Source organism: Loxodonta africana, chromosome 26 (genome assembly GCF_030014295.1).
Source record: "Loxodonta africana isolate mLoxAfr1 chromosome 26, mLoxAfr1.hap2, whole genome shotgun sequence".
Lineage (NCBI taxonomy): Eukaryota > Metazoa > Chordata > Mammalia > Proboscidea > Elephantidae > Loxodonta > Loxodonta africana.
In genome coordinates this window covers 44,798,041-44,942,219 of record NC_087367.1, presented here as the reverse complement: position 1 = coordinate 44,942,219, position 144,179 = coordinate 44,798,041, and the positions used below count along the sequence as shown (strand labels likewise).

Sequence of the window (144,179 nt, the reverse complement as noted above, 5' to 3'; positions counted from 1 at the left end):
TGTATGTGACTTTTTGTTTTTCTTGAGCTGCTCTCAGGATTTTTCTTTGACTTTGATTTTAGCTAGCGTGCTTATGATATGCCTTGGTGTTTTTCTTTTGGGGTCTATCCTATACGGGGTTCATTGAGCTTCTTGGATGGTCAGTTTTTCATCATTGATGATATTAGGGAAGTTTTCTGTCAGCAATTCTTCAGTAATCCTCTCTGTGTTTTCTGTTTTCTGTTTTCTCTCCCTGTTCTGGAGCTCCGATTACTCCAAATTTTTGCTTTTGATCGTACCCCACATAATTCTCAGGGTTTCTTCATTTTTCTTTGTTCTTTTTTCTGATTTTTCCTCAGAGTCATATCCAAATATTTGTCTTCAGTTTCACTGATCCTGTCTTCCATCATTTCAAACCTGCTCCTCAGCCCTTCTATGACACTCTCCATTTGTGAAATCTTGTTGTTTATCTTTTAGATTTCCAGTGGATGTTTTTGTATGATTTCTAGATGTGAGTTTATTTTGGCATTTTGTTCCTGTATTATTTTCCTGAATTGTTCCATTTTTTGTCTTATTTTCCATGAATTTGTCTGCCTTTTCTTTAAAATTGTCTATTTTTCTCTCATTTTTGTCTGCTTTTTTGCTTCAACTCTTGGATACCTCTGAATATTAGAGATTTGAATTCCCTGTCAGGTAGTTTTAGTGCCTTTTCTTCTACTGGAAAGTCATCTGGTGTTTTATTTTGGATGCCTACTGGAACCATCCTGTCCCTTTTTTTTTTTTTTTTTTAATATGTTTTGATATTGTCTGCTTCAGGACATTCAGTACTTATTTTCTTGGTTTTCTGATTGTAGATTTGTTTGTTTCGTCCTGTTGTTTTTTTTGGGGGGGGGGTTGTTTTATTTTGTTATGTCTGAGCAGGCGGGCTGTGTGTTCTTTGTTGTTTGCTCATCTGTAGTCATGACACTTTTCACCTCCTTGTCCAATGGGCAAGCCCAGTCACTCAGCTATGGTGCAGCAAGGTAGGTCCATCTGAAGGGGAGGAGCTGGGATGGGTTGTTTCTGGCACATATTAGTGCTGATGGGGTGGGCCAGGAATCCGTGCTCGGCAGGTTCCGGTAGGCCATGCCTATGCTGCTTGGAGGTGTGATGTTCAGTGCGTGGTGCAGATAGGCAGGAAAGGGGGGAGGTTGTGAGGTATGGAGCTAATATGTATATGGGGAAGAGGAGAGAGAAACAGGATCCCAAAACAAACAAACAAAAGGAAAAAAAAAGAGTGGAAAGGGAGCTTACCATTGGTGTGGAGAGATGAGAAACTGAGACCTGGAGAAAAACAAAAGGAAAAAAAAAAAACTAGATAAAAATATGGGGGGGAAAAAAAAGAAAGAAAAGCCCCCAGGGGTCCCACCAGTGCAGCTGCAAAAACCAGAAAAGTCTCCCAGGCTGTGCTGTATAGCCTGGCTAGAGGGGTCACACAGCACCAGGTATTCAGGAGATAGGAAAGCAAGTAAGTATAGACAGATGAGAACTGAGAAATGAAGAAAGAGAGAAATGAAAAAAGAAGAAAAGAAATGCCCCCAGGGATCCCACAACAGGGCTGTGCAGATTAGGGGAGTGGCTCCTAAGCTATGCAGTGCAGCTGGCTAGAAGGGGATCCCAAGACAAGAAAAGAAAAAGAAAAACAAACAAAACAAAACAAGCAAAAAAAAAAAAAAAAAAGCCTCAGGGATCCCACCAGTGTGGTGTTACGGGCTGGGGGAGTGGTTTGCCAGTCAAGTGGGGCTTCACAGCCTTTCAAGAAGAAGCAAAGATGGCTCACGGAGCCAGGTGTTCGAGAGAAAGGAGGTGGAGGTGGTGGGAGACATGGAAGAAACCAAGAGATGGAAAGAAGCAACACCAGCTCAGGGACCTGGCCAGTGGGGCAAATCCAAGCAGCCTGGGGTGGAAGCAGTTGCTTGCCTCCCAGCCAAGAGACTGTGGCTGGCGGGAAGCAGAGGTGGCTGAAAGGGGAGAGGAAGAAGGGTTGGAATTAGGAAAGCGTATATATCGTTTGTTACTGTGTGTTCTGTCTCCTGCTGGGGACTTCGTGAAGCTGCTTTCCAGTACTCCCTGTGCGCCAATCTGTGATGTAAGTGGGTGAATCCAAGCATCACAGATACTGCACTTCCCAGCAGGTTGAGCCACTGCAGCTAGCTGGAAAGTTCAGAGGTAGAGCAGTGGGGAGAGGATGGGGGGTGGGAAAGCATGTATTGCTGATTACCGGGTGCTCTATCTCCTGCTGGGAGCTTTTCCATGCCGCCTGTCAGGTGAGCTCCGAAAGGAGTCCAAGATGGTCAATCCGTGCTGCGTTAGCTGATACGGAATCTTGGCACGTATCTCTCATCTCTCTCTCTGTCCTTAGTCAGTTTCTTATTCCATTCAGTGTTTGGCTGTGTTCTTTATCTCTTTATTTGATACTTTAGTTTCCAGGAATGACGTTTGTCTCTGTTTTACTTAGTTTTTCAGGTCTTTGCAGTGGAGGGATGGCATGGTGTTTCTGTCTAGGGCACCATGTTGGCAGGAAGTCTCCTATACCTCTTGTCAGGATCCCTGGTGGTACCGTGGTTAAGTGCTCAGCTGCTAACTGAAAGGTCAGCAGTTTGAACCCACCAGTCACTCTGTGGGAGAAAGATATGGCATACTGTTTCCGTAAAGATTACAGCCTTAGATACCCTATGGGACAGTTCTACTCTGTCCTATAGGGTACTGTGAGTTGGGATTGACTTGATAGCAACAGGTTTGGTTTGGCCTTTTGTCTGTAGAATGGGGATGATAAGAACAGGAATGTTGTAAGGATTCCATGTAACATACTTGGAACAATTCTTGATCCAGAGTGGGCACTCAATTTTTGTTAACTGTGGTTATTATTATGGCTAGAAGCCCTCACAGGGCACAGACATACAGTGGGACACATGCAAGCACAAGTACACCAGACACACACACAATCAGACTCACAGGCACACACATACGCAAATCTGACCACAGGTACAATGTGGTTGCTCACCAAAGAGAAGCCATGTCAAGCTCCTTGCTAGTGATCAGTGTGGCAGGGCTCAAATGGTTTAATCTTGGTCCAATTAGGCCAGTTCTGCTGTAGCCAGGCTGCAGCAAAGAAAATGAAGTTAGTCTGTGAATTCAAGTGAACAGAGTTTTGAAATGGAATATGGAGGGAGCTGAGGAGAGAAGGGAGGATCTGAGGGAGTGACAAGGTATTTGGCCTTAGAGGAGGCAGTACAACAGCAATGAGAGTTCAAAGTAGTCATCTAACCTCTCTTTAAGCTGTCTATTGGCTGGGCCTGCAGCATAGCCACACCTCATTCTCAAAATCCTCAGTAAAATGTTTATTACCAGCCAGTGACTGATGCAACAAGTGTTTGAAGACAATCAAAGAATGGGGTTGTGTTCCACATCTGAGTTCATGCACAGCTGGTCATACTTAGAGCCAATGAATGCAGAATTCAGTGGGAGCGGGAAATTTGAGCCAGCTGACCAGGAGAAAAGGAAGCAATCTGAGGTCGCTCCGAGACAGCATCATGAGATGGGGATGGGAGCCAGCTGCAGGACCATCCCGGTGGCTGACTTCTGGGTTATAAAAGGATCAGAAATATGAGGATGGATGGATGTCCAACTTCTAAAGCAATATCACCACCTGCGAAGGGAGGTAGAAGGGAGGAGGTGCAGGAATTATGCACGCTTTGTCAGAGAAGGCTTTGTGGAGAGTGGGTGTGGGACAGAAGAAAAGCTGTGTGGTCAGCCTGAAAGAGGTGAGGGTTATATCTGGTGGGGGTCCTCTGGGAACTTTCTCTGCAATTCAGCAAGATTTTCTTGTACTCAAGTCTTCGAGTAGCACTTGGACAATTAGTCTCTATCATCTTTCTTGCTAGGAAAAGCTGACCCGCAGCTGCGTTAAGAACGAACGCTGACTCTGGACGTCAGGGAAGGTTAAAGGCAAGGGACCCAGAGCTTTTGAAGAAAAGGTGGCCATCTGGGTGATGCAGGTGCAGGTGGCTGTGGCTGGAAGGTGGCAGATGGTTTGGTTTTATGAAAACAAATTAGGGAACACGAAAGCTGACAGGTGTGCGGGTGCTGGGTCATTGTGAAAGGGGTTAGCCTAGGTGAAACGAATTTTTTTTTTTTTTTTTCTATTTAAACTTGGGCTGAGCACAAGGATTTCATCGCTACTTATTAACTGTCTTTCTAACTTTGCCCGCAAATATGGTTGGAATCTCTTTACGGCCGATTTGTTTGGGAAATAACTCGGGCAATAAAAAGAAGAGGAGAGAGTCAAGGCAAAGCAGACCTCCCATTCATTATCTACAATTCCAAAATGTAAAATAGCACTGAAAATGGTAAGTTAAAAAAAACTTATTTGTCAACAAAACCTGCCCTAAAACCTGTGGCTTTGTTGTCTGTCTTTAGTCCATGCAGTGTGAATATTTGATGCAAAAACTTTGATGGGCTTGACTGTGGAGTACTGCCGAAGACCCCACCGGGGTTTTACATAATATAGGTAATATGCGCTGCGTTACCTTTCTGAATTCCAAAAAGTTCTGAATTCTGAAACACGTCTGGCTCCCAGGGTTTGTAGATGAGTCCCCCCACCTCCAGGCACAGGCAGGGTTTGTTGGTGGTGGGCCTTATCACAGGACATTTAGGTACAAGACAGTAGATGCCCCCATAGAGACGATGCAGCTCTTCCCGTGTGTGCACCCAGGGAGCACCAAAAAGAAAACAAAGCCATAAAAACCTGTTGCCATTGAGTAGATTCTGAGTTATGGTGACCCCATGTTTGTCAGAGTAGGACTGTGCTCCATAGAGTTTGCAATGGCTGTGATCTTTCAGAAGTAGATTACCAGGCCTTTCTTCCAAGGCACCTCTGGGTGGACTCAAACTGTCAACTTTTTGGTTAGTAGCTGAGTGCTTAACTGTTTGTACCACCCGGGGAGGGGGGGGATAAAAATGTCCTGGCCCGTTCCACTCATTTCAGGGATGTGCAGTTAACAAAGAGGGAGAGGAAAAGCCATACTCCTGGAGTGACATGATAATTCACTCAGAAATAGTGCTAATAGTTAAAATATTTTGGAGGCAATTTTAAAAAATAGATTCATTCCATTAGGCCCACTTGAAGCCACTCCCATTCCTTTCAAAACCCATTTTAGAAACCCAGGGTGTGATGTTGCTCTCCCTGACCTACCTTTCTTGTCTGCGTTGGGTGGGTCCTTAGTGCTATCGCCTGCTGTGTCCCCTCTGAAGAAGGGCCAGTGAGAAGGAGGGTTGAGGTGGGAGGGAGAGGGGCCAGGAGGATCGCCATAATTAAGGTTCCGCCTTCCCACTCTTCTGAGCTTTCCAAAACAGCTGCAGCAGCACAGCCACAGCCACGGAAGTGTGAGTGTCACTCAGCACACAGCATCAGGCAAGAGAAGCGGGATGGCTGCGAAGAAGGGAGGGTCGTTGGCTCTGAACTTCAGAGCAGTCTGATGAAGAAGGCAAAACAAATAAATGAATAAACATACGAATAGCTAAAAACCACAGAGTGCTTATAATAAAGGAAGAAACATACCAATTTGTTCAGTGAGTTCTGAAAATCAGAGCTTAACCCTAAAGGAAATGCCTCATGTGGGTTTATGCACAGAACCCTGAGCAGCTTGCATCTTTGTCAGTGGTTTTGCCATAGATGCAGAAGTAATTTTTGCACGATTTTTTTGTTGGTGTCATCAGCAACAGAAGACCTCAAATGAAGCTCTGGACCAGTGATGCTGAGAGGGCCCTGGGAGCATCCATCTGCAAGCAGTTCCCTTATAAACGCTGTGGCAGTAGGACAGGCTAGGGGTTTATTAGCTAGGAGAACGTAAGGCTCTGGCTGGGGAGCCTCATGTAGGACTTTCATACCTGTGAAAGGGAGAAGGAATCGGGCTTGTCTGTATGGCTTTTTTTTTTTTTTAAATAACTTTTATTAAGCTTCAAGTGAACGTTTACAAATCCAATCAGTCTGTCACATATAAGTTTACATACATCTCACTCCCTACTCCCACTTGCTCTCCCCCTCTTGAGTCAGCCCTTTCCGTCTCTCCTTTCTTGACAATTTTGCCGGCTTCCCTCTCTCTCTATCCTCCCATCCCCCCTCCAGACAAGAGTCGCCAACACAATCTCAAGTGTCCACCTGATATAATTAGCTCACTCTTCATCAGTGTCCCTCTCCCACCCGCTGACCAGTCCCTTTCATTTCTGATGAGTTGTCTTCGGGGATGGTTCCTGTCCTGTGTCAACTAAAGGTCTGGGAAGCATGGCCGCCGGGATTCCTCCAGTCTCAGTCAGACCACCAAGTTTGGTCTTTTTATGAGAATTTGGGGTCTGCATCCCACTGATCTCCTGCTCCCTCAGGGGTCCTCTGCTGTGCTGTCAGGGCAGTCATCGATTGCGGCCGGGCACCAACTAGTTCTTCTGGTCTCAGGATGATGTAGGTCTCTGGTTCATGTGGCCCTTTCTGTCTCTTGGGTTCTTAGTTGTCGTGTGGCCTTGGTGTTCTTCATTTTCCTTTGCTCCAAGTGGGTTGAGACCAATTGCTGCATCTTAGATGGCTGCTTGTTAGCATTTAAGACCCCAGACGCCACATTTCAAAGTGGGATGCAGAATGATTTCATAATAGAATTATTTTGCCAATTGACTTAGAAGTCCCCGCAAACCATGTTCCCCAGACCCCCACACTTGCTCCGCTGACCTTTGAAGCATTCATTTTATCCCGGAAACTTCTTTGCTTTTGGTCCAGTCCAATTGAGCTGACCTTCCATGTATTGAGTGTTGTCTTTCCCTTCACCTAAAGCAGTTCTTATCTACTGATTAATCAATAAAAAACCCTCTCCCACCCTCCCTCCCTCCCCTCCTCGTAACCACAAAAGTATGTGTTCTTCTCAGGTTTACTATTTCTCAAGATCTTATAATAGTGGTCTTATACAATATTTGTCCTTTTGCCTCTGACTCATTTCGCTCAGCATAATGCCTTCCAGGTTCCTCCATGTTATGAAATGTTTCAGAGATTCCTCACTGTTCTTTATCGATGCGTAGTATTCCATTGTGTGAATATACCACAATTTATTTACCCATTCATCCGTTGATGGACACCTTGGTTGCTTCCAACTTTTTGCTACTGTAAACAGAGCTGCAATAAACATGGGTGTGCATATATCTGTTTGTATGAAGGCTCTTGTATCTCTAGGGTATATTCCGAGGAGTGGGATTTCTGGGTTGTATGGTAGTTCTATTTCTAACTGTTTAAGATAACACCAGATAGATTTCCAAAGTGGTTGTACCATTTTACATTCCCACCAGCAGTGTATGAGAGTTCCAATCTCTCCGCAGCCTCTCCAACATTTATTATTTTGTGTTTTTTGGATTAATGCCAGCCTTGCTGGTGTGAGATGGAATCTCATCTTAGTTTTAATTTGCATTTCTCTAATGGCTAATGATCGAGAGCATTTTCTCATGTATCTGTTGGCTGCCTGAATATCTTGTTTAGTGAAATGTGTGTTCATATCCTTTGCCCACTTCTTGATTGGGTTGTTTGTCTTTTTGTGGTTGAGTTTTAACAGAATCATGTAGATTTTAGAGGTCAGGCGCTGGTCAGAGATGTCATAGCTGAAAATTCTTTCCCAGTCTGTAGGTGGTCTTTTTACTCTTTTGGTGAAGTCTTTAGATGAGCATAGGTGTTTGATTTTTAGGAGCTCCCAGTTATCGGGTTTCTCTTCATCATTTTTGGTAATGTTTTGTATTCTGTTTATACCTTGTATTAGGGCTCCTAGGGTTGTCCCAATTTTTTCTTCCATGATCTTTATCGTTTTAGTCTTTATGTTTAGGTCTTTGATCCACTTGGAGTTAGTTTTTGTGCATGGTGTGAGGTATGGGTCCTGTTTCATTTTTTTGCAAAGGGATATCCAGTTATGCCAGCACCATTTGTTAAAAAGGCTATCTTTTCCCCAGTTAATTGACACTGGTCCTTTGTCAAATATCAGCTGCTCATACGTGGATGGATCTATGTCTGGGTTCTCAATTCTGTTCCATTAGTCTATGTGTCTGTTGTTGTACCAATACCAGGCTGTTTTGACTACTGTGGCTGTATAATAGATTCTGAAGTCAGGTAAGGTGAGGCCTCCCACTTTCTTCTTCTTTTTCAGTAGTGCTTTGCTTATCCAGGGGTTCTTTCCCTTCCATATGAAATTGGTAATTTGTTTCTCTATCCCCTTAAAATATGACATTGGAATTTGGATAGGAAGTGCGTTAAATGTATAGATGGCTTTTGGTAGAATAGACATTTTTACTATGTTAAGTCTTCCTATCCATGAGCAGGGTATGTTTTTCCACTTAAGTATGTCCTTTTGAATTTCTTGTAGTAGAGCTTTGTAGTTTTCTTTGTATAGGTCTTTTACATCCTTGGTAAGATTTATTCCTAAGTATCTTATCTTCTTGGGGGCTACTGTGAATGGTATTGATTTGGTGATTTCCTCTTCGGTGTTCTTTTTGTTGATGTAGAGGAATCCAAGTGATTTTTGTATGTTTATTTTATAACCTGAGACTCTGCCAAAGTCTTCTATCAGTTTCAGTAGTTTTCTGGAGGATTCCTTAGGGTTTTCTGTGTATATAATCATGTCATCTGCAAATAGTGATAACTTTACTTCTTCCTTGCCAATCCGGATACCATTTATTTCTTTGTCTAGCCTAATTGCCCTGGCTAAGACTTCCAACACGATGTTGAATAAGAGCGGTGATAAAGGGCATCCTTGTCTGGTTCCCGTTCTCAAGGGAAATGCTTTCAGGTTCTCTCCATTTAGAGTGATATTGGCTGTTGGCTTTGCATAGATGCCCTTTATTATGTTGAGGAATTTTCCTTCAATTCCTATTTTGGTAAGAGTTTTTATCATAAATGGGTGTTGGACTTTGTCAAATGCCTTTTCTGCATCAATTGATAAGATCATGTGGTTTTTGTCTTTTGTTTTATTTATGTGATGGATTACATTAATGGTTTTTCTGATATTAAACCAGCCTTGCATACCTGGTATAAATCCCACTTGATCAGGGTGAATTATTTTTTTGATGTGTTGTTGGATTCTATTGGCTAGAATTTTGTTGAGGATTCTTGCATCAATGTTCATGAGGGATATAGGTCTATAATTTTCTTTTTTTGTAATGTCTTTACCTGGTTTTGGTATCAGGGAGATGGTGGCTTCATAGAATGAGTTGGGTAGTATTCCGTCATTTTCTATGCTTTGGAATACCTTTAGTAGTAGTGGTGTTAACTCTTCTCTGAAAGTTTGGTAGAACTCTGCAGTGAAGCCGTCCGGGCCAGGGCTTTTTTTTGTTGGGAGTTTTTTGATTACCGTTTCAATCTCTTTTTTTGTTATGGGTCTATTTAGTTGTTCTACTTCTGAATGTGTTAGTTTAGGTAGGTAGTGTTTTTCCAGGAATTCATCCATTTCTTCTAGGTTTTCAAATTTGTTAGAGTACAATTTTTCATAATAATCTGAAATGATTCTTTTAATTTCATTTGGTTCTGTTGTGATGTGGTCCTTCTCATTTCTTATTCGGGTTATTTGTTTCCTTTCCTGTATTTCTTCAGTCAGTCTAGCCAATGGTTTATCAATTTTGTTAATTTTTTCAAAGAACCAGCTTTTGGCTTTGTTAATTCTTTCAATTGTTTTTCTGTTCTCTAATTCATTTAGTTCAGCTCTAATTTTTATTATTTGTTTTCTTCTGGTGCCTGATGGATTCTTTTGTTGCTCACTTTCTATTTGTTCAAGTTGTAGGGACAGTTCTCTGCTTTTGGCTCTTTCTTCTTTTTGTATGTGTGCATTTATTGATATAAATTGGCCTCTGAGCACTGCTTTTGCTGTGTCCCAGAGGTTTTGATAGGAAGTATTTTCATTCTCGTTGCTTTCTATGAATTTCCTTATTCCCTCCTTAATGTCTTCTATAACCCAGTCTTTTTTCAGAAGGGTGTTGTTCATTTTCCAAGTATTTGATTTCTTTTCCCTAGTTTTTCTGTTATTGATCTCTAGTTTTATTGCCTTGTGGTCTGAGAAGATACTTTGTAATATTTCGATGTTTTGGACTCTGCAAAGGTTTGTTTTATGACCTAATATGTGGTCTATTCTAGAGAATGTTCCATGTGCGCTGGAAAAAAAAGTATATTTTGCAGCAGTTGGGTGGAGAGTTCTGTATAAGTCAATGAGGTCAAGTTGGTTGATTGTTGTAATTAGATCTTCCGTGTCTCTGTTGAGCTTCTTACTGGATGTCCTGTCCTTCTCCGAAAGTGGTGTGTTGAAGTCTCCTACTATAATTGTGGAGGTATCTATCTCGCTTTTCAGTTCTGTTAAAATTTGATTTATGTATCTTGCAGCCCTGTCATTGGGTGCATAAATATTTAATATGGTTATGTCTTCCTGATCAATTGTCCCTTTTATCATTATATAGTGTCCTTCTTTATCCTTTGTGGTGGATTTAAAAGTCTATTTTGTCAGAAATTAATATTGCTACTCCTCTTCTTTTTTGCTTATTGTTTGCTTGATATACTTTTTTCCATCCTTTGAGTTTTAGTTTGTTTGTGTCTCTAAGTCTAAGGTGTGTCTCTTGTAGGCAGCATATAGATGGATCGTGTTTCTTTATCCAGTCTGTGACTCTCTGTCTCTTTATTGGTGCATTTAGTCCATTTACATTCAGGGTGATTATAGATAAATAAGTTTTTAGTGCTGTCATTTTGATGCCTTTTTATGTGTGTTGTTGACAATTTCATTTTTCCACATACTTTTTTGTGCTGAGGCGTTTTTCTTAGTAAATTGTGAGATCCTCATTTTCATAGTGCTTGACTTTATGTTAGTTGAGTCGTTACGTTTTTCTTGGTTTTTATCTTGAGTTATAGAGTTGTTATACCTTTTTGTGGTTACCTTTTTATTTACCCCTATTTTTCTAAGTAAAAACCTAACTTGTATTGTTCTATATCGCCTTGTATCACTCTCCATATGGCAGTTCAATGCCTCCTGTATTTAGTCCCTCTTTTTGATTATTGTGATCTTTTACCTATTGACTTCCATGATTCCCTGTTATGTGTATTTTTTTTTTAATTAATCTTAATTTGTTTTTGTGATTTCCCTATTTGAGTTGATATCAGGACGTTCTATTTTGTGACCTTGTGTTGTGCTGATATCTGATATTATTGGTTCTCTGACCAAACAATATCCTTTAGTATTTCTTGTAGCTTTGGTTTGGTTTTTGCAAATTCTCTAAACTTGTGTTTGTCTGTAAATATCTTAATTTCGCCTTCATATTTCAGAGAGAGTTTTGCTGGATATATGATCCTTGGCTGGCAGTTTTTCTCCTTCAGTGTTCTGTATATGTGGTCCCATTCCCTTCTTGCCTGCATGGTTTCTGCTGAGTAGTCAGAACATATTCTTTCTGATTCTCCCTTGAAGGAAACCTTTCTTTTCTCCCTGGCTGCTTTTAAAATTTTCTGTTTATCTTTGGTTTTGGTGAGTTTGATGATAATATGTCTTGGTGTTTTTCTTTTTGGATCAATCTTAAATGGGGTTCGATGAGCATCTTGGATAGATATCCTTTCGTCTTTCATAATGTCAGGGAAGTTTTCTGTCAGGAGTTCTTCAACTATTTTCTCTGTGTTTTCTGTCCCCCCTCCCTGTTCTGGGACTCCAATCACCCACAGGTTATCCTTCTTGATAGAGTCCCACATAATTCTTAGGGTTTCTTCGTTTTTTTTAATTCTTTTATCTGATTTTTTTTCAGCTATGTTGGTGTCGATTCCCTGGTCCTCCAGATGTCCCAGTCTGCATTCTAATTGCTCAAGTCTGCTCCTCTTAGTTCCTAGTGCGTTGTCTAATTCTGTTATTTTATTGTTAATCTTTTGGATTTCTACATGTTGTCTCTCTATGGATTCTTGCAACTTATTAATTTTTCCAGTATGTTCTTGAATAATCTTTTTGAGTTCTTCAACAGTTTTATCAGTGTGTTCCTTGGCTTTTTCTGCAGTTATCCTAATTTCATTTGTGATATCATTAAGCATTCTGTAAATTAGTTTTTTATATTCTGTATCTGATAATTCCAAGATTGTATCTTCATTTGGGAAAGATTTTGATTCTTTTGTTTGGGGGGTTGGAGAAGCTGTCATGGTCTGCTTCTTTAAGTGGTTTTATATGGATTGTTGTCTCCGGGCCATCACTGGGAAACTAGTTTTTCCAGAAAATCCGCTAAAAAAAAGATGCAGTCAGATCCCTATCAGAGTTCTCCCTCTGGCTCAGGCTATTCAGATGTTAATGAAGCCGCCTGGGGAGGGTGGGGGAGGGAACAGAGAGATAGGAGAGCAGCACCTCAGAATACAGCCAGAGTTGCTTGTCTTGCTTGGAATGACTATTATATCTGAGACTCCCGCGGGGCGCGTTGCCTATGTGTGCTGGCTGTGTGGAGATTGCCCCCGGGGGGTCTGGCCCGCTGGAGTCACGGTCAGATCCTCCGCTTCCAGCCCCATGCCCAGCGTCAAGGCTCCCCTACTGGGACGGTGCACTCTCGACTCCAAAATCAGTCGCTGCCTCCCGGGGACTTCTCGTCCCTCCAGCCGCGTGGCCGTTCTGCCTCCGAGAACCAGTTGGGCCTCCTCCCGGGGTTAGTTCAGATGGGTGGAGCAGGTCCCTGTGCTTGTGCCGTGACCGAGTGTTCCGGCTGGGACGCTGTTCTCCCCGCTCCAATACCAGTCGCTGCCTCCCAGGGACTTCTCCTACCAGCTGTGTCCCACGCCGCCCGCCGCGACCCGGCTGGTCCCCTTCCCAGGGTTAGTTCAGGGGGGTGGAGCAACTCTCCGTGTTTATGCCATACCTGTGTCCAGTCCAAATCCCTGCGGGAAGGTTCCCCGGCTCGGATGCTGCTCTTTCTGCTCCAAGACCAGTCACTGCCTCCCGGGGACTTCTCCTACCGGCTGCGTCCCACGCCGCCTGTGGAACCGGCTGGTCCCCCTCCCGGGGTTAGTTCAGGGGGGTGGGGCAGCTCTCTGTGCTTGTGCCGTACCTGACTGGTACACTGGCTCCAGGCTCTGGAAACAATCGCTGCTTCCCCGTATTAGTTCGTTCTCTGTCTCTAAATCTGTGTTTGTTGTTCAGGGTTCGTAAATTGTTATGTATGTGATCGATTCACTTGTTTTTCCGTGTCTTTGTTGTAAGAGGGATCCGAGGTAGCGTCTGCCTAGTCCGCCATCTTGGCTCCGCCTCTCTGTATGGCTTTTAAGGGTTGAAACCAGGACCACTGAGACTCCTTCAGTCTGATTCCATCAAAAGAAGAATGCTACCCAGTGATGGCTATGGTGGAAAGTAATGAGCGCCTCCTCACTGAAGGTGTTTAAGCAGAGGCTGGCAGCTTTTTTTCAAGCATGTGCAGTGGGTACTCACGCATCAGAAGGGGGATTAAAACAAATTATTCTCATTAGAAAAGGCAGGAGAGAGAGGGTTTTCAGGTCTTTGGGGGTGGCGAGGTCAGCAAATTACTGTAGTCGTTGGAGCTACTTCCTTGCCCCACCTGAAAATCTCAGACACAATGCGTCGTTGCCGCCAGTGGGCAAGCATGGTGTCTCACGTGTTGCTGAGGAGGAGAGGCTGAGAATGTCTGGGCTGATACTCTTAGGGAGGTGCTTGGAACAAGAACAAACACTTGAGGAATAGCAATTGACTGGAGAGGGACTGAGCAAGAGCTTCTTGGGAGTATTTTAGCCCAGACAGGCATGGTGAGCTCACCTTTAAAAGGTAGACTTTCCAAGGGTTCCCTGTTCTCCTCCATGCAAGCAGGACCCCAAGCCCCACCTGTCCACATCGCCTGACTGGGGGATGCTTCTGGTTTGTAGGTGATGGAATGCAAAACACTGGTGTCTGCAAGTATTTAAAACCCGGAGAATGTGGAACTAGCGTATTTATGTGTATCTCCCACTGCCTGTTTCCACACCCAGCACTGTCCTATAGGACCTTCTGCAATGATAGAAATGTTTTGTGCTGTCCAATATGGGGGCCACTAGCTACATGTGTCTACTGAGTACTTGAAATGTGGCTAGTGTGAATGAGGAGCCGACCTTTTAACTTCATTGAAATTTAAATGTCCACATGTAGCCAACAGTTGCTATGCTGCACAGCGCAGCACTAGACTACTCATTCCTTGATAGCAGGAAATGAGTTTTTTAATAGCTTTCTTTCTTTTTTTTTTCCCTATCTCCAGCTCCTTGAACAATGCCCGTGGTAGATACTGTGTAAGGAAACAGCGAATGGAGATGAGGACGTTGTGGGAGGTGTCTTGAGAGGGCGTGGTTGAATCCTGAAGGCTGAAGGGCTATTGTTAGCAGAGATTAATGGAGAAAGCAAAACACGACAGATTATTGGCTGCTTTGTCTGCAGTTTTGTTCTCCTCGGTGGCCTGAGGGGACTCTTGCCATTTTAACTGTGGTTTGATGTCTTTTGACAAATGTATGCAAATATGTAACCACCACCAAAATCAAGATATAGAACATTTTCGTTACCACAGAAGATTTCCTTGTACTCAGGCCCAGCTTCGTAGGTGGTGATGGGTGTCATTGCACAGGGCCCTGTGCTCGGAAGGGCCCCGCGCTTGGTTTAATCCTCTGCTGTCACTGTTTTGAAATTCTTAATGGTTTTGGAACAAGAGACCCCATAAATTATGTAGGTGGTCCTGATTGGACCCCTGTGTGCTTCATCCCCTCCTGCCACCCGTGGCTTCAGGCAACCACTAATCTGCTTTTGTCGCTATGGATTCAGTTTGCCTTTTTGAGAGTTTCATGTAAATAGTATCATAAAGTACGAACTATTTCATCTCTGGGTTCTTTTACTCAGCACAATGCTTTTGGGATTCACCCTTTTCTGTGTGTGTTTATCTTTTTATCTTTAGCTTTACTGTGTCTTTATAATTAAAGTGGGCCCCTTATAGACAGCATTTAGCTGAGTCTGTATTTTTACCCGGTTGATAATCTGTTTTGTCCTCACTTAGTTTTTTTTGGCTATACTTCTCTGGTTTTCTGTTTCTTTAGTGGTTATAGGATTTACAATGTGCATCTTTAACTTATCACGGTCTACCTTTAAATAATGTTTAAAAAATTTTTTTTTTTTTTTACCACTTTGGTTATTATATAGGACCTCACAACAATGCATTTTAGTCCTGTCATCATTTGTACTGTTATACATTTTAATTTTATATGTTATAAACCCACAATATATTGTTATTATTTTTTGTTTGAACAATCAATTACCTTTTAAAATGAGAAAAACTTATTTTACCCACTTACTTACTATTTAAGGCACTTTTCATTCCCTTGTGTAGATCCAGGATTCCACTGCAATAATTTTTCTTCAGCCTGAAAAACTCTCAGTATTTTTTGTAGTATAAGTCTATTGACAATGAATTCTCTCAGCTTTTGCTTGTCTGAAAATATCTTCACTTTGATTTTTGAAGGGTATTTTCACTTTTTATAGAATTACAGGTTTACTTGTTTTGCCTTTCAACATTTAAAAACTGTCATTCTATCACCTTAGGTTTGCATTGTTTCTGATGATAAATTAGTAGTTATTCTCATTTTATTTCCTATATGTCATGTGTCAGAAACCCTGGTGGCATAGTGTTTAAGTGCTACTGCTGCTAACCAAAGGGTCAGCAATTTGAATCTACCAGGCGCTCCTTGGAAACTCTATGGGGCAGTTCTACTCTGTTCTCTAGGGTCACTATGAGTGGAAATTGACTCGACGGTACTGGGTTTGGTTTTTGGTTATGTCACGTGTCGTTTTTCTTTGTCTACTCTTAAGATTTTCTCCTTATCCTTGTTCTTTTTTTAAGCAATGTGGTTAAAAGGTTCTGTGCCTTGACATTGTTTTATTTGTGTTTACCCTTCTTGGTTTAGTCTAGCTTCTGTGGGTTTAGGATTTTTATCAAACTTGGAAGTTTCAGAAGTTATTTTGTTCAGTATTTTCTGCCCTCACTCTATTACACTTGTTCAACCACTTGATATTTTTTCATAGCTCACAGGCTCCATTAACTTTTTTCAATTTTTTTTTTTTTTACCTCTCTCTGTATCAGTTTATAGATCTTTCTATTGTTTTGTCTTCAAAATCACGTGTCTTTTCTTCTGCAATGTTTAATCTGCTGGTAATGCCATCAATAACTTTTTAATTTAAGGTATTTATTTATTTATTTTTTACTGTTTATCCCTAGAGTTTCTATTTGTTCTCTTTCTGTCTTCCATGTCTTTTCTCATTATGTCTATTTATATTAGCATATTTATAATCACTATTTTAATGTCCTTGTTTGCTAATTCCATCATCTCTGTCATTTCTGGGTAGATTTATATTGATTGATTTTATTTTTCTAATTATGAGTCTAATGGGAATTCCCGAACTCTTAGTTGTGTTCATGCAGAACCTATACATAGACCAAGAGACATTTGTTTGAACAGAACAAGGGGATACAACCCTGATGCAGGAAAGGTGTGTGTCAGGGTTGTATCCTTTCACCATATTTATTCGGTTTTTATGCTGAGCGAACAATCTGAGAAGCTGGATTATATGAAGAAGAATGTGGCATCAGAGTTGGAGGAACGCTCATTAACAACCTGAGATATGCAGATGACACAAGCTTGCTTGTTGAAAGCAAAGAGGACTTGAAGCACTTACTGATGAAGACCCAAAACTACAGCCTTCATTATGGATTACACCTCAATGTAAATAAAGGAAACAAAAATCCTCACAACTGGACCAATAAGCAATTTCATGATAAATGGAGAAAATGTGGAAGTTGTAAAGGATTTCAATTTACTTGGATCCACAATCAACACCCATGGAAGCAGCAATCAAGAAACTGAACAATGTAATGCATTGGGCAAATCTGCTGCAAAAGATGTCTTTAAAGTATTAAAAAGCAAAGATGTCACTTTGAGGACTAAAGTGTACCTGACCCAAGCCATGATATTTTCAATTGTCTTATATGCATGTGAAAACTGAACAACGAATAAGGAAGACCAAAGAAGAATTGATGGCTTTGAAGTATGGTGTTGGTGAAGAATATTGAATATACCATGGACTGCCAGAAGAATGAACGAATCTGTCCTGGAAGAAGTACAGCCAGAATGTTCCTTAGAAGTGAGGATGGTGAGACTTTGTCTCACATGCTTTGGATATGTTATCAGGAGGGATCAGTTCTTGGAGAAGGACTTGATGCTTTGTAAAGTAGAGGATCAGCAAAGAAGAGGAAGTCTCTTAATGAAATGGATTGACTTGGTGGCTGCGACAATGGACTCAAACATAACAATGATTGTGAGGATGGCACAGGGCTGGGCAGTGTTTCGTTCTGTTGTCACTGTGAGTTGGAACCAACTTGACAGCACCTAACAACAATTATGAGTCACATGTTCCTGTTTCTTTGTATGTTCAGTGATTTTTTATTGGGTGTTAGGCATTGTGACTGTTAAATTTTTGAGTGGAGGACTTTTGTTTTTTGTCCTTTAGGGAGTATTGGAGTTTGTTTTGGCATGCAGCTAAGGAGCTTAGGATCAGCTCAAGTTTTCCAAGGTTTACTTCTAAGTTTTGTTAGAGCAGGTAGAGGATAACCTTTCCTTTAGGGTAATTTTAGCCCTACTACTTAGGGATGAGGAAACGCTGGTGGTGTAGTGATTAAGTGCTACAGCTGCTAACCAAGAGGTCAGCAATTCGAATCCACCAGGCGCTCCTTGGAAACTCTATGGGGCGGTTCTACTCTGTCCTACAGGGTCACTATGAGTCGGAATCGATTCAGTGGCAGTGGGCTTGGCTTGGGACTTAGGGATAGCCCTTTCAGGGTCCCTACTAAATGCCCTGGGTGTTCAATGAGTTTTCTCCGTTCTGACTGGATTTCTACTCTCTCTCAGCCCTGTGTAAACTCTCGCAATTGTTCGACATACAGATCCCCATACTTCTTTGCCTAGCCTCATGGAGTTTTACCCTAACCATTAGCAGTTTAGTTTTCAGCAATAGATTCAAGGAGGCTTCTGCGAAGATCCCTGGAGCTCTTTCCCTGCATGGCTCTCTCCTTTCCAGCACTCTGCCCCATAAACTGCAGCTGCCTTAGCCTCCTTGAGCCCAACCTCTGTCTGTTCAACTTGGCAAAGCTGCAGTGCTATGCTTGGGTTTCCTCTTCTGTACCACTATCTTGGAAAGTGGGTTCTGGCAGAAAGCCAGGGAAATCACAGGGCTCACTTTGTTTGTTTTCTTTTTTTTCACTTTGTTTCTGACTCTCTTTGTTTATAGTCCTGCACTTCTTGTTGCCCAGTATTTGGAAACAACTGTTCTATATATTTTGTCCAATTTTCTCCTTGTTTTTGGGGTGGACAGTCTGATACCAATTACGCCATCATGGCTGGAAGAGAAAGACGAGTTTTTGAACAGATACCGTTTATAGCTGTGGTGAAATTTTTTCATAGAGCCACATACCAAGGGATTTTAAGAACTGGACCAAGGCTTTGAAGAATCTGAATTCTGGATATTTGGCAGTGGTAACAGAGGCCCAAGGAGCAGGGAAGAGATCTCAAAAGAAAATTTGACAGTTCAGGCTAAAACAATTGGGATATCCAGTGTGTGGACTGGGAATAGAATGAGAAAAGGATTTCAGTATTTTCTATTTAAACATGATTTGCTTCTAATTGAGGCAGAGAACCCAATATGAGATGAATGAGGGCCTTTTCTTCTAAGAAGCTGAGTTGAAATATTGGCTACAAATTGGAATCAAGGAAGCTTTTACAAATCCTGATACTCAGACTGCACCACTGACTAAATAAATCAGTCTCTGGGGTGGACCCAACTATCTGTATTTTTTAAAGCTTCTTGGCTAATTTCAGTGTGTAGCCAAGGTTGAGAACCTCTGCCTTAAGGTGCTCCTCAGCCAGAACGAAGGCTGCACTTAGTTCTCTCTGGGGAGCTGTATCAGGTGCTCTGTGTATCTCAAGTCCTTGCCTCCCCCTTCCTTCCCTGCCCTGGGCATCTTCTCATTCTGTCTCTGTCCTGCTCAGAAAGTGGTCCAGGTGATAGGACAGTGGGCAAGGCTAGGCGGGGTGTGTGGTATGGGTGGTAGAGGAGGATAATACGGACCCAGGAGAGGGGAGGATGGTGGGGGCAGTAAGCAAAGGCTGCAGAGGGCAGGGGAGTCCCCATTGTTCCTTCCCCTCCTCCTGCTCTCACATTCCCTTCTTCTGACCCAAGCTTAAACAAGTCTGGGACTAGTCAACTTGGTTGGTGTCTGTCCAAGGTCTTCTGCCCACACTTCCTGGCCACAATTCTCCTTTGGGTTGATGAAAAGGCCCTGGAAGTCCCTTCCTTCTTATTTACCAAGGAAGTGTAGGCTTGTCTCCTGGGAACAGAATCCACAGGGTATCTGTGTTGTAAAGTGCTGTGGGTCAGACCTCCTGCCCTGCTGCTGACTCCAGAGTGACCTTGGGTCAGTTGCTTCTCTGTGCACCTCATCATTTCTATCTGTAAAATTAGGTGATCTTATTCGTGATTTCTATATGGTCCTCCATCTCCGGCAGTCTGAGAATATGTAGGCTGCCTTGTTTTTCATTGAGGAGGCTCTAGAAGCTGGCTTGGAGGACTCTCTTCTCCTCAGAGGTATGTGGCATCTAGTGGGTTATCGGAGCTTACCTCTCCCCCTGATTGTGCCCAACTCTGAGGGACAGGCTGGAAATGGAGAAGACTTTGGAAGCTGAGAAGATGGCATGTGGATTGTTGGATGTGTAATGGAGCATGCAGTGGAGCACGATCTTAGCATGGCCTTCTTTTTTTTTTTTTTTTCCTTTAAAGCTGAGAAAAATAACTATTTTGAAAGAGTTATATTGGGGGCAGACTAAACCTTGTTTTGAAAGGGACCACTCAGCACTTCCACTGATGGTTCTGGAGGGGAAATGCCTGCTCTCTCAGTTGAGGAAGTGCTGTGGAGATTGCTGGAGATTAAGTGAGAATGGAGGGTGTGGTGAGAGAACCCTGTCCTTTGAGGATGTCTGGGAGCTGGGCAGAAGCCAGTGCAGCAAAGGACTCTCTAGACAGGGGTGAGCCTGGTGATGTTCTAAGGAGCTTAGAGCAGCAGGGGCAAAGGGAAGGGGCATTCCTGTGGATGGAAGAAGGAGTCAAGGAGAGAGCCAGGTCCCCAGACCGTGCACCACGGCATGCCCTGGCTGGGCTCAGCCACAGCCACCAGCAGGAAGATGCCCTAACAAGGTCACTGGATGGAAAGAGCAGCCGTGCTGGGGCCAAGGATGAGCAAGAAGGCTATCTGGAAGCATCCAAGTTCTGGCTGCAGAGCCCACATGAAATGGCATCTGGAAACCTCCTGGGAGCATCTGGGATGCAGAACTTAGAACCCAGAGACTCTGCACTGAGAGGATGAGGGTTTGGGTAGAAACAAGAAGTGGTCTTTCCTTTGCAACTAAGGGCTACTGAGACTTGGGGCATGAGGGCCTGCTCCTCGCAGCTCTTACCCCACAGCATGCAGAGCTACCACGCAGAAGAGGGCAAAGAGCTGATAACAAGAACAAAATGTGTAGGACTTTCCTTCTGGGTGTGTTTATGGAACTGCTGTTGTGATTATCATCATTGCTAATGATCCACTACAGGAGTGTTTTCATGAAGTGTGGCCTAAGTTACCTTGATCTTTTGTTGACTTCTATATGGTATCCAGGGTACCACCATCCAGGCCTGCTCCTAACATTTGTGGGTAGCAGGACAAGAGTGCAACAGCGGCCCACATACTTAAACATTATAAATCCAGCTAACAATCAAAGTTAAGAGCAGCGTGAATTATTTAAAACTTTAAAATGTTCCTTAGCCACCATATACAACTTCTGTGAATGCAGACTAATCAATGAGAGCTTCCTGAAGCTCAAATTGGAACACAAAGAGAAACAAGAAAATTATATTCTGTTATGCGAGAACCTACTGGATTTTTACTGTCTGAGAGGAAAGGTGGGACAAGTTAATTTGCCTTTATTTTTATTATTCCTTTGAATTTGTCTCTTTTTGATCTACGCACTTCCATGTCCATCTAAGCACACTGTCCATCTCCAATGACACAACCTTCATAGCATTCATTCAGAGTCACCTTTGTTTCGAGGATGTAGAGCAAAAGATCTGGAGAAGGATTTTCCTGGGCCCTAAATAGTATTAATCAAGTGAGTGGATGTTCATTGATATTAGCTGCTGTTGAGTTGGCCCTGACTCATGGCAACACCATCCACAATGGGATCAAACCGTTTCAATCCCTAGGGTTTTCAATGGCTGATGTTTTAGTCTCGAAGCTCCGCTGAAACCTGTTCAGCATCATAGCAACATGCAAGCTCCACGGACAGTCGAGTAGTGGCTGCCCATGAGGTGCATCAGCCAGGAATTGAACTCAGGTCACCTGCATGGAAGGTGCGAATTATACCACTGAGCCACCACTGCCCTCAAAAGCCCAGGCTTCCCTTGAGTAGGTGTTTAAGTTTTGTATTTGTGAGATATAGGGTGCTCAAAAGCATGGGGCCCCTCTTGCTGGGTTTAAGGGTGATACTGCCATTGTCAGCATTCTTTTATTTCATTCCATCTTTGGACATTAGATACAAAGAAATTAGTTAAACATACTTCTTAACTTTGTTTCACGTACTTTGAACATGTTATCAGGAGGGACCAGTCCCTGGAGAAGGACATCATGCCTGATAAAGTAGAAGGTCGGTGAAAAAGAGGAAGACCTTTAACGAGACGGACTGACACAAATGCTGCAAGGATGGGCTCAAACAAAGCAATGATAGTGAGGATGACACAGGATAGGGCAGTATTTCGTTCTGACATAGTGTGGCTATGAGTTGGAACCAACTCGATGCCATCTAACAACAACACGCCTCAGTTTATGACACAATGTAACCTTTGGTCTGCTCAAGCTCCCTTTACCATTGGTTATAAAATTCAGGCTAAGTTTTTGAGAGAGATGTAAGGGGCTATTAAATTAGACCAAATGTTCTACTAAGATAATGGTTCTCATCTGTTTTAAGAAATATGACTTAAACATTCTAGATGGATTCAGCTTAATCTCTTTTGGATTCTTGGTCAGAAACAATTATTGGGCTTTTTCTTTAATAACCTGTTGAGTTAATAACCTATCGAGGATCAGAAGAATCTACACAATTGGGTGTAGATAAGCATTTATAGAGGCGAGTGTCTAGAATTCACATGAGGAGAATATGGGGAACCAAGGAAGAAGAGCTAAACTTGGCTAGGCTGCACCTACGTGAGGAGCATGTGGTACAGCTGGTCCTGCATAACCATCAGTGGCTTGTCCACTGTGTCTGTCTCTGGCAGTCAGTCAGAACCCTTCTGTCTGGCCAGCACTCTCGGAGGGAAACCCACTGACCCTTCAATCCCTATGTTTCCTGCCCCTAGCTGTCCATTCAGCCACTGTAGCTGGCACCCCTAGAACCTGGACAACATTTCTGGTGTCTTCTCTCCTTCCCCATTCTCACTGTCTTCCCTGGAAGCCAAAGTCTTTGCTTATGGAAACTGTCACTCTGGCTGTGATCCATAGCAAGGGAGAATGGAACTGCAAGTGAGAACACTGACATAAGCTTACCTTGTGTGGCAACCATGGAAGTGTGCCCCTCAGGTCTCCTTTCAAAAGGGAACCTGATGAGAGGAGTGTAGTTAGCTGAAAGCCTCCAGCTGCTGTGCCTTTGGGATCTGTGGCTGTGTTTGAGCCAAGAGCACACTCTCCCCAGGCAGGTCCAGCCAATGAGGGTGCATGACAGGGGCACTAGGACCTGACAATTTCTGTCTAATGCAGGACTCCTCTATGGGTAAGCTTTGCTCTAGAACTCCCCATTGGACTGCCCAAGACTTACTTGGGGCTGTACTATTACCGTAGGCTCTTCCTACCTGATCTTCCTTTCTCCCCACTTTCCTTTCACAGGTGCCAGACCTGCATTGCGGTCCAAAGTCTTTCCCTGACTACTCCTTGCTCCTCCTCCCCTTCATCCTTTACAGACATTTCCTCCAATAAATCTCTTGTGCTTCTAACTCCATCTTGGTGTCTGCTTCCTGTATAACCCGAACTGACACAACTTGTGCGGAAGTCTGTGTTAGAAAAACTATGTGTGGTTTTTGAGCTGTTGACAGAGAAGTAGAAAAGTAGTTTGAGGGTAGGATGGGCCAAAAGTTACCTGCTCAGGGCGACTTGGCAACCAGAGCATGGCTTGAGCAGAGAGTGAACTGGATAAAATGTATGGGCCCCTTGGTTTCTGTGCTTTTGTAGATCTAGCCCCTTTTCTGCAAAGACTATGAGGAGCCTGGGATCCAGGTCTGGGGCATAACTCCTTCCTTCGACTACAATTCTACCCCTGCCCCCACTACTTGCAGGACCTCATTGCAGGTGGAGTGCAACAAGGAGGAAACTGGCAGTGAGGGCCTCTTTTCCTTTGGCCAGCTTTCCTACACTAAACTTGTAGCTGTTGCTAATCACTTGTTCAAACTTCTCTTCAATGTCTGTCTTTACCTCTAGAATACAAGCCCTATGAACACAGGGATCATCTCTGTCCTGTTCAGAGTCGATTCCCTAGAACCAAAAGCAGTTTCTGCAAAACATAACGGGTACTCTACAATATTTAATGATGAATAAATAAATGATTGAAGGCAGAGTGGATCATATCTTTATACTTCCAGCAGCTATACAGGCAAGCCAAGAAACAAAAAAGCATCCCAACAATTTAGAATTCTAGCCAAAAATATACCTCCCTTGGCTGCCTTTCTAATGGGTATAGCCCTGTGATGTGTATGTTCACCTTCTCACTCACGAGTGCACCATCCTTTCTCTCTGAGTATCTGTCCCTGCCATGGAGATGCCATTCCTGTATTCAAGAAGATTTTCTTTCTTTTTTTTTTTTTTTTGTTTCTCTGTAGAAAGCCTGTTTCCCCACCCTCTGTGCCCAAACTTCCCCAAGAGGCCAGCTCTGTCTGTGTTGGCTAACATGTTTAGGGTGCCCCAAGATCTTCTGACTCCAGGAAAGCCTGTGAGATGACATTCCAAAGAATACTCCTCCCCTTATTTCATTTAAATAATTACAGGTTGTTCCTCTTGAGGTTCTGAAAGAAGTTCCCCATGGGGCAAAATCCTTTGGGAAGGTGGTTCAAGCTCTGCTTTGGTGATGTGTGCTCATACTTAAAAAGCCATCGCCTGTCAATTATCTCCAGTACTGGGCAAGCCAGCAAGTAGTTATTTGTCAATACCAAGAGGAAAACAATAGCTACACTCAAGTAAGAAGAGTTGAGTTCAACTCAAGACTCATTGAGTTTTCACAGAGTGGAGGAAGTAGGACTCTCTGTCTACTCTTATCTCCACTGGGGACAAAGGGGAGAGAATGGGTTGAAAAAGCAGTAAGCCACACTTGGGCTTTTTTAAAATGTAAGTTCGGGTTGCTCTTGCGGAGTGTGTTGGATGTGCTCACAGAGGGGGATGTACTCTGGATAAAGTCCTTCGTTCCCTTCTTCCTTGGCCATCTCAGAACACTAAAAAAATTAAAGGGCAAGTTACCATACCAGGGATGAGTCCTTTCAACAAAAGAGTCTGTCTGTCTCTGATTTACTCACTTGCTCACTCTCTCTATTTTCCAGAAAACACTGCATAGGAGGAAATGTCTCCAAGATTAAGGTGGGAAAAGAGTATATTCATTCAATCACTCATTCATTTAACAAACGCTCACTACATGTGCATTGTGTGCCAGGAGTTGTTCTAAGAGCTGAGGATATGGCAATGAATAGAACAGACAAGTTCTCTGCTTTCACAGCTTGTGCTTTAATGGAGAAGAGAGGCAATAAGCAAGCAACAAATAGGTGAACAAGACAATTTTTGATAAAGATTAGCTCCAGGAAGACAAATCAGGATATGTAATGAAGATGATGGATTCTCTTTCGGGGAGTAGGGGGAAGGTTGCTAAATTGCATAGGTGATCATGAAAGATCTCACTAAGGAGGTGACATTTAAGCTAATATCTGAACAACCTCAAGGAGCCAACCATACAAAAACCAAGGGTCAATATCCTAAGATGGGAAAGAGCTAGGTATGTTTGCAGAATCAAAAGAAAATCCAAAGTCTTGTGGGAGAGGCTAACATTACATAATCATATAAATACAATTGTTTTAAATGCTCCCCCCCAAAAAAAAAAAAATCCAAGTGACTGAAGTACAATGAGCTAGAGAAATAGAACAAAGTTAGAGAAGTAGACGGAACCAGATTATGGGGTGAAAATAGCCAACCTGTTGTATCAATGAAAACTATTGACTTCATGCTCTTCTCAGTCTCTAGGTACCTAACACCTGGAAACCATGTGCACAGGGATCACTGACTGGTGATGGGCTGTGGGACCTGAGCTGACTTTGGTAACTTCCACAGTCACACATACATACAGTGTTGTTGTTGTTAGGTGCCTTCGCATCAGTTCTGACTTATAGTGACCCTACGTACTACAGAACGAAACACTGGCCCATCCTGCACCACCATCAGGATCATAGCTACGTTTGAGCCCACTGTTACAGCCACAGTGTCAATTCATCATGTCGAAGGTATTCCTCTTTTTTGCTGAGCAAGCATGATGTCCTTCTTCAGGGACTGGTCCCTCTTGAAAACATGTTCAAAATATGTGAGACCAAGTCTTGCCATCCTCACTTCCAAGGAGCACTCTGGCTGCTTTTCTTCCAAGACAGACTTGTTTGTTCTTCTGGCCGTCCAGGTATATTCAATATTTTTTGCCAGCACCCAAAATCTTCATTCCTGCCAAGTTTCTGACTGGTCTCTTCCATATTTTTTTCCCATGTTGGTCACACCAACAGAAGTGGCTTTACAAAGTCACCATTGCAAACCAACTACAGAAATTTCCATTTAAATAATTCATATTATATAGAGGGAAATGCTCAGTTCTCTACACTTTCCAGTGATGCTTCTGACTTCCGCATCAACTCTCCTGTTCAGCAGCATCAGGCTACAGACTGAATCAGACTCAAGGAACTCTCAGTGAAACTTCTCTTTGGTCAAGCCACATTTTGCAGTGTTTTACAGCACTTCCACTTGTTTTCCCTAATGATTGTTTCTTCTCCTGCTTTCTACTAACTATTAGAATAAGATAGCAATGATTGTGAGGATGATGCAGAACCGAGCCGTGTTTTGTTCTGTTGTACATAGGGTGGCTACTCGACAGCACCTAACAACATTAGAGTAAGGAGAGTCATTTGAGATGGGTTCTCTATTCACACTTCTCACCCACTTTAGGAATCTTAGTGCCAACATCGGGCGATCGTTCAACTTTAGCTGGGATATTTCCTCTATGAGGAGTTGACCTCCACATGAAGGACGTAGGTTCCTTTGTTGGACAACTTTAATTATTAGAAAACTTCATCTACCTATTCAATGGACATTTATCTTCCAGGAACATTCACTGACATGATATTTGAAGAGAGTTTTCTTGTAGCCTTAGCATCTTCTCCTTTCCAGGCTAACATAACCATTTCCTCAGCTGTTCTTCCTGGTGATGTTTCCAGTTTCTTCTAAGCCTTCAGATGTGCTTGTACCCATTAGGACTCTTGGTTACAAGTAACTGAAAACCCACACCAAATTGGCTTAAGCCAAAAAGGGTATTTATGGGCTCATGTAACTTAAAAGTTAGGGAATGCTTTAGGACTATCTTCGTCCAGGGGTTAGTTTCTCTCTGTCCTTGGCAGAGCCATTCTTTGTGTTGAGTTTATTCTAATGCCCCACATGGTGGCCCTTGAAACTCCAGGCTTTCATCAATGTTTAAATATTATGCTCTCATTGGCTGGTCCTGAGTTACATTCAAGCTGGTAATGCAGGGGAAGGAATCAAGTGCATCTGGGACAGATGTACCAAACATGAAGGAGAGGTGGTTCCCGAGGGGAAAAATAGGTACAGCTAAAAGAAGAAAAAGTGAATAGATGCTTGCGGACAAAAACAACAGTACTCCAAAGGAACCCAGACTTTCTAGAGCCGTTGAAGGTGGATAAACCCCTGAAACTACCACCCTAAGATAACCAAAAATATCCCTGAAGTCTTAAAACCAAACAGTGGTTTAGCTTAAATAGTAATGAATGTTTGCCTTGAGCCTTGTGCTCTTTTAAGATCTATCAATATGGGATCAAATTGACAGCAGCAACTCAAAGATTAGATAGGTACCTTAGGGAGCACTGAATTTATGCTGATGGGGGAGGAAAAACTCAGAAAAGGTGGGTGGGAATGGTTGCACAATTGGAAGAATGCATTCAATGTGACTGAATTGTACAAGTAGAAACTGTCGAATTGGTGTATGTTTGTTGTGTATTTTCTGAATAACAGCCACAAAAAATAAAATACTAAAAAAAAAAAATTTAGAGGTAACCACTATGTCCCACTTCTTCAGGTCCTATCTCCTGGTACTGTTCCAATTAAAGACCTCAAGTCTCCATCTCAACTCCTCTTTTTTTTCTTTCTGGGATCTATCCTGCCACAATAATACCAAGAATTGTCCAAGGTGTTTCATCCTTCCTTATCGTGAAAGTAGAACCCCTGAGGCCAGAAACTGGGTGTACAGCTGTTGCCTCTGAGGTCAACGGAGACTTCTGTACTGCCAGTGCCGCTGCTGCCCTCACTGCAGAGAGTGTCATATCACGGGTCACAGTGAAAACCTGTCACCAGCTGAGACTGAGCCTCCTACTCAGATGCTGCTTCTGGCAGGTTGGGTTGAAGTCTGATTTCCTCCCTCCTCTGCCTTTCTCCCGCTCCCTGAACCTGGGTGTCACACACATAGCCGAGGGCTTCTCAAGATAGTCTGCCCTGGGCTCCAAGCATTATGTTGGTGGCTTCTTTCATGTCTGGGGGTTTTGAGGATGGAGAGAGAGAATTACTATTGGTGTAGACTGTTTAATGATTCAATTTATTAATCTTCCAAATTATTGAATGATTAAGATCTTATTAACTTTAAATGCTCCATATTTCTCTACACAGTCTCACAATACGTATACAGCTATAAATAAAACTTAACAAATTAAATTTTCTCTGACATTTCCCAATCGATTGAAAATTATTTAATCCCCTAAACATTTGCCATATTCTAAAATTACAAATCCATTATATCAGATTTTCTTAAATGCTTTGATAACGCCCCAAATATCACAGAGATTATAAAACAGATTATTTGACTTATATTAAAACATTTACAAAAATGCTAGTACCTGAATTTATTTGCTATAATTGTTCTTATCCTCATTCTTACTTTGATTCTACTGTCTCATTGAAATTCTCTTCCTAAGGTTTCAGCACACAACAAACACTCAGAGTGGCCAAGATTGTGGGATGTGAGCTGTGAATTCTTGAGCAGAATCAAGGAACGGGCGCCTCAAATCTCACCCCCCGATAATTGAGTTTGTAATTGTGATAATTGAGTTTCACTTAAATTTCCTGGAATTGGAATTGATTTTCATTTTCTGAAGGGAGGTGTCTTTTTCCAGAAATGATAGACTTCTTAAATTTAGCCTACTGGCTTACCGGGTCCACTGCCTTGCCATATGGTACTTTGACTTGGTTAGCGTCCCTTATAGGTGTATCTGCAAGATTAGATCTAAAGGTCCCTCCTTTAAGGACACAGGGGCCCAGTCTCGGCAGTTAGCCTAATCTTGGGGACACTTGGCCCCCGTAAGGACTTGGAACCCACTGCTGAGCTGCTTTGTAACTGATTGCTGTGAGTGGCCACCAAAGCTGGCCGATTTCAGGCCCTCCTTCACGGGCTCACTGTCTGTGTCCTCTCTGACCCTGGTCAGCTTGTCCTTGGTATAGCATCGATGTTTTTCAGTTTTACTTGGCTTAGCCACAGTTTCTGTGTTTATTCTTTTTTTATTTATACTTGAAGTACTTATCCTTACTTTCCAACATTTAATACACACACACGGTTATTTATTTATTTTTTTTTATTAAAACTATCAACTGTGTGTTCATATATCCACTGAACTGTGTGTGCGCATTTATCTATACACACACACACAGTTGATCTTCATTATTCACAGGTTCTGATTTGCAAATTTGCCTGCTCACTAAATTTTATTTGTAACCTCAGAATCAATACTCCTAGCATTCCCGTAGTCATTTTGGGGCGTGTTCAAAGCAGTGAGAAATTCGAGTCACCTGACAGGGACACATTCTCAGCTGTGGTTGAATAAGGTGACACCCTGCTTGCTTGTTTCAGCTCCTATACTGTAGAAAAAGTGTTTTCACAGTCTATTTGGTTTTACAGTTTTTGCATTTTTGTGCTTTTTATTGGTGATTTTACATTCTAAAATGGCCTCCAAGCATAGTGCTGAAGTGCTGTCTTGCGTCCCTAAAGGGAAGTAGGCTGTGATTTGCCTTACGGAGAAAAAAATGTGTGTCTCATCAGCTTCGTCCAGTATGTGTTAGTACTATTGGCCATGAGTTCAATGTTAATGAGTCAAATACAGATTAAATAAAGTTGCTTTAAAAAGAAAAAAAAAAAAAAAAACACTCATAAAACAAACTTATGCATTGGTCGGTTGATGAAAATGTTGTGACCAGAAGCTTATAGGAACCTAACCCTAGCCCTGTAGTACCTCTGGGAGCGATGGTTCAATACCCACGAATTCAGTGTTTGTGGCAACTTTCTAGAACGTACATACCAAGAACAACGAGGCTCAACTTTTGATGCGCAAACTGTCACAGCTCAGCTGCTCCACGTTCTCTCAGCACAGCCTCCCTCGGACAGCCTAGAAAGCACCCTTGCCTGCTGCCAACAGTGAGAGGATGTGCTAGACCCATCCACATTTTTCCTTTTCGTTTTAGTGGAGAATATTATTAGGGACCAAAACCTGGGCACTAGAAGTGCACGAAAGGCTTGGGGGAGGGCAAAAGTGTGGCTGTTGTGTCATTTGGGGGGAAAGATTTTTTTTTAAGGAATGGGTTTGCACTAGTTTTTCCAGTGTCTCATGTCATGCTACTAAATCCTTCTTTTTATAGTTTGTGTTCTCATCAACCAACGCCTTTTTCTACCTTGACAAGTTATAGCTCCTTTGATCCATTCCCCAACCAATGCCACAGGGTGCAAGCCTGTGCCTGGAAAAGCCGGGCCAGGACAGGCTCCAGTATCCCTTATATCACAGACCTTCAGCTCTTTCCTCCTTTGACCTTTTAACTCACTGTAGGATCCCGGCCGTAGGCCCCAGCTCTACCTACTTGTACTTACAGTAGTTTTGCTTCAGGAGGTTCACTATAACTTTCAATTCTGCTTTATTAGAAACCTGCTTTATGGAAATGTCATTTGTTCTTTTAATTATTTGTTAGACTAATATGTGTATCAAAGGTAATTTGGGAAAGTTAGAAGATTACAAAAAGGAAATAAAAACTCCCCAGGGCTCTCGTTCTCTTTGCAGACCACCTGAAACAAAGCATGTTATTGTTGTTAGCTGCTGTCTAGTTGGCCTGACTCATGGTGACCTGATGCACAATGGAACAAAACGCTGCTTAGTCCAGCCCCATGATCAATTGCAGATAGACCCTTGCGATCCATAAGGTTTTAACTGGCTGATTTTCAGAAGTTGATCACCAGGCCTTCCTTCGAGGTGCCTCTGGATGGATTCAAACCAGTAGCTGAGCGCTTAAACAGTTACACCATCCAGTGAGTTTATACACAATCATGGTAAGCACTGTTAGCACTTTTTCTACTTCCTTCTAGCCTCTTTTTTCCTCAGAAATATACATTTCTTTCTTTCTTTTTCAGGGAGAGACGTCATTTATTTATTTATTTACATGGAAAATGGTACGTCTGTATTTCAATTTACATTTCTCTTACGAGAGTGTTTGAGCCTTCTTGAGGCATACATTTGATTTTGCGAAATTAGAACCATAATCCGCATTTCACTTTTTCCCTCTTAACTTTTTACTTTAACTTCACATTAAGTCATGAGCATTTTCTCATATTATCAAATATTCTTGGGACAGAGGAGTTTCTGACAGCTGCATGATATTCTGTCATGGGGATGCACCATAATTTATTGAGTCATTATCCTATTGTTGGCCAAGTAGTTTGAAATCTGGGAAACTGTAGATCATCTCATCTAAGTTTCTCATTTTCCAGATGAGAAAAATACAATCCAAAGAAGTTAGTAATGTGTCCAAACACGGCCAGCCGGTGGGAGGCTCGGCTGGGAGCTGGACCTGGCAGTCCTGAGGCTGGGCTTCTGCTCTTGCTGCCGTCACACACTGCCCCCTGGGCCTCTGTGGGGCACTTTTGGAACCTAACTGTAGGGCACTGCCTACATTCTTGCTAAATTACACTGTGTAATTTGGGGCCCATTATTCCTGGCTGTCAGGATCATTTTTTATCTTCTGTCATACAGCCATTAGGTAATGAGGGACAATGTAGTCAACATAAGAAATTGTGGCTTTTTTCTCTATCAAGATTCATCTCCAAAGTCATCTCTGTGCCAAGGAAGGGGAAACGTTGTCATAACTTTTATCAGATAATTCCAATAGTCACTGGCAATTACAGGGGAGGATGCCAATTAACAGATCCAAGTCCATGTTTCTCAGGAGTCCCCTGGGTTCTGGTACTCTGTGATCAGCATTCCAGCAGGATGCCTGGGCTCTGCCCAAGGGCTAATGCTCAGAGGATGGAAAAGGACTAATTATTGGGTGGGGAAAAGGAGGAAAGGAGGGACTAACATTTGTGGCTGACTCTGTGCTGGGCTAAGGGTACCAGGACATGGGTGAAAGGAGTATTACAAGAAGAGATTTCCTGGAGGGTGGGATCGGTGTGGGCTGGGGGTGAGGGGTGGGGTGGGGGGAAACAGGTAGACCAGATATCCCTTTTACTCAAATTAAGGAATATAGTCTCATTCTGGGGCTGTGTTGTCAAAGTCCAATTAGACATGGAGGAATTCATGATGATATATGAGGTTACTCTTGGAGAACTGTGGCTTATTCTAATTTTTCCTTATCCGAACTTTAAAAATGAGACTTCAACATTAGTGCCTGTCATCACTGGAACTGCTCTTTGAGTCATCTAATATAATTTTTCCAGATGGTGTCATTTTTCACTCCCACCTAAGTTATTTGAAATACAGCCCCTTTACAATGTGTCTTAGGAAATATCATAACTGGGCTTAGTCTGCATCAACATTGTTCATGTATTGCCTTTTAGAAAATGCTTAATATATCTGAATATGATTGGCAGGCACGACCGAATGTGATGATTTCTGTTTATGGATAATGTTAATCCACTGACCATATGGTTGTTTAAGTTTCTAGCACAAATTCCTTTTCCATGATGTTGCAATTCATTCCTGGATTGCTATAGTTGTATAATTTGTCAATGTGGAAAATGGGCTTTGAAATGTAATAGTCCAGAGCTAATATGGAGAGCGGCAAGAGAATTAATTGTGTTTGGAGAAGAGCTGTTTCCATGGAAACTGCATCTTTTGAGAAAGGCCCCTGGGTCCCTGGGCTGCAGTGTGAGTTGTACAGCCAGGTGATACAGCCTGGATTCCAGGCTCAGCTCTCACGTGAATTGCCAGGTGCCATAGACAAGTCCCTTAATCTCTTTGGGACTTGGTGTCCTCATCTGTGAATTGAAAAAGTCAGACTAGTTCAGCGATTATTAGACTTTGGGGTACCAAACCCAGTAATATTTGTTTTTAAGCTTTTATTTTAGAATAAATCTATATTCACAGAAAAGTTGCAAAGATAGTACGGAATATTCCCATATACCCTTCATCCAGCTTCCCCTAATGTTAACATCTTACAGAATCACAGTACAATTGTTATAACTAGGAAATTATCATACTTGCCATATTATTAACCAAACTACATGGTTTGTTTGGATTTCACCAGTTTTTTCATAGTATCCTTTTTCTGTTCCGAAATCTAATCCAAGATACCACATTGCACTTAGTCATCATATCTCCATATTCTCTTCTAACCTGTGGCAGTTTCTCAATCTTTATCATGACCTTGCCAGTTTTAAAGCTCACTGGTCAGATATTTTGTAGACTATCCCAACCAGTGATATATTTTTTTAAAAAGCAAAACAAAATTGAGGGACTAATGTAGGGTTGGAAAACTTCTATTTTGACAAACAAGGTATACCAATGAGGTCTTTGTGTTGCATGTGACATAAAAACTGACCTGACCTTGTCAAACAGAGAATTTATTGGCTCATGTAGCTAAAAAGTCCAGGGGCTTATATGGGTTCAGGACGACATTTGGATCCAGTTCCAACCTGTCTCTTATATCTCTGTCCTCTGAACAGTTGGGTCATTCTCAGATATACATTCACTACATAGTTCCAGCAGCCCACTTGGCTATATCCATCCAGATGTGTGTGTTGGGGGAACAGGGGTAGGATGCTCATCTCTGTTCCAGTTTTCCAACTTACTGGCTGTGATGCAACCATCTGCCACCCCTGAGCCAATCACTATGGCCAGTAGAATGTGAGATTCTAATTTGCTGGGCCCAAGTCTTTACCAACTCTACTGGCTCCACTAGGAGAACATGGACTGAGCGTGAGAATCAAGGTGGACTCCCAGTGGAAAATCAGAGTATAATTTTATCAGAACAAAGATGTAAAAAAGACATATCTCTACTTTATGAGGTTAATAAATTTTTAAAATCTACAATCACCATAATTTTCTAAAAGGAAGAATATTTTAATATCAAACAAAAAGATGAGGACAGTTATCTCCAAGGAGGAACAGTTATCAACCCTACACAGCTACATATTTTTAAAAGATATCTTAATTTTTTTTAGTGGAGAAAATTAAACTAAATAGTTTTAATTTAGGACTGCAAAAGATATTGTACAGGTAATGCTGAATTGCCCGTTTAAAAATTCTCACCTCCTCTGAGCTTACAATGTTAACAGAACCCCAGTTCTTCTCAGGTGTCACTCTCCTCCATTTACTTACATGCTCCAGGAAAGTGACCCTGGCCCCACTCCAGAGGAGAAGGAGATCTTCATTAGTCAAAGGCAATCCTGCTAATTCCTTTTCCATTGCCAAGGTTTGGCTTAGAAACGTATATTTGACTCAATTTTAGTTAATGAAATGCGAGGGGAAGTCTGCCAGGGCTGAAGTGGACCTCTAGGAAAAGTTTCTTGGTTCTCAAAGAGACAGAGAAAAAAGATAATCTTATTTTAGCTTCTAATTTGAAGATAAGTTGCCCACCATCTTGTGACTATGAGAGGAGCCAGCAAACAGCTGAGAATGACACAGAGCCTTAACGATGGACAAGAACTTGAGTTCTTAGTGATGTCCTTTATCTTTTGAACTAACCAACCCTGGAGCTGATGTGTGTTCCAGTTTCCATGACACAGATCTCTTTGTTGAGCTTCTATATTTGACAGCCAAGTTCAAAGTAGAACATGACATAGTCTGGTTCATAGCTTCCATCAGAATTAATGTTGAAAAATAATAGGCATTTTGGCAAAAACAGAAGTGGTACTCTTCAATACACCCCCAATACAATATGGGACATGAGAGCAGTAGCTCCAATGTTTCTGTTTGCTCTTCCCTGTGATGGTTGGAAGAAAACTGTGGGGACAGGCCAGTGAGGGTCAGAAAGGGGTCTGCCGGGTACTCCTCACAAGCAACACATCCAGTACTCACTCAGGTTCCTGCTCACTCAATGAGCACAATCTGGAAGTGGTCCAAAAGGGGCACCTCTGCCTGGAGAACGTTTTCTCATGAGCAATCATTTGGGTACCCTGTGCTGAGATGATCTCATCTAAGACCCCTTTCAACTCAATCAGGCTAGTACTGCATGATGTAATGGAATGGAGGCCACCACACCAAGAAAAGTGGGCCATTTCTCTCAGGGTAATTATCAGTCCATGGTTTCCCATCAAGAAATAATCTTTTCAAGGACCAAAAGAATGACAATGTGGAAGTGCAATGGCTTCCACCTTTAGCTCTCTATACGCCCACTTCTTAATGATGCATGTGAATAGTTTTTGCTTGCAGCTCTAGTTTTTTAAAAGGGAATCCGTTTCTACTCCTTTCTTCCCTCCCATACGTATTTTCTCACGAGCAGATACATACTTATATGAATACTCTTAGAACTCTTGTGGATCCACATATTTTGGGCATGTATGTTATGTAAAGCCATTTATAGGGATTTAATCCATGAATCACAAACGGAAGATTCTCATTAAGAATGGGCAGTGGCTTCTTTAACTTGCATAGTAGTTACGGTATTTGAAGTTGTTGCTGTTGTGTGCCGTTGAGTTGATTCCAACTCATAGGACAAAGTAGAACTATAGGACAAAGTAGAACTGTCACACAGAGCGGCTGGTGGGTTCGAACCACTGACCTTTCGATTAGCAGCTGAGAGCTTGACCACTGTGCCACCAGGGCTTCATATTTGAAGGTAGAAAACCATTTTGTAAGTGAAACTCATAGTTTCACAGCAGATTCCCTATTTTAATATTAAAAATTTGGATATGGTATTAATCTGATAGGATATCAGCACTTTGCTCAGCAAGTTGTCAGAAACATTTGTTGAGAAAATGAATGGCATGCCCCCCCCCCACATTTTTAATAACTGAGTAAGCGAAATTGGGGTTTACAGCATAAGGACTTACAAAGCAGAGCTTTAAGGAAAGGTCAATGATTCCAGGATGAATAGCAAACATTCCTGGTTTGCTAAACGCTGAAACAATTTCAAAATTTCTCGATAGTCATTAAGCCTAAACAGGGCTGGGCACAATCTCGTGTAGATTTGGTATTTTTCAGTGAATGAAATTTTGCCTTTTGCGAACCCATTTTTAGGGGCTTGCTGTTTGTTTTTGGCAACCCACACAAAGTCCTCGGGGCCTGGCCACTGCCTTTGGTGCTGAGAGTCTTACACTTTTCCTCTTGGTCTCAGATTAGTTTTACTGAAACCCTATGTTTATGTGGGTCAAGGCTTCCTTTTTCCTTAAAAACTTTTTTTTTTCCACTTTAAAAACAAACAAACAAACATACAAAAACCACTCTCTCATTTCCAGAAATTCCCCACATTTTTATTTCCTGTTGGCTTATATAGGGCATTTTTTGCTAAAGCAGTTTCAAAATGATTTCTTGAAGCGGCTATAAAGTTATGTAACTTTGCTGATTTAAAACTATCTTCTTTGTTAAATTCTTAACTGTTGAGTTTCTTTCTCTTTTTAGAACAGAGCTTCCTTCATAACTACTGATGGTCATAACGGTGAAACAGGCTAGATTTTACACCGTAATGATCTCACTATAAAAGAATGCCAACCCAGAACACAACAGAGAACCCCTGAGGGAGCAGGAGAGCAGTGGGATGCAGACCCCAAATTCTCGTACAAAGACCAGGCTTAATGGTCTGACTGAGACTAGAAGGACCCGGTGGTCATGGCCCCTAGACCTTCTCTTAGCCCACGACAGGAACCATTCCCAAAGCCAACTCTTCAGACAGGGATTGGACCGGACCATGGGATAGAAAATGAGGTTCTTGGATCAAGTAGACACTTGAGGCTATGTTGGCATCTCCTGTCTGGAGGGGAGATGAGAGGGCAGAGGGGGTTAGAAACTGGTGGAATGGACATGAAAAGAGAGAGTGGAGGGAAGGAGTGGGCTGTCTCATTAGGGGGAGAGCAATTAGGAGCATACAGCAAGGTGTATATAAATTTTTGTATAAGAAACTAACTTGATTTGTAAACTTTCACTAAAGTACAATAAAAATTAAATTAAAAAAAAGAAAAGAATGCCAATCCATTTTTTTTTTCTTTTCTGATGGTGAAGTTTATGACATTCTGTTCTATAGTAGTTGTCATTTTTTGTGTGTGGTAAATGTATATATGTAATAAAACATTTGCCATTTGAACATTAATTACATTCAGCATGTTGTTCAGCCATCACCGTTATGTTTTCACACATTTCCATCACTCTTAACAGAAGCTCAGTGCCCCCTAAGCAATGAATCCTACTTTCCCCCTCCTTTCTACCTGCCGCAGGTAACCATAATCAACTTTGGTCTCCATACTTGCTTATTCTAGATATTTTGTATAGGTGGGGTCAAACAATATTTGTCCTTTTGTGACTGACTTATTTCACTCAGCATAATGTTACCTTCTATTGGTGCAGTAATTAAGAGCTCAGCTGCTAACCAAAAGGTTGGCAGTCCAAATCCACCAGCCACTCCTTGGAAACCCTGTGGGGCAGTTCTACTCTGTCCTATGGTGTCATTATGAGTTGGAACTTGGTTTGGATTCACGCTATTTCACACTAGACCCACTTTTGGGACTCTGAGGCATAGGAGAGACTCATGAGCTCATTCCTGGGCTCCTGGGATATATTGTAAAGAAAAACACCTAGTACCAGGAGCCAGGACACAGCCCCAATTCTGCCCAAATGCAAATTCCTATCAACCCTGTGCCTTGTTTTTCGCCATCTACAAAGCCAAGGGCGGGTAGTGATGTCTTTGTGGTTCTTTCTGTCCTAGGTTCTGATTTCTTTCAGGCATCTAGACAGATGCAGAAATACCACAAACAGGTGGCTTTAACGAAGAGTAATTTATTTTCTCACAGGCTAGTAGGCTACAAGTCCAAATTTATGGCGTCGGCTCCAGGGGAAGTCTTTTTTTCTCTGTTGGCTCTGGAGGAAGATGCTTGTCATCAATCTTTCCTTGGACTTGAAGCTTCTCTGTGCAGGAACCCCGCGTCCAAAGGACACACTCTGCTCCTGGTTCTGCTTTCTTAGTGGTATGAGGTCCTCTACTCTGCTCTCTTCCCTTTCCTTTTATCTCTTGTGAGATAAAAAGTGGTGCAGAACATACCCCTGGGAAACTCCAATGTAAAATTGGATCAGGGATGTGACCTGAGCAAGGGTGTTACTTCCCACCCTAATCCTCTTCAGCAGAATCCAATCCTGCCTCATTAACCACAGGCAGAGATTAGGACTTACAACATATAGGAAAATTATATCAATCACGAAATGGAGGACAACCACACAATACTGGGAATCATGGCCCAACCAAGTTGACACATATTTTTGGGGGACACAGTTCAACCCATGACACAGACTATTCTATTTCTAAACGCCCCAGAGAAGATAATTCTGGAGTCCATAATTTCTTTATTTTTTCTACCTAGTAACTCCATAAAAATTTCTTCCTTCTACCACATAAATCCTTTCCAATTCAATCAAGGTTGTGTCCTTGAAGTGGGGAACATATGTCCATTTCTGCAGTCACATCAAAATTGTCATTTATATGTTAATAATTATGGCGACCAAGGTTTACTGAGAAGAGACGTAAAGCATTCTACATCAGTCGATGCACAAATGTCAACTATTGATGTAGAATGTTTTACTTTTCCTTTTGATAAATGCTGGCCACCGTAATTATTAATTTTTTCTAGAATAAAGATTACAGGTACAATGGCATGGTGCAAAGAGGATGGGCTTGGGGCTGGGGCAGAGGGCCCTTCAGTTTCTGAGGCTCTTGGCTTTCTGAACTTCACTTTCCCACCTGTAAGACAGGAACCTTGGTGCCTGCGTTGCAGGACTGTTGTGAGGGTGAACTGAAATAATGCACTAAAGTCCTCAGTGAACAGTGGCTGTCCTCACAATACATAATCGCACTGCAGCCTATGCCTGCTGTCCCAAGAGCTGGGGTCTGCCTCTACACCGAGTCCCTCAGGGGCACTGGGTCACCTCAAGAGTCCCTGCCATGCCTCGCTATGCCAGGGTGCTGATGCAATCCTTGGAGGAATACAATGGGTGATATAAATCAATGAAAAAATTAAGTGAACACAGAGACTCAGAATGTGGCTTCCTGTGACTCCACTGGGGTTCTGGGCAGGGAGCATGTATTCGGAACCCGGTGGCCCCCTCTCTCTGCCTCCCTCTGTTTCCTGGGTTAATACAAAAAAAAAAAAAAAGAATTTTCCCCGAACTTTCCCATTCCTCCGTGGCCTGGCTGCAAATGCTGAAATTCCATCCCTTGTTTGTTGTCACTTGCGGGCCGTTTCCATGGTAACCCAGATTCCAGACGCTGGCCCAGGGCCCACCACAACCCATCCATCAAAGTCTCCTTGGCAGAGGGAAAACATTCCTCCTCACTGGAGAACGTCAGAGAAGGCGCTCTCCTTCTCCCAGCAGCCCCCACCCACCCCTATTTGTGTGTGTGATTTGGGTGTTCTAGGTGGTTCTGTTCAACATCATTTTGGGGGGTGGGTGAACACAGTATAATAGCTTCCTCCATTTCTCCTCTCCTCATTTGAGCTGAGGAATTACTTTCTTGTATCAAACATTACACCCTTGGCAAACACTCCAGATGGTTCTCATTAAAATTCCAATTCAGTTTTCTTTTTTTCCATTTCCCTTAAACTGCTATCTCAAAAATAAACACCAGGTTGAGGACCCAGAGAGGGGTTGTGAGTATGCCAGCCTCAGTGAATGGAATCTTCTCAGAGCTGCCTGGTGTGACTGTGAAGCAGTCCCCAGCCCCTCTTCTTGCCAATGGCCACCTTTCCCTTCATGGGGCTGCTGTGGGTAGCAGACTTGCTACCCACACTCACCAGGGAGAGTTTGAACACACCTGGGTGGCATGTTTGATGGCAGAGGTGCTCTTGGTCATGGGCTATGCTGCAGAGGGAACTGGTGAGGGGGCTGCCGTTTACCCAAGTTGGTGCTTACCTCTGCAGGTGATTAAAGCTACTGGCCACGTTAGTGAGGAGACACCTGCTCCACCAAGCAGGTGGGAAGGATTGCCAACGCATCTTGGCCATAACTGCAGGTGAGCGAGCCACAGGCTTTGTGCCCACATATGGGAAAATCCACTCACACAGTAAAAGTGCATGTGTCCAAGGATGTGCATTTAACGTATTTTTATTTCCAGCTTCATATTAAGAAAAATTTTAAAAACACAGAAAAGTTGGAAGAATACAAAATCTGTTGCTGTAAAATCAATTCCAACTCATAGCGACCCTATAGGACAGAGTAGGACTATCCCATAGGGTTGGAAGAGTAGTACAGTGAATATATCTCTCCACCTAGATTCAACAAGTGTTACATTTTGTCATATTATTTCTCTCTCTCTAAAATTATGTATAAGTATATTTGTAATTATATAGACATCGACAGGGAACTGCCAGAAATTCAAGCTGGATTCAGAAAAGGATGTGGAACCAGGGATATCATTGCTGATGTCAGGTGGATCCTGGCTGAAAGCGGAGAACACCAGAAAGATGTTTACCTGTGTTTTACTGACTATGCAAAGACAATCAACTGTGTGGATCATAACAAATTATGGATAACATTGCAAAGAGTGGAAATTCCAGAACACTTAGTTGTGTTCATGAGGAACCTGTACATAGATCAAGAGGCAGTCATTTGAACAGAACAAGGGGATACTGAGTGGTTTAAAGTTAGGAAAGTTGTGCGTCAGGGTTGTATCCTTTCGCCATACCTATTCAATCTGTATGCTGAGCAAATAATCCAAGAAGCTGGACTATATGAAGAAGAACGGGGCATCAAGATTTGAAAAAGACTCATTAACAACCTTAGATATGCAGATGATACAACCTTGCTTGCTGAAAGTGAAGAGGACTTGAAGCACTTAGTGAAGAAGAGCAAAGACTACAGCCTTCAGTATGGATTACACCTCAACATAACAAAAACAAAAATCCTCACACCTGGACCAATGAGCAACATCATGACGAAAAAAAACCAAGCCAAACCTGTTGCCATCGAGTCAATTCTGACTCATAGCGACCCTATAGGACAGAGTAGAACTGCCCCATAGGGTTTCCAAGGAGCGCCTGGTAGACTCAAATTGTCAACCTTTTGCTTAACAGCCATAGCTCTTAACCACTATGCCACCAGGGTTTCCAACGTCATGATAAATGGAGAAAAGATTGAAGTTGTCAAGAATTTTATTTAGCTTGGGTCCACAATCAATGCCCATGCAAGCAGCAATCAAGAAATCAAATGATGCATTGCCTTGGGCAAATCTGCTGCAAAAGATCTTTTTAAAGTGTTAAAAATTAAAGACGTCACCTTGAAGACTAAGGTGCGCCTGACCCAAGCCATGGTGTTTTCCATCACCTCATATGCATGCGAAAACTGGGCAATGAATGAGGAAGACTGAAGAAGAATTGACACCTAAATTATCGTGTTTGTGAAGAATATTGAATACGCCATGGACTACCAAAAGATTGAACTAGTCTGTCTTGGAAGAAGTATAGCCAGAATACTCCTTAGAAGCAAGGATGGTGAGACTTCATCTCACATACTTTGGACATGTTATCAGGAGGGATCAGTCCTTGGAGAAGGACATCATCGTTGCTAAAGTAGAGTGTCAATGAAAAAGAGGAAGACCCTCAACAAGATAGATTGACACAGTAGCTACAACAACGGGCTCAAGCAGACCAACGATTATGAGGACGGCATAGGATAGGGCAGTGTTTCGTACTGTTGTGCACAGGGCCATTATGAGTCAGAACCTACTGGGTGGCACCTAACAACAACAACAACATTTCTTTTGCTTAGACATTTGAAAGTTGGAAACTTGCCTCTAACCATAATAACCATTTAATTTTTGTAGCAATTTAAATTATACAATACATAAATAAATTGTTATTGTAAAATATTCAAACACTACAGAAGTTTAGAGAGAATAAACAAAAGCCCTGTACAGGCCCCTCTTCATCCTTTTCCCCTCCCAAGGGTAGCTTGGTTTGTGTCCTTCCTGATCTTTGTCTGTATTTATACAGACATGTGCATGTTTAGGTAGAAATATATACTTTTGTTATACGTGTTTTTAAACAAAAATAAGATCATGCTCTACATGCTGGATTTTTTTTTATCTCAAATGTCTATTTATTCATCATTCTTCATATATATGTATATATATAAAATATACATATAGATATAATATATATTATATATAGAGAGAGTCATGGATTGAATTGTGTCCCCCCAAAATATGTGTCAACTTGGTTAGGCCATGATTCCCAGTATTTGTGTGATTGTCCTTCATTTTGTGATTGTAATTTTATGTTAAAGAGGATTATGGTGGGATTGTAACACCCTTATCCAGGTCACATCCCTGATCCAAAGCAAAGGGAGTTTCCCTGAGGTGTGACCTACACCACCTTTTATCTTTCAAGAGATAAAAGGAAAGGGAAATGAGCAGAGAAAGGGGACCTGGTACCACCAAGAAAGCAGTGCTGGGAGCAAAACATGTCCTTTGGGCCTCGTGTTGGGCCATGGAAAAGCTCCTAGTCCAGGAGAACATTGATGAGAACGCCTACAGAGAGAGAAAGCCTTCACCTGGAGCTGATACCCTGAATTTGGACTTTTAGCTGACTTTACTGTGAAGAAATAAATTTCTCTTTGTTAAAGCCATCCACTTGTGGTATTCTGCTACAGCAGCACATACGTACATATATATATATATATAATTTCTTTTATTTTGTTGTTGTTGAGAATATATACCACAAAATTTACACCAATTCAACAGTTTCTACATGTACAAATCAGTGACGGTGATGACGTTCTTTGAGTTGTGCAGCCATTCTCACCTTCCTTTTCCGAGTTGCTCCTCTCCTATTGACTTAAACTCAACTGTCCCCTAAGGTTCCTATCTAATCTTTCAAGTTGCTGTTGTCAATTTGATCCCAAATAGATAGATCTTAAAAGACCGTAATGCTCAAGGCAGACATTTTTTACTAGTTAAGCTAAACTATTATTTGGTTTTAAGAAGACTTTAGGGATATTTTTGGTTTAAGGTTTAAGGATGATCTCAGGGCAATAGTTTTGGGGTTTCATCCACATCTGGATTTTCTTTTAAGAATTCCTTGTTCTTAAAAGATAGTTTTGCTAAATACACCACACATCAACAGATATTTTCTTCTATACTACAAAGATACTATTCCACTGGCCTCAGGCTTTCACTTTTGCTGTCTAGAAATCTATTACTAGACTGCTCTCTAAGTGATCCATCTTTTCTTTCTGGACACTTCTGGGATTTTTTTTTTTTTGGCCTTTGATGTTCCATGGTATCTATTGCTGCATAAAGAGTCTGAGGGTGGTGCAAACAGTTAATTTGTTCAGCCACTAACCAAAAAGTTGGGGGTTCAAGTCCACCCAGAGGCATCTCGGAAGAAAGGCCTGGTGATCTACTTCCAAAAAATCAGCCACTGAAAGCCGTCTGGAGCCCATTTCTACTCTGACACGCGCGGGACTGCCATGACTGGTTTTTACTGGCTATTGATGAATAGGAGTTCGCACCAAAGCTTAGCGGCTTAAAACAATAAACATTTATCTCACAGTTTCTGTGGGTAAAAATGAGGTTTTGCTATTTGTTTTTCACTTGGAAATATATCTGGGATCTTTCTATATTAGTACTTGGAGTTCTTTGACTGCTGTGGCATATTCAAAAGAATGTTGTAGAATGATTTTCTTAATGAACATCTTAATTTTCTTGATGGACGTTTCAGGTATTTATCATTATTTATTTTGCCATTATTCTCAGCGATGCAGTTAATATCCTTGACACGTGTTTCTTTGAGGACATGTACAAGTATTTCTCTTTGACAGATACTCTGAGGTGGAATTCCTGGGTAGAATGCAATGAACATTTTCCGTTGAGATAGATACTGCCAAACTGCTCTTCAAAATGGTTGTTCCAATATATACAACCACCAAGGTGTATCTAAGAGCCCATTTCCCCACATTCTCGCCAACACCGAATTTTGTGAATTGGTTTAAGTTTTGACATTCTGATGGGTGAAAAGTGATATCTTTGTTGGTTTAATTTGCATCACTTTGCTTATTGGTAAGGTTGATCATTGTGTCAGAGTTCAGCTATAGATAACAGAAGCCACTCTAGGTAGCTCAAGCAGAAAGAGATTTAATATATTGAATTGGGTGCTTAAAATTTTGTCAGGTGGGGTGGGAGAGCAGGTTCTAAGGCTGAGCTTCTAGGACTGACTCTCAGAACACCAGCTCAGAGCTGGCCCACGAAGGGAGCTTCTTTTCTGATGTGACCAGGACCTGGGGACTCAGGAAGCTGTGCCCCACTGCTGACTCCAAGGCCACACTACCTCTTCAGCAATGTGGAAACCAGGAGGCCTCAGCCACACCTCGTCTCTAGGATCACACTGCCTCAGCTGCAAGATGGATGTCTTGCACCCTGTCTACAACATCCTTGAAAGCTGGAGACTGGATCTAGACGTTGAGATCTCTGCTACTGTTGATGCAGGGAAAAACTAAACCAAAACACAGCAATAAGGACTCTCTTAACCCTTTGTGCCAGCTGTCAGTAGATCTTTCGAAAGTACATCTGCTCAGGGGAAGCCAGGCAGGCCACATGCAGAAATCCCAGCTCTAAGAGAGTCTAGAAAATGTAGGCTTCAGCCTTCCAGACTCCAGCCTGCAGTGAAGGTGGCTACAAGGTGGTAGGCATGGAGCTCAACGAATCAATCTGAAATATCTGCCATAGTCATATTTCATGGTTTTTAGCCTTTTGTATCTTTTTTTTTTCCCATGAATTGCTTGATTATACCAATTTCTTGTTTTTCTATTGGTGTTTCTTTTCCCTATTCATTTATAGAAGCTTTATGTATTATTGGAAAATAATCTTTTGCCTGTTATATACATTGTAATTACCATTTATTGCTTGTCTTTTAACTTTATACTTTTATCTTGGAGAAATTTTAAGTTTATCTACTTTTTACTTGCTGGCTCCTGGGTTTTATAGCTTTCTTAAAAAGGCCTTCCATCCCTCAAGGCTGCTAACGTATTCATCCACATTTTTTCTTAACCCTTTCATGATATATATATAGAGAGAGAGAGAGAGAGAGAGAGAGAATGCTTTAGGTGAAAGTTTGCAGAGCAAATTAGTTTCTCATTCAAAAATTGACACACAAATTGTCCCATGGCATTGGTTGCAATCCCTGCAATGTGTCAGCACTGTCTCCTTTCCACCCTGGATTCCTTGTTTCCGTTAGTCCATTTTTCCTGTCCCTTCCTGCCTTCTGATCTTTGCTTTTGGGCAGGTGTTGCCCATTTGGTCTTGTTTAATTTACTGAGCTAAGAAGCATGGTCCTCAGGAGTTTTATTGTTTGTTTTATAGGCCTGTCTAATCTTTGGCTGAAAGGTGACTTTTGGGAGTGGTTTCAGCTGAGTTAGAAGGGTATTTGGGGCCATAATCTTGAGTGTTCCTCCAGTCTCTCTCAGAGCAGCAAGTCTGGTCTTTTTTTGTGAATTTGAATTTTGTTCTATGTTTTTCTTCCTACTCTGTCCAAGATCCTCTATTGTGATTCCTGTCAGAGTGGTTGGTAGTGGTAGCCAGGCACCAGCTAGTCCTTCTGGGCTCAGGTTGGTAGAGGCTGTGGTAGTTGTGGTCCATGAGTCTTTTGGACTAATACTTTCCTTATGTCTTTGGTTTTCTTCATTCTCCTTTGCTCAGGATGGGATGGGACCAATAGGTGTATTTTAGATAGCCATTCACAAGCTTTTAAGATCCCAGATGCTAGTCACCCAAGCAGGATGGATGTAGAACGTTTTCTTTATGAACTATGTTATGCCAGTTGACCTAGATGTCCCCCGAGACTGTGGTCTCCAGCACTCAGCCCCAGTAACTCGGACCCTTAATGTGTTTGGATGTGTCTTGGAAGCTTTTATGAAAAAACTGGAATTGAATCAGAAATGATAGAATATGTCATCACCCTAATACACCTTCCCAAATCCCCTCTCAATTCCTGGATGTCCAAAGTCAAAAGGCCACCTATTCCACAAAGCTTTCCTAAATTCTTTCACCTGGTGGAGGTCTATTCTTCTTCTGACTACCCTCTTCCCTGTCATTATATCTCTTCATCCACCGACCCCATTCATTCATTTGTTCTTTTTCCCAGTCAATATTTATCAAGCATTTATTGTGCCACAGTCACACTGACCACTTTCTTATACTATAGCTCTTTGTAGGATTGTCTTACGTGGTCTACCACACTGCAAGCACAGGCAGAATCCCATCTCTGCTCCAGCTTTACATCTCCCAGAATGCTTTGCACAGAACTGGTGCTCACTGCTCAATGTTAGAGGGGTGAAAGTTACTGAATGCAGACACAAGTTTTAACACACATTCCAAATCTTTGTTCAAAACTAGTAAGGGTATTTTTTTAAACCTAAGAAACCTAAGATTTTCTGATTTTCACAATATCTACATTATTATTTTAAAAAATGTTTTTCAGAAGGATATAAAATAAAATGTGACAATTTCCTCCTTGGCCAGTCTAATCTTCCCCCCAGAGGCAATCACTGCCCGTAGTTTGCTGTCTTTCCTTCAAGTCTCTTAAAAACATGTTTATGTATGCTGTCAAGTTGATTCTAACTAATAGTGACCCCTATAGGACAGAGTAGAACTGCCTCATAGGGTTTCCAAGGCTGTAATCTTGACCCAAGTAGACTGCCATATACTTCTCCCACAGAGTGACTGGGGGGTTCACACCATGGACCTTTCAGTTAGCAGCCAAGCGCTTTAACCACCGTGCCACCAGAGCTCCTTCAGATATACCTCCATGCACGTTAATTATTTTTGAAGTAGGACATATATTGAGTTATATGAAGCAAATGTAAGGATAAAATTATGAATTTATAAAGTAAATTATGATGTTTAATTTAAACGTGTGTAAACAACAATAACAAAAAAGCCTGTTGCTGTGGAGTTGATTCCAACACAGCAACCCTATAAAAAACAGTGTAAAACTGCCCCATAGGGTCTCCAAGGAGCGGGTGGTGAATTTGAACTGCCGACCTTTTGGTTAGTAGCCATAGCTATTAACCACGGTGCCACCAGGGCTCCTTAAATATGTATAGTTCTTTATAATTACAAAACAGTTTTGAACACATTTTACTCATTTCCCTCCCCCAGCCCCGTGGTGTAGGCTCAGAGAAGTTGACAGACAGGCCCCTGGTCCCACAGCAGGTAAGTGGTGGAGCTAGCCAAGTCTTTGGCTCCTAATTCATTGCTATTTCTATTATGCAAGAAAATCCCTGAGGGGATGTAGACCTCCAATTCTAGTAGAAAGACCAGACTTAATGGTCTGACTGAAACTGGAGGGACCCCAGACATCATGGCCCCCAGACTCTCTGTTGGCCCAAAACTAAAACCATTCTCGAAGCCAACTCTTCAGACAAAGATTAGACTGGACTATAAGACATAAAATGATGCTGCTGAGGAATGTGCTTCTTAGCTCAAGTAGACACATGGGGCTATGTGGGCAGCTCCTGTCTAGAGGCAAGATGAGAAGGCAGAGGGGGACAGGGAAATACAGGGTGGAGAAAAGGAGTGTGTTGTCACATTGCAGGGAGAGCAACTAGGGTGTATAAGTGTGTATGTAAGTTTTTATATGAGAAATTGACTTGAACTGTAAACTTTCACTTAAAACACAATTCAAAAAAAAAAAAAGAAAAGAAAATCCCTGAGAATTATTTGGGAATGATTATTTACATAATGAAATTACTCTTTTTTTGATTTCAGAGTGTCAATATAGAATTCCTTTAAAATGCTTATTTTAAATAAATATTTTATTATATTGGAAATAAACAATAGTATATTTATTGGGTGCTTACCATGTGTCTGGAACTGTTCTAAGCACTTTGCTTGCACTGTCTCATTTAACCCTCCCATAAGCCTATCACATAAGCAGTATTATTAGCCCCATTTTTAATGAGGAAACTGAGGTTCAGAAAGGCAAAGAACTTGCTTGGAGACGGGCAGCTGGTGCATTGTTTGGCTGGGTTTCAAACCCATGTCTTTCTGTCTCCAAAGTCTGTATTCTTAGCCACCCTACTTTGCAGCCTATCTACACTTTATTATACATAATTTTAAATAAGTAACTATTACGTAAAACAAAACAAGTTGTGAATCTGAGATGAGTTTACTTTAAAAGTGTTTGCAATATGAAAGAAGAAAGGCAAGTCTAATGCATATAAAGTATTAGACAGCTACTTGAATAAAAGGGAGAAAAAACAGCAAGAAAAGGAGAAATAGGAATATACAGAGAGAGACTGGCTGATTGAGAGAGAGAAGCTGGACAAAGGAGTCGATAGTCGGGGAGGGGAAACAGCTCCAGCCCTCTCCGCTTCTGCCTTGAATCTGTCTGGGATTCTTCAACCCACATAGAACTCCTGGTCCCCATGCCCCTGGAGCCCTTGCTGCCTATACTCATTGGGCCAAGAATTTAAACTCACTAGCACTTAGCCTCCTCACCCAGAGGGCAGCTGTGAGTGGAGAGGAAGGAGTACCTATCAACATCTGCACTGCCCTGAGGGTGGGGCCTGTGACCCAAGAGCCAGGCAGATGTAAGGGCAAGTTCCAATGACAGATTTAAGGGCATCCCCACTAGAAAAGAGGCAGGGATGCTGACCCCTCACTCTTCCTTAAGGAGTTCTGCACAGTTAGACTGTGTGCCAACCTGTTGGCGTGGTGGTGGTGGCCGGGAGACTTCTTGAGACTAATATGACAGGGAGGAAGCATGACAGAGACGGCAAGAGTGGAGGCAAGATCATGGCATGGGCTGAAGAAACCCCTTTTGCCCTTGGGTGCTGGCACCGTGGTACAGGGGATCTGAGTCACCAGGGAAGGCAAGGAATAGCTGGCAAGGGTTTACGCAGCAATCGCCCTCATTTCCTTTCCACTCATTTGGTAGTTTTGAAATTCTCCACCCTTTGCCTGCACCCCACCCCACCACCACCAACTCCAGCTTGTATGTGTGTGTTGATTTGTGTGTATGCATGCACAGTTGGCTGTTGGTAACAACAATATTAGCTAAGAACAAGGAAATTGCAACTTGCTTGCTGTTTTTGACCTACCCAAAAGGATAAACCCAAATAAAAACCCAGGTAGAAACCCTTCATGAACTAATGAGTTAACCATTTTTCCAAGCTCTAGGATTATGCTTTTCACACCTTAATTCAGCCAGAGGCTCTTTTCTGAGGGAATTGCATTGCTATGACCACAGTGATAGAGGTCAAAGGCATATAGTTGTCAGCTAAGTATATTATATATAAATAAAGAGCTGGATGAAATTTAGTCAAGGACATGCCCTGGGATTAGGTGATAATCTTGCTTCAAGTTCTCTTAGTCATCCACAAAACCCATCTTGCTGTACTCCCAGTGTTTCTGTACCTACCCTTTACCCCATGGGTCAGTTAGGCTAGCTTTCTGAAGGCAAGAATGACAGAGGGCTCAGCTGAGCTCAGAAACGATTTCAGCAACTGTGCTGTGAGATCTTGTGAGGAACTGGAAAGCTGTTCCGGACATCACAGCAAGCCTGGTGGTCTGCCCTTAGCAAGTTTCAGCTTTTCTCTTGCCCACTTCTCCTGGGCCTACCTGCTTTTCTGCCAGTTCAAAGGCTGATGTTCACAGTGTCTTGAACTCTCACTCCCAAGGTGAGGGCATTCGAGTGGGTTGGCTTAGTCACTGTCCAACATAGAACCTCTACAGGTGGCTCCTGTAGATTACAGGAATGGTTACGTAATTTACAGGGCCCAGTGAAAAAATGGAAACTAGGGCTTTCGTTTCAAAATCAAGAATTCCAAAGTGGCAACAGCAGAGGGTAACACCAAACACAGGCCCTTCTGAGTGTGTGGCCCTGGGTGGCTGCACAGGTGGAACACCCAGGAAGCTGGCCCTGGCAGGCTCAGGTGCAGAGGCCACGGCCATCACCAGGGCCATGAGGGCCACCCAGATGCCTTTCTAGGCCAGTACCCACCCATCCTGCTACTTTCCACAGGAGCTCACTGATGGGGTGCAATGGGACAAGTAACCAGGGAGCCAATTTAACTGTGGTTAAAGCAGGGCCCAATCAAGAAAATAAGCATTGAAAAAGTCTTTCTAGGGCCTAATGGAGCCCTGGTGGTGCAGTGGTTAAAAGCTTGGCTGCTAACCAGAAGGCTGGCAGTTCGAATCGACCAGCTACTCCTTGGAAACCCTATGGGGCAGTTCTACTCTGCCCTATGGGATCTGTATGAGTCAGAAGCGACTTGATAGCAACAGTTTTTTTTTTTTTTTCCTTTTTTCTTTATTGTACTTTAGATGAAAGTTTGCAGAGCAAATAAGTTTCTTGTTAAACAATTAATACACATATTATTTTGTGACATTGGTTGCCAACCCCACGACATGTCGACACTCTCCCCTTCTCGACCTTGGGTTCCCCATTACCCTCCTACCTTATCACCCTTGCCCCTGAGTTGGTGAGCTCATTTAGTCTCGTTTTGTTCTATGGGCCTGTCCAATCTTTGGCTGAGGGGTGAACCTCAGGAATGACTTCAGTACTGAGTTAAAAGGGGTTTCTCCAGTCTCTGTAAGACCAGTAAGTCTGGCCTTTTTTTGCGAGTTAGAATTTTGTTCTACATTATTCTCCCTGCTCTGTCTGGGAGCCTCTGTTGTGATCTTTGTCAGAGCAGTTGGTGGTGGTAGCCGGGTACCATCTAGTTGTGCTGGACTCAGTCTGGTAAAGGCTGTGGTAGTTGTGGTCCCTTAGTCCTTTGGACTAATCTTTCTCTTGTGTCTTTGGCTTTTTCATTCTCCCTTGATCCAGACAGGGTGAGACCAGCGGAGTATCTTAGATTGCCGCTCACGAGCTTTTAAGACCCCAGATGCTACTCATCAAAGTAGCATGTAGAATATTTTCTTTATAAACTAACAACAGGTTTTTTTTTGTTTTTTTGTTAATGGGAGTCACTGGGTGGTACAAATGGTTAGCATGCTCAGTGGCTAACCAAAAGTTTGGAGGTTCAAGACCACCCAGAGGCGCATTAGAAGAAAGACCTGGCAATCTGTTTCTGAAAAACCAGCCACTGAAAACCCTATGGAGCATAGTTCTACTCTGACACACATGGGGTTGCCCTTAGTAGGAAACTGGTAAAGGGCCTACTGGGTTATTCCAGGATGCTGTTTAAATTATCCAAATTATTTACCAGAAAGAACGGGGAAATAGCTTAAATGAAAGAGCCCTACACCTGACTGAATCTGAGTGCAGGGGGAGAGTTGTCACAGGCTGGCAAATTGCCTGACGCTGGTCATATTTTTCAGTACCTGGAGTTCTAAACTGCCTTTGCCTTGACGTCAATTCCGACTCAGGGCGAACCCACATGTACCCCTCCCCAAAGCACGGGTGATGAACCAGTTTAGGTGAGCTGCCCAGTCCAGGTGCAGCCAGTGAGAATCCGAAGGCCTGACCTTCCTCACACAAAATTCCTCCTGGCACTTTGGGCAACCCAACTCAAAAACTAAACCCGTTGCACTGAGTTGATTTTGACTCACAGCGACCCTATAGGATGGAGTAGAACTGCCCCATAGGGTTTCCAAGACTGTAAATACAGAAGCAAACTGCCTATCTTTCTCCCTTGGAGTGGGTTCGAACCGCCGACCTTTCTGTTAGCGGCTGAGCACTTTAACCCCTGTGCCACCAGGGCAACCCAGATATACAGAATCACTTCCAAGCCAGGCCACATTTATTCTGCATCTTCGGTTTCTGAGTTTATCTAAAATCAGCAGGCGAATCAAACTTTCTGGAAGGAATTGAGCGCCTCCTGCTGGGTACTAAATTGCACTGATACTAAGCTATTACTCAGTAACACCAATATCTGAAAACATACTTTAGGGATTCAACCCTGTGTAACAATCAGTGAAAACAATGACTCATGGTGGCAAAATTGAGTTACATGCATTTGGTAATAGTTTTTTTTTTTTTTTTTTGATTTCTAATACTATGAGCTTTAAAAAAATTCTTATTCCTGTGCATTAAGTAAAAGTTTGCAGAGCAAATTAGTTTCCCATTTGATAGTTTGTACGTAAAGCGTCCCACGGCATTGGTTGTATTCCCTACAGTGTGTCAGCACTCTCCCCATTTCTGTTTTAGTTTCCCTGTTTCCTTTCGTCCTGATTTTCTATCCCTTCCCGCCTTCTCATCTTTGCTTTTGGGCAAATGTTGCCCTTTTGATCTCATATAATTGATTGTTCTAAGGAGCATGTTTATGTAGGATACTATTTTATGGGTATGTCCATGGTTTGGCTGAAAGGTGGTCTCTGGGAATGGCTTCAGTTCCAGTTGAGAAGAATATCATAGGGCCACCATCTTGGGGGAAAAATGGGTTTAACCTTGTGTAAGTACCAATGAAAACAATATGACTCATGGTGGCAAAATTGACTCCTGTTGTTAGGTGCCATCAATTTTGACTCACAGCAAACGGTGTGGCAGACTAGAACTGCCCGCATAGGATTTCGTGGTTGTAATCTTCACGGGAGCAGATCACCAGATCTTTTCTCCTGCAGAGCTGCTGGATGGGTTCAAACTGCCAACGTTTCCATTAGCAGCCGAGTGCTTAACTGTTGCGCATGACTCCTGGGTTCTTATTAAAAATTCTTCTTTCAGTTGTCTCAATTACAGAAACAAAAGAAACATTTCAGAACAGAGTGGTCACAGGAGGTTTTAATGAGGTGGCAACATGGTCCTGGGGTAGGACAGCAATTTTGGGATCAGACTGCCTAGGTTGGAATCCATTTACTATCTGAGTGACTTGGAATAAGTCCTTTCTTAACTTTAACTTGGGACAAGTCATTTAATTTTTTATGATTTTTTTGTGTGGCTATATATATATATATAACATACACTTTGCTATTTTAACCACTTTTAAGTGTACAATTCAGTAGCATCAATTACATTCTCTGTTGTACAACCACCACTACTGTTTCCAAAACTTTCTCACCACTTTGAACAGAAACTTCCCATTAAGCAATAAATCCCCAGCCCCTGGTAACGACTGGTAAACTTTGGTATCTATGCATTTGACTTATTCTGGGTATTTCATAATAGTGGAATCATACAGTATTTTTTTGTGTCTGGCTTATTTTACTTAGCATGTTTTCAAGGTTCATCCATGCTATACCATGTATCAGAACTTCACTCCTTTTTATGGCTAAATAATATTCTATTGTGTATCTATCTCACATTTTGCTTGTCTGTTCATGTGTTGATGGACACTTGGGTTGTCTCCACCTTTTGGCTATTGCCAGTGGTGCTGCTGTAAACACTGGTCTAAAAGTATCTAAGAGTTCTGTTTTCAAGTCTTTTGGGCCTATACCTAGCAATTGCTGAGTCATAAGGTAATTCTGTGTTTAACTTTTTGAGGAACCACCGAACCGTTCACCACAGCAGCTGCACCATTTTATATACATCTCTCGCATGAGAAACCCTCACACTGCGCTTCTAGAAACCCAGCCCAAGCCACATCTTTTATTTTTTCTCTGTAGTATATACTGCAAATGAAGTCATAAATTTGCATGACCAGTGGTTTAATGTTTACCTCTCCTCTACTAAAGGAAGGCTCCACGGAGTCAGAGGCCATCCTTAAATCTTGTTCACCGTGATCTTGTATTCCCAGCACCAGATGTGGTACCCCCCCCAAGAGGAGATGAATACACGTGTTGAACTGGAAAGCTGGCAGGAACCAAGGGGCCACACAGCCTCTCAGCCTGTCTCTGCAGAACTCTCCTAACTTGCGTTGGTACGTGTGGTTGAACAAGTCACCCATAGTAACAGTGTGCGTTCTTTTGTGCCCATCACACTCAAGTCAGGCCTAGATGGAACCATCCCCAAGCCCCAGTTGACAGAATCTGACTGGCCCAGGTTAGCTCACTAATTCCTTATACAATGAGCTGATTCTGGCATTGTATCACAAGTCACCAACTTGGCCAACAGCTTACAGGTATCATACTCTGCTTCAACTGAACAAAGACAACTTTCATATTTTACTAAAAACCAAAACCCATTGCCATCAATCCCAATTCATAACGACTCCATTGGACAGCGCAGAACTGCCTCACAGGGTTTCCAAGCTGTAATCTTTACAGAAGCTGAATGCTACATTTTTCTCCCACGGAGTAGCCGGTAGTTTTGAACCAGACCTTTCAGTTAGCAGCCGAGCACTTAACCACTGTGTCACCAGGACTCTTTTCATATTTTACTAGTTTAGCAATATTCCAGGGAAAAACCCAGCCCACAAACAAGCCTGGACTGATGTGAACATCCACTAACTTCTTTAGATGTTAGTGCCTCGGATATTACATACAACAAATAAGCTGCAGGAAAATCTGTTTCGCTAAAATGTGGAAAAACTGTGGCATTCTAGGAACTTTAATTTTTTTGAAAAGCTATTTTTGTTTTGAAAACCCTGGTGGCGTAGTGGTTAAGTGCTACAGCTGCTAACCAAAGGGTCGGCAGTTCAAATCTGCCAGGCACTCCTTGGAAACTCTATGGGGCAATTCTACTCTGTCCTATAGGGTCGCTATGAGTCGGAATCAATTTGACGGCACTGGGTTTGGTTTAGTTTATTTGTTTTCTCTTGGTATGAAAATTTTTTTTTCAAACATCTTAATTCTCCTTTTTACTTGGTTGTCTTTCTTCAGCTATTGAAGGGACTGGTGCCTTGGGGGTCTTTGTTCTGAAGATGAGTGACTTCTAGGCAGGACACTGACACAGAGGGAGGAGACAAGACCAGAAGTGTCTGGATTACAGGGCAGCTGCTACAACCACGTTTCTGATCGAAACCCTCAGGTCAGCTCCTTTTTTTGTGATGTACCTCTTCCTCCCCAAAGCTAGGGAAACAACAGGGCCAGTAAAAAAAAGGATGGGGAGGAAGAGAGATTTCAATTATTCAGTGTTTTCAGTTTTTCAGTGAGGAATATAGAAGTATAAACTAGGGCCTCTTCCCACAGTTTACAACCTGGAAGGGAACTAGAAAGATATCATTTAACAGAGACAAACGACTCCAGGAGATAACGTACATGCATCTGTTTTTCAAAGTACAAGTTCTTATACAAATACGTAACTAAGTACTGATTCCATGGTGTTCTAGTTATATCTGAACAGGCTTTGAGAAAATAACAAATGCTGTTACTGGATAAAACTAGTGGTCCAACTAGCCAAAGATCTCTTCCAGTGGCACAAAGGAAATTGTAGGGAGATAAGAAGATAACTTTTTAATCTGTACATTTATCCAGCGTTTGAAAATACACAGGGAGCCATAGAAATCACAGTGATCAGTGAATGGGATACCTACATACCCATAACATCCACGAGCTAAGTACATATCCACCCCATCCATGCAGAAGGCTTCTCAAAGTGGGGTTACATGAGAAGTTAATAATTTGCATGTCTGGCTTCCTTTCTCTTTGCCTTTCCCGCTTGTATCTTTAATCACCTAGCATCACAGGTACATGTAAGTAATAAGGAAGCGTTAAGCTCTGACAGGAAGACAAAATCAGAATTAAGGCAACTGTTTAACAATCATGTTCAAATGCAAGCTGGTGAATGAAGAGCTTTATTCTCAAAAAGCCAAATATTCTTGAGAAATCTCAATCACTTTCTCATTCTGGTGAATATTTTCACATTTACTTTGCTTCCACAAACTAAGTGGATATGCATTTTTGAGTGCTGATTTATCGCTAAAAGATATGAGTTAGAAAACTTAAAAAAAAATTTGTACCTATGTATTAAAAAAAAAAACAAAAAACAAAACAAAACAAAAAAACGCATCCATGAAGAAGGAGCCAGGTGTCAGTTTCCGACGGGTGGAACGTTCTCATGGAGGTACTGTAAGGCTAAGTCTGTCCACTTCATTTCTTGTTCTTTAACAGATTCTGTGGTGCCACCATTGTCTTGTTCAGGTTCGGGAAGCTCATTCTGAAATAAAGGACATTCGGGACAATAATATGTTTTGTGTTAACAAACCTCTTAAAACTCAAGAGCACTTAGAATTAACACCTGTGAGTTCTTATGAACAGTAAGCATAATTGATAGAAGTATATTCTTAAAAAAGAGCTAAAATAAAAAGATGTGAAGAAAACATCAGAAGTATTGCTGCAATGTGGCCTGGCCCTTCTACAGTGGGGAACGATGGCTATTATGACATTTATACAGGAGGCAGGAGGATCCAAGCTGGCTCCAGCATTTGCTGGTAACTCTGGCCAAGGTAACCAACCCCTCAGAGCGAACCAAAAAAAAAAAAAAAAAAAAAAAACCACAAAACCCAGTGCCACTGAGTCGATTCTGACTCATAGCAACCCTATAGGACAGAGCAGAACTGCCCCAGTTTCCAAGGAGCACCTGGCAGATTCGAACTGCTGACCCTTTGGTCAGCAGCCATAGCACTTTACTACTACGCCACCAGGGTCCAGAGCCAACATGCCCATATAATATAGGAAGTAGGGACACTAAAATTGTATAGAAACAGCTGAGACTCCCCCTAGTAGTGGAGCTGGGCAACACAAAACAAAGCAAATTACCAATTCATATCCCACCAACAATTTGCTTAAAATGGCAAGCCATGGGCCACACAATCAACTGGAAGTAGAATCTAGGATAGTTTGCTTATATTTTAAATTTATTGCTACCAGAACTCTGCTTTGTACCAGTGTCTCACTGATAGCAATATGCTTCTTTTCAGTTACCTGGATTTAGACATTTTTTAGGGTCAGCATACTATTACTAAATACCCAGACTTAATGCTTTCCCACTGGATTCCAATTTGCAGTACATGAATATTTTTATACTTTAAAATAATGTTTAATACATATGTTTACTTATAACTGTACAAATATATTTGAATCACATCTTGCTCTACAAATTTAAGACTGAGATTCAAACACATTTGTACAAATTAAAAAAAACTATCGTTTATCTTAAAGCAATAATAAACACAAACTTAAAAAAAAGAATAGTTTAGTTTCAATAATTATTTATAGCTTATAAAGCAGAAACAGGTCCTTGGTTAACGAATTATTTAGACGCAGACAACATTGCTTAATTTCATCCTATCTGTGGTTTAAGTTTCCTAAAATAATGTGTCTTTCAATTGGCACTATTTCTTTTGCAATGAATGTCAACATATAAAATTGCATATATTCCTGAAAAACAAAAACAAACATATTATAAACACAATCATCCAATGTTTAAAGCGGTCAGAATTGTTTGCAGCTCCTTCTATCAAAAGTGGAGTCTATTCCACAGTCTTGAGTTTGGACTGGCTGTGTGGCTTGCTCTGGCCAACAGGCTGCAGCTACAGTGCCAGTGTGCCAGTTCCGAGCCTGTCTTTCAAGGCCTGGCAGTTTTTTCCCATGCTGCCCTGGGAACCCTGAGACAGACAGCCATGTGAAGTCTGGGCTGGCGGCTGGATAAGGAGACACTGGACCTAGTTGCCCAATCATCCTAGCCAACGACCTGCGAACTGCCAGACACGCGAGGCCATCCTAGATCACCCAGCCTCCAGCCAACCTTCCAGGGAGGTTTTCCAGAGACCAGGGAAGAGAAGAGTGTTTCAAGAGCCTGTTGGTCGAAATGTAGAAGAGAAGCCAGGTTATCTGCTGAGCATCTTTCAGGGAAGCTAGGGCAGATGCGCATTCCAAGGATGTGAGTCCCTAATGATGGCAACAGACCGACAAACCACAGGTGCGGAAGTGAGAAACACAGCTCATATGCCTCAGACGTGCTGCCGCTGCTGCGTGTTCTTCCCCATCTCACCTGCTAAACTCTGATTATCTGGCTTACCGCTGGCTTTGGTGTGCTGGACTGAGCATGGGTCAGAAGATCTGGGTTCTAGTCCTAACCTGGTACCTAACTGAGCAAGTCACTTCACCTCTCTAAGCCACATTTCTCTCCAAAGAAAAAAGTCGGACTAGATGCTCTCCAGAGGCTTCTAAAGCTAGAGAATTTCACAGGTTTGATTTCTCTGCCCTACTAGCTTATCTGTCCATAAATATCCCGCCTCAACTACGGTCCCCCAGATCATACCCTTAACCGCTCATGCTCAGCACAAAGCATAACCTACCAGAGGTATCGCCACATCCTCATAGGGCAGCTTGTCTTCTCGCCACGCATCGTCAATCAAATCCAAGATCCTTCCATCTCTCTGTACCTCGCTGTCCATTCTCCAGCAGCTTTGATCTTGTCAAATCTGTAAGCCAAATAGATTATTTCCAGTACTAAGACTGCCCAGGCTTTCCGTTTTCTGGTATAACATCACCCTGGGAGAGGCGCACCTTCTAATCTGGGACAGGTGACAGCCAACTTACTTAAAAGACCCAGCACATCCTCAGCTGATGAATGCTTTAAAAGTGTACCCTGGACAGATATAGCATACACGTGGGAGGGGGAGGCAGCGAGGCCAATTTCACAGTGTGTGAAAGGAGGACAACGTATGTGACGGCCTTGTTCGTGAAACCCTGTTGCCATTGAGTCGATTCCAACTCCTGAGGCCACTGCACACCTAAAACGCAGCTTTTCCCTCCTAGCTGCGCATTTACTTTTCCCCAGGGCTTCGAACCAGTTCTTCCCAGTTCAGTCATGGCCAAGGAATTAACGCTGGAAGAGAAACAAATTTTTAAAATTTAGGTGATCCAGAACCATAAGTGGAACAGAAAAAATTATGGGTCAAAGCCCTGGAATGGGAGACTCAGAAGTGGCATAGTGCACCCTTTAAGGAGCCTGATTTGTGAGAATGGGTTATTGCCAGGAATGAGGAGAGTGACACATTCAAAGCAGCATGGTCAGCCACCATCTTTGAGCCAGGCACCACTGCTTCTTACTGCGCAAAATCCGAAGGGCAAGATATTTGGTTGCCATGCAACCCATATGCTGCCTTTGGTTTTCAAGGAGATTAAGTTTCTAACAGGGCTTCGACACCTGTAATTTTTCCTGTCTCCTGGGCCATGACCGAACCAATTCAAAGCCTTGCTTTTCCCTGATTATGAGGCCTTTGATGAGTTCCTGACTCATAACTGCCTGCTAAGTCCCGTGTCCATCCCCTCACAGATTTCCTGCACTACATTTACAAAAGTCTCTGCCTTTGTTGGCGTTTTTAAGATACAAGAGTTAAACGAAAAACTGAACTGAGTTACACATAGTGGCCAAGAGCAGATCTGACACAAATCCTCAAGGCAAGAAGATTTCAGCAGTCGAGCTACCTCCTTTCTTAAAACAGAACCCTGAGCGAGCTCTGAAAAGGGCCTCTCCAGGTGAACGGTGGCAGGACCCCATGCTGCCCCAGTTTCTGCTTCCACGTGGGGTTTCTTCCCTGGATTCTTATCGCCGCTCCCCGTTTAATAATCTGGTTCAAGTGGTCAAGATACTTACTTAGCTCCTTGACCCTGATTCCTCACATTTCCTCCTGAAACTGGTGCAATCTAACTGAAAAGGCTGGGCAGCTTGGTGGGTACCTCTGGGTTCCCAATCTCCAAGTTTAGGCTCTGTCACTTCATCACGGGAACCACTTTACTGTGCTCCTTGCTACAAAGGTGCCATCCTGAAGGCCTGGAGGACACCGGCACCAAAGGCACTCTAGTCACTCTCAGTTTCAGAAACAGCAGAGACTCATAAAAGAATGGTCTTTGGGGGTGGAATCCAGTTCCTTCATACAGGCCTGTACGTAGTCCAAATAGTGTAACTGCACAATAGCCCAAACACTGGGGCAATAATTACACAGGTTGGGGTAGGGCAAGTTTTTTACTCTTGTAAGGATCCAGGCAAAACTGTGAAGCAAAAGGTGCCCAGCTATCTTTGCCACCAGTAAACTAGTTTAGGAAGATCGTAATATTTCACTTAAGAATTACTCCACTATACCGACAATGTCAATCAAGTTGAAAGATCCTGTGTTTAGGAAATTTACACACAAGGCTTTTTCACTTTCGGTTCCAGTTATACCTGTGGAGTTGCTGTCCTCCAAGGGCGCTCCTTTGTCCTGCTACCACTCCCTTTGTCCTTTCTGCTCTGTTCCCTTCCCCCATGCCCCCCTCACTTTTCTCCACTGATTCAAACCTGCAGATTTTTCCAGGCCCACACAGATTTCACCATTCCTAAAATTTTCTGAAATCACTAGAGTTTTAGTTAATTTCTGTTCTTGCTTTTTGTCATTACGATCCACTAACCAAGTCAGGGCAGCATTGTGGCCCACTGATTAAAAAAATATTATCTCCAATTGTTATATATAAATTTGGTTATTAATGACTCTTCGGCATACCTTTCCCCAATTTTGTTTCTATCGCTTTTCACCTGTTCCTCTCTCAAACACCTCCAATCCTGTCACACCTCCCAGCCCTTGCACTTATAGCCGCCCTTTCCCTATCACTAACTCCTACTTTTTTCCCCAATCTGGCACTGGATTCAACACCCCATTCCTGGGGTTAGGTGGCTTCACGATTAATGGACTGGAGAAGTGGGAAGCATCAATATAAGCATGTCTAAGACAAGCGGAAGGTGCCCTGGTGCCACAGTGGTTAAAGTGCTCGGCTGCTAACCCAAAAGTCATTGAAACCAATGACGAACCCACAAGCCACTTAGGGAGAAAAATGTGGCAGTCTGCTCCCTAAAGAAACCCTGGATGCCGAGTAGTGGTTAAGTGCTACGGCTGCTAACCAAAGGGTCGGCACTTCGAATCTGCCAGGCGCTCTTTGGAAACTCTATGGGGCAGCTCTACTCGGTCTTATAGGGTCCTATGAGTCGGAATCGACTCGACGGCAGTGGGTTTGGTTTTGGTCTGCTCCCTAAAGATTACAGCCTTAGAAACTCTATGGGGCAGTTCTACTCTATCCTACAGAATCGCTGTAACTCGGAGCGAACTGGAGGCAGTGGGTTTTTGGTATTAGGACACGGCCACTGTCCCAAGCACTCACCACACTCGACCGAATACACTTGCAATTTACTAAACAAACTTTTCTCTCCCACGCCTTTGTGCCTACACATGTGTTAGCCCTAACGCCTGGGGTGCTCTTTTCTCTCATCTCGGCTAAACCTCCATCTAAAAGATCAGCTCCAGGTAAGCCTCCTGCCGACGGTATTCTCCCAGCCTGAGGAGAGCGCGACGCCCAGCCCTCCGCGGGTCCTAGCGTCTCCCGGCGCATGGAGCGGCCACACTACGGGCTCGTTACGTGTCTTCCCAGAAGGGCGGCGCGCGTTCCCTGAAACACGGACACGTTTTACCCATCTCTGCTTCACGGCCCTGAGAACGTATTTACAGAATCAAGCAGAACGATCTTTCCTTCGCCAGAACCGTCCTCACGGGTCACCACCGTCTACACCCCTGTGCGTGTGGCCGCCCCACAGCCGCGGCTTCCGGCCTGAGGCTGCACAGACCGAATACGGAGGCCGGGAGGGGGTCCTCCGCCGCCCGGACGCGCCTTTTCGCCCCACGAGGCGTGCGGTGCGGGCGGTAACTCCCAGTGAGAGAGGTAAGGTCACCGACTTCGGCCAACGGCAGACGGGGAGGAGACCCAACACAAAGAGCGAAGGCCTCCTCGCCCTCCCCAGACCTGGGCCGGGAGCGCGGGAAGCTCTCCCCAGCACCCAGCCCACCGCGGCCTCGCTTCCGCCGAGCACGCCCCTCTCGCGCGTTCCCGGATGTGGGTGAGCCCATTTGCGCGCGCAGAGGGGAGGTCCTGAAAGGACACTTTCAAGGAAGAGTGAGGGGGGAGTGGGCGGAACGAACGTGCTAACGACAGAGCCGGGACGTAGGGCTGGTGGGGACGCGCGTGCGCGTCCCCGGCCCGAGGTAACGGCGGGAAGGGTCGGGGGCGCGCTCGCGGTACCCCGGTAACCGCCTGTGCGCTTGGCGCAGCGGGTGAGGGGCGGGCTCGTTCGGAGGGCGACCTGGCTGCAGTGGTGCCGCCGGCCGCGGGGCCGCATGGCCTGGTCCCCGCCGCCGCCGCCCGCAAGCCGCCAAGCCCGTCTCGGCGCCCCTCCGCGCCCCGCCCCTCGGCTATGCTGCGCGCTTCCTGCCGACCTGTGAAGGCGGACGTAGCGGCGCCTGGCGCGCGTTCCGGGCCTGCCAGGTGGTCAGCCTTGCTGGAGCCCGGCGGCGGGGAGGGGTGCTTCGGAGAGCAGTCGGGTGGGCGGGCCGCTGGCAGTCCGCTGTTCGTGGCAAAGGCTCCCGCGCGCTCTCCTCCTTACGGTGCTGGTCCCTCAGCACAACCCCTTATCTAGGCTGCTGGATAGGGGCGCATTGACCGGTAAGCAAGGTGCACACGGGTTCACTTGTGTTTACTTCTCTGGAGTGCACAATTTCACCTGGCCCGTAGGTGAATAAGCACAAATTAATAATAAGCACAAGTAAGCCCGTGCGTGCCTTGTTTATTGGACAATCTGTCCCTGCTGCTGGATCTGATTAGAATTTTCTAGGATTGTTGCTGATTTATTGCAGGTAGTACCGGCTCATGAATGGTTGGGTGGTTAACAATTTTAAAAAAGCGAATTCGTTTTAAAAATGCTAATATTTAGTACAGGAAGTACGAGGATGTGGCAAAATGCGGGAAGGACTGAAGTTGGGGAACCCTGAACTGATTGCTCCATGCGTGCAAGTCAGGACTGGGAACCACGTAAGAGTGGGTTAAAAACGGCGATTCCTTAGAAACACTTTAATCCTGAAAATAGAGACAGTAAATCTAGCTCGTGATGGGGTTTTTCTTGTGTCCCTGTAACATCAGGAGAGAAATATAAGGCTATCAGAGACTAGTCTTTTTTTGTAATTAACAGTGCAGTACACTTCCATAAAGTAGTTTCCCCTGAGCACTTAGTTTTTGCGTCTGATTCCCTAAACCGATTTTTAAAGAAAGCTACTTTATTTCTTTAATAAAGCGATATTGTAGATTCCCATATTTGTACAGGTCCTTATAAATGCTCATGTTAGCATTTAGTTTTTATTTCATAGAGATGAAGAAAAAAACAATCCATTTTGGTGGAGTCAATCCCAACTCAGCGACCATATAGGATAGTAGAACTGCCTCACAGTTTCCAAGGAGCTTCAAACTTAAAACCTTTTGGTTAGCAGCTGAGCTCTTAACCACTGTGCCACCAAGGCTGTAGATGAAGAGGAAATCATAATAATGATCATCAACTACACTTTACCTTCAAATATTTACGTTTATACTTAAACCAAAACAAAACAAAAAAATGATCCAGTTCATCCCGACCCATGGCGACCTCATGTGTGTCAGAGTAGAACTGTTCTCTGCAGGATTTTCAATGGTTTATTTTTCAGAAGCAGGTTGCCAGGCCTTTTTTCTGAGGTGCATCTGGATGGACTTGAGCCTCCAAACTTTTGGTTAGCAACCCAGCACATTAACCTTTGCACCACCCAGAGATTCCATACACTTAATAGCTAGAGCTTAATGATACAATAAAAAGTATATCTTTTCTTATTTGGAATACAATACTGTCTTTAATTTTTATCCTGAATTCAGAAGGTTTGAAAAAATTATTCATTCTTATAAATTTCCATTTGTTTCTCAAACTTGCTTGCTGCTTGCCTTTTGACTATGTCATTATCAGAGATAGGTATAATTTTAGAAAAGGCTTTAAACTAAAATGGATTAGAGATTTATAAACATTTGGATTGACACTGCCATTTAAAATGATGTAAATTCAGATGTAAAAAATTTGTGATAAGTATATATATTAATTGTACTGATGCCATTTTCCTCCACTTAAGAGGTAGAAGCCCTTAGCCTTATGGTGCTCACTTATGGTGTAGTGGTGGATATGATGACCATCAGTAGTCCACTCTCTCATTAGATCATTCCTTTTTTTTCCAATGTTGACTTGTTCTGCCAAAGCCAATTATGACATAAGGTTTCAGGAATTGAATTTCTGATTTTTATGTTACTTACGGGTTTTTCCCTCCAAGAACAGAGGTTTCTTTTTTCAGTTTTACAAAACCATGATACTGTCATCACACCTACAAAATTAATAATTCTATAATGTCAATATCCAGGCAGGGTTCAGATTTCACCAACCATCCCATAAATGTCTTTACAGTTCGCTTGTTTGGATGAAAGTCTTGTAAAGATCTACCCACATGTTACATTTGGTTGATATACTTTTTAAGTCTGTTACAATCTTAGTAATTCGCTTTTCTCTTTCCCCTTTTTTCATTGCCATCTAGATTTAGCTGGTTGTAGCTACGTGGTATCCTTTAACTTGTACCTCTGTTATTTCTGCTAAACCATTAGATATAGAACTGCACTGTCCAATATGGTAACCACCAGCCAACTGTGGCTATTTAGATTAATTAAAATTAAAAATTTATTTCATTAGCTGCATTAGCCACATTTTAAGCCCAGTCACCCATAATTTCCGTAATTGCATAAAGCTCTGTTGAAGAGCACTTACCTATAAGCTTGATCATATTCACCCTTGATTTTTTTCTTTTTTTGATGAGTGGGGGCAAGAATATTTTATAGGTGCTGCAGTGTACTTGCTATTGTATCTTTGTCAGGGGGGCAGGTAGTGTCTGAGTGGTCTCTTTTTGTGAACAGTGGGTTCAGGTGTTGTTAGCCCAATCCATTCATCATAAAAGCTCCTATGAGCGGTTCACCTGTTGGTAAAATACTTTTGTGGGTTAGATTTACTGTATCCATTATTGCGGTATTTTCTGTCAAGTTGATTCTGACTCATAGTAATCCTATAGGACAGAGTAGAACTGCCCCATAGGGCTTCCAAGGCTGTAATCTTTACAGAAGCAGACTGCCACATCTTTCTTCCATGGAGTAGTTGGTGGGTTCAAACTGCAGGCCTTTCAGTAAGTAGCCGAGCATTTAACCAACGCACCGCTAGGGCTCCTAATCATTGCATTGTTGTTGTTAGGTGCCATCCAGTCCTTCTAACTCATAGCGACCCTATGTACAACAGAACAAAACACTGTCTGATCCTATTATTATTGCATTAAAAAAAAAACCAAACCTGTTGCCATCGAGTCGATTTCGACTGATGGTGACCCTATAGGACAGGGTACAACTGCCCCATCAGAGTTTCCAGGGAATGCCTGGCGGATTCAAACTGCCGACCTTTTGGTTAGCAGCCATAGCACTTAACCGCTACGCCACCAAATTATTGCATTAGGGTTTGCAAAATGGTGATTTTGCAATTTTTTCATTATTTCTGTATTTATTAGGTGGAAATCTTTTATGAAGGATGACTTTCCCTCATCAGCTATTTGATTATCCTGACATACAGTTTGTATAGGAAAGGTGAGAAAAATGCTTACCTCTTTCCCTCTTTTCAGACTACAGTAATGAGTCGGTGCCCTAGCAACTTCCAAAGGTAACCATGCAGGTTTTTGCTTTTTTTAATTTTTTATCATCATATACTCATAGATTTGAATATATTTTAACTGTTTTGACCTATTGGAATCATTGTTCTTTTCTTTGATAGTCAAATTGTACTATCTTTAACTAGCTGAAGTCCTTTTAAGTTGGCTCTTGTTCTTTTTGACATGACTCCAGTAGTCTCTGATAATTTTCTTGCTTCCTAGTAAAACATATTCCTGGTCATCTATACATTTCTGGCCTCCAAGGAGCCCTGGTTCCTTTTAGGTGGTCATTGGTTCTACAATTTACAGTAGCCAGAGCTAAAAGAGAAGTGTACAGAGTTCACAATGACATTTCCAGTTTAATATGATAGATTTTTTTTTTAAATCATGTGTTTGATTTTATATTTGTATCTTTTTCTCTTGCTGAAAATCTTGGTACCTAATGTCATTAAATATTTCTTTTTTGCCTTATCCTATAATTATGTAATGGTTTCAAATTAACAATACCAATTATTGTTATTATTCATATTCATATAATTCATATAATTATATTATTATTCATATAATTCGCAAGTGGTGTTTAGGATTTCTTTGCAGTTCTTTTTTATCCTTAGTTTGATATGTGCAATAAAATTATTTTATTAAAGGCATATGAAATAATTTAAATGGCAGGCTGCCAACTTGATATTTAGTTGATTCACTTATTTCATTTTGTTTCCAGCCTTTCAGTATTGCTTTTTAAAAATTTTGATTGGTTTTGTTATATGTAAAGCATTAATGTAGCTCCTATAAAACAAACCAAAAAAAAAAAAAAAAACTCTTGCCACCTCGTGGGTTCCAGCTAATGGCAGCCCCCTGTGTTACAGAATAGAACTGTTCCATAGGGTTTTTGTTGCCTGTAATCTGCACGAAAGCAGATTGCAGGGCTTTTCTTCTGTGGTGCTGTTAGGTGGGTTGGACCACCAACCTTTAGGCTAGCAGTCGAGTACATACTGTTTGTGCCATTTGGGGACCTTCCTATAAAACAAGTCCCTGTAAAATAAGGTACATCCAGAGAAGTATAGCTTTCATCCTTGTTGCCTCCACCCCACTTGTTTTCCCTCCTGTGAGTAATCATTTTTAGCAGTTTTAGGCTTATCTTTCCATAAAAAACAAATATACTTAGAAGCAAATATATATAAAAGATAGTACTTACATGTACTCTTGCATCTTGCTTTTTTCACCTGTATGTCTTGCCATTATGTTTTTTAACTGCCACCGAGTCAGTACCTGACTCATGTCCACCCCATGTACAACAGAACGAAACGCTTCTGGGTCCTGTGCCATCCTGTCTTAGTTATCTAGTGCTGCTGTAACAGAAATACCACAGGTGGATGGCTTTAACAAACATACCTTTATTCTCTCACAGTTTAGGAGGCTAAAAGTCCAAAATACGGTTTCGCCTCCAGGGGAAGGCTTTCTTCTCTGTTGGCTCTGGGGGAAGGTCCTTGTCATCAGTCTTCTCCTGGTCTAGGAGCATCTCAGTGCAGGGACCCTGCGTCCAAAGGACGTGCTCCGCTCCTGGCTCTTCTTGCTTAGTGGTAATGGGGTCCCCCTCTTCTCTGCTCACTTCTCTCTTTTATATCTCAAAAGAGGTTGACTCAAGATACAGCCTAATCCTGTAGATTGTGTCCTGCCTCATTAACATCATAGAGGTAGGATTTACAGCACATAGTGTTACCCAGTTAGGGCCCGTGCCCTGGAGCAGTTGAGCCAATGAAATGTACTCCAAGTCAGAAAGAGAGAGAAAGTTTATTAGGAGGTGACACCAATAGGCACTCCAGCAGCAGCACAGCTGTCTTTATGGAGTCTGCACGGTTGGTTGTGATCCATCAGGCTTTCGTTACGTGTAGAGGTCGTTATCCCTCTTTACAGCTTCATAGTACTCCATTGGTAGCGAAATATTCAACCAGTCCTCTGTTAATAGACACTTGTGTTGTCTCCTGCTGCTACAAATAGTGCTGCCGTGAATATCCTTGTGCATATGTCATTTTGTATTTTTGTCACGGTACTTTTGGGATAGATTCCCAGAAGCAGCATTGTTGGATCAAAGGGTAAATGTGTATATTAGTTGCTAGGCATTGCCAAAAGAGCCCTGGTGGTGCAGTGGTGAAGTGCTCTGCTGCTAACCTAAAGGTCAGCAATTCGAACCCACCAGCTGCTCCAGGGGAAGAAGATGTAGCAGCCTGCTTCCGTAAAGATCACAGCCTTGGAAACCCTGTGGGGCAGCTCTACTCCGTCCTACAGGGTCACTATGAGTTGGAATCTACAGCAACGTGTTTTTAGGCATTCCCAAAACCTCCTCTATAGTACTTGTACCATTTTACATTCCTACCCACAAGTTACATCAGAGCCTGTTTTCCCATAACCTGGTCATCAGAGTATATTACTATACTTTTAATTTTTCTTAATCTGATACAGAAGAAAGAGTATCTCAATGTAGCTCCAATTTATCTCTCTCTTACCGTGAACAACATTGAGCATCTTTTCATGTGTTTAAGGTTGTTTCTTTTTTTGTGATCTGCTTGTTCATATTTCTTGACCATTTTTTTCCCTCAATTTTTTATAAGCTCTTTATATATTTGGGTAATTAACCCGTTATGTGTGTTAAAGATTTCAAATACTGTTTTTTATTTGTCTTTTACCTTTGTTTATGGCATTTTTTCCTTGCAAAAGTTAATTTTTATGTACTTAGATGTATCAGTCTTTTCCCTTATTCTTTCTGGATTTTGAAAATTAAAAAAAAATTTTAGTTTTATTGTGAAAAAATCTCTGATAACTTTTCTACTGTTTTTTTCCCTCTTAAGTTTAAATAGGAGCCTTTCTGGGAAATGGTAAATAATATTTATTGTTCATTGGAACAGCCATAGTTTATCAGCTGAAATATATCTGACACATAAGAAAAACCCACTGCTGTCGAGTTGCCTCTGACACATAGCGACATAGTATATACATCTTTGCAATTACTGTGGCGCCAAGGCAAGTAAAGGGACGAAGCACTGTTGTCCTCCTGTAAACTAGACTAAGTAGTTAGCCATCTTCCTTCTTATAGTATGCATTTTCTCATAATTCTGTTCTGAGTTTTTTATTTTATTTTCGTGCTCCATTTTGTGGATAATTTGGTTTGGGGCATATTCTCTGGCTGTTTTTCATGAAGAGGTTGAATTAGAGCTCTGAAGTCTTTTTCTAGTTCTTAAATTACAGTATGTTAATACACTTCAAAATTTCTCCTATTATCAGAATCCTATTTGTATTATTTTTTTCCCTGAAACTTAAAGTGTATTATTCCTGTTCCCCAGACTTCATGAGAAAGTCTGTTTTTCCTTCAACCATGCTATTCCAGAGTCCACTGACTTAAAGCAGCCTTCATTCCAAGGAAAAGTTATAATTAACGGATACTGGTTGGTGACTTGTTCTAACTGCAGAAATGATGAAGGTCGCCTGTACCAGTTGTAGCCATTTAACCACGTTAGCATTTTATGTTCATGGCAGTGAGTAGCAGATTGTAAAATATATTTATTTACTTAAATTTGTATTTAATATTATTGACAAGGAAATCTAACCTTACATAATTATTTGTCACATGGCACAGGCAAAGAAGAAAACAAGGTAACAGTGCATAGAGTTAAGGTCAGGTTGGTTAGGACGGGAATCAGTGGTACAGCCGTGAGGCGCTCAGAGGTCTGCAGAATAACCTGAGTCCTTTGACTCCTTGCTGTTTACTTGATCCTAAGGAATAACACTGATGGGGTTTGGTGGCTACTTAAGGAAATGGTATTTATGAACTCTAGCTGTTGTCCTGGACTGTTACATGTCTATAAAACATTTTTTCCTTTGCTACCTGTATTCTTTTCTTTTTAATTTTTGTCATGGTGAAATATATGTAACAGAACATTTCAACCATTTTTATATGTACAAATAAGTGACATAAACTACATTTACCACTGTCTGTTTCCAAATTTTTCATGAACCTTAACTCTGCACTTCTTCAGCAGTGTCTTCCTTCCCCACTTCTGCCTGTCCCAGGTAACCACTAATGAAACTTGATCTCTATGCGTTGGCCTATTCTGTTTCATCTAAGTGAATGGTATAATATTTGTCCTTTTGTATCTGATTTATCTCACTCAGCATAATGTTTTCTATGTTTAATCCTATAGTAGTATTTATCAGGACTTCGTTTCTCTTTATGACTGAGTAATATTCCATTGTATGGATATAAAATGTTTTACTTATCCATTCATCTGTTGATGGACACTTGGGTTGTTTCTACCCGTTGGCTATTGTGAATAGTGGTACGTGAACATTGGTGTACAGCTACGTATTTACATCCTTGCTTTTAATTCTTTTGGGTATATACCTAGGAGTGGAATTGCTGGGTCAGAGGTATTTCTGTGTTTTAAGATTTTAAGGTACCATCAAACTGTTTTACATAGCAGCTGTGCCATTCTACAGTTCATTCAGCCGTGGATGAGGGTTCCGATTTCTCCACATCCTTGTCAGCACTTGCTACTTTCCTTTTTTTCCCATATAATAACCGTCCTGGTGAGGGTGAAGTGGTGTCTCATTCTGGGTTATTTATATATTTATTTACATTGTAATGTTTAATTTCTTAGCTTAGGTAGTGGGTCAAGTATATTATATTCTTTTTTTTTTAAATAATGTTTTATTTTTGGTAAAATTTTATGCGGCAGATTAGGTTCCCATTTAATAATTTCTCTGCAGTTTGTTTAGTGTCATTGATTACATTTTTCATAACATGTCAACTTTCTAATTATTTCCCTTCAAGTAATCTAGTTTCCCTGCCCCTTTGCCTTCTCATCCTTGTTTTAGAATAAGTGTTGACCATTTGGTCTCACGTAAATGAATTTTTAGATGAAGTTTTGAAAGAGTAGAATACTCTTGGGTGGTATTGTTTATTTTACGAGCCAATCTGTTATACCAATTCATAGAATATTTTCAGTTCAAGGCTAAGGAGTATCTCAGGGAGTCCTCCAGCCTCAACCAGTCCAGAAATTTTGGACTTTTTTAACAATTTGAGTTCTGTTCTACATTTTGCTCCCATTCTATCAGGATCCATCTATTGTGATCAGAACAGTCCGTAGTGGTAGCTGGGCACCACCTAGTTATTTTGGTCTCAGGGTAGATGAGGCCGTGGTGCGTGTAGACTGTTAGTCCTGTAGACTAGTTTCTTCTCTGAGTCTTTGGTTTCCTTCTTTCTCTTTTGCTCTGAATGCATAGGGACCAAAAGTTGTGTCTTAGATGGCTGCTTCCAAGCTTTTTAGACCTCAGATGCTACTCACCAAACTAGGATGTAGAACATAAACTCTATGTCCTATATTGTGCCAATTGAGTGAGTTGTCCCATGAGACTGTGACGTAAGCCTTCGTATTCTGTAAACCAATCCCATGGGGTATTTGGTTAAGATGTGAAGTAGCCGTATTTGTGCCCACTTTGTGCTTTATTGTACATATTTATATATATGGATGCATATAGTTATATACATATATACCTGCATATAGGTATATCTTCATATGCCCACATATATATATATATACACGTACCTATATGCTTGTATGCACATATACATACACATATAACCACATATATTTTTTAGTTGTTGCATATTAAACCCTTTTAGGTATATGATTGCCAAATATTTTCCTGCAATATTAGGTTGTTTCTTCACTTTACTGGTAAAGCCTTTTAATGCACGAAAGTTTTTAATTTTGATGACATCCCATTTGTCTGTTTTATCTTTTGTTACTTGTGTTTTTGATGTTACTTGAAGCATTACTCCCATGTTTTGTTCTAAGAATTATATGGTTCTCATTCTTACACTTAGATCTTTGATCCATTTTGAGTTAATTTTCATATATGGTGTGGATTTGCATGTGGAAATCCAGTTCTTCCAGCACCATTTATTGAAGAGACTCTTCTTTCCCCATTAAATGGACCTAGCACCCTTATTAAAAATCAGTTGAACATAGATATACAGGTTTATTTTTGGATTCTCAATTCTATTTCATTGGTTTATTGTGTATTATTATACTAGTAGTAGACTGTTTTGATTACTGAAGCTTTATAGTATGTCTCGAGATTGGGAAGTGTGAGTTCTACGGTGTTGTTCTTTTTCAAGACGACCTCGGCTATTCAGGCACCCTTGCAATTCCATATAAATTTGAGGATTGGCTTTTCCATTTCTACAAAGAAGGCTGTTGGAATTTTGATAGGGATTGTATTGAATCTATAGATTGCTTTGGGTAGTATTGACATCTTAATGATAATAAGCGTTCTAATCCATGAACACCGAATATTTTTCCATTTATTTAACTCCCATCATTCTTAATGTGCCTCCTTAGAATTGAGGGTGGGTGGTATGAGGTAGGAAACCCTGGTGGCGTAGTGGTTAAGTGCTACGGCTGCTAACCAAAGAGTCGGCAGTTCGAATCCACCAGGTGCTCCTTGGAAACTCTATGGGGCAGTTCTACTCCGTCCTGTAGGGTCGCTATGAGTCGGAATCGACTTGAGGGCACTGAGTTGGGTTAAAAAAAAAAACACATTTCCCCTTTGACTTGTGGGACTCCCAATTTCTTCCTTTCATATTGTAAAAGGGGTCTGTGTCAGCGTCCCTGTCCCTCAGCTAGAAAGCTCCTACCTCCGCCCTGGCCCACCCTTGCATTAGAAACTAGGGTTATCATTCACACGGGGGAGGCTTTATTTAACTTGTTCTACTTTTAGTCTAAATTATATTTTGTTCTAACATTTCTTGAAGTGATAGTCTTTGACTGCTTCTACAGTCATTTTAAGAAGTGCTGCTTTTCCTCACTGTTATTTGTATACTTTCACATTCTTGTCAGTTGGATGTTAGAATTTAAAAATGAATTTTTTCCTGACTGTGATTCTTTTGCTTTCCCAGTTGCCAAAACAAAGGGGATTTGGTGATGGAGGCTTTGTTGGAAGGAATGCAAAATCGGGGACATGGCGGGTAAGTTTGCTTTTAACCCTAAGCTTTTCACTGCAGTTTTAAAAATATATTCTAGTTATGCTTCTGATTATAATGTCCTTTGGGTACAGAAGTGTCTTTAGTACAAGTGTTAAATGCCAAGCTGATCCATGTTCCATGCGTAGACAGCATCTCTCTTTGGGGTGTTTGCCTCATTTTAGCAATGTGAACATGCACACTTGCCTTCAGCCCAGCTTGAGTTCTCTAGTCTGAAAAGGGAAAAGTACAGAGGTTTTCCTGGCATGAAGTCCAAATGCTGAGGGCTTTTATTTTTTTTATTGTGCTTTAAGTGAAAGTTTACAGCTAAAGTTACTTTCTCATACAAAAATTTATACACACATTGTTATGTGACCCTAGCTGCCATCACTATAACGTGACAGCACACTCCTCCTTTCCACCCCAAATTTCCTTGTCCTTATTCAACCAGCTCCTATCCCTTTCTGCCTTCTCATCTTGCCTCTGGACAGGAGCTGCCCATTTAGTCTTGTGTATCTACTTGAAATAAGAATCATACTCTTCACAAGTATTATTTTATATATTATAGTCCAGTCTAACCTTTGAAAAGTTGGCTTCGGAAATGGTTTTAGTTCTGGGTTAACAGGGAGTCCAGAGGTCATGTCTTCTGGGGTTCCTCCAGTCTTAGTCAGACTGTTAAGTCCGATCTTTTTGCTAGAATTTGAGTTCTAGACCCCACTTTTCTCCTTTTTCTCCAATCAGGGACTCTCTGTTGTGTTCCCTGTCAGGGTGGTCATTGGTGGTAGCCGGGTACCATCTAGTTCTTCTGGTCTCAGGATGCTTTTTATTTTAAAAAACATTTAAACCATAGAAGTTTACAGCTCTCTATGGCCATTGCAGGGAACCTCTTTGAATCCAGTACATCTGTGATGCACACCTCTGTTTCCAGGTCCCTCTATACCATGTACTTGCTGCATTATCTGCTATCTCCTGTAACTTGGAAGGACATCAGTAAATTTCCAATATTAAGATAGACTGTAGTAAAATTGTAATAATAAGGTGGGAAGGAATACTTGAAATAAATCTGCCCCAAGAATGGGTTTCTTGAAATAGCTCTTAAAATTATATTATCACTTTTCTGGCAGGTAGCCTGAAAGCTTCTAAGGCTTTTTATTTTGGCTAGATGAGAATAGGACATACAGGCTTGTCTGAACTCTTCCTGAAAGCTTCTCAAACATCTTACGAAAGAGTTAGTTGTTGGTTGTGGAAGCTTCACATCACAAGCCAGACCCAAAATATCAGTCTTGTGTTTGACCAAATGACTTAGTCTTTAGGTTGAGCTTTAAAGAAAACCCACTGCCATCGAGTTAATTCCAACTTATAGTGGCCCTGTAGGACAGGGTAGAATTGTCCTGTAGGGGGTTTCCAATCTTTGTGAATGAAGACTGCCACATCTTTTTCCCGTGGAGTGGCTAGTGGGTTTGAACTGCTGACCTTTAGGTTAGCAGCCGAGCGCTTTAACCACGGCGCCACTAGGGCTACTTTAGGTTGACCATTAGGGAAGATAACATATTCTTTAGAATAAACAATCATCGTAATATGAGTATAAAAAGCAAAAGTCAGAAATCATGTTGTTTGCTTCTGGTAATTTACTTATCGGCATTGTTCCTCTTTAGGTAGGTTTACGTCTTGGTATGTTTTTACAAGTGAAGGATGAAAAGCCACTTGGACGTATGTTCTGTGTTCTTACTGGTCTGTGTTATTTATAGGGGATTTTTGACATCTTGCGAAGCAGAACTACAGGAGCTCATGAAACAGATTGACATAATGGTGGCTCATAAAAAGTCTGAATGGGAAGGTCAGACACGCTCTCTGGAAACTCGCCTGGACGTCCGTGAGCAGGAACTCAAGACTCTTGGGAGTCAGCTGGAGGTGAAACGCAAAGAGGTAAAGCAGCCGCTTCACTCATCTTTTTGATATTTCAACCTTCCTTTTATATTAAGCATGTTTCTTAAAAATTTGTTCAAGAAAACATTCGTATACCAAGTTAGCTTCTGTATTGTCTTTTATTATAGTTCTGATGGTTTCTTTTAGAAGGAAAATTTATTGTGGAAATAGATAAGAATGCTAATATTTATTTCAAGGATCGTATTACCTTGGTTATATATAATACATAGATGATTTCTTTAAGAAAATGGAAAAGGGTGTCCCCCGATCATTGTGTAACTTCATCCTATTACACATCTCTGTTTATTCGCTGAGTTTAGTGAAAGTTGTTTTTGGTTAGTGTAAAAAAAAAAAATAAGCCCAAAGTTCAACAATTTGCCTCTTTTGTTTAGAAAACCCTTTTGAAAGTATTTGTATTTGACCATTGTTAAAAATGAGAGGGAAAGAAAGAAAAGAGAAAAATAAAAATCACTTGCAATCCTACCGCCCATAGATATTGGTGATTTGGGAGAAGAGTTTAATAATACTTGCTGATTGATTTCTCATAATTTATCTGGTACAGTAGGAAGGAGTATACCAAATAATGAAAGAGAAGTAGAAAGCACTTGTAATACTAGAGTTGCCTTTAAATTTCTGCTCTGAATATCCGTCTAAGAAGGATTGGAAAAGTTGTAGGGAAACACTGTCCCAAGCGCCATTGTGATGGGCGTTCTTACCAGCAGGATCACTACTCATTAATGCCCTTATCAGGTTATTCATGTGCACTTCAGTCAGTGGTACACGCTGAGATTATGGTTTTGTCAATAACACTTATCGGAAGTATTTTAGAAATGTTTCAGGTAACAAAGAATAGGGTAGGCTCAATAAAAGTGTTTTTATGCTTTTCAAAAGAATCTCTCAACAGCTGGTCATTTGCACTTTGGATCAAACAGTATATAGTAATATTGGTTGTTCGAATTCAGTTTTCTGGGAATGCCATTTGCCAAACTGGAATTTATTTTAAAATTTGTTTAAAGCTTTTAGAATCTATTACAAAATTCCACCTCATGCAAAGATATAGAAGGTGGTAGAAAAAGTACGTGGAATGATAATCATGTTTGTTTTTTTTAAATTGTGATTTAGCTAGGGTGAGTGCCCCTTTTCTGGTAAAATACTTTAGCTACTACTTCTTTATTTCTCCTAGGACAGAACAAAAGTAGCTCTGGATTGTAAGTTAAAGTGAGAGTAGTTTCTTAGTTAAGAAAATCACTATGTATATAGGTATCTAAGTTGTTCATTTTGTTAGAAACCCACTAAAGAAATTCCTGTGTGTGTGATTATGAGAATATTTAACCACTCCAAGGCCAGGTCTGAACTAATTCCTGTCGCTTAGTTTTGGTGTCAGGGGCATTATTGCCATCACTTTATACCTTAAGGAGAAATTAAGGGATACAAAGGATAGTTTCCACAGTAAGGATTTGAAGATTACAAGTTTGCTCTGGGGACACATAAGAAATTTAGAATTGCAGCTGTCTGATCAATTTGCTGCTTCATTGGTTGGGCTGCTGAAAAGTTGATTATGTTTCTAGAAATAATGTACTTTTACCAAACGCTGGTAATGGAAACCTATTCCACAGTGTTTGTGAAATTGTGTTGCATTAAAACATTTCATTCCAGTGAGGTTTATAACATGTTCATAATCTACTTTGAGCAATACGTGATATAAGAACTAGAAAATAAGGTTTTAAGCTTTTGTCATTTGAAGGGGGAAGGCCTAGAAGCAGTCAGCCCTCTAGTGTAAACAACCAACCAAAAACGTCAAACCAAACCCCCTGAGTAGAACTGTCCTATAGCGTTTCCAAGGCTGTGATCTTTACAGAAGCAGACTGCTGCATCTTTCTCCTGTGGAGCCGCTGGTGGATTCTAACCGCTGACCTTTTTTTTGGTTAGCAGCTGAGCACTTTAACCACTTAGCCACCAGGGCTCCAAACAGTGCTATTCACATGACTGATCTGCGATGAGACAAAGAGCTTGCATTGGAATGTAAATCAGCACTGTGTCTTATCATGGAAAAGTTGTGCAAGAAGCAACTTTGAAAACTATAAATTGTGTGTAAATGTACCAGTTATTTAGCTTTCTTCTGTTATCCATACTGACAGTTTCAAACCTTGACTCTGATTTCTCTACCTAATACCACTCCTTCACTCTAAGCATTTAACCTCTTTTTCCTCCTCCTTTTTTGAAAAAGATTTGAGTGCCTACTATGAGCCAGACCCTGTATATAAATGAAATTAAACATTTTCTTCATGTTCAGTGTTTATGCTTACAACATAGAGTAAAGAAAAGTAGTTCTCCAAGGCTTATAAGGAAAAACAGTAGTCATCTGCCCCACCCCTCTGAACCTAGGGTTCTTGCTTCTCTGAAGCAATAATTTCAGTTGTTAACTGATTGTTTTGATATTCACTCCAAATTTCTAAATAACATGTTGTATTTCTTGATTTTTAATTTTAGGTATTACCCAAAGCCTTGCTACTGTGAAACATGAGGGCTTTTCCCTCTTACATACAATTTTCATTCCCTCATTCTGCCAGGATTGTATATCATAAGATGTTAAATATTTCTCACAGTTGAGTCAGATAATGTAACTATGATCAAACTTATTTCTTGTACAACTTTTTGTTGTCTCAAAATTAATTACTATCTGATTTTTATTTGCCTTTTTTATGTACCTAGCGTTGATTCTTCCTAAATTCTCTGACGCAAGTGTAAGTCTTCTTCATGTTCAGACATATCCAGCTCATCTATCCATTTTCTTTTTTTTCTATAAAGCCACTTTTCCTGTAGCTTGCCGTTTGCAAATATGGGTAGGTTACTCTTTAGGAAGGAGCCCTAGTGATGTAGTGGTTAAAAGCGCTGGGCTGCTAATGGAAAGGTCAGTGTGAGTCATAATTGACTTGATGGCAGTGGGTTAGAATTTTTTTTATATGGTGTTTATAAAGATACAGCAAGGTTGAAAATAAAAGAATATAGCATGCAAACACTTTAAATACAAAGACTGTCGTTCTATTCATAGCAGAAAAAAATACCTGAAGCAAAGAGCATTATGTGTCATAGTGATGAAATACAAAGTTTCAGAATATGTAACTGTAGCAGACATTCTTTGTGTCCTGTATCACATTGCCTTGGCCCTCTAATTTCATTTTAGATACAATAAAATCTGCGAAAGCCAAAACCTATGTAAGGTGGAAAGCTGTCAGAGAAGGAAAACGCAAATATTTTCCACTAAAACGAGTGATAGAAAAGCAATAAGACTGCATCCTGTCAAGGGCAGAAAACTTGCCAGACACAGAAGAATAAGGCAGTCCTGTTTAGCCCCGGCTCTCACAGGTTTCACTACGTTGTTGACAGCTCACTGCACACTGCTAGCATCCCACTGTACTTTGGCTTCTCTTTCTGGAGTTTTGGAAAATGGTTTAGGTGAAACCTGGAAGTCTGGGGAAGTTGACACTCTCCCAGGGCAGCCTTCAAGCAGCGAAGGGGCTGGACTCCCCAAATTCCTATTCCTTTGAGGAACAATCCCAAAACACATCTATTAACATCCATAATGTTTTCACTTTCTTGTTATTTTGACTCTACAACTCCTGTAGTAGGAAAAACTAGGTGTTCGTGAACTAGATGTCGTCTTCGTTAATAGTTAAATTCTCTCTTCTGTTTACTGATCAGTGACTTAATCAATGTAGCATAGAAATAAGTAATATAGTTCATTGAAACCTGAAGCTCTCATTTCTCCTCTTTAGTGTTAATGAGGTTTATTTTCTGGTAGGGTGAATTTTCTACATCATCGCTCTTAGTGTTTTTTCAGAATAGCTTTTCCAGAATATTTTTTACTCTTTGGGGACGGACTTTATTGCCAAGAAAATCTCATGGAGCACTTCTACACTGTAATACGTGGAGTTGCCATGAATCAGAATCAACTTGACAGCAGTGGTTTTGTTTGGGTTTGTGTGTGTGTTTGTGTAGCTATATTGATATCAGACTTACTTTACCTAGCGTGTTTTCAAGGCTTATCCATTTGTTTTTTGCATGTTTTATCAGAACTTCCTTTCTCTTTATGATTGAGTACTTTTCTATCATATGCATATTCTGCATCTTGATCATCTGTTCATTTTTTGATGGATACTTGGGGTTTTTCCACCAACTGTTATGAATTATGCTGCTATGAACATTGGTGTGCTCTCCTTTCATTTCTTTTGGGGATATACCTAGGAGTGGGAATTGCTAGGTCATATGATAATTCTATGTTTAACTTTCTGAGGGACCTCCAAACTTTTTCACAGTGGCTACACTATTTTTCATTCTCACCAGCAGTGCATGAGGGTTCTGATTTCTCCATAGCCTCATTAACACTTATTATCAGCTTTTTGATAATATGCACCCTAAAAACCAAAAAAGCCAAACCCGTTGCCATCGAGTCAATTCCTACTCACAGCCACCTTATAGGACAGAGTAGAACTGCCCCATAGGGATTCCAAAGAGCCCCTGGTGGGTTTGACCTGCCGACCTTTTGGTTAGTAGCTGTAGCTCTTAACCTCTATGCCCACCATCAGGGTTTCCATATATCTCGTTGTAGTTTTGATTTGCATTTCCCTATTTAGTTTTTTTTTTTTTTAATTAACCTTGAATATCTTTTCCTGTGCTTACTGGCCATTTGTATATCTTCTTTGGTGGATGTCTTCAAATCTTTTGCCCGTTTTTTTGTTTTGTCTTTTCGTTGTTGAGTTGTAGAAGTTTTTTATGTATTCTGGATACAAAACCATTATCTTATACATGATTTGCAAATATTTTCTCCCATTCTGTGGGTTTTCTTTTCGTTTAGTAATGTCCTTTGATGGGCAAAAATTTTTAATTTTGATTCAGTCCAGTTTATCAGTTTTTTCTTTCGTTGCTCGTGCTTTTGGTGTTATGTCTAAGAATCCATTGACAAATCCAAGGTCATGAAGATTTACCCTTATCTTCTAAAACTTTTATGGTTTTAGTTCTTATATTTAGGTCATTGACTCATAGGGTTGCTGCATGTCAGAATCGAGTCAACGGCAATGGGTTTTTGATCTGTTTTGAGTTAATTTTTATGTATGGAGTGATGTGGGATCTGACTTTATTCTTTTGCATGTGAATATCCAGTTTTCCCAGTACCATTTATTGAAGAGACTGTTCTTTCCCCGTTGAATGAACTTGGCACTCTTGTTAAAAATCAGTTGGCCATAGATGAATGGTTCTATTTCTGGATTCTGAATTGTATCCATTGGTTTATATTTCTGTGCTTATACCTTTGCCACATTGACTACTGTAGTTGTATAGTAAGTTTTAAAGTTGGGAAGTGTGAGTCCTCCAACTTTGTTACTCTTTTTCCAGATTGTTTTGGCTATTTGGGGGCCTCTTGCAATTCCATGTGAATTTTGGGGATTGGTTTTTTTATTTCTGCAAAGAAGGCTATAGGAATTTTGTTAGAGGTTGGATTGAATCTGTGTATCCCTCTAAACCAAAACCAAACCAAACTTGTTACTCTCAAGTGAGTTCCGACTCATACACCTTATAGGACAGAGGAGAACCGCCCCGTAGCATTTCTAAAGAGGAGCTGGTAGATTCCAACTGCTGACATTTTGGTTAGCAGCTGAGCTCTTAGCCGCTGTGCCACCAGGGCTCCGTATATCCCTGTAGGTAGTATTTAACAGTATTAAGTTTTCCTATCCACCAATACACGATATCTTTCCATTTGTTTAGATCTTTAATTTCTTTCAGCAGTGTTTTGTCATGTTCAGTGTACAAGTCTTTCACCTTCTTGGTTAAATTTATTCTTAGTTATTTTATTCTTTTAGATGCTATTGTAAATTGAATTATTTTCTTAATTTCCTTTTTAGATTGTTTGTTGTAGGTGTATAGAAACACAACTGATCTTGTATGTTGACTTAAATATTTTTTTAAAATTAGAGTTTTATCTTTCCAGTTTTTTTGACTATATTTATCCATTCTTCTAGTTTAAACTTCAGAATCATTTTTCAATAAAAAAAAAAAAACCCTACCAGTATTTTTATTAAATTCCATTTTTTTGTATTTTAAGTTTTATATATACATGTATATATATATGTTTTTATTGTGCTTTAAGTGAAAATTTATAATTCAAGTCTGTTTCTCATGTTGTTGTTAGGTGCTGTCGAGTCAGTTCCGACTCATAGCGACCCTGTGCACAACAGAACGAAACACTGCCCAGTCCTGAGCCATCCTTACAATCGTTGTTATGCTTGAGCTCACTGTTGCAGCCACTGTGTCAATCCACCTCATTGAGGGTCTTCCTCTTTTATGCTGACCCTGTACTCTGCCAAGCATGATGTCCTTCTCCAGGGACTGATCCATCCTGACAACATGTCCAAAGTATGTAAGACACAGTGTCGCCATCCTTGCTTCTAAGGAGCATTCTGGTTGTACTTCTTCCGGGACAGATTTGTTCATTCTTTTGGCAGTCCATAGTATATTCAATATTCTTCGCCAGCACCACAATTCAAAGGCATCAATTCTTCTTCGGTCTTCCTTATTCATTGTCCAGCTTTCACATGCATATGATGTAATTGAAAATACAATGGCTTGGGTCAGGAACACTTAGTCTTCTAGGTGACATCTTTGCCCTTCAACACTTTAAAGAGGTCCTTTGCAGCAGATTTACCCAATGCAATGCATCTTTTGATTTCTTGACTGCTGCTTCTGTGGCTGTTGATTGTGGATATAAATAAGATGAAATCCTTGACAACTTCAATCTTTTCTCCATTTATCATGATGTTGCTTTGAGGATTTTTGTTTTCTTTATGTTGAGGTGCAACCCATACTGAAGGCTGTGGTCTTTGATCTTCATTAGTAAGTGCTTCAAGTCCTCTTCACTTTCAGCAAGCAAGGTTTTGTCATCTGCATAACGCAGGTTGTTAATGAGTCTTCCTTCAGTCCTGATGCCACGTTCTTCTTCATATAGTCCACCATCTCAGATTATTTGCTCAGCATACGATTGAGTAGGTTGGGTGAAAGAATACAACCCTGACGCACACCTTTCCTGACTTTAAACCAATCAGCATCCCTTTGTTCTATCTGAACAACTGCCTCTTGATCTATGTAAAGGTTCCTCACGAGCGCAATTATGTGTTCTGGAATTCCCATTCTTCGCAGTGTTATCCATAATTTGCTATGATCCACACAGTCGAATGCCTTTGCACGGTCAATAAAACACAGGTAAACATCCTTCTGGTATTCTCTGCTTTCAGCTAGTATCCATCTGACATCAGCAATGGTTCCACGTCCTCTTTTGAAACTGGCCTGAATTTCTGGCAGCTCCTTGTCGATATACTGCTGCAGCCGCTTTTGAATGATCTTCAGCAAAATTTTGCTTGCGTGTGATACCAATGATATTGTTCTATAATTTCTGCATTCGGTTGGATCACCTGTCTTGGGAATAGGCATAAATATGGATCTCTTCCAGTCAGTTGGCCAGGAAGCTGTCTTCCATATTTCTTGGCATAGACGAGTGAGCACCTCCAGCGCTGCATCTGTTTGTTGAAACATCTCAATTGATATTCCATCAATTCCTGGAGCCTTGTTTATTGCCAATGCCTTCAGAGCAGCTTGGATTTATTCCTTCAGTACCATCGGTTCCTGATCATATGCCCCCCTCTTGAAATGGTTGAACATCGACTAATTCTTTTTGGTATAATGACTCTGTGTATTCCTTCCATCTTCTTTTGATGCTTCCTGCGTCGTTTAATATTTTCCCCATAGAATCCTTCACGGTTGCAACTCGAGGCTTGGATTTTTGCTTCAGTTCTTTCAGCTTGAGAAACGCCAAGTGTGTTCTTCCCTTTTGGTTTTCCATCTCCAGCTCATTGCACATGTTATTATAATACTTTACTTTGTGTTCTCATGACGTCCTTTGAAATCTTCTGCTCAGTTCTTTTACTTCATCAATTCTTCCTTTTGCTTTAGCTGCTTGACGTTCAAGAGCAAGTTTCAGGGTCTCCTCTGACATCCATCTTGGTCTTTTCTTTCTTTCCTGTCTTTTCAGTGACCTCTTGCTTTCTTCATGGATGATGTCCTTGATGTCATTCCACAACTCGTCTGGTCTTCGGCCACTAGTGTTCAATGCATCAAATCTACTTTTCAGATGGTCTCTAAATTCAGGTGGGATATACTGAAGGTCATATTTTGGCTCTCGTGGACTTGCTCTGATTTTCTTCCATTTCAACTTGAACTTGCATATGAGCAATTGATGGTCTGTTCCACAGTCGGCCCCTGGCCTTGTTCTTGTTGATGATATTGAGCTTTTCCACAGATGTAGTCAATTTGATTTCTGTGCATTCCATCTGGTGAGGTCCATGTATATAGTCGCTGTTTATGTTGGTGAAAGACGGTATTTGCAGTGAAGAAGTCGTTGGTCTTGCAAAATTCTATCATTCAATCTCCAGCATTGTTTCTATCACCAAGGCCATATTTTCCAACTACCAATCCTTCTTCTTTGTTTCCATCTTTTGCATTCCAATCACCAGTAATTATCAATGCATCTTGATTGCATGTTCGATCAATATCAGACTGCAGTGGCTGATAAAAATCTTCTATTTCTTCATCTTTGGCCCTAGTGGTTGGTACGTAAATTTGAATAATAGTTGTATTAACTGGTCTTCCTTGTAGGTATATGGATATTATCCTGTCACTGACAGCGTCGTACTTCAGAATAGATCTTGAAAGGTTTTTTTTGACGATGAATGTAATACCATTCCTCTTCAGGTTGTCATTCCCAGCATGGTAGACTATATGTATGTTTCTTATACAAAAACTTATACACACATTGTTATGTGACCCTAGTTGCTCTCCCTATAATGTGACAGCACACTCCTCCTCTCCACCCTATATTTCCAATGTCCACTCAACAAGCTCCTGTCCGCCTCTGCCTTCTCATCTTGCCTCCAGACAGGAGCTGCCCACTTAGTCTCATGTGTCTACTTGAGCTAAGAAGCAAACTATTCACCAATATCATTTTATGTCTTATTGTCCAGTCTAATCTTTGTCTGAAGAGTTCGCTTTGGGAATGGTTTTAGTTTTGGGTTTACAGAGAGTCCGAGGGCCATGTCCTTTGGGATCCTTCCAGTCTCAGTGAGACCATTAAGTCTGGTCTTTTTACTAGAATTTGAGTTCTGCACCCCACTATTCTCCTGCTCCATCAGGGACTCTCTGTTATGTTCCCTGTCAGGGCAGTCATTGTTGGTAGCCAGGCACCATCTAGTTCTTCTGGTCTCAGGCTGATGGAGTCTCTGGTTCATGTGGCCCTTTTGTCTCTGGGGCTAATATTTCCCTTGTGTCTTTGGTGTTCTTCATTCTTCTTTGTTCCAGGTGGGTTGGGACCAGTTGATGCATCTTAGATGGCCACTTGCTAGCTTTTAAGACCCCAGATGCCTCTCACCAAAGTGGGATGCAGAACATTTTCTTAATAAACTTTGTCATGCCATTTGACCTAGATATCCCCTGAAACCATGGTCCCCAGACCCCTGCCCCTGCTACCCTGTTCCTTAAAGTGTTTGGTTGTATTCAGGAACCTTCTTAGCTTTTGGTTTAGTCCAGTTGTGCTGACTTCCCCTATATTGTGTGTTGTCCTTCCCTTCTTCTAAAATAATTCTTTTCTACTATCTAATTAGTAAATACCGCTCTCCCTCCCTCCCCACCCTGGTAACCATCAAAGAATGTTTTCTTCGGTGTTTAAACCTTTTTCTTGAGTTCTTATAATAGTGGTCTCATACAATATTTGTCCTTCTGTGACTAATTTGACTCAGCATAATGCCTTCCAGATTCATCCATGTTATGAGATGTTTCACAGATTCACTCTTGTTCTTTATCATTGCGTAGTACTCCATTGTGTGAATATACCATAATTTGTTTATCTGTTTGACTGTCGATGGGCACCTAGGTTGTTTCCACATTTTTGCTATTGTGAACAGTGCTGCAGTGAACATGGGTGTGTGTATCTGTTCATGTGAGGGCTCTTATTTCTGTAGGATATATTCCAAGGAGTGGGATTGCTGGATCGTATTGTAGTTGTATTTTAAGTTTTAAGAAAGCGCCAAATCTATTTCCAAAGTGGTTGTACCATTTTACATTCCCACCAGCAGTGTATAAGTATTCCAGACTTTCCACAACCTCTCCAGCATTTATTATTTCGTGTATTTTGGATTAATGCTAGCCTTGTTGGGGTGAGATGGTGTCTCATTTTAGTTTTAATTACATTTGTCTGGTGGCTAATGATTGTGAGCATTTCCTCATGTATCTGGTAGCTGCCTGAATGTCTTTTTTGGTGAAGTGCATGTTCATATCCTTTGCCCATTTTTTAATTGGGTTATTTGTCTTTTTGTTGTTGAGGTTTTCCAGTATCTTACAGATTTTAGAGATTAGACGCTGATCAGATTTGTCGTAGCCAAAAATTTTTTCCCAGTCTGTAGATTGTCTTTTTACCCTTTTGGTGAAGTCTTTGGATGAGCATAAGTCTTTGATTTTTAGGAGCTCCCAGTTATCTAGTTTCTCTTCTGATGTTTGTGCATTGTTAGTAATGTTTCATAAACTGTTGATGCATGTATTAGGGCTCTGAGCATTGCTCCTATATTTTCTTCCATGATCTTTATCATTTTAGATTTTATATTTAGGTCTTTGATCCATTTGGAGTTAGTTTTTGTGCACGGTGTGAGGTTTCATCTTTTTGTAGATGGATATCCAGTTATGCCAGCACCATTTGTTAAAGAGACTTCCTTTCCCTGATTCACAGACTTGGGCCTTTGTCAAATACCAGCTGCTCATAAGTGGATGAATTTATGTCTGGATTCTCAATTCTGTTCCCTTGGTCTGTGTATCTATTGTTGTACCAGTACCAGGCTGTTTTGACTACTGTGGCGGTATGAAAAAAAAAACCAAACCCAGTGCCGTCGAGTCGATTCTGACTCATAGCAACCCTATAGGACAGAGTAGAATTGCCCCATAGAGTTTCCAAGGAGCACCTGGCAGATTTGAACTGCCAACCCTTTGGTTAGCAGATGTAGCACTTAACCACTAAGCTACCAGGGTTTCCTTGTGGCGGTATAACAGGTTCTAAAATCAGGTAGTGTGAGCCCTCCCATTTTTTTTTTCCTTCTTTTTCAGTAATGCTTTCCTTATCTGGGGCCTCTTGCCCTTCCAACTGAAGTGGTGATTTGTTTCTCTGTCTAATTAAAAAATGCCATTGGAATTTGGATCAGAATTGCATTCTTTCTATAGATTGCTTTGAGTAGAATAGGCATTTTCATAATGTGAGTCTTCCTATCCATGAGCAAGGTATATTTTTCCACATATGTAGATCTCTTTTGGTTTCTTGCAGTAGTATCTTGTAGTTTTCTTTGTATAGGTCTTTTATGTCTCCGGTTAGATTTATTCCTAGGTATTTTATCTTCTTGGGGGCTATTGTAAATGGTATTGATTTGGTGATTTCCTTTTCGACGTTGTCTTTGTTAGTGTAGAAGAATCCAACTGATTTTTGTATGTTTGTCTTGTATCCTTATACTTTGCTGAACTCTTTTATTTGTTCCAGTAGTTTTCTTGTGAATTCTTTCAGGTTTTCTGTGTATGAGATCATTTCATCTGCAGATAGAGATACTTCTTCCTTACCAACTTGGATGCCCTTTATTTCTCTTTCTAGCCTAATTGCTCTGGCTAGGACCTCCAGCACAATGTTGAATAAAAGTGGTGATAAAGGGCATCCTTGTCTGGCTCCAGTTTTCAGTGGGAATGCTTTCAGACTGTCTCCGTTTAGGTTGATGTTGGCTTTTGGTTTGTATAAATACCCTTTTTTCTGTTGAGAATTTCCCTTCTATTCCTATTTTGCTGAGAGTTTTTATCATGAATGGGTGTTGGACTTCGTCAAATACCTTTTCTGCGTCAATCGATAAGATCTTGTGGTTCTTGTCTTCTGTTTTATTTATGTGATGGATTACATTGATTGTTTTTCCAATGTTGAACCATCCCTGTATTCCTGGTATGAATCCCACTTGATCATGATGAAATATTTTTTTTGTATGTTGTTGAATTCTATTGGCTGGAAATTTGTTGAGGATTTTTGCATCTAAGTTCATGAGGGATGTTGGTCTAAATTTTCTTTTTTTGTGGTGTCTTTACCTAGTTTTGGTATCAGGATATGCTGGTTTCATAGAATGAATTTGGGAGTATTCCATCCATTTCTATGCTCTGAAATACCTTTAGTAATAGTGGTGTTAACTCTTCTGTGAAAATTAGCAGAATTTTCCAGTAAAGCTGCCAGGGCTTTTTTTTGTTGCCTTTTTAAAAATTACCTTTTCAACCTCTTCTTTTGTTACAGATTTATTTAGTTGTTCTATCTCTGTGTTTAGGTTTTTTACCTCTGTGTTAGTTTAGGTAGGTAGTGTGTTTCTAGGAATTCATCCATTTCTTCTAGGTTTTCAAATTTGTTAGACTACAGTTTTTCATAGTATTCTGTTATGATTCTTTTAATTTCAGTTGAGTGTCCTGTGACATCGCCCATCTCCTTTCTTATTTGGATTATTTGCTTCCTCTCCTGATTTTTTTTTTTTTTTTTGGTCAGTTTGGCCAGTGGCTTATTGATTTTGTTGATCCTTTCGAAGAACTAGCTTTTGGTCTTGTTAACTCTTTCAATTGTTTTTCTGTTCTGTATTTCACTTAATTTGGCTCTAATTTTTATTATTTGCTTTCTCCTGGTGCCCTAGGGCTTCTTTTGCTGCTCTTTCATTTATTTATTTATTATCGTACTTTAGTTGAAGCTTTATGAAACAAACTAGTTTCTCATTGAACAGTTAATACACGTATTGTTTTATGACATTGGTTAACAACCCCACAATATGTCAACACTCTACCTTCCTTTTTTTTTTTTTATTAACTTTTATTAAGCTTCAAGTGAACGTTTACAAATCCAATCAGTCTGTCACATATAAGTTTGCATACATCTTACTCCCTACTCCCACCTGCTCTTCCCCTATTGAGTCAGCCCTTTCAGTCTCTCCTTTCTTGACAATTTTGCCAGCTTCCCTCTCTCTCTATCCTCCCATCCCCCCTCCAGACAAGAGCTGCCAACACACTCTCAAGTGTCCACCTGATATAATTAGCTCACTCTTCATCAGCATCTCTCTCCCACCCGCTGACCAGTCCCTTTCATGTCTGATGAGTTGTCTTCGGGGATGGTTCCTGTCCTGTGCCGACAGAAGGTCTGGGGAGCATGGCCGCCAGGATTCCTCTAGTCTCAGTCAGACCATTAAGTATGGTCTTTTTGTGAGAATTTGGGGTCTGCATTCCACTGATCTCCTGTTCCCTCAGGAGTTCCCTGTTGTGCTCCCTGTCAGGGCAGTCACTGATTGTGGCCGGGCACCAACTAGTTCTTCTGGTCTCAGGATGATGTAGGTCTCTGGTTCGTGTGGCCCTTTCTGTCTCTTGGGCTCCTAGTTGTCGTGTGACCTTGGTGTTCTTCATTTTCCTTTGCTCCAGGTGGGTTGAGACCAATTGATGCATCTTAGATGGCCGCTTGTTAGCCTTTAAGACCCCAGACGCCACATTTCAAAGTGGGATGCAGAATGTTTTCATAATAGAATTATTTTGCCAATTGACATAGAAGTCCCCTCAAACCATGGTCCCCAAACCCCCGCCCTTGCTCCGCTGACCTTTGAAGCATTCATTTTATCCCAGAAACTTCACTCTACCTTCTTGACCTTGGGTTCCATTTTACCAGCTTTCCTGTTCCCTTCTGCCTTCTAGTCCCTTGCCCCTTGGCTGCTGTGCCCCTTTAGTGTTGTTTTATTTTATGGGCCTGTCTGATCTTTGGCTGAAGTGTGAACCTCAAACGTGACTTCATTACTGAGCTAAAAGGGTGTCTGGGGGGCCATACTCTCGGGGTTTCTCCAGTATCTTTCAGACCATTAAGTCTGGACTTTGTGAGTTAGAATTTTGTTCTAAATTTTCCTCCAGCTCTGTCTGGGACCCTCTATTGTGATCCCTGTCAGGCCGTTCTCTTTTTATTTATTCGAGTTGTAGGGTTAATTCTTTGATTTTGGCCCTTTCTTCTTTTTGGATGTGTGCATTTATTGCTATAAATTGACCTCTGACACTGCTTTTGCTGTTTTCCAAAGGTTCTGGTAGGACATGTTTTCATTCTCATTTGATTCTATGAATTTCTTTATTCTGCCCTTAATTTCTTCTATATAACCCAGTGCTTTTTGAGCAAGGTGTTGAGTTTCCATGTATTTGATTTTTTTTTTTTCCTTGCCTTTTCTGTTATTTATTTCTACTGTTATGGCTTTATGGTCAGAAATGATACTTTGTAATATTTCAGTGTTTTGGATTCTGTTAAGGCTTGCTTTATGGCACAATATATCGTCTATTCTGGAGAGTGTTCCATGTGTGTTGGAAAAGAAAGTATACTTGGCTGCTTTTGGGTGGAGTGTTCTGTGTATGTCTGTGAGATGAGTTGGTTGACTGTGGCATTTAGATCATCCGTGTCTTTATTGAGCTTCTTTCTGGATGTTCTGTCCTCCGTCGAAAGTGGTGTGTTGAAGTTTCCTAATATTATTGTGGAGCTGTCTATTTCCCTTTTCAATGCCGTTAGCATTTGTTTTATGTATTTGGGTGTGTACATATTTATTATGGTTATGTCCTCCTGAAGTATTGACACTTTAATCGTTATATAGCATCCTTCCTTATCCTTTGTGGTGGATTTTACTTTAAAAAGTCTTATTTTGTCAGAAATTAATATAATTAATATAGCTGCTCTTGTTCCTTTTGCATCGTTGTTTGCTTGAAATATTTTTTTCCATCCTTCAGGTTTTAGTTTGTTTGTGTCTTTAAGTCTAAGGTGTGTCTCTTGCAGGCAGCATATAGACAGATCGTGTTTTTTATCCATTCTGCCACTCACTGTCTCTTTATTGGTGCATTTAGCCTATTGACATTTGGCGTAATTATTGATAGGTATGAGTTTGTTTTTTTTTTTATGAGTTTAGTGCTGTCAGTTTGACGTCTTTTTTGTGTATTTGTTGTTGACAGTTTCTTTGTTCCACATAATTTTCTGTGCTGAGTTGTTTTTCTTTGTATGTTTTCTTTTCCTCTCTTTTATTGTTGTTGATTTTGTATTTGCTCAGCCTTTACTGTTTTTCTTGTTTTTTATTTTGGTGTGTAGGATTGTTAATTTCCTTTGTGGTTATCTTAATATTTCTCCCTATTTTTCTAAGTTTAACCCAATCTTTTATTTCTCTATCACCTTGACTTCCTCTGTATATGAAAGATGTATGACTACATATTTTAGTCCCTCTTTTTATTTTTATTTTTTATTTTATTGTTTTAACGTTGTCGTCTTTTATATAATGATGTCTCTATTTCCCTGTTTTGAGCATTTTAGCTTTGGTACATTTTTGTGATTTCAGTATCTGGATTTATATCTAGTTGCTCTGTCCCATGTTCTAGTCTCATGTTGTTATCTGATATTTTTTATTTTCTAACTGGAGGACTCTCTTAAGTATTCCTTGTAATTTTGGTTTGATTTTTGTAAATTTCTAAAATTCTGTGTATCTGGAAATGCCTTAATTTTGCCGTCATACTTGAGTGACAGTTTTGCTGGGTATATAATTCTTGACTGGCAGGTTTTATATATGTCATCCTATTGCCCTCTTGACTGCACGGTTTCTGGTGAGTAGACTGAGCTTAGTCTTATTGACTCTCCTTTGTAGATGACTTTTTGTTTATCCCTAGCCACTCTTAAAGTATTCTCTGTATCTTTGGTTTTGGCAAGTTGATAATAATATGTTTTGGTGGCTTTTGCGGGGGGGGATGTACCCTGTGTGGGGTTCAGTGAGCATTTTGGATAGGTAGCTTCTCATTTTCCACGATATCAGGGAAGTTTTCTGCCAACAAATCTTCAACAATTCTCTCTGTATTTTTTGTTGTCCCTCCCTGTTCTGGCACTCCAATTACTTGTAGGTTATTCCACTTGATTGAGCCCCACAGAATTCTTAGGGTTTTCTCATTTTTTTTCAATTGTTTAATTTGAGTTTTTCTCAAAAAAGTTGGCATCAAGTGCTTTTTCTTCAATCTCACTAATTCTGATTTTCATTGCCTCAGTTCTCCTCCCATGACTTCCTGTTGAGTTGTATAATTCTGAAATTTTATTGTCAATCTTCTCGATTTCTGTTTGCTGTCTCTCTATGGATTCTTGCAGCCTATTAAATTTGTCATTATGCTCTTCTCTAATCTTCTTAAGTTCCTCTGTTGCTTTGTCTCTGTGCTGCTTGGCTTGTTCTGCATTTTGCCTGATCTCCTTCCTGATTTCTTGAAGAGTTCTGTATATTAATCTTTTGTATGCTACCTCCAGTAATTCCAGGAAGTTATCTTCATCTGGAAGATTCCTTGATTCTTTGTTTTGGAAGTTTGCTGAAGCTGTCATGGTCTTCCTCTTTATGTAATTTGATAATGACTGTTGTCTCTGAGCCATCAGTAAGTTATTGTATTTATTTATTTCATGTTTGCTTACTGTGTCCTAGCTTCTTCGTTTTGGTATGCTCAAATAGGTTACTTGAGTGAGCTAGTTTGATTAATGGCACCTTTGAAGCTGTAACATCCTGTCACCAGGTGGTGAGTGCTGTTACTAGGTATGTCAGCCCAGGAGTCCATTTGCTTTTCTTGTATGGATTCAGCTCAGGTCCAGGTGGTTGGTCACCAAGTGTGTGGTGCAGGCTCTCACCTACAGTCCTAGACAAGCAGGGGTGATTGATGTAGGCACAGATATCTGTCTACAGTAGGGGGTCATGTGCTGAGCATAGCAGGAAGCTGACCGCCTCCCTGGAGTGTCTGTGAGAAAAGCATGTCCCTGTTCCCTAGAGTGTATAGGTGGATGGGTTTTGTAGCCAGAGTATGGGCACCCAGTGCTGTTGGCTCTGCAGACTGGAAGGCAGCACTTATTCTTGGACCCCTGTCGTGTGTGGCTAGGTGGCATGGGCAGAGCCAGCAGTCCTCAGGCCCCTGATATGGGTAGGTGAGGACCCTACTTAATAGGCAGAGCAGTGTCAAATGTCACAAACCTACCTGTCCACCCTAGAGCTGAAACTGTTGAAGTTAGACCTCAGATATGTACCCTGTTGTACTGTGCTGATGAGGACCTATGCTTTTGAAATGGGCCCAGACAAGTCTGTGCAGGGGTGAAAGGCATTCAGAGTCCATGGATCTCTCTTGCCTATGCCTAGGCAAAGAAGCTGTTTCTGCCCTGAGTTTTGGCATAGGGGAGCCAGCAGATTATTTTTTCCCTGTTTATTAATTTGTTCCCTCCCCAAGGCCAGGAGACTGGCTCAGGGAGTGCAATGGGTCCTACTTCTGGCCCAGAGAATGTGGCTATCACTGAAGCTGGCTTGGGACCTGGTGCAGAGTGGTGAGGAGTCCGGTTAATGGGAGGGAGGTTTTTCCCAAAGGGGTACTTTTTGATCTGCGTGGTAGATTAGACGCATATACTTATCTTTTGCCGATTGAGTGCCACTTATGAATAGGCCCTTCGCTGCTTGGCCTCTCCTGATGTGGAAAATGTGTCCTAAATGCCACTGCTTGCCTCACTGCTGGTGGCAGTCAGTGCTGGCTTGCAGGGGGCCAGTTCCTGCCAGGTCAGGTCTGGCAACTACCTGCTGCTTCTGAACCGCCTTCTCCCCCCCCCCCCCCCGCTCAGTCCGATTCCTCAACTTTGCCTTAGATATTCAGATCTCCTCAATTGTCATATATAATTGATTCATTCGTTTTTTCAGGTCTTTGTTGTTAGAGGGACCACAGGAGTGTCTGAGTACTCTGCCATCTTGGCCCCACCCACAAATTGCATTATTTGTTGTGGTTGAGATACCTGCCTCCTGTTCCCTGTTCTTCATTTCTGGCCCCTGCTTATTATTAATGAATGGAGTTCTAACTTGTTATCAAGAGGTGTAGAGAAATATTGAATGAGGTGAGGGCTAGGTATGAAGTAGCTGTGGCTGATAAGAAACCATTGAAAAACAGGTTAGGATAACTTTCTTACTCTTATGAGTGAGGCTGGTTTCCCTAAAGTAAGGTAAATGGCAAAGCGGGTACAAACCTCCTATTGTCTTTGTCTGGCATTACTATTCTGCACTTTGATTTATTGAAATTATTCTTGAAATCTGGTAGATTTTCGTTGTCTTCTTAGTTTCCAAGGTTCTTAAAACCTTTCACTTCTTTCATGAGGTATTTGATGAAAATGGTTTAGGAGAACAAATCAGACGGTGAGAGCAAGTTCCCACCTCTTTCCTTTTTTTTGGCAGTGTTACGAATTATTAAAGTAACTAGATAATTGACTTCCTGAGGAGTGGGCTATTACTGTATATGAGAGCTTGTGTTTATGGATAAGTTCAAAGGTCATTTCCTATTTTTGTGTTTCAGGGATATTGCTTCAATGCAAATAATGAAAAATGCTACCATTTATCTGCTTTTAGGTTGGAATATTGCGTCAGCAGGTAGAAGAACATGAAAAAGTCAAGCAAGAAATGGCCATGGGGTATAAGCAAGAGTTAATGAAACTACATGAAGAAGTGAGATTTTAATTCTGTTATATGTTTTGTAATTCTGTCTCTTTAACCCTTTGAGAATTTTGTTAATGAGCCATTTTCTTCTTCATAAAGTGGGGAATACATAGTCCTTGGGAGGTTCAGGAGTGAAAATATATTTTTCTGTTAAGTCCAGAAAAAGAATTTTGCTAATTATATGTTAGATGCTATCTGGAACAGGGATTCTCAAATGTGTTTCTTGATTGAGTACCTGAAAGAAATAGAGCTAATTTTGTATAATACTGTAAAATATTTATACCAAAAGCTTATGTTTAAAATTTTAATTTTTGATTTAAATCAGTGGCTGTATTTTAAATAATGGAGGATCCAAAGCTTTAAAACACATTTTATGGTAAAAACCCTAAAAGAAGAAAATTTTATTAACTCAATTTTATTCCTCAGATTGGGAAGAAACTGCTTTTATTTTGTTTTAATTCCAAAGGATTCATCTGCTTATTGAATTCATCTGCTTATTTCAGATGGGCATGGCTCAAGAACTACAGCTCTAAAGGAAAGAGAAAGAGTTTTTATTTGCTGCTTTATTTTGTGTGTGTGTGTGTGTGTGTGTGTAGGTGGGGGAACGTTCGTAAGCTCAAGGCTATTGTAATAAGTTTTGTTTAAAGAATTATTTTTCTTCTACTCATAATATGTCTTTTCTTGTCCTTATTTTCCATGTGTAGTTTTTAGTTTTGTTCTGTATTTTAGTTTGCAAATCTAACATGTTCTCAATCTGTTTTTAATAGTACTATTTAGCAGTTGCTCTGGCTTTATTTATAATTCCAGTTTGTCCCATTACCACTGTTTATAAATTCTTAAATTGTAATTGTAGAAATAACTGTCTCTACAGTTAGGCAGACTGAAGAGAAGCTATGAAAAGCTACAAAAAAAGCATATAAGAGACTCCAGAGGAAACTCCAAAAATCACAGGGAGGATCGGTGTGAAATTGAGAGGTTAACTGGAAAAATTGAGGTATGTTTATAGTAATAAGTTGTTCGTAGTGAGTGTCAGTCTTCATGTAGGAAAATGCTGTTTCTAATAGTGCTACTTCCTAAAACCAATTTTCTACCGTCTCCAGGACTGCCACTGAGCTATTTGAAAGGGGGGTGGTGACCTAGCGTATATCGTATCATCATCTGGCTCCCTGTGCTTACTAGCTATAAGTAATTTTGAACAGGGCAGTCCCACACTTAGAGGGCATTTGGAAATGTATGGAGACATTTTTCCGGTTGTCAGAATGACCAAGAGGTGCAGCTGGCATTTAGGGGACAGGGACCAGGGATACTAAACATGTCTGGGACTGTGCCACCCAAGAAGAATTATCCCAATCAAAATGTCGATATCTTGCCCATTGAGAAACACTGACTGCCACAGGCAGTGTCCTTGTTTTTCTTTATTTTTTAATCATTGTATCTTGAACACCTAATAGGGTATGGGCTTAGTAAATGCTGAAAGTACATGACTTTTTTATACAGAGAGCCCTGATGGCACAGTGATTTAGTGCTCTGCTGCTGGCTGAAAGGTCAGTAGTTCGAACCCACCAGCCACTCCTTGGGAGAAAGACGCGGCAGTCTGCTTCCGTAAAGGTTTACAGCCTTGGAAACCCTATGGGGCAGTTCTACTCTGTCCAGTAGGGTTGCTATGAGTGAGAATGAGCTCCACAGTAACAAGTTGGTCATCTTTTATATCAGATTGTTTATCTTCAATTCCCATTTAGATCTTTTAAGCCATTCACTTCTTTCTGCTGACTTGGTTTTTGTTAAGACTAATTCCGTGATTATTGTGTATATTGATTCTCTGGAGAACTTAAGGGAGGCGTTGAAGTATCACTGCTAAGAGTAAATGAAGTAGCAGCATAAGGCTGTCACCACGCTTTTCAGCTTTTCACGTTGAATCTGTCACTCCCCGCCTCTGTCTACACCAGCATTTCTCCAGTGTGTATACAAATCACCCAGGGTGCTTTTTAGACTCTCAGAGATTCTAATCCTGTACTACGGTGTGGGACATAGGAATCTGCATTTTATCAGCTCTCAAATGAGAAACCGAATTCAACATCTTTGTATGATTACTTAAAATTTTTCTACCCAGGGCAACCCTGTCACCCACAAATGCCAGTATATTTTTACTATCTAGAATCGTAATTTCTGTGTTTAATATTCTTTTACACCTCAGTGTTTTATTTGAAATTATGTTTGAGTAGCTTAGAATCTGAGGTCTGCACAGATAATGCTTCCCCTCTGGCGCTTTTTGGTAATTTGTTTTTTCCCCCGAATCCATCATGTCCTTCTTGTTCCTCATTGCCACTGCCTGACCTCTTTTCTTTCTACCTCAAAAACCCCATGTTTGAATTTCATGTCATCTTCTGATCTCTGAGTCACACCCCGGCCTCACAGATTTTAACTCCCACCTCATTGTCACTCTCTTCAGCATTACTCTTATCACAACCCTCGAGGATTTGAATGTCCACAGGGTTGATGCTTGTAATACCCTGACCTTTGCATTGCTTGGCCTTCTTTCCTCCATAGATATATATATATTTTTTTACTATTTTGTTTTACATATGTATCTATATAGTACTTTACATGAAAGTTTACAGAACAAACTAGTTTCTCATTAAACAGTACGCATGTTGTTTTGTGACATTGGTTAACAACCCCACGCACAACACGTCAACACTCTCCCTTCTCAACCTTGGGTTCCCTGTTACCGCTCTCCTGTCCCTTCCTGCCTTAGTGTCCTTTCCCCTGGGCTGCTGTGCCCCTTTAGTCTTGTTTTGTTTTGTGGGCCTGTCTGGTCTTTGGCTGAAGGGTGAACCTCAGGAGTGACTTCATTACTGAGCTGGAAGGGTGTATGGGGGCCATACTCTCAGGGTTTCTCCAGTCTTTTTGAGGCCAACAAGTCTGGTCTTTTCTTTTTTGAGTTAGAATTTTTTTCTACATTTTTCTCCAGCTCTGTCTGGGACCGTCTTTTGTGATCCCTGTCAGAGCAGTCAGTAGTGGTAGCCTGGCACCATCTAGTTGTACTGGACTTAGTCTGGTGGAACCCGTGATAGATGTGGTCTATTAGTCCTTTGGACTAATTCCCTTGTATCTTCAGTTTTCTTCATTCTTCTTTGCTCCCAAAGGGGAGAAACCAGTGGAGTATCCTAGATGGCCGCTCACAGGCTTTTAAGACCCCAGATGCTACTCACCAAAGTAGAATGTAGAACATTTTCTTTATAAACTATGTTATGCCAGTTGAGTTAGATGTTCCCCGAGACGACATTCCCCACAGCCCTCACCCCGGCAATTCAGTCCCTCAGGGTGTTTGGATGTGTCTATGGACCTTCCATGACCTTGCCTGTACAAGTTGTGCTGCCTTCTCCAGTATTGTATACTGTCTTACCCGTCATCATAGTTACCACTTGTCTATTGTCTATTTAGTGTTTTTCCATCCCCACCCCTCCCCTCACTCGTAACCATCAAGGATCCTTTCTTTTTGTGTGTAAACCTTTTCATGAGTTTTTACAGTAACAGTATCATACAATATTAGTCCTTTTGTGATTGACTTATTTCACTCAGCATAATGCCCTCCAGATTCATCCATGTTACGAGATGCTTCACAGATTCATCGTTGTTCTTTATCATTGTGTAATACTCCATTGTGTGTATGTGCCACAGTTTGTTTATCCATTCGTCTGTTGATGGGCATCTAGGTTGTTTGCATCTTTTTGCTATTGTGAACAATACTGCAGTGAACATGGGTGTGCATATGTCTGTTCGTGTGATGACTCTTACTCCTCTAGGATACATTTCTAGGAGTGGGATTGCTGGATCATATGGTATTTCTATTTCTAGCTTTCTAAGGAAGCACCGTATCGTTTTCCAAAATGGTTGTATCATTTTGCATTCCCACCAGCAGTGCCTAAGAGTTCCGATCTCCCTGCATCCTCGCCAACATTTGTTATTTCCTGTTTTTTTGATTTTTACCAGTAGTGCTGGGGCAGGGGGGCGGGTGGGGAGGTGGGGATGAGATAATGTCTCATTGTGGTTTTGATTTGCATTGTGTCTGTTGACCACTTGGACGTCTTCTTTGGTGATGTGTCTGTTCATTTCTTTTGCCCATTTTTAAACTGGATTATTTGTCTTTTTGTTGTAGAGGTGTTGGATTTTCTTGTAGATTATAGGGATGAGACCTTTGTCTGATTTGTAATAGCCAAAAATTTTTTACCAGTCTGTAGGTTCTATTTTTCCTCTTTAGGTGAAGTCTTTTGATGAGTGTAAGTGCTTAATTTTTAGAAGATCCCAGTTATCTAGCTTATCTTCCGGAGTTTGTGTTGTTGGTTGTGGTTTGTATCCTGTTAATGCCATGTATTAGGGCCTCTAGCATTGATCCTATTTTTAATTCTGTGAACTTCATAGTTTTTGGCCTTATATTTAGGTCTTTGATCCATTTTGAGTTAGTTTTTGTATACGGTGTGAGGTATGGGTCCTGTTTCATTTTTTTTGCAGATGAACATCCAGGTTTGCCAGCATCATTTGTTAAAAAGACTGTCTTTTCCCCATTTGATGAACTTTGGGCCCTTGTCAAAGATCAGGTGACCATAGGTGGATGGATTGACATCTGGGTTCTCAATTCTGTTCCATTGGTCAATATTTCTGTCATTGTACCAGTACCAGGCTGTTTTGACTACTGTAGCTGTATAGTCAGTTCTGAGGTCAGGCAGTGCGAGTCCTCCTACTTTATTCTTCTTCTTCAATAGTGCTTTACTTATCCAGGGCTTCTTCCCTTTCCATATAAAGTTAATGTAAGTTTTCCATCTCTTTAAAGTATGTTGTTGGTATTGGATCGGGATTGCATTGTATTTGTAAATCACTTTGGGTAGAATTGTCATTTCCACAATGTTGAGTCTACTTATCCATGAGCGTGGAATGTTTTTTCCTCCACAGATATTTTGATCTCCTCCCTGTGTCAGCTGCTTATTCCCATTGCCATTCCTTAGTCTTTTCATTGCTAATACTTACAAACCTCTTAGAACCTCATGTTTAAGAATCTCACTTTCTGACTAACATTCTCTATCTTCTCAGCTCACTCCCTCTGGTACCCTGATGCTAAATAATCATTTGACCCCACCAGGAGCTTCAAGCCGTTGATTTCTGCCAAATTTCACTGCTGCAGATTGACCTTATGACCTCACTTATCAACCTTTACCCAGCTTAAATTCCATGGTTAGTCTTCATAATCACTTCCTTACACACCCCTTCAACTCCTGTGCCCCTCTATTTCTTCATCATACTTGATTGGCAGAACCACAACCCTGGTTCAATCCAGCTTTCTGCCCACTTGCTGCCTGCCCTGTGTGACTGAACATGCCTGGAGGAAAACACAAGTATGCCCACTGGCCTTCAGCTATGAGTTGGAGTTGACTTGACGGCACACAACCTCAAATGCTTCCTAATACTGCCCATTATCATATTTCCTCTCATTCTCCCACTTTCTACAATGACTGTTTCATACTTCCTTTTTCCCTCAAACTTTCAACACTTTCCCCACATCCTGACCCTTGGGTGATAATCTTGCTTTCTATTTCACTGAGAAAACAAGCAATGAAAAGAGAACTTTCTCAAACTCCCAACACTATGTCTATCCATCTATCTGCATCTCTACTCACATATACCACCTTCCCTCCTAGGGGAGGTGTCCATGCTTTCTCTTCTACACTACTCAAGATGTTGTTCCAACAATTCTCCTCTCTTTTCTGCATCCTCGTTTTTTTCCATCCAGACTTCTCCCCTCTTAAATGTCCTTTCTTGAATCCATTTCCTTCTCTGACTACTGCCCTATTTTCCTCCTTCATTTTATAACTAAACTCTTTCAGGCATCTATACTTACCTCCAATTCCTTTTCTCCCATTATTTCTTTTGCCCATTCCAATAAAGCTCTTGCCCCCTCACTCTAAAGAAGCTGTTTACATGGAGGTCACCAAGGACTACCACATCACTAAAGTCAGCATTTGTCTGCAGCATTTGACCCAACTGGTCTTTCCCTCCTTCTTAAAACGCTTTCTAGAAAAACCACACTTTCTTGGCTTTCCTCTTACCTTACTAGCCATTCTTTTGCTCCATTCCTTGCTCTACAACCTCTTAACTTTGAAATGCCCTTGGGTCCTGTCATTGGGCCTTTTTTTTCTATTTGTGCTTACCCCGTTGGTGATCTTATTCAGTCTCATAGCTTGAAACACTGTATCTATGTTGATAATTTCCAAATTTATATATCTCGTCTTGACCTCTCCAATACAGACTAATTTCCAACTGCCTGTTTTACATCTACACATGGATGTCTGAAGCTATCTTAAACTTAACATACATAAAAGTCCTGACTTTTTCTTCCCCGTGAGCCCTAGACCTCCCATTCCCATTTCAGTTGATGGTAACTTCATTCTTCAGTATACTCAGGCCTGAAACTTTGGAGCCATCCTTGATTTATCTTTTCTCAACACAATAGCCAGAAGGATTCTGTTATAATGTAACATTACTTAATGTTACTTCTTCTGTAAAAACTTTCCAGTACCTTCTCATAAAAGCCAAAGTAATAGTGACCTACACAGTGTATTGTTGTTGGGTGCCATTGAGTTGATTCTGACTCAAATTGGCAATTTGAACCCACCCAGCAGCTCTGTGGGAGAAAGACGCAGCAATCTGCATCCATAAAGATTATATCCAAGAACTACGGTGCATTCCACTCTGTCACATGGGGCCCCTTCTGATAACATGTCCAAAGATTTGAGACATAGTCTCACCGTCCTCGCTTCTAAGAAGCACTTTGGCTGTACTTCTTCCTAGACAGATTTGTTCGTTCTTCTGGCAGTCCATCCTGTATTCAATATTCTTCACCAACACCATAATTCGAAAGCATGATTCTTCTCTGGTCTTCCTTATTCATTGTCCAGTTTTTGCATGCATGTGAGGTGATTGAAAATACCATGCCTTGGGTCAGGTGCACCTTAGTCCTTAAAGTGACATCTTTGTTTTTAACACTTTAGAGAGGTCTTTTGCAGCAGATTTGCCGAGTGCAATGTGTCGTTTGATTTCTTGAATGTTGTTTCCACCTGATAGTGGATCCAAGTAAAATGACATCCCCGACAGCTTCAATCTTTTCTCTGTTTATCATGATGTTGCTTATTGGTCCAGTTATGAGGATTTTTGTTTGCTTTATGTTGAGGCGTAATCTGTACTGAAGGCTGTAGTCTTTGATCTTCATTAGTAAGTGCTTCAAGTCCTCTTTAACTACAGCATGCAAGGTTGTGTCATCTGTGTATCGAAGGCTATTAATGAGTCTCCCTCCAATCCTGATATGCTGTTCTTCATATAGTTAAGGCATTCGACTATGTGGACCATAACAAATTGTGGATAACATTGCAAAAAATGGGAATTCTGAAACATGTAATTGTGTTCGTGTGGAACTGCTACATAGACCAAAAAGCGGTTGTTCAGACACAATAGGGGGATACTGTGTGGTTTAAAACCGGGCAAGGCGTGCGCCAGGGCTGCATCCTTTCACCATACTTCTTCATAGCAGCCCTTAGGTGGCAGCAAATCTGTGAAAATCAGCACGAGACCAGTATTCAGCATCTGTGTTTTGCTCTTCACCATTAGGGTATTAAATTCAGAAAGACAGATATCCAAGAAGCACAGTATGTAAGGAATTCAGTATCACTCTGCAGTTATATCAGATAAGTGAGTAATGGGATTCCTGCTGTGGAGAAAGGTGCGTGTGTACCCAGGGACATGGAGGGAAATTAAAGTGAATCTGGGAAGCAGTGACAACGAGGAGGATGCACTCATAAGTTAAGTACCTTAATTGTCTCTTCAGGAATTCCGTCAGAAATCACTGGACTGGGAGAAGCAACGCTTGATTTATCAGCAACAGGTATCTTCTCTGGAGGCACAAAGGAAGGCCCTGGCTGAACAATCAGAGATAATTCAGGTGGGTTTAAGACATTTTGAAAGACATTTTGAAAGTAATGAAGGCAGATGGGTTTTGATTGAATCTGAACTACTTTAATGTAACTTCCTGGTGCCAGCCAGTCTCTTGCAGCTTCTCTTTGCTAACCCCTTTCTCTTTCTTATGTAGTAAGCGTCTCTCCTTCTCTACTTAACAGGCTTATCCCCTTCAGCATCTAGACAGATTCAAAACATCTCTTCTCCACACCGCATACCCCACCCCAGCACTACCAGCACCCCCACGCATGCGGGTCTGCGTGCACACACACAGCCACTCACACCCACGCTCTTACCCTTACGCCTGCTTGCTCTTTTGGTTTCTTGTTTCCTCACTGGCTCGCTTATTCTCTCACTCTGCTCTCTATCACTGTTCTACATGCTCATGCTCACTCTCCTACTCTTGATCTCTTGCTTCCTCTTGCTCTCACTTTCCTCTCTCTTTCTCCCCCGTCTCTCTCCCCCTCTCACCCCAGCCCTCATTCTTTCTCTTTCTCCTATTCCATTTCTTCCTGTCTCTGTCATTCAGTCTCTGGCTCTGGCTTTTGCTTTGGCCTCGTGTCCGTGCCTTGCCCTGTCTCTGTGTCTGATAGCTGGGGTGCCTAGGCCAGAGTGGTTCAGCTGGTCTGCCTTTTTGGACACAAATGTTGAGAAATTCACACTGCCTTGCTGTGGGCACTAATTATAGAAACACTATTTTTGTGGGAGCAGACCCTTTCTAGTAGAAACCTTTCTTTTATGAAGAATTACTGGCTTAAAACAAAAACAAAACCTGGACATCTAATTTAGGAATATCCCTTCTTAAAACATATTCACCTTGTTTCCTTTTGCAGTTAAGAACCAAATGCATAAAGGGAAATGAACATAAAGGAAAATGAATGTTCATGGCTTTCCATTATGTGCCGTCTCAGTGCTTCTAGATGCATTTTGCATGTCTTAGCTATTTAATGTCAGGGTAATCTGTCAAGGTTAGTAGTTATCCCACCTTTACAGAATGAGGAAACAGACTGGATAAGTTAGGAGAGCTAGACAGAAGTTGCCTTTTTACAATCTGTACATATTTGTTGCTTTGAGTCTCAATAATGTGTTGGCTTTTGTTTGTACTTTTGAAATATTAGCTGGGTGAAAAGCTACCAAGAATGGCTCTCCTGTGAATGCCAGAGAGGGCCCGCTGCAACCTCAAGGAAGAAAATTATTTTCTAGACTGCTGCAAACGATGCAGCCAGAGCAGACCAATGAAATCCCAGGATGCCTAGGCTAGAGCTTTTCTGAATGCTAAAGCACTTTACAAACAAATAGCTGTAAGATATTATATTTTAATGATAGTCTTCAGATTGGCAAAAAAGCAAACTGAATCATAATTTTCACAGTTCTCAGTTATTATCCATGAAAGTGTGCTTGTTATTGATTACAGATCCATCTTTTAAATTAGTTTAATTAAAACTTCATTATTGATGAAAATAGAATTTTTATTTACCATAATTTTGCTAGGTCTAGAATAAGAAACTTTTGAAAAGTCAACATTTATTTTTCCTACTAGGGGTAGATTTTATTTGAATTACCCTTCTATACTTTAGTTCTTTTATCGTTTAACTAAAAAATATGTTACTTGTAAGTGTATTTCTCCATCTTTCTTCCTTAGCAAACTAGACAAAATTAAATCTTTCTGTGGCTCACTATGTACCAGTGCTGTGTGGTCATCTGTTTTTTAAACTTTTAAGTAAACTTCTGTATGCCTGTTACTCAGCATTAATAACGATTGTTTTGCCAATTTTGTATTATCCCTTCCTCTATTTTTGGCTGTAATATTACAAAGTAAATCATAGGTGTTACCTTATTTCTCAACAAGTAAGGGTTTTTTTTAACATAACTACAGTATACCAGTATCACATTAACAGAATAAATAATAACTTCTTAATATTATTGAATAACTAGTCTTCAAATTTTCTCAATTCTCTACAAAATGTCCTTTTACAGTTGAATGTTCAAGTCAGAATCCAGTTAGGGTTTACGTATTACACTTGGTTGATATATAGGTCATAGTTGAACAATAATGATAGAACATCTGGGAGATTAGGTAAATGGATATAAATATCTCTCCCCATTAAAAAAATTTAATATAAATTTTACTCTTATATTTTTTTAACAACCACAAGTGGAGATCAGGAATAGCTGCTCACTTTTTGCATCTTAAATTTGCTTGAGTTCTTTTCATTTAATCAGTTACTAAAGTGTAATGCATGTTCATTTTAGAAAAATGAGAAAATGCAAGTATGAGAATTAAATAAAATTACCCATAATTCCACCAATTAGAGATCTACCATGGTTAACAATTTGTTGTAAATTTCTTCAGACTTTTTCTGTGATTATTAACAGTGGTCATTACATTCATGTTCATTTGGTAGAAAAAACAGTGTTGATGGGGAGGGAGGAAGGAGTAGTTGGAAACTTTAAAAATTACAAAGAATGGCAAAGTGTTGAAGCTAGGTGATGAATATATATAAAGGATTCATCATCTTATTCTCTTTATATTTGTTCATGTTTGAAAATTTCCATAATACGTAATTTTAAAATGTATAGAGTGACAGGCACTATGTTAATTGCTTTATAATAAAATATTTTACTTCATTTTCTCAACTTTTTAAAGTTCCTTTTTTAATGTAACATATCAGCAAATGTATAATCATCATGATTGCATAGAAGTCCAGTGTGTCACTAAATGTACCATAATTTCTGTAACCAATCCCCTCTTATTGAAATTTTAGTTTTTAAATTTTTCCCTCCTGTAAATAACACTTGAATGAACATCCTTATATAAACATTTTTGACTATCCATTTATTTTCTTGGGAAATGGCTCTAAGTGTAATCAGTGCATCAGGGAAGTTGTACATGCTTAAAGGTTTTAATATATGTATCGCCCAGGTGCTCTCCAAAGATGTCGTATTAGTAGAAACGTTTACCAGCAATATAATGAGAATGCCCATTTCCTCATGCTTTGCCCATTATTTCTTTTAATTTTCCCTACTTTTAGGCTTGTCTTTGCTAGTCTGATAGGTTAAAAAAAAAAAAAAGGTATCTAATTATTTGTTTTAATTTGCATTTCTTTAATAATGAGTAAGGTTGAGCATTTCTCATCGACTTATCACCATTGTCATTCTTTTGTAAATTGCCCATTTATGTCCTTCACTGTATTTTCTTTTTTTTTTTTTTTTCTATTTTGAGTGAGTTCTTCAAGGATTTGGGACGTTAAACCTTTCCTGTTATGTTGCAGTTGTGTTTGTGTGTTTTCTGTTTACCTTAATTTTGATAGTGAATTTCATGGGCATTCAATTGTTTTATACACTGTTATTCATGATTGTTTAGTTATATCATTTTTTCCTTCAGGTTCTCTATCTTTGGTGTCATAGATTAAGGATATTAATCCTTTGCTGTTATGTTGTAGTTGTAAGTATAAGGTCTTACCTAAGCCAAGATTTCTTCTAGTGCTTTATAATTTTTTTTTTATATGTGATCTGGAAATCATTTTGGTGTAAGGTATTTGACAGGAATTTATATGTACTTTTCTAAGTTAGTATTCAGATAATTTATTGACTATTACACAGTTATATTACTAGTGTTATGAGATACTGCCTTGATTATAGTTTTCTAGGAGGCCCTGGAATTAGCTTGAAAGAATTGAGTTTGTGGGGAAATAGCTTATCCCAGTTTTATCGCATATAGCTTTACGGGCTGTATGTAAACCATTAGTACCACTCTTAAAAAAAGGGAAACAGACCTATAGTGACACCATCCACTTGCCCTTAACCCAAGGCAGAGTTCACTCTTGTGGCCTGGGCATTCTTCCTTCAGTTAGTGATGGCTATGTTGCTTGTGTATTTCTTGGTCTGTCACCTGACTGTCTTTGTCATAGGTCCTTATTGTGGCAAAAGCCCAGGGCTTCTCCGGTCATCTAGACATGGATGAGACACCCTGCAGTAAGGCTTCCTTATGAGTAGAACTTGGGCTTCTCAGCATGGATCCCCCTACTCTTGTACCTCAGTGCGGGGCCTGTTCCTCACTGCCCAGGCTCCCACTAGGGTTCCTCAAAAATGGGGGTCTGTGCCTCATTGGCTTATTGGCACCTGAGACCCACTACTTAGAGATATAGGCTTGGTTCAGTTGATTTAATTGCTTCACCAATGTGAGGCAAAGTGTAGTAACATATACTGTAAACTAAAACATTCTAGCTTGTCAGCAAGTACGAGATTCTTACTTTGCTCTCATAGATATACCTGATGCTTGTGCTTCTTTATTCATCTAGCAAGGTGAGATAATCACAAGAAATCCCCTTTCCACATATACTGAGGGAATGAGAAGAGACTTGCATAAATGGAAAGGCAAACTGTCTCTTATGGTCAGGAAGAATCAATAATATAAAGCTATCAGTTCTCCAAAATAACCTACGGATTACAACATAATCTCAGTCAAAATGCCCGTGAAGCCTTACCTAAACCAAGATTAAGATCTATATTAGTTTCCTATATTAGTGGCTTAAAACAACAGAAATGTGTTCTCTAGCAGTCATGGAGGACAGAAGTTTGAAATCAAGGTGTTGGCAGGGACCTGCTCCCTCCGGAGGCAGTAGGGGGAATCAGTTCTTGTTTCTTTTCATTTGTGGTAGCTGCCACATTTTTTGGCTTGTGGCACCTTCAAATCTCTCTCTGCTCCTTCATTTTGCCTTTGTTTCTGCCTGTGTTAAATCTCCTTTTGCCTCTTCCCTATAAGGACACATGTGATGGCATTTAGTATCCACCCGGATAATCCAGGATCTCTCATCTCAAGATTTTTAATCATATCTGCAAAAAAATTACCACATAAGATAACCTTCATGGTTACCAGGGGTTAGGACCTTGTATCTTTGGAGGACACCATTTAACCCATTACAAGATCCACTCTTATTTTCTTCTGATGTTTTATGATTTTTTAAATATATTTGATCTGAAAATTCTTTTGATTATAGGGATCTAAATATATATTTTTTCCCAGCTGATTATCCACATAATTTATTGACTGTTACATTTTGAGAACTTGACAGAATGATACGAAAATTCATTTGGAAGAGTAAATGAGCAATACCAGTCAACATTTCTTAAAAGAAGATAATAAGGATGTTCTATCAAATATTAAAATGTATTATATTAAATACCAGAAAGATGTTTACCTGTGTTTTATTGACTATGCAGTGGCATTCAACTGTGTGGATCATAAAAAATTATGGATAACATTGCAAAGAATGGAAATTACAGAACACTTAATTGTGCTCATGAGAACCCTGTACACAGACCAAGAGACAGTCATTTGAACAGAACAAGGGGATACTGCATGATTTAAAATCAGGAAAGGTGTGTGTCAGGGTTGTATCCTTTCACCAAATTTATTCAGTCTGTATGCTAAGCAAATAATCTGAGAAGCTTGACTATATGAAAAAGAACACGGCATCAGGATTGGAGGAAGACTCATTAACAACCCCAATATGCAGATGACACAGACTTGCTTGCTGAAAGTGAAGAGGACTTAAAGCCCTTACTGATGAAGATCAGAGACTACAGCCTTCAGTACGGATTACGAAATTTCAACATAAACAAAACAAAAATCCGTACAACTGGACCGGTAAGAAACATCATGATTCCACAGTCATCACCCATGAAAACAGCAGTCAGGAACTCAAAATGATGTAGTGCACTGGGCAGATATGCTGCGAAAGACCTCTTTAAAGTCTTAAAAAAAGAAAGATGTCACTTTGAGGACTATGGAAATCCCTGGTGGCATTGTGGTAAAGCACTACAGCTGCTAACCAAAAGGTCATATAGTGACCCTATAGGACAGAGTAGAACTGCCCCATAGGCTTTTCATGGAGCGACTGGTGGGTTTGAACTGCTGACCTTTTGGTTAGCAGCTGAGCTCTCTTCACCGCTCTGCCACCAAGGTTCCTTATATATGTATTTCCTATATTTTATATATATATAAAATGCCACCCCCCCCCCGGCCAATTAAAGAAGTGCTCAGGGAAATCTTGGAGAATATTTAGAACATTTGAAAAAAATTAAAATATTAAGACAACACAAAGTATAAATAGCTTATAAACGAATGGCATGTGAGAAAAGCAGAGGTTGCATTGTTTGTTTTCCTTTTGAAATATATGAGCTACAGGATATTGCTCCAGTTAATTTTAAATCTTCTGTTCATTTATATGTAGTTTTAAAAGTATTATTTTCCAGCCACAATTTATGAAAAAGGGATGATCCTAATTCAAATGTTAATCTGTTGTCTCAGTGGAATATCACAAAGTTAATTGAGTTGGTTCAGACCTACTGTGTCTTATAGTGATATAAACCCAAGAATGACAAGGGATTCTTACTGGGAGCTTTACCCTTAATGGTCTCTTTAAGCTGCTACTTGGTGGAAATGCTTAAGGCTGTGGCCTGCGCTGACGGAATTAAAGTTGACACTGATGGAGAGCTTGGTAAGAGTTGCTGCCTGCAGTGGCCATGGCTTCATACTGGGATCCTTTGGAAAATAGAAATCTCTGTTGCCCTATCACATTGTTCTTAGTAATCTCATATCTGGGAAGGTAATTTTCTTGAAGCATCACAAAGCCAGAGAAAGGCTTGAATTCAACCCTAGTCCCCAATCCCTTCCCTGTTCTCTCTGGTAAACTGTAATTGAACTATACCTTAACTCTGACTGAAACACTGAGTTTACTTGAAGATCACAAGTTCGAATTGAATAGTATTAAAGTATAAAAACAATACTAGTGTCTTGCAATTACGTATTGTCTTTCATCCTGATTGCCCTTTTGGGCTGTGACCGCTGAGCCCCTAGGATCCTTGGAGGTATACTGGGCTGCTGTGCAGGTTAAGCTAGCGTTGGAGGAGGCGCAGGGAGCTGGGCTCCGGCCAGTTCCTCCCTTCCCCCTCACCCAATCTCTGCATTTATTTACTCTGCAGAGGATTCTGTGTAGGAATTCCTCTTGGGGGAAAAAAAATGTTTATATTGTATTTAAAAACTTTGGAGACATTGCATGCCTAGCGTGTGAATCTAAACCTGTGTTGATACCCTTCTCTCATAGTATTCCAGGGATCTGGTAAAATTTGGGGTCTTTATACCAGAATCTTGACCTGTTACTTGTACAAGCATGGTTTGTGTCTTTGCCTCTCTCCTCCTACCCCTTCTCTGGCTTACAGGCATCATTTTGCATCTACTTTATGTGATCATAGCATAAGGATTTTGGCCCTGTATTGTAAAATATTTACATCTTCAGCAGATAGATTTTCTGCAGATATTTCCACTTAAATTTCTGAAATAAAATTATGTGCCTTTGCCTTTAGAATTATTTAGAGTAAGATGTTTATGTCCATCTTCAGTGTATAAAGTACCTGTCTAGATGCTAATTAAAGCTTGTGAAAACTGAAAGGTGGGAGCTAAAGGCCAGTATACCTGGAATGCATACCCTACAAGTCACCTAAGTTTTCAGAAACTATGTACTCAGGTTTACGAGACAGTTGCTAAAGCCGTTTTATTCGTGTGTACCTCAGTAGGTATGTTGTTGAAAGAAACTAATTTGAGAAGTACTATATTTGATTAAATCTTTTAGCTCAAGATGTGTCCAAAAATTGATAACAGAAGCAATCCCTACTTCCTTCTAAACACTGCTTTCCTCAATGAACGACAATCTACAATCCACACCCCCCGCCCCCACTTTAAACAGTATTTTGTGGTCAGTTATCATCTGAATATGTGTGTTTATAATGTGTCTAAAAAGAATGTTAAAACAGAATAATTAACTACATGCAACATGCTCTGGGTTGGGGAGAGAGGAAAATTTGAACTTTAAAATTTAAGAAGTTTAGTGTTTTTTAAAAATTTAATTTCTGAACTTTCATAAAAAGTATACTAATGCATCGTAGTTCTATTTCCTCTATCTTAAATAGGAGATGCCTTCAGTTTTCCTATATGATGACTCATGGTTGCAATTAAACTTCTGCACAAGTAGGTAGAATAATGTAGCTCTCTCTTCAGAAAATGGGCAGCATCTCTTCTCCTGAGAAATCCCTTTACTCTCTCAATTCTTTCTTACCCCTTCTCAAAGTATTTATTGTATATTTTTGGTAAGCTAATGCCTTATGTTTTTATGAAAGTGAAACTCAGTTTTATTTTAGTCTTTCTTATTCATTGTTTTTTCTTTTATCATGTCACTTTCACTTCATGGTAATTTTTGGGTTTCTAGGCTCAGCTTGCCAATCGGAAACAAAAATTAGAGTCTGTGGAGATGTCCAGCCAGTCGGAAATTCAGCACCTTAGCAGTAAGCTGGAGCGGGCCAACGACACCATCTGTGCCAACGAGCTGGAAATAGAGCGTCTCACCATGAAAGTCAATGACTTGGTTGGAACCAATATGACTGTTCTGCAGGAGCAGCGGCGAAAAGAAGAAGAATTGAAAGAATCTGAAAAACTGTTAGAGGTGTGTTTTAAAATGCCATAATTGGGGAAATATGTCCCTGAGTGTTTTAAGAGAGGAGAATAATTAACTTAGAACTAGGGTTTAAAAATCTATGGTTTCTTCCACACTCTGGCTGGTGAATCAAATATTGACAGCCATATCAATGTTATGCCTATTATATAACTTAAATTCTGACTCACTGGCTTCGTTTCTTCATGAAACAGAAAAATTGTAATAATGCTTGTCTTTTTTTCTGAGTATTTTGCAGATTTTACGGGAAGAGAAGAGAGAATTGAAAGCAACTCTTCAGTCTCAAGAAAATTTCATCCGCGAAGCAAGACTTCAAAAGGAGACGCTACAAGCAAAATTAAGGGCAACTGACACTCAGCATGCAATGGAAGTCATGAGGTATGTTAAACCTTAAATATAATTCCTCTTAGCTACTTGGTGGTTTGGCATTGAGCACCACTTTTAATATGCCCGCCCATTCTTAGTTCTGTGTTAGAGCATATTGTGGGTTTCTTTTTTCTACCTTGAACTTTTATAGTATTATAAAAACCTGGTGTGATTAGTTTTTTTTCCTGCCTCTAGTTCGGGTCCTTAGCAGAGACTCCAGTCTTAGAGATCTCTTGGTCAATCCTCACCCTTGGTGAAACTCCAGATGTGAAGGGAACAGTAGTCAGCGTCTCCTGGAAGACCTCTCTTCTTTGATAAAAACCGATTGTGATTGACAGTAGCTTATTATCAGTAACAGCCAGTCTTGAGATAATCCACTAAAAAAAATTCCTAAAACTAATCTTATGGGTATATCTAATTATCGCTATGAGACATTTGTAGTGGAAAGCAATAGAATGAGCTGCGTATGCTCCTTTTGCTTGGTGTAAGTCTGGTGCACACTTATTCTTGCCAGAACTCTCCTTTTCTGTAACTTTCCGGTTTCTTTTGCTCAAGGTATAAAGTGTCAACCAAGTGAGTTTTGTCTTTTTATTTTTCCTTCTGCATGGAAAAACAGATGACAGATCAGAAAGAAGTAAATTGCTGCTGACTTTTTTGAGAAGCGTCATCTCTTGTCTGTTTACTCTCCCAGTGTTCTTTCAGTAAAGCAGGAGACAAACTGAAGAGTTCCAAAGATAAAAGGCCTTCAACAATCACCCTGTATCCTTCCCTAGGTCACTGGAAGAGCCTCAGTCAGAAAGGAGGTGCAACTCTCAAGGGCGGGAGGACTTAGAAAATGTGCTCTCGCAGCTGGATTTCACCCACACTAGTGAGGAACTTCTGCAGGCAGAGGTGACACGTCTTGAAGGCAGGTAGATAATAATAGACAGATTTTAGGAACTTTCAAGTTGTTACAAATGAATATGTGGTCATCATACTGATAAAGTAAACAAATACAATATTGTTATGGATTGACTTGGGTCCCCCTAAAATACCGTATTGGAATCCTCACCTATACCTGCGGATGTCATCCTGTTTGGAAATAGGGTTTTCTTTGTTATGTTAATGAGGCCACTTCAGTGTAGGGTGTTTCTTAAGCCTAACCACTTTTGTTTTTTTTAACTACTTTTGAGATAGAAAAAGAGCAGAATAGGCACAGAGAAAAGCAAGGGCAAAAAGTAGTTGCCAAGAAACTGAGGTCCAGCAGCTGAAAGAGACGAAGATCTTCCCCGAGAGCCAGCAGAGAGACAATCTTCACCTAGAGCTGGTACCCTGAATTCAGACTTCTAGTCTCCTGAACTGTGAAGAAATACGTTTCTGTTTGCTAAAGCCACCCACTTGTGGTATTTCTCTTAACGGCAGCACTAAGAATCTATGACAGTATTCTTAGTGAATAAATACATTTTTTATCTAGCATCCACAAATAGCCTAGTTTCTTTTATCATTAAGAAAATAGAAGCAATTAAAGGAGAATGTCCTGTCTTCCACCACGTCTACTAGCATTTGCCTGTGAATGAATCGATGGACATTCCTAAGACTTAACCCTTGCACTTGTGCGCTGTTCCTGTCCTTAACTCCCCTCTCTTCTCCATCATCCATTTCTTCCTCTCTGCTCAGTCATTCCCACTGGTATAAATCATGCTTTTGGTTAGCGGCCTGAGCTTTTAACCACTGTGCCACCAGGGCTCCACAACACCAATATAGACAGTAAATGTAGACAATATATTTAAGAATTTGGTTTTCAAGCGGAGTAGAGATATGTAGAAGGAACTCGATGGGGGATGTAGGGTCGTAAGTCTGCTCTGACCAAGTTGAATACCTCACTGTTTTTTGTTTTTTAGTTTTCATTATTATTACCTTTTATTATCAGTATCTTTATAAATCCAGCCTTTATTTTCTTTGGGGGTTGGAAGTATTACGTATAAACTTACAGATATATTTTAACATTTATGTAGTACGTATTACTAAACGATAAGATGTACAAAAAAAAAGACGGTTGTTAAGTGTGGTTTGTTGTAACTCAAATACATTGTTGGGGACTACCTGTAATAACTTTTGTTTCACTTTTATCTAGTGCTGTTATTACAGAACTACCACAAGTGGGTAGCTTTAACAGAAATTTATTTCTTACAGTTTAGGAGGCTAGAAGTCTGAATCCAGGATGTGGGCTCTAGGGGAAGGCTTTCTTTGTCAGTTCTGGAGGAAGGGTCTTTTCTCTTCTGAGCTGCTGCTCCTGGGAAATCTTCCTGTGGCTTGACATCTCTTTTCCCCAATCTGTTTGCTTGCTTGCTTGTTTAATCTCCTTTATTTCTCAAAGGGGGGCCCTCGTGGCCCCGTGGTTAAACGTTTGGCTGCTAATCAAAAGGCCAGCAGTTTGAATCCACCAGACACTTCTTAGAAACCCTATGGAGGCAGTTCTACTCTGTCCTGTAGGGTAGCTATAAGTTGGAATCTACTCAATGGCAATGGATTTTATATCTCAAAAGAGATTGACTCAAGATATATATAAAAAAAATTTTTTCTAACCCTTCTTCATTAACATAACAAAGGCAACCCATTCCAAATGGGATTATAACTGTAGGCGTAGAGATTAGGATTTAAAACACATATTTTGGGGGTGCCTTAGTCATTTTTTTTTTTTTTTTTTTTTTCATCTAGTGCTGCTATAACAGAAATACCACGAGTGGATGGCTTTAACAAAGAGAAATTAATTTTCTCACAGTAAAGTAGGCTAAAAGTCCAAATTCAGGGTGTCAGCTCCAGGGGCAGTCTTTCTCTCTCTGTGGGCTCTGGAGGAAGGTCTTTCTCATCAATTTTCCCCTGGACTAGGAGTTTCTCTCTGCAGGAACCCTGGGTCTAAAAGACATGCTGTGCTCCTGGTGCTTCTTTCTTGGTAATATGAGGTCCCCTACTTCCTGCTTGGTTCTCTTTCCTTTTATCTCTTGAGAGATAAAAGGTGGTACAGGCCACACCCTAGGGAAACTCTCTTTACCTTGGATCAGGGAGGTGACCTGATTAAGGATGGTGTTACAATCCCACCCTAATCTCTCAACATAAAATTACAATCACAAAATGGAGGACAACCACACAATACTGGGAATCATGGCCTAACCAAGTTGATCCACATATTTTTTCAGGGGACACAATTCAATCCATGGCAAGGGGACATAATTTAATCCATGACACACACACACTTCTTTTGTTTTATTCCTTTTTCACTTTGGAATACTTCAGATAGTCTTTGTTGTCGTTATTGAGGTATAAGTGAACTCTTCAGGTTGAGTGAAATAAATTAAAGCTTATTCTTTTTGATATTGAAACTAAAACTTAAATTTTTCTTATAGATTTTTTGATCGAGTTTTTAATAATCTTTTACATTATTATTAAGTTTTTTTATTGTAGTAAATATAGCAGTAACCATTTTTAAGTGTACAATGTAACGGCATTAAGTACATTCACATGTTGTATGGCTATGACCACCATCTATTCCCAAAAAGCTTTCATCACATCAAACAGAAATTCTGTACCCATTAAGCAACTCCCCACATTCCCTGGTCCCCAGCTTGGTAACCCCTAATCTACTTTCTGTCTCTATGAAGTTGCCTTTTTAGGTATTTCCTGTAAATGGAACCGTATAATATACCCTTTTGTGTCTGGCTTATTTCACTTAGCATAATGTTTTCAGGGTTCATCCATATCATAGCATGCATCGGAGTTTGATTCCTTTTTATGGCTGAGTAATATTCCATTGTATGTGTATACCACATTTTGTTTATCCATTCATCTGTTGATGGAGACTTAAATTGTTTTTAGCTTTTGGCTTTTGTGAATATGCTGCTATGAATATTGATATACAAATGTCTATTTGAGTCCCTATTTTCAGTTCTTTTGGGTATGTAACTAGAAGTTGAATTGCTGAGACACATGGTAATTTTCCCGTTGGGTTATGGTAATTTTATGTTTAACTTTTTGAGGAACCTCCAAACTGTAGTCCACGGTGCTGCACTGTTTTCCGTTCCAACCAGCAATGCACGAAAGTTCCAAATTCTCCGCATCCTCCCCAACTCTGTGTTTTCTGGTTTTTGGTAATAGCTGCCTCAGTGGCTGTGAAGTGGTGTTTCATAATGGTTTTGTTTTGTATTTCACTAATGATTAATGACTTTGAGCATCTTTTCATGTGTTCATTGGCCATTTATATATCTTCTTTGGAGAATTATCTATTCAAGTCCTTTGCCCGTTTTTTAATTGGGTTGTTTGTCTTTTTGTTGTTGAATTGTATGAGTTCTTTATATATTTTGGATATTAAACCTTTATCAAATATATAATTTGCAAATATTTTCTCTCATCCTGTGGGTTTTCTTTTTCACTTTCTTGATAATATCCTTTGATGCACAAAAGTTTTTAATTTTGATGAAGTCTACTTTATGATACTTTTAGTGTCATATTTAAGACACTATTGCCAAATCTAAGGTCATGATAATTTGCCCCTTTGTTTTCTTCTAAAAGTTCTGTAGTTCTAACTCTTGAATTTAGGTCTTTATTTCATTTGGGTTAATTTTTGAATAGGGTGAATACGGTGATAGGGAGGAGTCTTATTTCATTCTTCTGCACATGGATATCCAGTTTTCCCAGCACCATTTGTTGAAGAGACTTTTCCTTAATGAATGGTCTTGGCATCCTCATCAAAAATCATTTGGCCGTGGATATAGGTTTATTTCTGGGGTGTCAACTCTGTTTCATTGATCTATATGTCTATCTTTATACAAGCACCACACTGTTTTGATCACTGTAGCTTTACGGTAAGTTTTGCAAGTGAGAACTATGAGCCCTTCAACTTTTTTCTTTTTTTTCAACATTATTTTCACTATTCAGGATCCCTTGAAATTCCATATGAATTTTAGGATGAGTTTTAGTAATCTTTAAAAATGTGTATGCCCTCATTAGCCTCTGCAAGTTTGACTCTTTTTTTCTGATTTGTAGTGCTACCTTGGACACCTTAGCCCCTTTAAGCCCACATTTTCCCTTCTGTAGATAAGACAAGATTACCTCTGATTTTTCTTTTCTCTGTAGCTTAGTGTTTGGCACATTGTAAGCCCTTAATAAATATTTAAAAAATGAACATTCTCAGATTTTTATAAATGGGTAAAACTGGAATAAATGGGTAAAAACACCAGTGTTTAGTAATAAAACAATGGCTTGAGCTTTTTTTTTTTTTTTTTGCTTTAAGAGGCAAGTAAATAAAAGTGCCCTTTAGACAACTTATTTGTATTGTTCAGTTTGAACAAAATATTCCCTAAAACAGGAAATGATGGAATTTAAATAATTGTTTTTGTGTTGTATTGCAAAAATGGTATTTTTGAGTGCTAGCTTATCTGGCAAGTTGACTATGTTGACAAATGAGTCTAAATGATTATTAAGCATTCACTGAACTGTATAGAAGCATATAATGCAAGGGCTAAGGGAATGGTGGGCAAGATTGGAAGGCAATAAGAAGTAAAAGACATTAATTTAATAATAGAATTTGCAGTCTGAGAGACAAAATATATACATTAAAGGACCTGACAGCACTTTAAAGTAGCATCTTTTTTTCCCAACTTTTAAAAATTTTTTATTGTGCTTTAAGTGCAAGTTTACAAATCAAGTCAGTCTCTCATACAAAAAAGTTTATATACACCTTGATATCTACTCCTAGTAGTAAAGTAGCATCTTAAATACAGAAAATTATAGAAAATTTCTGCAGTTAAGCTATAAGAGTTGAGAATAATCTGTACTAAAGGCGATAAGGGAATGAGAGTTGAGGTGGTTCTGAAGACGTAAATGTTGATCTGACTCTTAAAAGAGTGTTGAGCATCCATTGCCAGGTGAGACAGGAAGGTGCTCTTGGTCAAGGGGATCATATATGAAGACACAAGCAAGCTCAGGCATAGCAGATAGGCAGACAGTAAAGCTTATCAATTTAGGAGCAGAAAGATTTTACTGCAATAATGAGCAATGAGATGAGAAGGTATGGCACCCGTGAGATTCTTATAGTTAATGAAGGAGACACCAAGGGATGGAAAGTCTTTATAGAAGGTTATTCTGGCAGCTGTGTATTGAATGGAATTATAGATAACTGTGGTGAAGATTGAGACTATGATGGCAGCTCCGGTACAACTAGAGAGAAAAAAATTGGCTAAATTGCTATAATGTTTAGAATTTTATAACCAGTTAAATTTTAAGCAGAAGGAGATAGTATAGGAAAACACAGAAATCAAAAGTATGTCTACTGTGGAATATATCCTAGAGAAATAAGAGCCTTTACATGAACAGATATATGCACGCCCATGTTCATTGCAGCACTGTTTACAATAGCAAAAAGATGGAAGCAACCACGGTGCCCATCAGCAGGTGAATGGATAAATTATGGTATATTCACACAATGGAATACTACGCATCGATAAAGAACAGTGATGAATCTATGAAACATTTCATAACGTGGAGGAATCTGGAAGGCATTATGCTGAGTGAAATTAGTCACTTGCAAAAAGACAAATATTCTATGAGACCACTATTCTAAGACTTGAGAAATAGTTTAAACAGAGAAAAAAATATTCTTTGATGGTTATGAGAGGGGGGAAGGAGGGAAAGGAGTATATACTAATTAGATAGTAGATAAGAACTACTTCAGGTGAAGGGAAAGACAACACACAGTACAGGAGAGGTCAGTACGACTGGAGTAAACCAAAAGCAAAGAAGTTGCCTGAATAAACTGAATGCTTCCAAGGCCAGCGTAGTAGGGATGGGGGTTTGGGGACCATGGTTGCAGGGGACATCTAAGTCAATTCACATAATAAAATCTATTCAGGAACCAGTCTGCATCCCACTTTGGAGGGTGGCATCTGGAGTCTTAAACGCTAGCAAGTGGCCGTCTAAGATGCATCAATTGGTCTCAAACAACCTGGATCAAAGCAGAGTGAAGAACACCAAAGACACAAGGTAATTATGAGCCCAAGAGACAGGGCCACATAAACCAGAGACTGCTTCAGCCTGAGGCCAGAAGAACTAGATGGTGCCCGCTACAACCGATGACTGCCCTGACAGGGAACACAACAGAGAACACCTGAGGGGGCAGGAGATCAGTGGGATGCAGACCCCAAATTCTTGTAAAAAGACCAGACTTAATGGTCTGACTGAGACTAGAAGGACCTTGGTGGTCATGGACCCCAAACCTGTTAGCCCAAGACCCAAACCATTCCCAAAGCCAACTCTTCAGACACGGATTAGACTGGACAATGGGACAGAAAAATGCTGGTGAAGAATGAGCTTCTTGGATCAAGTAGACACATGAGACCATGTTGACCTCTCCTATCTGGAGGGGAGATTAGAGGGCAGAGGGGGTCAGAAGCTGGCCAAATGGACACGAAAAGAGAGAGTGGAGGGAAGGAGTGTGCTGTCTCATTAGGGGGAGAGCAATTAGGAGTATATAGCAAGGTATATATAAATTTTGTATGAGAGACTGACTTGTAAACTTTCATGTAAAAAAAGCACAATAAAAATTAAAGAAACAAAGGATTTTTAAAAGTTTGAGTTGGTTTTAACTGTGGTGATAAGGAAGTTGAAAATGAGTTTTAATTTGGGGTGTGGGGTGACATTTAAGATATCGGTAGGAAATTTCTTGGACATCAAGAGGATAAGTTAGATAATCTATTTGATGGGCTTCAAGGTTTTTGTTTTGTTTAAAATATGTGATTTCATTTTTCTCTTCCAGCTTGGAATCTGTGAGTGCAACATGTAAACAGCTAAGTCAAGAATTAATGGAAAAATATGAAGAATTGAAGAAGATGGAAGGACATAACAATGAGTACAGAGCAGAGATTAAAAAAGTAAAAATCTACATGCCTGGGACTGCAAAGTTATATATATTTATGGACAGAGCTGTGGGTTGGTACATTATGCGGGTAATATTTTTTATAATTTCTGTTGTGCTTTCAGTGAAAGTTTACAAATCAAGTCAGTCTCTCACACAAAAACTTATATACACCTAGCTACATACTCCCAATTACTCTCCCCCTAATGAGACAGCCCGCTCCCTCCCTCCACTCTCTCTTTTCCTGTCCATTTCGCCAGCTTCTAACCCCTTCTACCCTCTCATCTCCCCTCCAGGCAGGAGATGCCAACATAGTCTGAAGTGTCCACCTGATCCAGGAAGCTCACTCCTCACCAGCATCCCTCTCCAAACCATTGTCCAGTCCAATCCATGTCTGAAGAGTTGGCTTCGGGAATGGTTCCTGTCCTGGGCCAACAGAAGGTCTGGGGGCCGTGACCACTGGGGTCCTCCTAGTCTCAGTCAGACCATTAAATCTGGTCTTTTTATGAGAATATGGGGTCTGCATCCCACTGCTCTCCTGTTCTCTGTTGTGTTCCCTGTCAGGGCAGTCATTGAGTTCTTGTAGCCGGGCGCCATCTAGTTCTTCTGGTCTCAGGATGATGTAGTCTCTAGTTCATGTGGCCCTTCTGTCTCTTGGGCACGTAATTACCTTGTGTGCTTGGTATTCTTCATTCTCCTTTGATCCAGGTGGGTTGAGACTCATTGATGCATCTTAGATGGCTGCTTGCTAGCGTTTTAAGACCCCAGACGCCACTCTTCAAAGTGGGATGCAAAATGTTAATAGATTTTATTATGCCAGTTGACTTAGATGTCCCCTGAAACCGTGGTCCCCAAACCCCTGCCCCTGCTACACTGGCCTTTGAAGCATTCAGTTTATTCAGGGACCTTCTTTGCTTTTGGTTTAGTCCAGTTGTGTTGACCTCCCCTGTATTGTGTGTTGTCTTTCTCTTCACCTAAAGTAGTTCTTATCTACTATCTAATTAGTGAATACCCCTCTCCCACCCTTCCTCCCTCCCTCCCCCCTCTTATAACCATAAAAGAATATTTTCTTCTCAGTTTAAACTATTTCTCAAGTTCTTATAATAGTGGTCTTATACAATATTTGTCCTTTTGCAAGTGACTAATTTCACTCAGCATAATGCCTTCCAGGTACCTCCATGTTATGAAATGTTTCACAGATTCCTCACTGTTCTTTATCGATGCGTAGTATTCCATTGTGTGACTATACCATAATTTATCCATTCATCCGTTGATGGTCACCTTGGTTGCTTCCATCGTTTTGCTATTGTAAACAGTGCTGCAGTGAACATGGGTGTGCATATATCTGTTCGTGTAAAGGCTCTTATTTCTCTAGAATATATTCCGAAGAGTGGGATTGCTGGATTGTATGGTAGTTCTATTTCTAGCTTTTTAAGGAAGCGCCAAATAGATTTCGAAAGTGATTGTACCATTTTACATTCCCACCAGCAGTATATAAGTGTTCCAGTCTCTCCACAGCCTCTCCAACATTTATTTTTCTTTGTTTTTTGGATTAATGCCAGCCTTGTTGGAGTGAGATGAAATCTCATCGTAGTTTTGATTTGCATTTCTCTAATGGCTAATGATCGTGAGCATTTCCTCATGTATCTGTTAGCTATCTGAATGTCTCCTTTAGTGAAGTGTCTGTTCATATCTTTTGCCCGTTTTTTAATTGGGTTATTTGTCTTTTTGTAGTTGTTTTTGCAGTATTATGTAGGTTTTAGAGATCAGGTGCTGATCAGAAATGTCATAGCTAAAACATTTTTCCCGGTCTGTAGGTAGTCTTTTTACTCTTTTGGTGAAGTCTATGGTTGAGCATAGGTGTTTGATTTTTAGAAGTTCCCAGTTCTCTAGTTTTTCTTCTGCATTCTTAATAATGTTTTCTATACTGTTTATGGAAACGCTGGTGGTGTAGTAGTTAAGTGCTACGGCTGCTAACCAAAGGGTCGGCAGTTCGAATCTGCCAGGCACTCCTTGGAAACTCTATGGGGCAGTTCTACTCTGTCCTATAGGGTCACTATTAGTTGGAATCGACTTGATGGCATTGGGTTTGGTTTGGTTTGGTTTATACTGTTTATGCCATGTATTGGGGCTCCTAACGTTATCCCTATTTTTCTTCTATGATCTTTATCGTTTTAGATTTTATATTTAGGTCTTCGATCCATTTTGAGCGCGTTTTGTGCATGCTGTGAGGTATGGGTCTTGTTTCATTTTTTTGCAGATGGATATCCAGTTAATGCCGGTACCATTTGTTAAAAGGACTGTCTTTTCCCCATTTAACTGTTTTGGGGACTTTGTCAAATATCAACTGCTCATATGTGGATGGATTTATGTATGGATTCTCAGTTCTGTTCCACTGGTCTATGTGTCTGTTCTTGTACCAGTACCAGGCTGTTTAGACTACTGTGGTGGTATAATAGTTTCTAAAGTCACGCAGAGCAAGGCCTCCCACTTTGTTCTTGTTTTTCAGTAATGCTCTACTTATCCGGGGCCTCTTTCCCTTCCATATGAAGTTAGTGATTTGTTTCTCCATCTCATAAAGAACATCGTTGGAATTTGGATTGGAATTGCATTAAATGTATAGATTGCTTTTGGTAGAATAGACATTTTTATAATGTTAAGTCTTCCTATGCATAAGCACGGTATGTTTTTCCATTTACCTTGGTCTCTTTTGGTTTTTTGAAGAAGTGTTTGGTTGTTTTCTTTGTATAAGTCTTTTACATCTCTGGTAGGATTTATTCCTAAGTATTTTATCTTCTTGGGCACTACTATAAATGGTATTGATTTGGCGATTTCCTCTTCGATGTTCTTTTTGTTGGTGTAGAGGAATCCACCTTATTTTTGTATGTTTCTCTTGTATCCCGATACTCTGCTGAACTCTTCTATTAGTTTCAGTAGTTTTCTTGAGGATCCCTTAGTGTTTTCTGTGTATAAGATCATGTCGTCTGCAAATACAGATAACTTTACTTCTTCCTTGCCAATCTGGATACCCTTTATTTCTTTGTCTAGCCTAATTGCTCTGGGTAGGACCTCCAGCACAATGTTGAATAAGAGCAGTGATAAAGGGCATCCTTGTCTGGTCCTGTTCTCAAGGGAAATGCTTTCAGCCTGACTCCATTTAGGATGATGTTGGCTGTTGGCTTCCAACAATAAATGCCTTTTATTATGTTGAGGAGTTTTCCTTCTTTTCCAATTTTGCTGAGAGTTTTTATCATGAATGGGTGTTGAACTTTGTCAGATGCCTTTTCTGCATCAATTGATAAAATTATGTGATTCTTTTGTTTTATTTATATGATGGATTACATTCATTGTTTTTCTAATGTTGAACCATCCCTGCATACCTGGTATGAATCTCACTTGGTCATGGTGAATTACTTTTTTGATATGTTGTTGAATTCTATTGGTTAGAATTTTGTTGAGGATTTTTGCATCTAAGTTCCTGAGGGATATGGGTCTGTAATTTTCTTTTTTTGTGGTGTCTTTACCTAGTTTTGGTATCAGGGATATGCTGGCTTCATAGAATGACTTTGGGAGAGTTCTATCCTTTTCTATGCTCTGGAATACCTTTAGTAGTAGTGGTGTTAACTCTTTTATAAAAATATGGTAGAACTCTGCAGTGAAGCCGTCCGGACCAGGGCTTTTTTTCTTGGGAATTTTTATTACCTTTTCAATGTCTTCTTTTGTTATGGGTCTTTTTAGTTGTTCTACCTCTGTTTGTGTTAGTTTAGATAGGTAGTGTGTTTCTAGGAAATCATCCATTTCTTGTAGGATTTCAAATTTGTTAGAGTACAATTTTTCATAGTAATCTGATATGATTCTTTTAATTTCAGTTGCGTCTGTTGTCATGTCACCCATCTCATTTCTTATTTGGGTTATTTGCTTCGTCTCCTGTTTTTCTTTTGTCAGTTTGGCCAATGTTTTATCAATTTCGTTGATTTTTTCAAAGAACCAGCTTTTGGTCTCGTTAATTCTTTCAATTATTTTCCTGTTTTCTATTTCACTTAGCTCTGCTCTAATTTTTATTATTTGTTTTCTTCTTGTGCCTGAAGGTTTCTTTCGTTGCTCTCTTTCTCTTTGTTCAAGTTGTAGGGATAATTCTTTGATTTTGGCCCTTTCTTCTTTTTGTATGTGTGCATTTATTGATATAAGCTGACCTTTGAGCTCTGCTTTTGCTGTGTCACCAAGTTTCTGTTAGGAAGTGTTTTCATTCTCATTGGATTCTGTGAATTTCTTTATTCCATCCTTAATGTCTTCTATAATCCAGTGTTTTTTGAGCAGGGTTTTGTTCAGTTTCCAAGTGTTTGATTTCTTTTCCCTGATTTTTCTATTATTGATTTCCACTTTTCTGGCCTTGTGGTCAGAGAAAATGCTTTGTAATAGTTCAATGTTTTGGATTCTGCTAAGGCTTGCTTTTATGACCTAATACGTGGCCTATTCTAGAGAATGTTCCATGTGCACTAGAAAAGAAAGTGTACTTGATTGCTGTTGGGTGGAGTGTTCTGTATATGTCTATATGGTCAAGTTGATTGATTGTGACATTTAGATCTTCCATGTCTTTATTGAGCTTCTTTCTGAATGACCTGTCCTTCACCGAAAGTGGTGTTTTGAAGTCTCCTACTATTATTGTGGAGCTGTCTATCTCACTTTTCAATGCTGTTAGAGTTTGTTTTATGTATCCTGCAGCCCTGTCATTGGTTGCAAAAATATTTAATATGGTTATACTGTCTTGATGTATTGTCCCTTTAATCATTATATAGTGTCCTTCCTTATCCTTTCTGATGGATTTAACTTTAAAGTCTATTTTGTCAGAAATTAATATTGCCACTCCTGCTCTTTTTGGATTGTTGTGTGCTTGATATATTTTTTTCAGTCCTTTGAGTTTTAGTTTGTTTGTGTCTCTAAGTCTAAGGTGTGTCTCTTGTAGGCAGCATATAGATGTTTTTTAATCCATTTTGCCACTCTCTGTCTCTTTATTGGTGCATTTAGTCCATTTACATTCAATGGTATAAATTTAGTGCTATCATTTTGATGTCTTTTTTTGTGTGTTGTTGACAGTTTCTTTTTCCCACTTAATTTTATGTGCTGAGTAGATTATCTTTATATATATTGTCCTTTCCTCATATTCGTTGTTGTTGATTTTGTTTCTGCTGAGTCTCTATTTTTTTCTTGTATTTTATTTTGATGAGTAGGGTAGTTTGTCTCCTTTGTGGTTACCTTATTATTTAGCCCTATTTTTCTAAATTTAAACCTAACTTTTATTTCTTTGTATTGCTGTATCTTCGTTTCCGTATGGAAGATCTGTGATTACATTTCTTAGTCCCTCTTTATTGTTTTATTGTTGTCTTCTTTTATATAATAACACTGCTGTTACCCTGTTTTGAGCTTTTTCTTTTTTTAATCTTGCTTTCTTTTTTCGATTTCCCTGTCTGGGTTGACTTCTGATTGCTCTGCCCAGTGTTCTAGCCTTGGGTTGACACCTGATATTATTGATTTTCTAACCAAAGAGCTCCCTTTAGTATTTCTTGTGGTTTTGGTTTGGTTTTCACGAGTTCCCTAAACTTCTGTTTATCTGGACATGTCCTAATTTCACCTTCACATTTAAGAGACAGTTTTGCTGGATATATGATTCTTGGCAGGCAATTTGTTTCCTTCAATTTTTTAAATATGTCATCCCATTGCCTTCTTGCCTGCATGGTTTCTGCCGAGTAGTCTGAGCTTATTCTCATTGGCTCTCCTTTGTAGGTGACTTTTCGTTCATCCCTCACTGCTATTATAATTCTCTCTTTACCTTTGGTTTTGGCAAGTTTGATGATAATATGTCTTAGCAACTTTGTTTTAACATCTATCTTATGTGGAATTCGATGAGCAACTTGGATAGATACCTTCTCACCTTTCACGATATCAGGGAAGTTTTCTGCCAACAAATCTTCAACAATTCTCTCCCTATTTTCTGTTATCCCTCCCTGTTCTGGTACTCCAGTCACTCATAGGTTATTTCTCTTGATAGAGTCCCACATGATTCTTAAGGGTTCTTCATTTTTTTAAATTCTTTTATCTGATTTTTCTTCAAATATATTAGTGCCAAGTGATTTATCTTCAAGTTCTGAAATTCTAGCTTCTACTTGCTCAATTCTGCTCCTCTGATTTTCTGTTGAGTTGTCTACTTCTGTAATTTTATTGTTAATCTTTTGAATTTTTGATTGCTGTCTGTCTATGGATTTTTCCAGCTTATTAAACTTTTTATTATGTTCCTGAATAATGTTTCTAATTTCTTCAGTTGCTTTATCTGTGTGTTCCTTGGCTTGTTCTGCATATTGCCTCATTTCCTTCGTGATGTCTTGAAGGGTTCTGTATATTAAGCTTTTGTATTCTGGCTCTGGTAGTTCCAGAAATACACTTTCATCTGGAAGATCCCTGGATTCTTTGTTTTGAGAGCTTGTTGAGGTGATTGTGTGACTTGATATTGACTGTTGTCTCCGAGCCATCTATAAGTTATTGTATTAGTTTATTTTATGTTTGCTTCCTGTATCTCAGTTTCTTGCTTTGTTTTGATTTGCCCAAATGGGTTGATTGAGCTAGCTTGATTATTTTTGCCTTCGGAGCTCTGATGTCCTGTCCCCAGATGGCAAGAGCTGTTATCAGGTATATGAGCTTGTGAGTCCATTAACTTTTCTTGTGTGGGTCAGCTCAGATGTCCAGGTAGCTGATCATTAAGTGTGTGGTACAGGCTCTGTCTTACAGTCTTAGAGGGACAGGATGATTGGTGTGTGTACTGGTATCTGATTGCAGCAGGATGTCATGCTCAGAACAAGGCAGGTGGCTGAGAACTGACCCCCAAGTGTCTCTGAAGAAAGCACGTCCCTGTTCCCTAGAGCGTGCAGGTGGGTGGGTTCTACAGACGGACTGTGGGCATCCAAAGTTTTTAGTTGTAAGGACTGGGAGGTACCAGTTATCATTGGACCTCTACCGTGGGTGGCTGGTTGACCTGAGTGGAACTACCATTCCTTAGGTCCCTGATGTGGGTAGGGGAGGACTTTGTTTAATAGGCAAACTAATGCCAAACATCAAACACCCACCTCTCCACTGCACAGCTGAAATGGTTGGAGTCTGCCAACAAGGGCCTCTTCTCCCGATATAGGCTCACACAGATCCATACAGAAGGGAAAGGTGCTCAAAGTCCATGGACCGTTCATGCGTGGACCGGAGCCGCTTCAGTCCTGAGCTCCCCTAGTTAGTGGAGCTGGCAAATTATCTTTTCCCCCAAATGCAAATTTTTTCCTTCTCTGAGGCTGGGAGGATGGCTCTAGGCACTCAACAGGGCCTATTTCAGGCCCAGGGAATTCAGCCACTAAAGCCAGCTTGGGGGTGGAGGGGCGTGGTAAAAAATACATAAGTACTTAGCTTTTGCTGAGAGCGCCATTCTTCTCAGGTTCTGGAGGTGTGAGTAGGCTGTGTGTCTGGCTGCTTCTCCCTGAGGAAACTGCAGTCGAACACTAGTACCAGCCCGCCACTGCTCTGGGAATGGTACCTGTGGGCTCTCCGCGATTCAGGTCCGGTAACTCCTCTCCGCTTCTGAATGGTCTCTTCCTCCCCCTGCCCCTCGGTTCATTTTCTCAGCTTGCCTTTGAAGCTCAGGGCTCCCAGTTTGTCACAAATATACTTGTTTCACTTGTTTTTTCAGGTCTTTGTTCAACAGAGGGCTTGGCAGAAGCGTCTGTCTATTCTGCCATCTTGGCTCCGCCTCTGCACTCTGGGGGTCATTTTTAATGAGAGAAAAATGTAGCCCAAAGGACCATTTGATATTCAAGAATGGAAGAACACTTGGAATGGGCTTAGGGAAAATGCCTTCTTTCTTTGGCATCCCCAGAAATGCCATATAGATATTTTCAAGATAATTGAATCCTTGAACTCTCAAACTTTATTTCAAACATTTTTTGGTGAAAAGCTTTCTAAAATATATATGATTAATTAATATTTATTGACTAAAGTTGGTTATGGATGTGTTTTCCTTCTGTGCTATGATGTAGTTATATCCTCATTGGCTATTGAGATATGTAGAGCTGTTTGTCTCTGCATTTATGGACCCCAAATGCTCTATTCACTTGTGTCTTTTATTACTTCTTTCAGATTACTTCTAGCCCTTTTCTTCCTCTTGTCTTTCTATTGTTAATTATCTTCTGTGGACCAGGAAATCATTAAACGAAATTTTTAGATTTGCAACTAAAGAAAGAATGAAGGTTACAGGTGCTGTTTTCTAACCAAGTGTGCATGGGCTTTGATACTAGTCCATAGCATTTGAAGACGCTGTCTCTCTCTGTCTTGAGATCTGATGATGTGATTGTGGTTATAACCACCTGACATTCAGTACAGATATGCAACTTGATAAATTGCTACTTTTCTGCAGATTTAATGTAGGAAAAATTTCACGTCTTGAGGTAAGGTAAAAACATTAACTACTAAAATATTTTTCTATCTAAATGCTTTCTCTTAATTTCTGTTGCTTTCTTTTCTGTTTCTTTGTAGTTGAAAGAACAGATTTTACAGGCTGAACAAACCTACAGTTCTGCACTAGAAGGAATGAAGATGGAAATCTCCCAGCTAACTCGGGAGTTGCATCAGCGAGACATCACTATTGCTTCCACCAAAGGCTCTTCCTCAGACATGGAAAAGCGACTGAGAGCAGAGCTACAGAAGGCAGAAGAGAAAGCAATAGAGCACAAGGTGAAGCTCAATAGATACTCTTTTAATTTGAAGTTTATTTTTGAAGATTGGATTTATTAAAGATATCATTTTCATTATACTTATTCTAGCATATTTTTATTAGATACCTGTTTTGGGCTGAGGGCACACTGATTAATAAGCATTCTAGTGAGGGTTGGTGGGGAAGTGAGAGTAGATACAGACAAATAAAGAGACTGTCTCAGTAGTGTGTGGTGAGGAGCACACAGAGGAGGCCAGATCTAGACCTTACTATTCAGAGGCTTCCCAGAGGGCCTGATGTCTAAGTGAAGACCTGAGGATTCAAAGGGTAGCTGCGAGGAGAGGCAAGACTAGTGTTTCAAAGAAAAAATACTCGCAGAGATCTCTAAGGGAGAATGTGCCATGTTTGCTGGGGGTGAAGCTAGGTTATAGGTGGGACAAGTGGCAAGAGATGAACCTAGAGAGGTAAGCAGGGGCTAGCTTCTGAAGGGCCTGGTCAGCCATATTAAGGGTGTTACTATTATCTCGAGGTCAGTAGCGAATGGCTCTAAGCAAGAGTGAAAGGTCTCTATGGGGATAGTATGGAGAGCAAGCAAAGAGGCAAAGAGAACACTCAGATGTTGTGATAGCAGTAAGATGGTGGCCTGAGCAACAGGCAGGGGAGATAGGAGACTGATGAATTCTAGAGAGATTTGGCTGGTAAAAGTGACTGGACTTTGTATTTGAGTGTACAGGGAAGGTGAGGGAGATAGAGTTAAGGAAAGATGTCACTCAGGATTTAAGCTTGGGCAACTGAGTAGAAAGTGATGCTCTTTAGTGAAATAGAGAAAAGATAGGAAACACATTTGAAGGGAGGATAATGAGTTTGTGTGTTAGTTTCCTAGGGCTGCAATAATAAATTACCACAAATTATATGGTCTAAAATAGCAGAAATGTATTGTCTCACAGTTCTAGAGGCTAGGAGTCTGAATTCAGGGTGTCAGTAGGGCCTTTCTGTCTCTGAAGGCCCTAGGGGAACATCCTCCCTTGTCTCTCCCAGTTTCTGCTAGCTCTAGACATTTCTTGGCTTGTGGCAGCCTAACTACACTCTCTGCCTCTGTCTTCACATGGTCGTATTCCATTTGTGTCTGTCTCTCTGTGTTTCTTCTGTTTTTATGAGGACACAAGTCCTATTGGATTAGGGCCCACTCTATTCCAGTATGGCCTCGTGTTAACTAATAATATCTGAAAGATGCTGTTTCCAAATAAAGTCACATTCACAGGTACCAGAGGGTAGGATTTGAGCATACCTTTTTGGGAACATAAATTAGCTCATAACAGTGTGAAAGGTACACAAAACAGGAAGGTTGGCTTATGAGACATTGGTTTGGCACGTTTGGCTTGAGATAAAGGCTGGGCTTTCATGTGGAAATGTCTAGTCATCAGTTCCACAGAAGACCTGGGGTTCAAGATTAAAATTAAGGTTAGATATCTAGCTGTGAGAGTCCTTGCGTAAAGTTGGCATTTGAAACTCCCTGAGAGACCTAGATTATAATAAGAAAGCATCAAGTATGAAGAGCAGAAACTTGGAACAAGCTTAGGTACTACTCATTCAGGGAAAAAGAGATGGGGGAACGGATCTTCAAAAAGTAGCAGTGAGGGGACCCTCTTGCCGTGGAGTTGATTCTGACTCATAGTGACCCTACAGGACAGAGTAGAGCTGCCCCATAGGGTTTCTAAGGGGTGGCTGGTGGATTCAAACTGCCAAGCTTTTTGTTAGCAGCTGAGCTCTTAACCACTGCGCTACCAGGGCTCCTCAGTGAGGGAAGTAGGGAAGAAACCGGGTAGCTTTCTCTAAGGAAGCAGGAAGTTTTTCAAGCAGGAAGGAATGCTCCAGCAGAAAAGCTAAGGGGAAGGAGGACTAAAGTTTGGTTATTATTATATGAAAGGAGTGCGATTCCACATGATGTTGGAGGTAGAAAGCAAATTACAGGAGGCTGACACAGGAGAGTGGTGAGGGATTTACCAGTGGACTGAAGCGTTGTTCCTTCATGGTCTTAGAATATTTTCAGTCACATGCATGTTAATTCACCTTGACCAAGGACTCTGTTTTTTTGTTTGTTTTGTTTTTATCTTTCTGATAATGATAAATGTGAATGTGACCTTATTTGGAAATAGCATCTTTACAGGTGTAATTTAGTTAACATGAGGTTATTGTTATTATTGTATTGATATTACCGTATGTATCTTATAATATTCATATTATAATAGTGGTATTATTCATGATATCTTTTTATTATAAAGTATAATTATCTTTAAAATAGTTTAGTTTTAGTATTTTTATATATATCAGTAAAGAGTATAACTTAGCTTAATGACAATTATATGTGGAAAATTTTTGTAAGATGCATTTGATTTATTTGTTATATTTATTTGTTCTTTCTGCCCTTCCCCTCCTCAGGAGATTTTGGATCAGCTCGAGTCACTCAAGTTAGAAAACCGTCATCTTTCTGAAACAGTGATGAAATTGGAATTGGGTTTACATGAGGTATGTAAGTAGAAACTTAAATTTTTTGGTTGTCTAAGCCTTTAAAAAGTCACTTTGTAAATATTGATATTGTGGAGAGAGAGGTAAGGTCAAACCAGAAGGAAGTCAAGACAATGGTGGAAGTGAACCAAATAGAACTCTCCACTCCAGCAGTAGGAGGATACTTTTCATATTATGTATGTGATAAAATACAGGGACAGTTTGTGTTCTGAGTCAAGGGAATGTGTATAAAGGACTTGGCATAGTGCCTGCCACCCGGGCTTCGGCACTTGGTAAGCATGTAATAAAGGCTAGATGCTGCTGCTGTTGTTACTAATATTATTCTTGTATACCTTTCACATTGGTGGGGGTTGATTTTTGTCCCCAGAAAGGTATGTTTGAGTTCTACCCCCTGGTACAGTGAATGTGACCTTATTTGGAAATAGCATCTTTACAGATGTAATTAGTTAATATGAGGTTATTGTTATTATTGTATTGATGTTACCTTATGTGTCTTATAATATTCATATTATACTAGTGGTATTATTGTTCATGAAATCTTTTTATTATAAAGTATAATTATCTTTAAAATAATTTAGTTTAGTTATATTTCTACAGGATATGATTCATTTAATCAGATATTACCTAGAGTCTTTTATATTCAAAGCATTGTAGTAGGCACTACAATGGACACAAGGGTGAGTAAGATAGGGTTCCTGCCTTTAAGAGACTTGAAGTAATCTAATAGGGAGGATACGAAGTGTATGTTGTTCATTCTTGCTAGGTGCCGTCGAGTCAGCTCCGACTCACAGCAGCACTGTGTATAACAGAATAAAACACTACCGAGTCCTGCACCATCCTCACAATCATTGCTGTGTTTGAGCCCATCATTGCAGCCACTGTGTCAGTCCATCTCGTTGAGGGTCTTTCTCTTTTTCACTGACCTTCTACTTTACCAAGCATGATGTCCTCCTCTAGGGACTGGTCCCTCTTGATACCGTGTCCAAAGTACGTGAGAAGAAGTCTCGTCATCCTCATTTCTAAGGAGCCATTCTGGCTGTATTTCTTCCAAGACAGATTAGTTCGTTCTTCCAAGACAGATTTGTTCGTTCTTCCGGCAGTCCATGGTATATTCAGTATTCTTCACCAATGCCATAATTCAAAGGCATCAATTCTTCTTCCATCTTCCTTATTCACTGTCCAGCTTTCATATGCGTATGAGGTGATTGAAAATACCATGACTTGGGTCAGGTGCATCTTAGTCCTCAAGATGACACACTCCTATGAAACCAGAGAGAACATGATTAGCTAGTAGTGAGGTGTAGTAACTAGTATATTTTATTATAAAATTTTCATAATTTGGAAAATAACCTATTTATATTCTGACCTATATTTTCTTGATAAAGGTCAAATGCCTGAAGATTGTAGAAATTATTTTTTTCTGTACTTCCAGAGAGTGTATGCCTTCAAAAAGATGTATAGTTATACATTGCCTCCTATTTGCTCCCAAGTAGATCTAACTTCAAAATCTTGATTGTAGATGCTGGATGGAAGAAAATAGAAAAGGTTAGATGAATATTTCAACTAGAAAAAAATACAGGGAACGATTTTTACAATCTTTTGGGAGAATAAGAGTCTTCTAACCATCAGAGAAAACATAGAAGCCATAAAGCATTTTACAACATAAAGAATTTTACAAATTTCGAAGAATTTCTGGATAGCAAGGCTCAAAAAAAGACAGACTGGGGAAAAGCAACCCATAAACAGACAAAAGGTTAATATTGATAATTTCCTACAAAGATAATCCATTAAAAAATAAAAGGCAAATGATATGAAAAGATAATTCATAGAAGTATTAAAAATATCCAATAAACAAGGAAAGCTGTTTTACCACCCTAAAAATCAAAACAAAATACATTTTTTTGGTTAATTGGATTGACAATGGTTTTTAAAAAACAGCAACAATATAGGGAAACAGGCCCTCTCATGCTCTGTCAATGAGAAAGTGAGTTGAGATGGCCTTTCTGGAGTGGAGTTTCACAATATACATCAAAATTGTAAATACATGAAAAAAAAAAAAATACCCTCTAAACTCCTGGGTCAAACGCATTTCTGATTTTGATAGTCATTGCTGAGTAGTTCTCCAGAAAGGTCTTGTCAGTTTACATTCCCAAAGAACCCATCTTACAGGAGCAAATGTATAGAAAATGGTCACTGTGGTATTATTTATAATGTCGAAAATTTTGAAACAAACTGAACATTGATCTGTAGAGGAAAGTTAATTTGTGGCTTTCTGTACTATGAAATATGATGCTCTCATATAAGATGGCGGATGAAAATGTGCATCTAATCTTGCTCCCTCCCCAAATATCTCTAAATTGCTATACCTTTTTTCCCATGGAGTGGCTGGTGGGTTTGAACCACTGACCTTTCGATTAGCAGCTGAGTGCTTTAACCACTGTGTCACCAGGGCTCCTATGAAGTATTACGCTGTCATTTAAGATGGCAGATGAAAACCTGCATCTACTCTTGCACCCTCCCCAAACCCCTCTAAACGTATGATGGAAGGATTTGTTTTAAGCGTAAACCCATAGGGATGGGGAAAGCAGAAGAGACAACAGCTAAACATTTTGTAAGGTGGAAGCGGATGGGTGGGTGGTAAGTGGCTTTATGTGCCCTAGGAAAGCCAGTACTAAATTAGTAGTGGAGAAACCAAGAACCAACCTGATTTCCACCACAGAATCCTCAAAAGGCCCAGGATTTGTTAGCACCCGGCTGAGAGAATCTTATCATAGCCAGTGATTATCTGTTCATATTTAAGAGCTGGGAACTCTCAGGAAGCTCAAGCCAGACTGTGACCAGAGGTTCTCTTCAGCTTCTCTCTCCTGAAACCGCCTTCTAACAGTGGCGGCACTGTCCTTTCCCTACACAGCCAGGTGTGTGCTTGCCATGTTCCCTTTCACATTCATTTATCTGTAATTGTTGTTAATAAACGAATAAAATATTTGATAAAATTTTAAAAGATGGCTGGCAAAGGCAACATTATCTTTTTTAAAAAAAATGTATGTAATGATACCAGGCATCAAACTGGATCAGTCCTCTCAGCAGTTTAGGCTTCCTCGATTTTGAAGTTACACAGCGTGACAATGTTGTATGTGTTATTAAGAATAATTATTAGAAAATGCCCTTTTGTATTTTGCCACCAAGGAAGGTGGAATTAATTTTATAAATGAATGCTTGTGTTAAGGATTTATTCTAATACGTATCCAATTATCTTAATAGTCAAAGCAATAGCTCTGGTAAAATAAATTATTCACCACAGTTAAAAAACCGACTGTAGTTTGCAGTTTAACTCACGTGCCCTGTGAATGTTTTCCTTTGAGATTTTGTCTGTCATTGACAACTTGTCAAAAGATTTTATGACTTACTGTCACTAGTGGTACACAAATAGTTAACAGATATATTTTTAAAGTTTGTTTCTTTTAGGCAAATTCTGTTTGTCAAACCATTCTTGACTAGCTTATCTTCAGAAGATTTTTTACAGAAAAGAACAAGCTAAACATATTCAACTCTAAAGAAGATTACCATAATTTTGCAGAATGTTAATGAAAATATTTTGTCATTAGAAAAAAACAGTCCAGACTACTTTTTTTTTTCAGATACCACATTATCAGAAAACACTAGAATTGATGAGCGGTAAAATTTATGATTATAGAACTAAGACCAGATCAGGATAGTAATTCCCCCCTTGTGCTTGAATGTTGCTTTATCATGTCCTAATTTATTTCACATAGAAGGATCTGTGTCAAAGTTACATAAAAGTGTTAAAGACCCAAGAGTGTTTCTTTCAAAGTCTTCCCTGCCAGCCAACATTCCTTTTCATAACCTCTGCTTGGTTTTCTTCCACTGGTCTTCTGGGCTATTCAGCCTTCTCCGTGAAGACAAATCAGTTCATGCCTGCTATTTTCTTTCTTTTTCCATTTCTGATTCTCACTTGTAGCTTTCCTCTATCCTGGTTCCATCCTTCCTCCAGCTCTTTGGCCATTGGTACATCAAGGAAGCCCACTGTGCTTCTACCTCTCCATTCTGGTTTGCTCTCAGAAGCAGAATGTTTTTACTCTTGTCTGTCACTTGTTTGTTATTTTCTAGAGGACCAAAAACGAATCTTCACTTTTTCCAAGGTAAAGCCATAGATGAACTCTAGATACAACTAAAAAAAAAAAAAAAAAATGAAGCAACCAGCAGTATCACAGATCACAAGTATTCTTGTGCAAATTAAGTGACTCCAGTTATTTATTTATATTTTTTTAATTAGGCAAAAGAGATTTCTCTAGCAGACCTCCAGGAGAATTACATTGAGGCATTAAATAAATTAGTGTCTGAGAATCAGCAACTACAGAAGGAGCTGATGGATACCAGATCTAAGCTGGAACCTTCCACTCAGATGTGCCCCCCCAAAAATGACAGGATTTTTAAAGCAACATATGGCAGAGCTACTGAGTTCAAGAATACAGAGTTCAAGTAAAATTTCTTAAAAGTTTTTTTAAAATGTGTATCATTGTAATGTAGTTCTTATTTCTTTGAGAATAATTTCTGACTTACAGAAATTAAACCCTCATTAAAGAACTCTTCATGTTTAATTCTGAATTATTATGCAGTATGCATAAGTGAAGTTATTATCAGGTTAAAAAATGGGGTGGTGGATTAATTAGCACTTTTATAAAGGTTTACTTTTATATACTCTCGATGTAGGTACTGAAAACACTCTGAACCTTTTCATGCTACCTCCCACCTTCCCAACCCCACTTGACCCATAAGAAAAAGAATTTGGCTTTTTAGAAAAAAATTTCCTTTGTATTTTTATTCAATTAATTATAGACTGTTACCAAAAGAAGTAAGCATTCCATGAAAAAAAACCCCTGGCTTCAGCTCTTACTGTATGGCCTTCATGTTTTCCTACCAAAAGCTGTTGCTGACGCCCTCACCCAACCCCTGATGAGGTTAGGCACCCTTTCTATGTGCCACCATGTGCACAGTACTTCCACTGTCCTAGCACCTGCCATGCACCATCAACCTGGCAGCTAGTGTGCCCTCCCTGCCATATTGTAGGTGCCAGAAGGGCAGGGGCCAGGCAAGAGGGCTGGATATTTGGGGCCTGAATGAGTAAAAGGACACCTGGACTGAGTGGGCTGCTCATTTTGTAAAGTACAGCTTTACTAGTTAGCCTCTTAGTTTATCTTTAATTGGATTTCCTAACCACATTTCTGTTAGAAAAGAGCAAAGTTGCTACAATTTTTGTTTGTTTTGTTTTCTAATCTGCTATCCAGGCCAACCCATGGCCAGCACAGACGGGGTGGAATAAAGACTGAGCACTACAAAGCAGGCCTTCGATCTCCTCCGAGAGGACAAGCGTCGGATAGCTTAGAGCCTGTATCCAGGACCCTCAGCCCCCTGAGTCCTCAAACCAGCCCTGGCAGCTCCACCGTCTCTCTGCCTTCTAACTTTCAGTGTAAAACTGATTCTTTGCCTTCAGCGTTAGATGCAAGTGATGCCAATTTCTCTGACACTGTGTCTGAGAGTATGAATGACCAAGATGAGTTTATATCTTTGGTATGGAGACTTTCTGTCTTACTAGTATATTGAGTTTATTTTATTGGTTTGATTTTTACTGGTTTTTGTTTTGTTTTTTGAGGGGGAGGAAGGTGATTATTTACAGTAGTGTTTTTGTTTGGTTTTGTTTTTTAATTACTGGTTTTCTATCATAAGTACCTTCATCATTCTCGTGTATTTTTGTCTTACGGTTTTGATTGTGAAGACACATGCAACTAGGATCACTTTTCAAAATACATCCTAGTTCTGAAATATAACTTAAGTTATAGGTATTAGTTTGTCTTTAACCCTAACTGGACATTCCCTTCCTGCCTTTTTTTAGAGAGGGTCAATTTTGTACTGGAGTGCTTGGTTCAAGGACTATCTCTGGATTCCAGGATAGTCCTGAGACATAGACAGTGAGGAAGGAGAGAAGGAACTGCGGAAAGGGAAAAGGGGTGGACAGAGGTGGAAGAAGGAAGTGCATCCCTAATGTCCAGAAGGTGACCGGTACTGCGAGACGGGGCCTGACTGCAGAGCCTGCCTTTCGACACTGTGCCGGCCCCTTGTTCCTGCAGCTGCTGTGCAGGAAACCATCCTCTGCCTTCTGTACTGAAGAGCTTGCCCTCAAGACATGCGTTTCCTATCACCAGTGAGGCCTGATACCTGTGCAAGTTCACTGTTACTGCCTTTTTAATGTGCCAATAAGTCCATGGAAAGTTTTTCTTTGCATTTTCAAAGTAAGGAATACACAAGTCTTTATTTCCTTATCTGTAACTATGAAATTCTGAAAGGCTCTTAAAACTAAAACTTTCTTCCTAAGTTTGGCACCAAACCTGACCTGACCTAAACTAAACTGATAATATGTATAGGCTTTCTCCTACTTAGTGTGAATATCCAGGCATTTTTCTTCAGAAATATCAATGTACTTCATTATGGGCTGCTACCTCAGACTCTAGTAGGGTAATGCTGTATGTGGATGGTTATGTCCTGCGTTACCTTTCTAAAATCACAACATGTCTGAATTCTGGGACACAACTTGCCCCAAGGGTTTCAGATAAGGGATTGTGGAATTTTGTAAGAGGGAAGAGTATTGATTTTAACTAGTATCTGGTTTATTGTTGGTGAGTTTTCTGTGCTTTAAAATGAAAGTAACATTCATATTTTTTAAAGTGAGTTTGAAATAACAAACATTAAGTATACTTTCTTCTGGGGTATGGAAGGATATACCAGTGTGAATTGAAATATTGTTCAGACCAATAACTAGTAACCTATGATACTTTACATATAACTTGGATCAGGAAAGGAGAAATTTGTGTTAATTTTTACAGAGAACTTACTGATTTTTTTTTTTTTTTTTTTTTACTACTCTTGTCATTAGTATGGAGCCTGGGTGGTACACATGGTTTGTGTTTGACTGCTAAGTGAAAAGTTGGTGGTTCAGACTCACCCAGTAGCTCCATGGAAGGAGGCCTGGTGACCTGCTTCCATAAAGATTACAGCTAAGAAAACCCTATGGAGCTCAGTTCTCCTCTGCAACACCTGGGGTCACTGTGAGTTGGAACTGACTCTGTGGCAACAGGTTTGATTTTTCTTTTTTTGGCCATTAGGATGAAAACAAAGAAATATATCTTTAGAGGGAAAACTGTGTTTTAAAAAATCACCTTTTAATATTGCTAGTTAGAAAACATCATGAATAGCCTGTCTTAGAAATATAATATTCTACTTACTTGTGTCTGTCCAAATGTGTCTCTCTTCCAGTGTCCCTTGCCTGTGTCCCCCCTTGGTTCAATAGCCACGAGATTTTTGGAAGAGGAGGAGCTGAGATCTCATCATATTCTGGAGCGTCTGGATGCCCACATCGAAGAACTAAAAAGAGAGAGTGAGAAGACAGTGAAACAATTCACAGCTCTGAAGTAGCCTCTTGAAAATCACAAGCTTGGAAATAAAAATAAAACACCAAAGAGTTACTACCTTCTGAAGTCACGGCTCTTTAAAAACTTGAGCATATAAAAATTATAAAGATGCTACATACTAAAGCAATTGTGAAGCAATCTGAAAATTTGATTACCTCTCTTAGTCATTTTCACTGTACTAGTTTATTTGAAGGACTTCTTCCAGCAATAATCTGTAAGAATAAACCTCTTTGCTAGACTTTTCTCTCATATTAATATTTATTATCATAAAGTGATACTTCCTCTTGCTGACTTAAATGTGAATAGCTGTCTACTAATTAAAGATTTTATGACACATATTGGAAATAAAGTAACTACAAGGACTTCCTTTAAAGAAAGTACATAGTTGCAGCGTGGATTTAAGAGTCAGATTGATTGGTACTGGTGCTGCTGGTTTTGCCAGTTATTAAAAAAAAGAGCCATGTGAAATCGGGCTGGTTATTTACTTTCTGGAAACCTTAGGGGAGGATATCACTTATTTTATGAGGATTAAATGGGAATTCCTGGGTTAGGATGACAGGAAAGAACTACTTTGGTATACTAGAGTATAATGTGCCAGGTTGGTCTGGAAATGCGTAATGAGGGCCATTATGAGGAACCTTGACAAGAAGCACACTCTTGCTCATAACTGAAGTATTAGATGGGTGGGCAGAAGGCAGGGGCTGTGTGTTGCCTGAGGAACATCCACAGGGAATTGTCAGGACCTGCGTTGCTGAGGAGATGATCAGACAGGGATTAAAATCTGGATGTCATCAACGTGCAGGAGGCATTTGAAACCATGATAACTGATGAGACTGAGGGGAATGTATCAAGAGAAGAGAATCCTTGAGGTCCTGAGCGATGCCATCTTTTGAGGATCATAGGAAATGGAGTCACAAGGGAGAGATGGTGTGCACTTGCAGACAAAGAAGGCGAAGTGTCGTGTGCGTGCCAGCTCAAGGATGGCTCCTGCCATTCTCCCCTCTCAACTGGACCTTTCCCATCTCCACCACGAAACTGCTCTTCTGTTCTCAGTCATTAGTGACCTGCGTATTGCTGAATTCAATAACTTCTTTACGCTGAACGTAATCACCTCTGAGCATCATTTCACACATTTGGCTTCCTCCTCTCTTGGCTTCCATCATCCCACACTCTCCTGGTCTCTCCCCTCTCTGCTTCCCCACCTCACTGGCCACGCCATCTCATTCTCCTTTGCTGGCTTTCCCTCTTCTAACCTTTGTCAGAGTGCCCGCTAGGGCTTTGACTTGGTTTTTCCTAACTCAATGTACTCGCCCTTGACAATTCCTTCCAATTCCCAAGCTTTAAATGCCATCTATAGACTGATAGGAGCCCTGGTGGTGGTAAAGTGTTCGGCTGCTCCCCTTTTGGTTAGCAGCCTCTGATTGCATTCAGGGTAAAATCCAAATTGCTCTCCACAGCCCACCAGCTCCTCAGCAGTCAGCCCTGCTGCTTCACCTTTCTTTGTTCCAGTCACACCAACTCCTTTATGTTCTTGTTCACAACAATCTTTAACCTTTTAGGCTCTTTGCACTTGCTGTTTGCCCGGCATCACTTTCTCTCACTTTACCCTGTGACTGGCTTTTTCTCCTCTCTCACCTGCACTCCAACGCCTCCTCTTCAAAAAGGCCTTCCCTGACTACCTTACCCCAAACCTGCTCCTCCTAGACTCTCTAGCTCACGGCCCTGAGTTATTTCCTCCATAGTACTCACTACTATGTGAAGTCATTTTGTTACTTGGTTTATGTTCTGTCATCTACCTTTACCAGTAGAATTAAGCTCCATGAGGACATGGACTCATGAGGGTAAGCCCCGTGATGGTATCCAGCACTTAGGAGGTGCTCAGATATTTGGAACCAATGGGTACATGTCCTTCCTCAGATGCACCAGATTCTTCTCTCAGTGCCTCTGTACATGCTGTCCCTGGGGTCTGCCTCGCCTTTCCACACCTACCTGCCCCTAAAACACCACATTCACTTGACTCCTTTATTCTTGCTCAGTGAAGCCTTCCTAAGGAAAGGCTTCTCCTCGTTGCTCGTGTGTGCCCCTCTCAGAACACTGGCCACACTGTGCAGTCCTCTGTACTGCCGTCTCCCCCACTGAAAACCTCGTAAGCAGGGACCAGGCCTGTCTGTATGCTCAGGCAGTGTGCTGCCTAACATAGATGCTACACAAATACTGGATGAATGAAAATCACTGTTATTCTGGTTTTCATTGTACTTTTCTGTAAATGGGGATAATTAATATCTCATGGGGTTGAGAGGATTTACTGAGAATGCATTTCTGAAAGAACTTCGCAGACTCCAAAAGTACGACACCCATGTGGATTGGTATGAGGGAATTTCTGAGTTTCAAAACCCAAGATTCAGCTTAAAAATTTGTAGGCTGCAATCCTGCTTCTGAACTATCCATACCAAAAAACCCCTAAACTCATTTCCTTTGAGTTGACTCCAACTCATAGCTACCCTCTGGGGCATAAGATTTCCCAGGAGCAGCTGGTGGATTCAAACTGCCAACCTTTGGTTAGCACCTGAGCTCTTAGCCACTGTGTCACCAGGGAACTCTCCATAAAAAAACCATAGTATGTGTTAATTAGGAGGAACAATGACAAACTCTGAGGTCACTGGAAATATTTGAGGAATCATGAGGTACTTCAAAATTTATACAGTGTTTTTAAAGTTGAAGTAGTTAATTGATCGCCTAAATTAAATTGATGTCAGAATGTTGTAATTTAAGATTGTGATTTAATCTCTGAACTTCATTTTCCAAAAAGATGTTAATTAAAATGTGTCAAAACTAAGCATGAGTTAGTTTCTTAATACACATTTTACAAAGTGGTTCAGTGGTCAGACTACTCAGATGAAAAGATGAGAGCTCTGTTGTCTGTTTTAGGGTTTGCAAATGATGTTTTGTTAAGTGAGTTACCTCATTCCTCTTGGCCTGAATTCCCAGTGAGTTTTGTTTGAATTCCTATGCAGACTTTAGCTGAAGAAGAAAAAGCTAAGTTCCCACTGTGAGGTGGACACTACCCTCCCAAGGAGCCCTGTTTGAATTCAAGTCGAGGAGGCAGTGGGTGTTGGTGTTTCCGTTTGACAAGGAGGGTTTAGGTGGTTTGCCCAGGGTCCTTTAGCCCAGGCTCTTTCTGGCAGAGAGAAGTGCCCTATTCTAGAAGTAGTGAGCATGGATGGACTCTGGTCAGACGACCTTGTCGGTAAACTGCTCTGCCACTTCTTAGCCGTATGGCCTCGAGCAAGTCTCCATGTCTCAGTTTTCTGATCTGTAAAATGAGGGAAGTAAAAATAATACCTACCTCAAGGGTTTTTGTGAATATTAAATTTTGTAAAGCACTTAAGACAGTGCCTGGCATAGCCCTGTGAAAGCATCTTGTTGAATAGAAAAAATGCTACATCACTCTGTACCTCTTATACCTACTTAACTCCGACTGTACCCTCTCCACGTACACAGACACATAACACCTGGTAAGCTATGGGCGATGGTTATCTGTTTGCAAAACACCCTCTAGTCTAGTACCTACATGCTATTGGCGAGAAGAATAACTATAAAATAAACTTTGTGTCATTGAGAGCATAAGTAGGCTAAGCAAACAGTTGTCAGGTGCAGTATTGAGTGCAGAATGGCAAAGAATAGAAAAAATTGTATTTGTTGGCTCGTCCAGAAATGGCTTGATATAGTGTACAGAAATGCATCCAAAAGAAAAAACAGTATGGGGCAAAGTGAAAAATGCGGGTCATAAAGGTTGACCCACAAACAAACATCATCTAGTTCAATTCGGTTGCTAGAGGTAGGCAGCAGAGTTAACTGAGCTTTCTAGGGGCAAAAGCAGAGAAGAAACCACTATTACAAGCTTTATGGTGGTATCTGCAAGGCCAAAACAGACTGTGTGCAAGAGAAGGACTTTTCCAGAGGGTATGAGTGTGTGGTTGGTAGGAGAGGCCCTGCCACATTTTGATAAATGATCACAGTAAGAGACTGTACCGCCCTGCCTTCTAGTGAGCTGCAGTGTGGGCTGAGGGTTTCAGGCTCAGGTGCGGTTCAGAGGGAGCAGGTCTGAGGTCCCGCACGGGGTGGTGTGGTGCTCTCGTGGCCTGGCTTGATCAAAGAGGGGAACTTAGACTATGTAGAGGAATGGATGGACCACAGGCCTTTCAAGCACTCCTCTATGAGTTGTTTCTTTGCAGTGCAGTTTTGATATATTTGACTAACACAGTTTATTCTCTGTGGGAACTTTGTGTTACCCATTAAGTGCGGGTAAAAGGGTTTTGCCAGGAGCCCTGTGCACAGTAGGGGCTCCTGCTTTCCCTCCAGTGGGAGTATGCTCCTGGTGCTGCCATTTTGGGGCGCAGTTTCCAGGGCTGCTGAGGGCACAGGCAGCAAAGTCCATGCCAATCAGCTAGGCTGAGTTCTTGGCTATGTATGTTGTATGCAGGGGTGTAGGAACACTTGGTACAGGCACTGTAGTTTATGGCCTCTTTCTTACTCAGTGTTTAGAGGACTGTCTACAGAATGTTTTAGAGAGGGTTACAGCTCATTAATGTGGGAATATTGGACGTGTGCCCTAGACTCCTTGGCAAGTCCCTCAATGTCTCTACAAGCATGACTGGGCAAATAGAAAAGCCAGGTACATTACATAAGCCTGCTTTATTTCTTCAGCTATGGAAAACAGATCAGCTGAGACGCCGCGGTTCAACACTAGTTAGGCTCATGCTTTATGGAGCTGCTACTCCTTTGGGGGGCATCCAGTGGGAATTAGCTAATTGCCAGTTTTCAGAGCTGTCCCCATTCCTGAGGCACCGGCTTTAGGAAACAATGAGGGCCTCTCAGTGGGCGATCCCTGGAATTTGTCTTGGCCCTGATTTGTAGTACAAAACAAAATAATCCACTCGTCCCCAAATCCTCCTGGAATCTAAGATACGTATTTCAGATCCTCAGCCTAAAATTAAATACCACAAACCAGGCAAGAAGAGTTATCTACCAATTAGTCCCTTGAATATAGTCCTTGCTCCCAACACCAGCACCTACCCCAAATGTGCAGGCCCCTCCTGTCTGGCCCCCAGAACAGCAGTTAGGGTGGGTGCTCAAGTGGCTTCCCCAGTGATCCCCTCTTCTGGCTGACAGTCCCCTCAGCCCAGTGTGGAAACTTGGCTGCAGCCTATTCATATTAAGTGCGGACCATGAGCAAAGGGTGGGAAAGGTTCTAGATTGTTGGTATGTTCAACCTGCTATTTCCTGTATGAGCAGAGATTTGTAGACTAAGAAGTCCTATTATTTTGCTCCAAAAAACGCTAAGCAATTTCAGTAGCTTCCCAAACTGAGTCATTCCTTAAATCCACATTACTGTTTTCCAGACACTTGTAATTTTTCAAAGTGTTTATAAGAGGTCCTTAGAAAAATGCCAAAAAGCAGTATGGGAAACACTGCATATCAACCCCCAGGGCCCAGTCAGTCCCTGGACTGAGCTGGGCTGCTGCCCCTCCTGTGCTGGCCACGAGCCTTCCCTCGCCTCTCCCAGAGCTTCTGAGCCTGAGGCTCCCAGAGGGTCTTAACGTTTTGTGTGCCATGGACTCCTTTGGCAGAGTGGTGGAGCCTGTGGGTCCTTCTCAGAATAATGACTCCAAATGAATAAAACAAAATATATAGCATTAAAAGGAAATCCACTTATACTGCCATTTAGTTATCAAACTTAAAAAACAAACGTGATATAGTGTTATATGTGCTTCTTTATTAACTCACTACTTATACAGGCCTATAACCTATACTTTTGAAGCAGTGGTGCATGTAAATAATATTTTGAGATGTCTGCAAAAACTACAATGAGAAATGCAAATATCTGTGATTTCTATTGGAATAAAGCTACAGGTACTGCTAACACTAGTGTGCTTTATAGCCTACACTCATAATGGAAGAAAAGCTAAATTTCAGTTAGAGGTAATTGAAAATAAGGATGTAAATTTTTCCTGCCCAAGTTCATGGAGTCCTGAATTCTTTCGTTGGACCCCTTGAGGGTCTTGGACTTCTGGTTAAGAATTTAGAGGCTTAGAGCTTCCTTGTGTTTTACCTCGTATCTGGTCAGTCTGCTTCTCTGTGAACACTCACTTGTTTAGAGGGGGCAGTACTTGCTCTTGGTTTCACCAGAGAGTTTAAGAATGAGATCACAAACCTACTTACCCAGGGAAATTTCTTTTTTTTTTTTGTAATTTATGGAGTACCTTCGGGCATCTCAGAGATCTAGTGCTCTGCAACACCTGCATGTACTCCAAATGTGCAGGCCAATGGGTTATAGGTGGGCCCTGGGGTCTTGGTAGCCCTCAGCATTTGCAGGCAGCCTGGTCAAACCGAGACGGTCAGAGCTCCTCACCTGGGCCTCCTCAGAGGAAATGAGGTTTGACCAATCAGCCCACAGTCCCTGTAGGTGGCAGGCCAAAAAGTGACATTCGGCATCTTGGGCTTGCTGCATGTGACCAAGAGAAGCTTGACCACCCAGACATCTCCTTCGGAAGGCCTCCAGAGGGTGCTGCTGTCCACTGTAGCTAAGGGGCCATGGAGCTGGAGCTGGTATTCTGTGCACCCAGAGAGAATTGTGTGTAGCCCAAGTGCAGCCTTTAGGAGACTGGGAAGGTGGGTGCAGAGAGGCCAGGCAGAGTTCCTGTTGGGTGCAACTCCAGAGGGCAGCCCTCAATCTCTGTCTTTACAAAGCAATAGTCCCTGAATCTTTCTGGAATACAAAGACATGTATTTTGGATCCCTGACCTAAAATTAAATACTGTAATCAAGGCAAAGCATAGTATCTACCAATTCATCAGATAATCCTGTCTATCTGCTGCTGGTGTACCTGTCGCCTGGCATCCTGAGCCAGCTTGAGGGTGACTGCTCTAACAAGGAACACACATTCTCCAAATTAGTGTTTCTCATTATTTTTTAATACTTGATCCAAAAATATTTGATTGGATCTGAAACCCATCCATCATATCAGTAGGAATTTCAATAATAACTTTGCCAACGAAAGAAGAGAAGTAGCAATCAGAGCCTTCATATGCAATTTATACTGTTGTAAACCTTCAAATGGATGCCACAAAAAAAATGATCACCTGCTTTGCAAAGTTTCTCATCAATGCAGGCTAGCAAGAATTTAAAGCCATTGTCACTAAAATCCTCTTGCTCAGGATTTGTGTGTAGCCATTTCAAACATAAAACCTGATATATAATGGTTAAGACAGTGAAAGAAAGCTCAGCTTTCATTAAATTTTTTCAAAAGATTGTATCAAAAATTCTATAAAAATTAAATATCTTAATTATCATCGTAATTACATATTATAGGAAAATATAATGAATCCCCCCCCCAACATAGACATTCTGAAGAATCTCCGGTAGTACAGTGGTTAAGCAATCAGCTGCGGGCCAAAAGGTTGGCGGTTCAAGCCCACCAGCTGCTCTGTGGGAGAAAGATGTGGCAGTCTAGTTCCAGAAAGATCACAGAGTATGGGGCAGCTCTACTCTGGCTATAGGGTCACTTTGATTTGGAATCAACGACAGCAATGGATTTGGTTTTGGTTTTATAGACACTCGGAAATCTTCCGTTTACCTCAGATTGTCTAAGTATTACTATCTGTGTTTTTTATGGGAAGCCCTTTCTAACTATTTGGCCATTAAGTGAGAGGACCTTGGTGGGGAAGGCCTGGTGTGGGTTCCAGACCTTCGTAAGACTTTCCTTCCCTTCCTTTATGCCTCAGCTAACACATTTCTGCAATTTAAATCTATTTGATTAATGGTTAAACATTGTGGGCTCCTCAGATGACAGTTTATCCATGTCTTCATTCATTCATCAACCAT

The 144,179-nt window shown here is 40.6% G+C and overlaps 2 protein-coding genes across 13 annotated transcripts; one reads left to right on the top strand and one right to left on the bottom strand.

Annotated features, from left to right (window-relative positions):
• Positions 1 to 55,437: 55,437 nt before the first annotated feature.
• Positions 55,438 to 61,485, bottom strand: ANAPC13 (anaphase promoting complex subunit 13). Of its 5 annotated transcripts, none has more exons than XM_010599504.3 (3): positions 61,271 to 61,485; positions 57,972 to 58,097; positions 55,438 to 55,828 (listed from the first exon to the last, which is right to left on the bottom strand). In XM_010599504.3, the coding sequence occupies exons 2-3, from the start codon at positions 58,068 to 58,070 to the stop codon at positions 55,703 to 55,705; spliced, it is 225 nt and encodes a 74-aa protein (XP_010597806.1). In that variant the 5' UTR covers positions 58,071 to 58,097; positions 61,271 to 61,485; the 3' UTR covers positions 55,438 to 55,702. The 5 variants fall into 5 exon arrangements, with proteins under 5 accessions (XP_010597806.1, XP_003420037.1, XP_010597803.1 ...); XM_003419989.3 differs by lacking the exon at positions 61,271 to 61,485 and adding an exon at positions 61,153 to 61,264; XM_010599501.3 differs by lacking the exon at positions 61,271 to 61,485 and adding an exon at positions 61,118 to 61,244.
• Positions 61,486 to 61,571: 86 nt separating this feature from the next.
• Positions 61,572 to 140,608, top strand: CEP63 (centrosomal protein 63). Of its 8 annotated transcripts, XR_010319493.1 has the most exons (16): positions 61,871 to 61,965; positions 72,175 to 72,243; positions 73,986 to 74,163; positions 92,697 to 92,792; positions 93,655 to 93,777; positions 100,657 to 100,770; positions 109,052 to 109,285; positions 109,533 to 109,672; positions 110,434 to 110,571; positions 117,447 to 117,561; positions 126,108 to 126,305; positions 128,725 to 128,811; positions 133,106 to 133,311; positions 134,118 to 134,400; positions 134,723 to 135,119; positions 136,141 to 136,246. XR_010319493.1 is itself a non-coding variant. In XM_023538825.2 (15 exons), the coding sequence occupies exons 2-15, from the start codon at positions 72,200 to 72,202 to the stop codon at positions 136,297 to 136,299; spliced, it is 2,115 nt and encodes a 704-aa protein (XP_023394593.2). In that variant the 5' UTR covers positions 61,572 to 61,685; positions 72,175 to 72,199; the 3' UTR covers positions 136,300 to 140,607. The 8 variants fall into 8 exon arrangements, 7 of the variants coding, with proteins under 7 accessions (XP_023394593.2, XP_003420036.3, XP_023394595.2 ...); XM_023538825.2 differs by lacking the exons at positions 61,871 to 61,965; positions 134,723 to 135,119 and adding an exon at positions 61,572 to 61,685 and having other exon boundaries at positions 136,141 to 140,607; XM_003419988.4 differs by lacking the exon at positions 134,723 to 135,119 and having other exon boundaries at positions 136,141 to 140,607.
• The last annotated feature ends 3,571 nt before the right edge of the window (positions 140,609 to 144,179 follow it).

What these genes read in the sequence shown, in the direction of transcription:
- ANAPC13 (XM_010599504.3), bottom strand. Translation starts at nt 58,070, where the DNA reads ATGGACAGCGAGGTACAGAGAGATGGAAGGATCTTGGATTTGATTGAC. An exon ending in AGGATGTGGCGATACCTCTG is followed by an intron (nt 55,829 to 57,971) that starts GTAGGTTATGCT and finishes CCTTTATTTCAG; the next exon opens with AATGAGCTTCCCGAACCTGA.
- CEP63 (XM_003419988.4), top strand. Translation starts at nt 61,895, where the DNA reads ATGCTGCGCGCTTCCTGCCGACCTGTGAAGGCGGACGTAGCGGCGCCT. An exon ending in TGGAGGTGAAACGCAAAGAG is followed by an intron (nt 74,164 to 92,696) that starts GTAAAGCAGCCG and finishes ATCTGCTTTTAG; the next exon opens with GTTGGAATATTGCGTCAGCA. An exon ending in GGTTAACTGGAAAAATTGAG is followed by an intron (nt 93,778 to 100,656) that starts GTATGTTTATAG and finishes TTGTCTCTTCAG; the next exon opens with GAATTCCGTCAGAAATCACT.